Here is a 141,949-nt window from a genome sequence, read left to right as displayed (position 1 = left end):
CGGATATGAAGTAACTTCTAAATCTAGTTACAAACATTCAGGGACGAACATCGAGTTACGCCCATTTTTTAGAAACCATGCCCACTTTTGTGACACAACCTCAAATTGTAACTAGATGTTCAATTACTAGTAATAGAACTTCGAGTTACGGGTAATATACATATATTTGTTGTTGACCGTCTATATTTAATAACACGAACTATAATTAAAAGTTAACCAAACTTCGAGTTGCGAGCAATAGATCTTTTGTTTTGTGTAATTTTTTATTCATCTCAACTGTAACCAAATTTTGTTTGGTGATGCAGTTCTTAGTCATTTAAAGTATAAACAATCTCCTAAAACAGTATATAACAGTCATATTTGACGGAAGACTACAGATCAAAACAATATGAAAGCTGTCCATAACCCTGGCACTTTCCCGGTAGTCGAAGATACTCATAACGCATACCACATGGGGTATGAAGTGCAACATAAACATGTACGCGTGAGTTTGTGCTTGTGGGTGTACCATTCGCAAGTTGTCACTTAGTGATTAATTCCTCGAAATAAATCAGTGCCTGTCCATTAATGGTTTTTATAAGTTATGCACATTTTTATGAATTTGTGTGATATGTACCAGCTGAATTGAATGAATTGCATTTCTTTTTTAATTCAAAACTCAGTATCATTACAATCATTCTAAAAGAAACAGATTTTTTTTAAATACCGTCATGTAATAGATGTTGACATGAAAATAGTTTCAAACACACTAGGCTTTAATGCTCGATGATACTCTAACTATCATTTTACCAATAGGTAACCAGTTTTCACCGTGATACGCACGGTATTTTACCAATAGGCAACCAGTTTTCACTGTAATACGCACGGTATTTTACCAATAGGTAACCAGTTTTTACCGTAATACGCATGGTAATTTACCAATAGGTAACCAGTTTTTACCGTAATACGCAGGTTTGTTCTCTACCTACCATTTTACCAATAGGTATCCAGTTTTCACCGTAATACACACGGTATTTTACCAGCAGGTAACCAGTTTTTACCGTAATACGCACGATATTTCACCAATAGGTAACCAGTTTTTTACCGTTATACGCAGGGTATTTTACCAATATGTATCCAGTTTTCACCGTAATACACACGGTATATTACCAGCAGGTAACCAGTTTTTACCGTAATACGCATGGTGATTTACCAATAGGTGTCCAGTTTTTTTTACCGTAATATGCACGGTTGTTCTCTACTTATCGTTTTACCAATAGGTAACCAGTTTTCAACGTAGTACGCACGGTATTTTACCAGCAGGTAACCAGTTTTTACCGTAATATGCATGGTAATTTACCAATAGGTAACCAATTTTTACCGTAATATGCACGGTTGTTCTCTACTTATCGTTTTACCAATAGGTAACCAGTTTTCACCGTAGTACGCAAGGTATTTTACCAGCAGGTAACCAGTTTTTACCGTAATACGCATGGTAATTTACCAATAGGTAACCAGTTTTTACCGTAATATGCACGGTTGTTCTCTACTTATCGTTTTACCAATAGGTAACCAGTTTTCACCGTAGTACGCACGGTGTTTTACCAGCAGGTAACCAGTTTTTACCGAAATATGCACGGTTGTTCTCTACTTATCGTTTTACAAATGGGTAACCAGTTTTCACCGTAGTACGCACGGTATTTTACCAGCAGGTAACCATTTTTTACCGTAATGCGCATGGTAATTTACCAATAGGTAACCAGTTTTTACCGTAATACGCAGGGTTGTTCTCTACCTACCATTTTACCAATAGGTAACCAGTTTTCACCGTAATACACACGGTATTTTACCAGCAGGTAACCAGTTTTTACCGTAATACGCACGATATTTCACCAATAGGTAACCAGTTTTTTACCGTAATACGCAGGGTATTTTACCAATAGGCAACCAGTTTTTACCGTAATACGCAGGGTATTTTACCAATAGGTAACCAGTTTTTACCGTAATATGCAGGGTTGATCTCCACCCACCATTTTACCAATAGGTATCCAGTTCTTACCGTAATACACACGGTGTTTTACCAGCAGGTAACCAGTTTTTACCGTAATACGCAGGGTATTTCACTAAAAGGTAAGCAGTTTTGTACCTTAATACGCAGGGTTGTTCTCTACCCACCATTTTACCAATAGGTATCCAGTTTTTACCGTAATACACACGGTATATTACCAGAAGGTAACCAGTTTTTACCGTAATACGCATGGTAATTTACCAATAGGTATCCAGTTTCACCGTAATACACACGGTATATTACCAGCAGGTAACCAGTTTTTACCGTAATACGCATGGTGATTTACCAATAGGTGTCCAGTTTTTTTTACCGTAATATGCACGGTTGTTCTCTACTTATCGTTTTACCAATAGGTAACCAGTTTTCAACGTAGTACGCACGGTATTTTACCAGCAGGTAACCAGTTTTTACCGTAATATGCATGGTAATTTACCAATAGGTAACCAATTTTTACCGTAATATGCACGGTTGTTCTCTATTTATCGTTTTACCAATAGGTAACCAGTTTTCACCGTAGTACGCACGGTATTTTACCAGCAGGTAACCAGTTTTTACCGTAATACGCATGGTAATTTACCAATAGGTAACCAGTTTTTACCGTAATATGCACGGTTGTTCTCTACTTATCGTTTTACCAATAGTAACCAGTTTTCACCGTAGTACGCACGGTATTTTACCAGCAGGTAACCAGTTTTTACCGTAATATGCACGGTTGTTCTCTACTTATCGTTTTACAAATGGGTAACCAGTTTTCACCGTAGTACGCACGGTATTTTACCAGCAGGTAACCATTTTTTACCGTAATACTGTAAAATGACTAATTTTCACTGGGTTTAAATTTCACTGATTTACCATTTCAGGCATATTCAGTGGGTTTTAAATTCACTGTTTCGTCATTTAGATAATGTGTTTTATGCTAAATTTTACATATTCACTGTGTTTTAATTTAGCGCATTTTTCCAGTCAGCGAAATAAGCTAAATTAAAACCCAGTGAATAATTACCCCCTTTACAGTACGCATGGTAATTTACCAATAGGTAACCAGTTTTTACCGTAATATGCACGGTTGTTCTCTACTTATCGTTTTACCAATAGGTAACCAGTTTTCACCGTAGTACGCACGGTATTTTACCAGCAGGTAACCAGTTTTTACCGCAATACGCATGGTAATTTACCAATAGGTAACCAGTTTTTACCGTAATATGCACGGTTGTTCTCTACTTATCGTTTTACCAATAGTAACCAGTTTTCACCGTAGTACGCACGGTATTTTACCAGCAGGTAACCAGTTTTTACCGTAATATGCACGGTTGTTCTCTACTTATCGTTTTACAAATGGGTAACCAGTTTTCACCGTAGTACGCACGGTATTTTACCAGCAGGTAACCATTTTTTACCGTAATACGCATGGTAATTTACCAATAGGTAACCAGTTTTTACCGTAATATGCACGGTTGTTCTCTACTTATCGTTTTACCAATAGGTAACCAGTTTTCACCGTAGTACGCACGGTATTTTACCAGCAGGTAACCAGTTTTTACCGTAATACGCATGGTAATTTACCAATAGGTAACCACATTTTACCGTAATATGCACGGTTGTTCTCTACTTATCGTTTTACCAATAGGTAAACAGTTTTTACCGTAATACGCAAGGAATTTTGTGTGGAAACGTGAAACACAATTGGTCACGAGACTAATTTGGCACCATAAATCAACACACACATTTGTGATATCTTCACCATAACAACCAACGTCAAGAAGACCCGGAAAAACATTCACAGGGCTATGATGTAATTCGGTGAAATTCGGACACATTATTGATGTTCATTTCTGTGTTTTTCCAACTTTTGGCAGTGGTACATTTTTACGATAATTCTAACCCTATTGTTTTCACAAAGATACAATATCGAACAAAATTAGTTAAACATTCCCCAAAATACATGTCACAGCTATCTACTAAACACTGAAGACAGTTGTGTTGCTATTTTATGTTCGTTTATTGCACTTCAAATATTACACTTATGCGAGAACAAAGTTATTGTATGTTGACATTATTAATCACATTTTAACAAAGCTTAAAATGGGCTCGTACCTGGCTTATGGGACTTTGCGTTACAATCGTTCTCAATGGGTGAATGTTGTTGTACAAAAACCCCGAAACAAGGAACGAGTCTTAAACATGTAATTCGGGTTGAGGGCAGTACATTAATGTCAACATTAATACACAGCATATTCGTTCATGATATCTTCGACAGTGGTTGTCTGGCAAAAACCAATACTAGTACACAGAGTGTCTGGTTTGAGTATGGTTGATTCAAGCATCTCAATAATCATGTCAAAGTTTTCCTCTACTTCCTGGTGACACTGCAAGTGAATAAATCACACATGTAATTATTGTGGAGTCGCTATGATATGATATTTAATGCTAATTATTCAAATCAGTTAGCATTTATGTCAATTTACAACGCGTAGATGGTCCTGTTAGAATAAAAACCACTGAAGTCACGTGAACATTCTAATCATATATTTTTTATAACACATCACTCGTTAATACTGTACTGTAATTGGTCAAAACAGGATCACGTGTTGTCGACTAAAGTACCATAGTAGCGCCAAGGAAATTACTAGTTCCCTAGGGAGACTAGTACATCAACTAGTGCCCGGGGATGACGTCACTCGTCACCTGATCGTGTGATTTCCAATATGTCGTCTGCTAGTTCCGTCGCTGATATCGATGGTCCGCCTCGAAAGACTGGACGATTTAGCTTCAGTTCAGAAGAAGAACTTGGTACACTAGTAGAAAATAAAGATGCACCGAAGACGACGCAATCAGGTTTTCTAGAAGCGCCTTTACATCGTTTTGTGAAGAAATCGGGACACCGCTAGCAGACGTCGAGAAGAAGACTTTTGTTTACTATTAATGGTACAGTATGTAGATGTAATGTGTTATAAAACACATATTGCATGGCCTAATTCGGGCGCTAGTATACGTCTATTTTCCCCTCTGGGCTGTGGGATATCAACAATACCTGCTATTTCCCTCGACCTGCGGAAATAGCATGTATTGTTGGTACCCCACAACCCCTCGGAGAAATAGACGCATCCTCGGGGGCGGACATCCGGGCATTTTCACCGCTTGGCAACCCTTGCGGTGAAAACAAAGGCCAAAAACTCGCAGATAATGGTACTTTAGGATGGTTGTTGAGACTCCCCTGAACAATGTAACAAGATTAGCCCTACGTGTGTAACATATGTAAATTAGGTTGTTTAGGATTACTTCAAAATTGAGTTTGTGTTGTTTTCTAGAATTTTCACCGGCTCGACCGACGTTCCACAGGAGCGCGCATGGAGCCCATAGAAATACCAATCTCCTTCCCATAGGCCTTTGCGCTTTACGCAATAGTGCCTCTTGGCTGGTTCCCGCCTCAAGTGTCATGGCGTACCAAGCCACAAGAGGCCGGTAACTAGTAACGGTTCCGGCATTCTGATTGGTACACCACTTTCTCGTTGCTTGTTCCATTTCCCTTAGTTACCTGACGTCAGCGCTTACGCTCGCGGCCGTTCAGGGGTTTCCTTTTACTTTCGAAAGTTGGGCAAATAAAAAAAAACTGTTTCTTTTGTTATAAATTTGCATAGAACATATCAAATCTGTAAATCTAAGCAGGCAGTATGTATGAGCATGGCTTTATTGTAGTATTACAGACACGTTTACGCAGAACGGAACTTGGAATGTTTTCAAATTACGTTACTCAGTCACGTGCCTTCCGGCCGGAAAACCGGCCCAAATGGAACAATATGGCGATTACTAGTTACCTGCGTCCTACCTGCCATTCGCAAAGGACGCCGGGAACCAGCGAATAGTGCCTCTCCCACAGGCAGCCCTCAATTTTGTGGTCAATCACCTCACTACGCACGGCCATTTTTCCGCGGTTGTTTCATTTGAAACCGAACTACAAAAAGTGGGAACAAACGTATGTGACATCCGAACTATTTATTAATGTCAGACTTTAGTAAAAACGTAAATACGAACCATTTTATCGCGGACTATGTTTTGCAAGGTAATGTTACTGTAGTGAAATGGCGCACGTGATACACTAAAACTGGGGAGAAAAAACTTTCTGTTAACGTATATAGTTGGGAAAGAAACATTAAAAACTAATTTCACTGAAAGGAGTTTCATAACATTTCCGTTTATCTTGTATTCTGGTGAATATTTCAATACTATTTCTGGCTTGAACGGGTTCGATTTTGCGCGTCTAACAGGCATAGAACACACAGGTTCTAGTAAGTTAATAAAGTTAGTCATTTATAGTAGAAACTAACGCTTTGGCATGTAGAAAAGGATGGCACTTTTCTAACGCAAGTCATGTATATTTTAATCTAATTAACTGCACATTTTATTCGGAGTTAGGGCGTGAAACGTCTTATTAAAGTGATTAAAGTAACGAAGTGACTTTCGCATAACTTTGTTAACCGCCAGCGTCTTGTAGTTCGAACATATTCGAATATGCAAATTAGTTCTATGCAAAGCTAAATAAATAAATAAATAAATAAATAAATAAACGCTGCTCGGACTGATAAATATGATATATAGAAGATAATATTTGGTAATCGTAGTCCTAAATAACTTTTAAAATAGCTAGACGTTTCTATTAATAGCTAGACGTTCTATTAATAGCTATTCTATTAATAGCTAGACGTTTTATTAAAAATAGCTAGACGCTTAACACTTTCTTCTATGCTATCGATAAAGAGCCATTGCTCGAAACGTCTAGCTATTTTTAATAGTTATTTAGGACTACGATTACCAAATATTATCTTCTATATATCTATGCAAAGCTGCTTTGTGCAGTGATGATAAGTAACGCGCATCGAACTGTGCGGAGTTCGTAGAAATACATGTACAGTTGTGCGCGTCTTAGCAACGTGGAACGTTTTGTGACGCGGTAACGGAAACAGTGAGCGCGATAACGGAAATAGTGAGCGGGATAACGAAACAGTGAGCGCGGTTACAGAAACAGTGAGCGCGGTAACGTAAACAGTGAGCGCGATAACGGAAATAGTGAGCGCGATAACAAAAACAGTGAGCGCGATAATGGAAACAGTGAGCACGATAACGGAAACAATGAGCGCGATAATGGAAAACAGTGAGCGCGATAACGGAAACAGTGAGCGCGGTAACGGAAACAGTGAGCATGATAATGGAAACAGTGAGCGCGATAACGGAAACAGTAAGCGGGATAACGAAAACAGTGAGCGGGATAACGGAAATAGTGAGCGGGATAACAGAAACAGTGAGCGTGATAACGGAAACAGTGAGCGCGTTAACGGAAACAGCGAGCGCGATAACGGAAACAGTGAGCGCGATAATGGAAACAGTAAGCGGGATAACGAAAACAGTGAGCGGGATAACGGAAATAGTGAGTGGGATAACGGAAACGGTAAGCGGGATAAGGGAAACAGTAAGCGGGATAACGGAAACAGTGAGCGCGATAACGGAAACAGTGAGCGCGATAACGGGAACAGTGAGCGGAATAACGGAAACAGTGAGCGTGTTAACGGAAACAGTGAGCGCGATAACGGAAACAGTGAGCGGGACAACGGAACAGTGAGTGGGATAACGGAAACAGTGAGCGGGATAACGGAAACAGTGAGCGCGATAACGGAAACAGTGAGCGCGATAACAGAAACAGTGAGCGCGATAATGGAAACAGTGAGCACGGTAACGGAAACAGTGAGCGCGATAATGGAAACAGTGAGCGCGATAACGGAAACAGTGAGCGCGATAATGGAAACAGTGAGCGCGATAACGGAAACAGTGAGCGCAATAACGGAAACAGTGAGCATGATAACAGAAACAGTGAGCGCGATAACGAAAACAGTAAGCGGGATAACGGAAACAGTGAGCGCGATAACGGAAACAGTAAGGGCGTTAACGGGAAAAGTGAGCGCGAAAACGGAAACAGTGAGCGCGATAACGGAAACAGTGAGCGGGATAACGGAAACAGTGAGCGGGATAACGGAACAGTGAGTGGGATAACGGAAACAGTGAGCGGGATAACGGAAACAGTGAGCGCGATAACGGAAACAGTGAGCGCGATAACAGAAACAGTGAGCGCGATAATGGAAACAGTGAGCACGATAACGGAAACAGTGAGCGCGATCATGGAAACAGTGAGCGCGATAACGGAAACAGTGAGCGCGATAATGGAAACAGTGAGCGCGATAACGGAAACAGTGAGCGCAATAACGGAAACAGTGAGCATGATAACAGAAACAGTGAGCGCGATAACGAAAACAGTAAGCGGGATAACGGAAACAGTGAGCGCGATAACGGAAACAGTGAGGGCGTTAACGGAAAAAGTGAGCGCGAAAACGGAAACAGTGAGCGCGATAACGGAAACAGTGAGCGGGATAACGGAAACAGTGAGCGGGATAACGGAAACAGTAAGCGGGATAACAGAAACAGTGAGCGCGATAACGGAAACAGTGAGCGCGTTAACGAAAGCAGTGAGCGCGATAACGGAAACAGTGAGCGCGATAACGGAAACAGTGAGCGCGGTCACGGAAACTGAGCATGATAACGGAAACAGTGAGCGCGATAACGGAAACAGTAAGTGGGATAAGGGAAACAGTTAGCGCAATAACGGAAACAGTGAGCGGGATAACGGAAACAGTGAGCGGGATAACGGAAACAGTGAGCGCGGTCACGGAAAATGTAATGGATTAGTTATGAATAACTAGACTAGAATAAATGAAAACCATATGGCTCAACAAGAGCTTTGAACTAATGATATTCGAGCAAGGTATAATTACGAGGGTGTTTGGACTTTCACGAATATCTACATACTAGTATGTGTACAGCATATGCATATTATTCGCGACATAGACCTAAGTGACAAACATGGCTTCATTACGAACACCCCCGGATTGTTGTGAATATATGGTCGTTTGCGTCAGACTTACCTGTGAACCGTGCGGGTCTGGAATACGATCACACATGGATTCAACAAAGTTCTTAATTGCATCCTAAAGATTAAGAATATATCATGAACGATTATTATCTATGTATGTGACAAGTGAAATTGCAATTAGGCTTTTACTTATTGGCACAAATAGTCACTCGCGAAAAGCCATTAATATTTTGAGCGTAAAAGTCAACTTCTGTGGCCATTCACAGAATAAAACCCTCATAATTTCGTTATTTTTATTTTTTAATATTTTTTAGATCACGACTTGTAGCCAATATATGATTATGTCCATTTGGTTGATATTAAGAAATGTCTAACCAGTGTAGCAGGCATTATCGTGCTTACCTTATTGCTCTCTAATAGAGTATCAAGCTCCTGTACAGCCATCTTACACATGTCACACTTCTGAAAACAATAGAAAGAAAATAACAGTCACCGTAACAATAACACAGCAAAAACAAAATAATAATAATAATGAATATGATGAATAGAAATTAATCTGAGAGAAAAATATAATAGGACAACAATTATAATAATAGTAATAAGAAGAAGAAGAATGTAAATAATATATAATAAATATGATAATTATAAATTCAGATAAAATAAAAATATGATACGAAATTAATGTAATACATATCAATAAATTAAGCATAAAGTAACTAAATGAATATAAGCTTTTACACGTGTTCCCAAATGTCAGAAATGTAAAGAAACAAAACATGATAATTATAAATATTACATTATGAAAAAAATAATTAAAAATAAAAAAATATATAATATATTCACATATTAATATATTCACAATTAATAGTGGAAATGAAGTTTTTTTTTTTAGTTCTGGTTCATTTCAGTGAAAATGCTAGATGAGTCATTTTGCAACCGTTAAGATACGGCTAGGCAAAACACAATCTATATAAATTAATTTCTCTCCTGGAATACGATGAAAGACAACATTACCAATACATGAAACAATGAAAACAGAACATAAATATTATAAATATAAGCAACAACTAAAAACAATACAGATAGACAACCATTACATAAACAACTTAGGTACTAACGTCACTTACTTCAGTCTTTACTGGGGTCTTGTCATCGATCTTTGGTCTGTCCAATTTGTATAATGATTTATCTTTTGGAGATTTTCGTTTTGATTCTAAAAATCAACACACGTTTACAATTATAGTATGTAATTGCATTACAGTGTGTTAAAGATGCCAACCCCCTTTCTATTTCCAGGTACATAAGTGTCAGAGACCTTCCAGCAACAATGTAAACCAAATTAGCAATTTCTAGGATTTCAAATCTGTTAAAATATGCAGTTTCTACACCAGGTCCATATGCTGATATAATTTACCACAAATACGGCGCAATCACATATAATCATTATTATAAAGATTTAATGGGAACAGCTACTATCGTCGACACAACACATAATAGATTTTTATAAATATTTAGTAATTTCACAATTGACAACTCCGTGCACTAATTGGAACATTGGAACATGAATGACAAAATGTAGAGCTAGTATCACAACGGTCAATATAAAAATGTTCATTAAATAAAATATATATAACAGTTAGATTGACAATAATTCAAACATTTTTTAAAGTGTCACTATAAAGATTGGTACATTCATCTGTGTTGTTGTTAAAGTAATAAATTAAATATTATATACATAAAATGCCCTGCTTATGATCTCTCGCCTACTGGTTTGCCTTGTGTGTCTCTGGGGCAGGGTGAATTCCGTAGTCGCACCTCCACGCCACGAATGTGGGTGTTCCATTGGGGACATAGGGCAGGGTGGGCACGGCTTCGGTCGTGGCAAACGCGACACGGGCGTGAGTTACTGGCGCGATATTAAGACTAGTTCTCGGTCCCTAGTTCTCGAAGGAAACCCTGACAGAAAACCCCCATCTAAGGGTCAATTGACGGACAGGTAGGATTCGTTAACAGTGGTGGAAGTAGCCTACCTAAGAGAGACAACTCCATACAAACAAGAGTAGATCACGACTCTTTAGCCCTGATAGGCAACTGATCAAGAGGAAAGCGAAAGCAGGTGGATTGGTTCAGGACGGATAGCCACGCAGGCCCTTACCATTATATACTCTGGCAGGAATGATGAACAGCATACGGAAGGAGTGGCCATGATCATGAACAAGGATTGTACAAAGAGTTTGATTGAATGGGAACCTGTCAATGAAAGGCTAATCAGAGCTCGCTTCAACTCCAAGTATGCGAAGACCACATCATCCAATGTTATGCACCAACAAATGGATATTGGATTCCACAAGAAAGATAATAAAGAATGGTTAACAACAAGCACATTGAAGGCAGTAGAGGAAAGAGGAAAACTCCATGAGAAGTACTTAGTACTAAGTCATCTAGACTAAGAGAGCAAACACAGAGAAACTACATGCTGAAGGATAAGGAAGTGGAAGGATCAGCCAGAAAAGACAAAAGAACCTACCAGTTTGGCCTGGTAGATATTAAAACAGCTAGCAATGAATTATACACCCTGTTCAATCACATCTGGAAAGAAACCAAGATCCCAAGTGGCTGGGCAAAAGGATTGATTGTAAACTTACCTAAGAAAAGTGACCTTGGGAACTGTGATAACTGGAGAGGAATTACCTTACTCTCAATCCCAAGCAAAGTTTTCTGCAGAATCCTCCTGAATAGAATCAACAAAACACTTGACCTGACTTTGAGGCAAAAACAGGCGGGATTCCGGAAAGGAAGAGGATGCGCAGACCAGATATTTGCTCTCAGTGTATAGAGTGGAAATCATCTCTATACATAAACTTTATAGATTTTAAAAAAGCTTTTGATAGCATTCATCGAGACACCCTCCAGGCAATCCTTGGATCATATGGAACACCAGACAGGATGGTTTCCCTCATCAAATGCTTCTACACAGAATTTGAGTGAACAAAGCAGCTAACTGGTTTGCTGTTCATTCTGGTGTAAGACAAGGCTGCATAATCTCACCTGTCTTATTTTTGGTAGTCATTGACTGGGTAATGAATAATACCACCAGCGGTCATAGGAGACGGATCACCTGGTCTATGTTCTCAGTGTTAGAAGATCTGAACTTCGCAGATGACATCGTGCTCCTGTCATCTAATGCAGGAGAAGACCAGACGACTCAGCTACTATACAAAACAAATTGGGCTCCAAATAAACACAAAGAAGACCCAGGAAAAGAGGCTCAACACCACATGCAACAATAGACTGGTTATTGATGAAGCAGAATTTGAGCAGGTGGACCAATTTACCTACTTAGGTGCAGTCGTGAGCAATCAGGACCCCACACAAAAAGACATTAAAATCAGACTATCCAAAGCAAGATCTGCATTTCAAAGGTTGTGGCCCATATGGAAATCCAGCCAGTATAACATCAGTATTAAAGTCAAAATTTATAACAGCAATGTAAAATCCATTTTACTTCACAGGAGCAAAAGCTGGAGAGTCACCAAGGTTGACATGAAAAAGCTATCAAGTTTTCACCATAACTGCCTCGGCGCATCTGCAAAGTTTTCTGGCCCTGTCGAATATTCATCTAGGACCTACTCAAAAGAACTGCAGCCACCTGAATCATTGCACAAATAAGGCTTAGAAGACTCAGATGGCTTGGGCATGTTCTCAGAATGCCCGATTCATACAACACCAAGATAGTTCTCTGCTGGACACGACAAGGAAAACGACCAAGGGGCAGGTCGAAGAACACCTGGCGGAAAACCATTGAGCAAGAACTCAGGGAAATGGGTTTAACATGGGGAGAGGCAGAAACCAAGTTCAAAAACCGTGCTGAGTGGAGGGATCTTGTGTGAACCTTATGTTCCGGTGGGAGCAACAAGAATTAAGAGATAGATAAAATAAATACCTGACTCAACAGAAACAGTTACTTGTGACCTATCAACTTGTCCAGCGTTGTCAGTTACGGTCAGCGTAAATACATACACGTCCTTTTCCAGATTGTATACACGAAGTTTGTTCGTTCTTATTCCCTTAATGGAGATTAATAAAGAAAGTACAACATGATTAGGATAAATATCACACATTCTATTGCATATACATAGAAAATCTTAATAAAGGGCGGTGGTCGTCACGCAGCGCATGTTCGATTGTCATGTAAATAAACAATTTATTTCACATGCGTTGTATAGGTCGCTATGAGTTCTATACCGAACAGGACGCGGCGCGACGACCACAAAAAACAAGCAAATCACAAACTCACAACTGCGGCAAAGCGCCTCGTTACTGTATGCAGACATATACCTCACTATACCTCACCTCACCTACTATACCTCGTTCCAAAAATATGGCACGAAATAGCCTGTAACTCCAATGAAAGAATACCTATTGGAATTATAGTTATTATATATGTGGTTTGATACCCTTACTTCCATATTCAATGAAAGAATGCCTGTGGGATTATAGTTATTATGTATATGGTTTGATGCCCTTACTTCCATATTCAATGAAAGAACACCTATGGCATTATAGTTATTATGTATATGGTTTGATGCCCTTACTTCCATATTCAATGAAAGAATGCCTGTGCGATTATAGTTATTACGTATGTGATTTGATGCCTTTACTTCCATATTAAATGAAAGAATACCTATGGTATTATAGTTATTATGTATGTGGTTTGATGCCCTTACTTCCATATTAAATGAAAGAACACCTATGGCATTATATTTATTATGTATATGGTTTGATGCCCTTACTTCCATATTCAATGAAAGAATGCCTGTGGGATTATAGTTATTACGTATGTGGTTTGATGCCCTTACTTCCATATTAAATGAAAGAACACCTATGGCATTATAGTTATTATGTATATGGTTTGATGTCCTTACTTCCATATTCAATGAAAGAATGCCTGTGGGATTATAGTTATTACGTATGTGATTTGATGCCTTTACTTCCATATTAAATGAAAGAATGCCTATGGCATTATAGTTATTACGTATGTGCTTTGATGCCCTTACTTCCATATTCAATGAAAGAACACCTATGGCATTATAGTTATTATGTATATGGTTTGATGCCCTTACTTCCATATTCAATGAAAGAATGCCTGTGGGATTATAGTTATTACGTATGTGATTTGATGCCTTTACTTCCATATTAAATGAAAGAATACCTATGGTATTATAGTTATTATGTATGTGGTTTGATGCCCTTACTTCCATATTCAATGGCAGAAAATCTATGGCATTATAGTTATTATGTATATGGTTTGATGCCCTTACTTTCATATTCAATGAAAGAATGCCTGTGGGATTATATTTATTACGTATGTGATTTGATGCCTTTACTTCCATATTAAATGAAAGAACACCTATGGCATTATAGTTATTATGTATATGGTTTGATGCCCTTACTTCCATATTCAATGAAAGAATGCCTGTGGGATTATAGTTATTACGTATGTGATTTGATGCCTTTACTTCCATATTAAATGAAAGAATACCTATGGTATTATAGTTATTATGTATGTGGTTTGATGCCCTTACTTCCATATTCAATGACAGAAAATCTACGGCATTATAGTTATTATGTATGTGGTATGATGCCCTTACTTCTATATTCAATGAAAGAATACCTATGGTATTATAGTTATTACGTATGTGGTTTGATGCCCTTACTTCCATATTAAATGAAAGAACACCTATGGCATTATAGTTATTATGTATATGGTTTGATGCCCTTACTTCCATATTCAATGAAAGAATGCCTGTGGGATTATAGTTATTATGTATGTGCTTTGATGTCCTTACTTCTATATTCAATGAAAGAAAATCTATGGCATTATAGTTATTATGTATGTGGTGTGATGCCCTTACTTCCATATTAAATGAAAGAATGCCTGTGGGATTATAGTTATTATGTATGTGGTTTGATGCCCTTACTTCCATATTCAATGAAAGAACACCTATGGCATTATAGTTATTATGTATATGGTTTGATGCCCTTACTTCCATATTCAATGAAAGAAAATCTATGGCATTATAGTTATTATGTATGTGATTTGATGCCCTTACTTCCATATTAAATGAAAGAATGCCTGTGGGATTATAGTTATTATGTATGTGGTGCGATACCCTTACTTCCATATTAAATGAAAGAATGCCTGTGGGATTATAGTTATTATGTATGTGGTGTGATGCCCTTACTTCCATATTAAATGAAGAATGCCTATGGCATTATAGTTATTATGTATATGGTTTGATTCCCTTACTTCCATATTAAATGAAAGAAAATCTATGGCATTATAGTTATTATGTATGTGATTTGATGCCCTTACTTCCATATTAAATGAAAGAATGCCTGTGGGATTATAGTTATTATGTATGTGGTGCGATACCCTTACTTCCATATTAAATGAAAGAATGCCTGTGGGATTATAGTTATTATGTATGTGGTGTGATGCCCTTACTTCCATATTAAATGAAGAACACCTATGGCATTATAGTTATTATGTATATGGTTTGATGCCCTTACTTCCATATTCAATGAAAGAATGCCTGTGGGATTATAGTTATTATGTATGTGCTTTGATGTCCTTACTTCTATATTCAATGAAAGAAAATCTATGGCATTATAGTTATTATGTATGTGGTGTGATGCCCTTACTTCCATATTAAATGAAAGAATGCCTGTGGGATTATAGTTATTATGTATGTGGTTTGATGCCCTTACTTCCATATTCAATGAAAGAACACCTATGGCATTATAGTTATTATGTATATGGTTTGATGCCCTTACTTCCATATTCAATGAAAGAAAATCTATGGCATTATAGTTATTATGTATGTGATTTGATGCCCTTACTTCCATATTAAATGAAAGAATGCCTGTGGGATTATAGTTATTATGTATGTGGTGCGATACCCTTACTTCCATATTAAATGAAAGAATGCCTGTGGGATTATAGTTATTATGTATGTGGTGTGATGCCCTTACTTCCATATTAAATGAAGAATGCCTATGGCATTATAGTTATTATGTATATGGTTTGATTCCCTTACTTCCATATTAAATGAAAGAAAATCTATGGCATTATAGTTATTATGTATGTGATTTGATGCCCTTACTTCCATATTAAATGAAAGAATGCCTGTGGGATTATAGTTATTATGTATGTGGTGCGATACCCTTACTTCCATATTAAATGAAAGAATGCCTGTGGGATTATAGTTATTATGTATGTGGTGTGATGCCCTTACTTCCATATTAAATGAAGAATGCCTATGGCATTATAGTTATTATGTATATGGTTTGATTCCCTTACTTCCATATTAAATGAAAGAATGCCTGTGGGATTATAGTTATTATGTATGTGGTGTGATGCCCTTACTTCCATATTCAATGAAAGAATGCCTATGGCATTATAGTTATTATATATATGGTGTGATGCCCTTACTTCCATATTAAATGAAAGAAAATCTATGGGATTATAGTTATTATGTATATGGTTTGATGCCCTTACTTCCATATTAAATGAAAGAATGCCTATGGCATTATAGTTATTATGTATGTGGTTTGATGCCCTTACTTCCATATTCAATGAAAGAACACCTATGGCATTATAGTTATTATGTATATGGTTTGATGCCCTTACTTCCATATTCAATGAAAGAATGCCTGTGCGATTATAGTTATTACGTATGTGATTTGATGCCTTTACTTCCATATTAAATGAAAGAATACCTATGGCATTATAGTTATTATGTATGTGGTTTGATGCCCTTACTTCCATATTCAATGAAAGAATACATATGGGATTTTAGTTAGTATGTATGTGGTGTGATGCCCTTACTTCCATATTCAATGAAATAATACATATGGGATTCTAGTTAGTATGTATGTGGTGTGATGCCCTTACTTCCATATTAAATGAAAGAATACATATGGGATTCTAGTTAGTATGTATGTGGTGTGATGCCCTTACTTCCATATTCAATGAAAGAATACATATGGGATTCTAGTTAGTATGTATGTGGTGTGATGCCCTTACTTCCATATTCAATGAAAGAATACATATGGGATTCTAGTTAGTATGTATGTGGTTTGATGCCCTTACTGTCATATTCAATGAAAGAATGCATATGAGATTCTAGTTAGTATGTATGTGGTTTGATGCCCTTACTTCCATATTCAATGAAATAATATATGTGGGATTCTAGTTAGTATGTATGTGGTGTGATGCCCTTACTTCCATATTCAATGAAAGAATACATATGGGATTCTAGTTAGTATGTATGTGGTGTGATGCCCTTACTTCCATATTAAATGAAAGAATACATATGGGATTCTAGTTAGTATGTATGTGGTGTGATGCCCTCACTTCCATATTCAATGAAAGAATACATATGGGATTCTAGTTAGTATGTATGTGGTTTGATGCCCTTACTTCCATATTCAATGAAAGAATACATATGGGATTCTAGTTAGTATGTATGTGGTGTGATGCCCTTACTTCCATATTCAATGAAAGAATACATATGGGATTCTAGTTAGTATGTATGTGGTTTGATGCCCTTACTTCCATATTCAATGAAAGAATACATATGGGATTCTAGTTAGTATGTATGTGATTTGATGCCCTTACTTCCATATTCAATGAAATAATACATATTGGGATTACAGTTATTAAGTGATTTGATGCCATACCTCCATATCAGCTGAGCCACCCACGTCTTTAGCCCATTCATAAGAAACAATCTCGTTATCGTCACTACTCTGTGATCCATCCAGGAGAACGTAACTTCTTGATATTGCAACAACACGTTTTGGTCCTGTATTGGCCACGGGTGGAAAATCAACCTCTGAAAATGAAATAAAATTGTAGTGTAGTGCAGTGCAATCCTATGTTGCTTGGTGTTGTACAACTAGGTATAGTTGGTAAGAATATGGCCTTTAAAATTAGATTCATATTTTTATCACGACTTTACAAAAATAAAAGTCCCATACCGTTAACTACAGGTCTCCATGTATTCTCGGAGCAAGGCTCTGTTAAAAGAAATAATCCGTGTTAAGAATTCTAGTGCATCTAAATGTTACATTGATATACTTTAACAACGTGGTGGGACAATGCGTTATATTCGTTTTATACGTTCTGTAAACATAATAATCTTGTTTTTATTCATAATCGCTATTGTTCTACAACAATAGAAAATTAAGTCTATGGATTTAATTATGCATAATATAATATAAATATTTCTATGGTAAACAGGAATATTATATAATTACCTTTCAATATATTTCTGTACTCCATGCCATCGAAGTATGGGTCAAAACACGCATCGGATAATATGTACTGCATGGTTTCGTAAGAAATTCTGTCAGAAGCCAGTTCTGTTGAACTTCTGCTGTAATAGTCGATCACTATTTGGTCTTCTGGGCAGACGTTTCCGGGGGTTACATGTGCACACGTGTGGACGATGGAAAAGTCAATATAATTGGTGCTCACCACTCGAATGATGCGAGCTAATTGCAAATGAAAAAAATATTTCGTTAAACGGGGAATATGACATTCCTCCAGCACGTTTGAACCACGTATAGCCTGCTGCCCTCGCCAACTAGGATTCGTGTATTTGGCCATCGTCTTACTACTATATCGTGAAACATTGCGATTAGGACGATGCTACCCTTACTGTTAATGAGCAGCTGACGCATTCACAGTGGTTAGCAGATTGTAAAGAGAATCAATCGTAAAAAAATATAAATCTAGAATAGTTTGTCATAGTTGTCGGTTAAAAATGCGTAAAACTGATATTCACTGTTGACCAATAATGGTCTATCCAAAAGAACGATGTTGAAATTTAAAAAAAAAAAAATCTGCACAGAGAAAAGAAAAGAAAAGTTACTGAAACAAACATTTAAAAAATTCCACAAGGAAAGTACTGAAGCAAATGTTTTTAAATAATGATATGAATGAAATGTGATAATTGTACCCTCGAAAAAAATGAACGACCCAGCCTTGATGTATGTCGCGAGTTTTGCTGTCAACTCCGCTAGCATAGTTTCAGAATATGATAAAACAGAATATACTGACATGGTTCATCCGGTAACTTCACTTGCCAAACAGCGTTGTTGTTCTCCAATGGTCGAGCTCTTCCAATAAATGGCAATTGTGAACATTGACCATTCTCCCTGCAACGCAATGCATGGCGGTAATATTGTTGGAATGTGTATATTTAGTAGCCCTGTGCACATCTAAGGTTGTCATCAGGTGGGTAGGTGATTCCCAACTGCATTAGGTGCTTGCGCACTTCAAGTTAAAGAGTGAGTGTACCAAACTGATGATATTATTACATATGCGCATGTACAACTCCACTGTTAACAGAGAAAGATACATCGCAGTGTACGTTTTACTACATTGCTTGAAATTGTTGTGAATTGGAAACTGATGAATTATTGCTGAAACCCTAGCTTCTTATCTTTGTTTGAACTTGTTTATGTAGATTATTTCAAGTACGTCATTTTATCTATGTCATCGCGATAAAACGCCTAGAATGCAATGCCCAACTGTAGGTCATCAAGCTTTGAGCTAACACGTGCAAAAAACTAAATTATGGTTCAAAACCCAGAAATGAATAAGCGAATATTCCTCGGTGATCCCTATCTGGCTATTTATCGGAAAACGGTGTCATGTGTGAGTTGTTCCACTATCGCGGTATGACGTAGTACTCACCGGAGATGACGTATATATTACAATGTACTAATAATTACTTACTCTCTGAGTCCAGGATCTTCTATAAGAACGGTACCATCATCTTGAAGTGTCAGTAGCATTCTTTCGATGTCTGGCTTCGCTGGTTCAATACTGAGGTCGTATGATGACAGTTTGTACCATATGCCCATATACTGCAATAAATATCAACTACTCAATGATATTACAGACTCAAAATTACGGTGGCCGATAATTACCAGTAAGATTTGTATCAAAGATCTGCAGCACACAATGTGCAATTAAAATTTTCATTTCACTGAAAACTTTTATTATTATTTTATTATTGTCGCAAGAAAATAAGTATAATTTGTAACCCAACCATTAATGAGATCTGGCAGTATTAGAGTTGAAGATCATTATTTATGTTGGATGTCAACTGTAGCAATAGAGGACACTTTATCGTAAAAAAACAACAAAATTACATATTCTGAAAAAAATTATATAAAGAAACACAGTAACCATTTTTCTTTCTCCCTCTCCTTCAAGTTTAGTAGATTGTGCTTTGTTACTTCTTTGCTAAAATTCTAGAATTTTGTTTGATTTATCTAAAATGTCTTTATAAATATTAATCAGTAAACAATTCATTTCTTTATTGTAGAACAATGTTCTCTTCGTTTCCAATGTTTTAGAGGGACTGTGGTTATAAATTTTTGACAAAATCTAAAGTTTTCATCCTTCTCTGTTGCATACATTTTTCACAGTATTTCTGACAGGTATTTTTTTCAAATTTAAAGATTGTTTTAAATAACCTATATGTTCTTAATTAATTACTATTTGTTTTCATTATTTTGACTATTATTAAGCTGTTTCTCTAATGATTGAATGTATTCGTGTGTTACATGACTCGAACACAGTAACTACCCCTAACATATATAATGGTTGAATCTGACCATTACACGATACTCACGCTCTCAAGGTCGAAGTCCTTTTCTGTTTGAATGTTGGGAACGTAACATTGGTCTTCAGTCGCGGTAACTTCTTCTGAATAGAAATGAAGAGATCATTACATGAGCCAATTGATCATTCAATCTTTCAATCATTATCTGTATTATCGTTCGATATTATCTTAGTTTACACTTTCTACAAGCACGTAAATGAACAGTATCATCAGATCAACGCATGTCAACCTACTGTTATTGTTCGTATTTTCTCTGATTGGTCCTTACATACATGCATACACTACACTTTATACGTACTTCATACCAACGCAATAACCTTAAACATTGTTCACGTTCGTAACTAGTACTATATCGTCACAGAAAACCCTAAACTTGATCAAGCCCGAGACATAATTTGATTCTTTTTATTTCTGTGAATACACACCAGGTTTGTTAGACGCTCTTTAAAAGTAGGTGTTATTTAAGCAATCGTGTTTTTGTGATCCTAATGTACAAAAAAACTACATAAAGTTTGTTTTTTTCTTCTGAACGTTGTATCAAAGCAAGCTAGAACTTTATTTAAATTACCTGCATAATTCCTGGTTTTACACAACCCTAACTTGTCACAAACTTGGTTTGGTTCCAAACCTTCGTTCACCAGCATTTCGATGATAATACTAGCATACTGTTCTACAAACGTGACGCACTAGACAAATGCAAAATAACTATCATGCATAATTAGTCACCTCATTGAGTGCAAGCTATTTCCAGCTCGCTGTGCGGGGTAGCTCGGGTGATGAAATGTGTTTAGGAATATAAGTATAGTTTCATAACAAGCACTTTTTTCAAACTTAAAATTCACCAGTGTGTGTTTTGGAGCAAAATTTTTAGATTTTGCGTGATTTTATTGACCATCTCAAAATAAGCTGAATGGAAAATAAAAATGACTATTTTGTAATATCTATCAACGACAATCGAACAGATATCACGACTGAATCTACGGAACTGCCCGGTGAAGTTCGTTTATTTGAAAGGAACGTCTGTTGTGGATTACGAATACTGTAACTGTTGAACTACTATTACTTTGAATGCCGACATTCTGCCAACAACACAACTTCAACTTCTCAAATATAATTCGGACTGACTGATGTCCGATTCCACAATTGGTTCAGCATCATCGCTGAATCACTTCTTGGATGTATGAAAGCCCATAAATAGATATGTTACTGATATAATCACGAATTGTACATATGTATATATATGTCATTACTTCTAGTTGAGACTAGTGGTGAGTATGTGTGACATAGTATCCAGTTGTTAGAGTATGTGTGACATGGTACCCAGTTGTAAGTTAGAGTATGTGTGACATGGTACCCAGTTGTTAGAGTATGTGTGACATGGTACCCAGTTGTTAGGGAGAGTATGTGTGACATGGTATCCATTTGTTAGTTAGAGTATGTGTGCCATGGTATCCAGTTGTTAGTTAGAGTATGTGTGACATGGTATCCAGTTGTTAGAGTATGTGTGACATGGTATCCAGTTGTTAGGGAGAGTATGTGTGACATGGTATCCACTTGTTAGTTAGAGTATGTGTGACATGGTATCCAGTTGTTAGTTAGAGTATGTGTGACATGGTATCCAGTTGTTAGGGTAGAGTATGTGTGACATGGTATCCAGTTGTTAGGGAGAGTATGTGTGACATGGTATCTAGTTGTTAGTTAGAGTATGCGTGACATGGTACCCAGTTGTTAGTTAGAGTATGTGTGACATGGTATCCAGTTGTTCGTGAGAGTATGTGTGACATGGTATCCATTTGTTTTGAGAGTATGTGTGACATGGTATCCAGTCGTTAGCGGTGAGAGTATGTGTGACATGGTATCCAGTTGTTAGTGAGAGTATGTGTAACATGGTATCCATTTGTTTCGAGAGTATGTGTGACATGGTATCCAGTTGTTAGGGAGAGTATGTGTGACATGGTACCCAGTTGTTAGCGGTGACAGTATGTGTGACACGGTATCCAGTTGTTAGCGGTGAGAGTATGTGTGACATGGTATCCATTTGTTTCGAGAGTATGTGTGACATGGTATCCAGTTGTTAGCGGTGAGAGTATGTGTGACATGGTATCCAGTTGTTAGTGGTGAGAGTATGTGTGACATGGTATCCAGTTGTTAGCGGTGATAGTATGTGTGACATGGTACCCAGTCGTTAGCGGTGAGAGTATGTGTGACATGGTATCCAGTCGTTAGCGGTGAGAGTATGTGTGACATGGTATCCATTTGTTTCGAGAGTATGTGTGACATGGTATCCAGTTGTTAGCGGTGAGAGTATGTGTGACATGGTATCCAGTTGTTAGCGGTGAGAGTATGTGTGACATGGTATCCAGTTGTTAGCGGTGATAGTATGTGTGACATGGTACCCAGTTGTTAGCGGTGAGAGTATGTGTGACATGGTATCCATTTGTTTCGAGAGTATGTGTGACATGGTATCCAGTTGTTAGCGGTGAAAGTATGTGTGACATGGTATCCAGTTGTTTCGAGAGTATGTGTGACATGGTATCCAGTTGTTAGCGGTGAGAGTATGTGTGACATGGTACCCAGTCATTAGCGGTGAGAGTATGTGTGACATGGTACCCAGTCGTTAGCGGTGAGAGTATGTGTGACATGGTACCCAGTCGTTAGCGGTGAGAGTATGTGTGACATGGTACCCAGTCGTTAGCGGTGAGAGTATGTGTGACATGGTACCCAGTCGTTAGCGGTGAGAGTATGTGTGACATGGTACCCAGTCGTTAGTGGTGAGAGTATGTGTGACATGGTACCCAGTCGTTAGCCGTGAGAGTATGTGTGACATGGTACCAAGTCGTTAGCGGTGAGAGTATGTGTGACATGGTACCCAGTCGTTAGGGAGAGTATGAGTGACATGGTACCCAGTCGTTAGGGAGAGTATGTGTGACATGGTATCCAGTTGTTAGGGAGAGTATGTGTGACATGGTATCCAGTTGTTAGGGAGAGTATGTGTGACATGGTATCCAGTTGTTAGCGGTGATAGTATGTGTGACATGGTACCCAGTTGTTAGCGGTGAAAGTATGTGTGACATGGTATCCATTTGTTTCGAGAGTATGTGTGACATGGTATCTAGGTGTTAGCGGTGAGAGTATGTGTGACATGGTATCTAGTTGTTAGCGGTGAGAGTATGTGTGACATGGTATCCAGTTGTTAACGGTCATAGTATGTGTGACATGGTACCCAGTTGTTAGCGGTGAGAGTATGGGTGACATGGTATCCATTTGTTTCGAGAGTATGTGTGACATGGTATCTAGTTGTAAGCGGTGAGAGTATGTGTGACATGGTATCTAGTTGTTAGCGGTGAGAGTATGTGTGACATGGTATCTAGTTGTTAGCGGTGAGAGTATGTGTGACATGGTATCCAGTTGTTAGTTAGAGTATGTGTGACATGGTATCCATTTGTTTCGAGAGTATGTGTGACTTGGTATCCATTTGTTTCGAGAGTATGTGTGACATGGTATCCAGTTGTTAGCGGTGAGAGTATGTGTGACATGGTATCCAGTTGTTAGGGAGAGTATGTGTGACATGGTATCCAGTTGTTAGGGAGAGTATGTGTGACATGGTATCCAGTTGTTAGGGAGAGTATGTGTGACATGGTATCCATTTGTTAGGGAGAGTATGTGTGACATGGTACCCAGTCGTTAGCGGTGAGAGTATGTGTGACATGGTATCCAGTTGTTAGGGAGAGTATGTGTGACATGGTATCCAGTTGTTAGGGAGAGTATGTGTGACATGGTATCCAGTTGTTAGCGGTGAGAGTATGTGTGACATGGTATCCAGTCATTAGCGGTGAGATTATGTGTGACATGGTATCCAGTCGTTAGCGGTGAGAGTATGTGTGACATGGTATCCAGTCGTTAGTGGTGAGAGTATGTGTGACATGGTATCCAGTTGTTAGGGAGAGTATGTGTGACATGGTATCCAGTTGTTAGGGAGAGTATGTGTGACATGGTATCCAGTTGTTAGAGAGAGTATGTGTTACATGGTATCCAGTTGTTAGGGAGAGTATGTGTGACATGGTATCCAGTTGTTAGGGAGAGTATGTGTGACATGGTATCCAGTTGTTAGGGAGAGTATGTGTGACATGGTATCCAGTTGTTAGGGAGAGCATGTGTGACATGGTATCCAGTTGTTAGGGAGAGTATGTGTGACATGGTATCCAGTTGTTAGGGAGAGTATGTGTGACATGGTATCCAGTTGTTAGGGAGAGTATGTGTGACATGGTATCCAGTTGTTAGGGAGAGTATGTGTGACATGGTATCCAGTTGTTAGGGAGAGTATGTGTGACATGGTATCCAGTTGTTAGCGGTGAGAGTATGTGTGACATGGTATCCAGTTGTTAGCGGTGAGAGTATGTGTGACATGGTATCCAGTTGTTAGCGGTGAGAGAATGTGTGACATGGTATCCAGTTGTTAGCGGTGATAGTATGTGTGACATGGTATCCAGTTGTTAGCGGTGAGAGTATGTGTGACATGGTATCCAGTTGTTAGCGGTGATAGTATGTGTGACACGGTACCCAGTTGTTAGCGGTGATAGTATGTGTGACACGGTACCCAGTTGTTAGCGGTGATAGTATGTATGACATGGTATCCAGCCGTTAGCGGTGAGAGTATGTGTGACATGGTATCCAGTCGTTAGCGGTGAGAGTATGTGTGACATGGTATCCAGTCGTTAGCAGTGAGAGTATGTGTGACATAGTATCCAGTTGTTAGCGGTGAGAGTATGTGTGACATGTTATCCAGTTGTTAGGGAGAGTATGTGTGACATGGTATTCAGTTGTTAGGGAGAGTATGTGTGACATGGTATCCAGTTGTTAGGGAGAGTATGTGTGACATGGTATCCAGTTGTTAGGGAGAGTATGTGTGACATGGTATCCAGTTGTTAGGGAGAGTATGTGTGACATGGTATCCAGTTGTTAGGAAGAGTGTGTGTGACATGGTATCCAGTTGTTAGGAAGAGTATGTGTGACATGGTACCCAGTCGTTAGGGAGAGTATGTGTGACATGGTATCCAGTTGTTAGGGAGAGTATGTGTGACATGGTATCCAGTTGTTAGGGAGAGTATGTGTGACATGGTATCCAGTTGTTAGCGTTGATAGTATGTGTGACATGGTACCCAGTTGTTAGCGGTGAGAGTATGTGTGACATGGTATCCATTTGTTTCAAGAGTATGTGTGACATGGTATCTAGTTGTTAGCGGTGAGAGTATGTGTGACATGGTATCTAGTTGTTAGCGGTGAGAGTATGTGTGACATGGTATCCAGTTGTTAGCGGTCATAGTATGTGTGACATGGTACCCAGTTGTTAGCGGTGAGAGTATGTGTGACATGGTATCCATTTGTTTCGAGAGTATGTGTGACATGGTATCTAGTTGTTAGCGGTGAGAGTATGTGTGACATGGTATCTAGTTGTTAGCGGTGAGAGTATGTGTGACATGGTATCTAGTTGTTAGCGGTGAGAGTATGTGTGACATGGTATCCAGTTGTTAGTTAGAGTATGTGTGACATGGTATCCATTTGTTTCGAGAGTATGTGTGACTTGGTATCCATTTGTTTCGAGAGTATGTGTGACATGGTATCCAGTTGTTAGCGGTGAGAGTATGTGTGACATGGTATCCAGTTGTTAGGGAGAGTATGTGTGACATGGTATCCAGTTATTAGGGAGAGTATGTGTGACATGGTATCCAGTTGTTAGGGAGAGTATGTGCGACATGGTATCCATTTGTTAGGGAGAGTATGTGTGACATGGTACCCAGTCGTTAGCGGTGAGAGTATGTGTGACATGGTATCCAGTTGTTAGCGGTGAGATTATGTGTGACATGGTATCCAGTCGTTAGCGGTGAGAGTATGTGTGACATGGTATCCATTTGTTTCGAGAGTATGTGTGACTTGGTATCCATTTGTTTCGAGAGTATGTGTGACATGGTATCCAGTTGTTAGCGGTGAGAGTATGTGTGACATGGTATCCAGTTGTTAGGGAGAGTATGTGTGACATGGTATCCAGTTGTTAGGGAGAGTATGTGTGACATGGTATCCAGTTGTTCGTGAGAGTATGTGTGACATGGTATCCATTTGTTTTGAGAGTATGTGTGACATGGTATCCAGTCGTTAGCGGTGAGAGTATGTGTGACATGGTATCCAGTTGTTAGTGAGAGTATGTGTAACATGGTATCCATTTGTTTCGAGAGTATGTGTGACATGGTATCCAGTTGTGAGGGAGAGTATGTGTGACATGGTACCCAGTTGTTAGCGGTGACAGTATGTGTGACACGGTATCCAGTTGTTAGCGGTGAGAGTATGTGTGACATGGTATCCATTTGTTTCGAGAGTATGTGTGACATGGTATCCAGTTGTTAGCGGTGAGAGTATGTGTGACATGGTATCCAGTTGTTAGTGGTGAGAGTATGTGTGACATGGTATCCAGTTGTTAGCGGTGATAGTATGTGTGACATGGTACCCAGTCGTTAGCGGTGAGAGTATGTGTGACATGGTATCCAGTCGTTAGCGGTGAGAGTATGTGTGACATGGTATCCATTTGTTTCGAGAGTATGTGTGACATGGTATCCAGTTGTTAGCGGTGAGAGTATGTGTGACATGGTATCCAGTTGTTAGCGGTGAGAGTATGTGTGACATGGTATCCAGTTGTTAGCGGTGCTAGTATGTGTGACATGGTACCCAGTTGTTAGCGGTGAGAGTATGTGTGACATGGTATCCATTTGTTTCGAGAGTATGTGTGACATGGTATCCAGTTGTTAGCGGTGAAAGTATGTGTGACATGGTATCCAGTTGTTTCGAGAGTATGTGTGACATGGTATCCAGTTGTTAGCGGTGAGAGTATGTGTGACATGGTACCCAGTCATTAGCGGTGAGAGTATGTGTGACATGGTACCCAGTCGTTAGCGGTGAGAGTATGTGTGACATGGTACCCAGTCGTTAGCGGTGAGAGTATGTGTGACATGGTACCCAGTCGTTAGCGGTGAGAGTATGTGTGACATGGTACCCAGTCGTTAGTGGTGAGAGTATGTGTGACATGGTACCCAGTCGTTAGCCGTGAGAGTATGTGTGACATGGTACCAAGTCGTTAGCGGTGAGAGTATGTGTGACATGGTATCCAGTCGTTAGCAGTGAGAGTATGTGTGACATGGTATCCAGTTGTTAGGGAGAGTATGTGTGACATGGTACCCAGTTGTTAGCGGTGAGAGTATGTGTGACATGGTATCCAGTCGTTAGCAGTGAGAGTATGTGTGACATGGTATCCAGTTGTTAGGGAGAGTATGTGTGACATGGTATCCAGTTGTTAGGAAGAGTGTGTGTGACATGGTATCCAGTTGTTAGGAAGAGTATGTGTGACATGGTACCCAGTTGTTAGCGGTGAGAGTATGTGTGACATGGTATCCAGTCGTTAGCAGTGAGAGTATGTGTGACATAGTATCCAGTTGTTAGCGGTGAGAGTATGTGTGACATGTTATCCAGTTGTTAGGGAGAGTATGTGTGACATGGTATCCAGTTGTTAGGGAGAGTATGTGTGACATGGTATCCAGTTGTTAGGGAGAGTATGTGTGACATGGTATCCAGTTGTTAGGGAGAGTATGTGTGACATGGTATCCAGTTGTTAGGGAGAGTATGTGTGACATGGTATCCAGTTGTTAGGAAGAGTGTGTGTGACATGGTATCCAGTTGTTAGGAAGAGTATGTGTGACATGGTACCCAGTCGTTAGGGAGAGTATGTGTGACATGGTATCCAGTTGTTAGGGAGAGTATGTGTGACATGGTATCCAGTTGTTAGGGAGAGTATGTGTGACATGGTATCCAGTTGTTAGCGTTGAGAGTATGTGTGACATGGTATCCATTTGTTTCAAGAGTATGTGTGACATGGTATCTAGTTGTTAGCGGTGAGAGTATGTGTGACATGGTATCTAGTTGTTAGCGGTGAGAGTATGTGTGACATGGTATCCAGTTGTTAGCGGTCATAGTATGTGTGACATGGTACCCAGTTGTTAGCGGTGAGAGTATGTGTGACATGGTATCCATTTGTTTCGAGAGTATGTGTGACATGGTATCTAGTTGTTAGCGGTGAGAGTATGTGTGACATGGTATCTAGTTGTTAGCGGTGAGAGTATGTGTGACATGGTATCTAGTTGTTAGCGGTGAGAGTATGTGTGACATGGTATCCAGTTGTTAGTTAGAGTATGTGTGACATGGTATCCATTTGTTTCGAGAGTATGTGTGACTTGGTATCCATTTGTTTCGAGAGTATGTGTGACATGGTATCCAGTTGTTAGCGGTGAGAGTATGTGTGACATGGTATCCAGTTGTTAGGGAGAGTATGTGTGACATGGTATCCAGTTGTTAGGGAGAGTATGTGTGACATGGTATCCAGTTGTTAGGGAGAGTATGTGCGACATGGTATCCATTTGTTAGGGAGAGTATGTGTGACATGGTACCCAGTCGTTAGCGGTGAGAGTATGTGTGACATGGTATCCAGTTGTTAGCGGTGAGATTATGTGTGACATGGTATCCAGTCGTTAGCGGTGAGAGTATGTGTGACATGGTATCCATTTGTTTCGAGAGTATGTGTGACTTGGTATCCATTTGTTTCGAGAGTATGTGTGACATGGTATCCAGTTGTTAGCGGTGAGAGTATGTGTGACATGGTATCCAGTTGTTAGGGAGAGTATGTGTGACATGGTATCCAGTTGTTAGGGAGAGTATGTGTGACATGGTATCCAGTTGTTAGGGAGAGTATGTGTGACATGGTATCCATTTGTTAGGGAGAGTATGTGTGACATGGTACCCAGTCGTTAGCGGTGAGAGTATGTGTGACATGGTATCCAGTTGTTAGGGAGAGTATGTGTGACATGGTATCCAGTTGTTAGGGAGAGTATGTGTGACATGGTATCCAGTTGTTAGCGGTGAGAGTATGTGTGACATGGTATCCAGTCATTAGCGGTGAGATTATGTGTGACATGGTATCCAGTCGTTAGCGGTGAGAGTATGTGTGACATGGTATCCAGTCGTTAGCGGTGAGAGTATGTGTGACATGGTATCCAGTTGTTAGGGAGAGTATGTGTGACATGGTATCCAGTTGTTAGGGAGAGTATGTGTGACATGGTATCCAGTTGTTAGAGAGAGTATGTGTTACATGGTATCCAGTTGTTAGGGAGAGTATGTGTGACATGGTATCCAGTTGTTAGGGAGAGTATGTGTGACATGGTATCCAGTTGTTAGGGAGAGTATGTGTGACATGGTATCCAGTTGTTAGGGAGAGCATGTGTGACATGGTATCCAGTTGTTAGGGAGAGTATGTGTGACATGGTATCCAGTTGTTAGGGAGAGTATGTGTGACATGGTATCCAGTTGTTAGGGAGAGTATGTGTGACATGGTATCCAGTTGTTAGGGAGAGTATGTGTGACATGGTATCCAGTTGTTAGGGAGAGTATGTGTGACATGGTATCCAGTTGTTAGGGAGAGTATGTGTGACATGGTATCCAGTTGTTAGCGGTGAGAGTATGTGTGACATGGTATCCAGTTGTTAGCGGTGAGAGTATGTGTGACATGGTATCCAGTTGTTAGCGGTGAGAGTATGTGTGACATGGTATCCTGTTGTTAGCGGTGATAGTATGTGTGACATGGTATCCAGTTGTTAGCGGTGAGAGTATGTGTGACATGGTATCCAGTTGTTAGCGGTGATAGTATGTGTGACACGGTACCCAGTTGTTAGCGGTGATAGTATGTGTGACATGGTACCCAGTTGTTAGCGGTGATAGTATGTATGACATGGTATCCAGTCGTTAGCGGTGAGAGTATGTGTGACATGGTATCCAGTCGTTGGCGGTGAGAGTATGTGTGACATGGTATCCAGTCATTAGCAGTGAGAGTATGTGTGACATAGTATCCAGTCGTTAGCGGTGAGAGTATGTGTGACATGTTATCCAGTTGTTAGGGAGAGTATGTGTGACATGGTATCCAGTTGTTAGGGAGAGTATGTGTGACATGGTATCCAGTTGTTAGGGAGAGTATGTGTGACATGGTATCCAGTTGTTAGGGAGAGTATGTGTGACATGGTATCCAGTTGTTAGGGAGAGTATGTGTGACATGGTATCCAGTTGTTAGGAAGAGTGTGTGTGACATGGTATCCAGTTGTTAGGAAGAGTATGTGTGACATGGTACCCAGTCGTTAGGGAGAGTATGTGTGACATGGTATCCAGTTGTTAGGGAGAGTATGTGTGACATGGTATCCAGTTGTTAGGGAGAGTATGTGTGACATGGTATCCAGTTGTTAGGGAGAGTATGTGTGACATGGTATCCAGTTGTTAGGGAGAGTATGTGTGACATGGTATCCAGTTGTTAGGAAGAGTGTGTGTGACATGGTATCCAGTTGTTAGGAAGAGTATGTGTGACATGGTACCCAGTCGTTAGGGAGAGTATGTGTGACATGGTATCCAGTTGTTAGGGTAGAGTATGTGTGACATGGTATCCAGTTGTTAGGGTAGAGTATGTGTGACATGGTATCCAGTTGTTAGGGTAGAGTATGTGTGACATGGTATCCAGTTGTTAGGGTAGAGTATGTGTGACATGGTATCCAGTTGTTAGGGTAGAGTATGTGTGACATGGTATCCAGTTGTTAGGGTAGAGTATGTGTGACATGGTATCCAGTTGTTAGGGTAGAGTATGTGTGACATGGTATCCAGTTGTTAGGGTAGAGTATGTGTGACATGGTATCCAGTTGTTAGGGTAGAGTATGTGTGACATGGTATCCAGTTGTTAGGGTAGAGTATGTGTGACATAGTATCCAGTTGTTAGGGTAGAGTATGTGTGACATGGTATCCAGTTGTTAGGGTAGAGTATGTGTGACATGGTATCCAGTTGTTAGGGTAGAGTATGTGTGACATGGTATCCAGTTGTTAGGGTAGAGTATGTGTGACATGGTATCCAGTTGTTAGGGTAGAGTATGTGTGACATGGTATCCAGTTGTTAGGGTAGAGTATGTGTGACATGGTATCCAGTTGATTGGGTAGGGTAGAGTATGTGTGACATGGTATCCAGTTGATAGGGTAGAGTATGTGTGACATGGTAGCCAGTTGATAGGGTAGGGTAGAGTATGTGTGACATGGTATCCAGTTGATAGGGTAGAGTATGTGTGACATGGTAGCCAGTTGTTAGTGTAGAGTATGTGTGACATGGTATCCAGTTGTTAGGGTAGAGTATGTGTGACATGGTATCCAGTTGTTAGGGTAGAGTATGTGTGACATGGTATCCAGTTGTTAGGGTAGAGTATGTGTGACATGGTATCCAGTTGTTAGGGTAGAGTATGTGTGACATGGTATCCAGTTGATAGGGTAGGGTAGAGTATGTGTGACATGGTATCCAGTTGATAGGGTAGAGTATGTGTGACATGGTAGCCAGTTGTTAGGGTAGAGTATGTGTGACATGGTATCCAGTTGTTAGGGTAGAGTATGTGTGACATGGTATCCAGTTGTTAGGGTAGAGTATGTGTGACATGGTATCCAGTTGATAGGGTAGAGTATGTTTGACATGGTATCCAGTTGATAGGGTAGAGTATGTGTGACATGGTATCCAGTTGATAGGGTAGAGTATGTGTGACAAGGTATCCAGTTGATAGGGTAGGGTAGAGTATGTGTGACATGGTATCCAGTTGATAGGGTAGGGTAGAGTATGTGTGACATGGTATCCAGTTGGTAGGGTAGAGTATGTGTGACATGGTATCCAGTTGATAGGGTAGGGTAGAGTATGTGTGACATGGTATCCAGTTGATAGGGTAGGGTAGAGTATGTGTGACATGGTATCCAGTTGATAGGGTAGGGTAGAGTATGTGTGACATGGTATGCAGTTGATAGGGTAGGGTAGAGTATGTGTGACATGGTATCCAGTTGATAGGGTAGGGTAGAGTATGTGTGACATGGTATCAGTTGATAGGGTAGGGTAGAGTATGTGTGACATGGTATCCAGTTGATAGGGTAGGGTAGAGTATGTGTGACATGGTATCCAGTTGATAGGGTAGGGTAGAGTATGTGTGACATGGTATCCAGTTGATAGGGTAGAGTATGTGTGACATGGTAGCCAGTTGTTAGGGTAGAGTATGTGTGACATGGTATCCAGTTGTTAGGGTAGAGTATGTGTGACATGGTATCCAGTTGTTAGGGTAGAGTATGTGTGACATGGTATCCAGTTGTTAGGGTAGAGTATGTGTGACATGGTATCCAGTTGTTAGCGAAGAGTATGTGTGACATGGTATCCAGTTGTTAGGGTAGAGTATGTGTGACATGGTATCCAGTTGTTAGGGTAGAGTATGTGTGACATGGTATCCAGTTGTTAGGCTAGAGTATGTGTGACATGGTATCCAGTTGTCAGGGAGAGTATGTGTGACATGGTATCCAGTTGTTAGCGAGAGTACAATTTGCCGAAATACATTAACTTCTCATTTACAGCAAGATGTACTCTGCTGACACCTAGAACACGCAAAGGCTTTCCAAAAACATTGAATAACGCATAGTCCCCACTCGTACTGACTATCTCTGATTTTCTCATACGTTTGAACGATGTTCCCTAAGTTGTAAATTGAACTGATGTGATTTTCTTACCTGGTCTTTGGTTCCGGCTGGTAATAACTGGCATGCTCTGGTAAGTTCTGCCTTTATTTCATCCTCAGTCTTGCTTTCCTTTATCCAATTGTCGATTTCAGTTACCGCCCATTGACAGATAGTGCATGGAACATCTCCCTGGAATACAATATATATCAAATATTGGATGTGTCGGATACTTGCTCTCGAGTCACTTACTCTATTGATTTTGTAAATACTAAAACAAAATTGAAATACGAAACTGACGACTTGTATTTTAATCAAGTTATATACTCGAGGCATTATTAGTAAAATTTGGTTAATTGTCGATTTAACAAATAACAGAACACTTGATCGCCGTCACCTGCATGTACAGGGGTATGGATGGGGTGAGGGTACTGCGGCATGGTGGCGAGACGTACGAGCCAAAGCAAGTATGACTGAATTCAGTTACTCATGAACGTGGTACAGATGGTTATCTACATACTCGTGGCAAAAGACTTTCAACACTTTGTTGGCATCATTCTTACCATAGCTTCTTTATTGAGCTCGTCTACTGGTATCTTCGAAGGCTTGATTTGTTTCTGGATATTCTCAATCAGTCTTTCGGGTTCTCCGATATCTTTAACCAGTCTCTCGGATTCCCTGATATCTTCCTTTATGTTCTTATAAAACGTGTTCTTCTTATGACGCCCTTCTTCCGGAATTTCGGGGTAATAGTACGGTTTATACAACATGGCGTCGTCAACACATGACCCAATACCTGGACATATACTGCTGGGTTTCTGGTATCAATTTAATAATATATGATCAAAAGTTACGTATACTGTATTTATAAATTATTATCTTTGTTCACACATAATCGGAATCGGTAATATGCATATGTGAAAGCTATGTCTCTCCATATGTTCCTTTCCTATTCTGTCCTAGGAACACACGCTATGTACCAACTATGCGGTCTTATAATTGAACAGGTTTTTGTGTATTTTTTTGATGGCCGAATCAAAACAGGGACTTAATCGGAATTTGGATGGGTACAAACATTGAGATTGGATGCCAAGTTATGAAGTATTTTGTGAATACATGATGATATATAAAAAAAAACACTAGCTCAACAATCATGGCACACTTGTGTAATAACATACACAATTTAATCACTGATTTCTGTAAATTTACCTTTGCGCTCAAAACATAAATGTAAGTCATTTTGAATTGGGCTAATAGGTTTGAAGATTTGAGGAAAAAACCGTGTCATACGTTTACACGGGAAACTGATTAATTTGTATTTTAATTTAAAATGTTTGAGGTCTGAAGTAAAAGAATTTTGCTCATTAGTTGATATATATATTGATATGGTTTATTGATATTTGAACTTATCTTCGAATAGTGGGATAACCACTGATGTGGCATGGGAATCATACTTGAACGAAAAAAATACGCACAAAGATCTTTCAAATAATACCATACATAAATATTCCTCCTGCTGACGTCACTTACTCATCTGATTCATGAACTAAATTCAAAACTGTCAAGGTACGTGAGCAAACATTTTGTTAATCAAATGTCCGGCGGAGGGTTGTTAATACGTAGTTTTATTAGTATGAAAATTTAACACGTGGTAACGTTCAACCAATGAAGACACGCCTTACCTCTCCTTGTTCTAGAGCATCTAATATATCATCGATGTACCTGTAGACAAGAGATGAGCATTTTTCACGCATAGATCCCTTCAGCAATTCACATACATCTAATACATCAGTATACACTTTGTATCTGGGCCTAATGTCGTCAACAGAGTAAGATGAGATCTCCACAGATGCTTCGACTACCGAATCGCAGATGAAACATTCAACAGCTGCAAGGCGATATACACAAATATATACATATTAGTAAACTGATTTGAATATTTAGCGTTCATAAGCACACTAGTATATATAATTCTCAAGGTTCAAGTATTTAAAATATGTTCTACTACTAGTATATAACCACAATTTGTTAAAGAATGTTGTGTACCTCCTCTCAAATCACGTGACATGTCCATGAGAACCGATACGATACGATGCATTCTAATTTACATGTATATTATTATTTTGCAAATACATGTATTGTGTTTGGACACTCCCGTGTACTACACGACGTTGACATTGATATATAAACAACAAAGTTCGAATCTAAAACTATGAATTGTAAAATGAAATGGTGATACGTCATCGTTTCTTTGTGGCCGTAGTACTTTGATCTCAGGTCACATTGACATGTGCCAAGCTAGAATGTCAAGTGGCATGTAGACAGTTGAGGGCGTTACATTCCTTTATACTTTCTTTCACTGCAATTCCGATGGTTCTCGTGTATTCACGATCACACGAGAACCGAACTTAATCTGTGAGCACATACTTGTAATCTGTGAGCACAAACCTTGTAATCTGTGAGCACAAACCTGTAATCTGTGAATATAAACTTGTAATCTGTGAACACAAACTTGTTATCTGTGAGCACAAACTTGTAATCTGTGATCACAAATTTGTAATCTGTGAGCACAAACTTGTAATCTGTGAACACAAACTTGTAATCTGTGAGCACAAACTTGTAGTCTGTGAGCACAAATTTGTAATCTGTGAGCACAAACTTGTAATCTGTGAGCACAAACTTGTAATCTGTGAGCACAAACTTGTAATCTGTGAGCACAAACTTGAAATCTGTGAGCACAAACTTGTAATCTGTGAACACAAACTTGTAATCTGTGAACACAAACTTGTAATCTGTGAGCACAAACTTGTAGTCTGTGAGCACAAATTTGTAATCTGTGAGCACAAACTTGTAATCTGTGAGCACAAACTTGTAATCTGTGAGCACAAACTTGTAATCTGAGCACAAACTTGAAATCTGTGAGCACAAACTTGTAATCTGTGAACGCAAACTTGTAATCTGTGAACACAAACTTGTAATCTGTGAACACAAACTTGTAATCTGTGAGCACAAACGTGTAATCTGTGAGCACAAACGTGTTATCTGTGACCACAACATGTAATCTGTGAGCACAAACTTGTAATCTGTGAACACAAACTTGTAATCTGTGAGCACAAACTTGTAATCTGTGACCACAAACTTGTGATCTGTGGGCACAAACGTGTAATCTGTGAACACAAACTTGTGATCTGTGAGCACAAACGTGTAATCTGTGAGCACAAACGTTTAATCTGTGAGCACAAACCCGTAATCTGTGAGCACAAACTTGTAATCTGTGAGCACAAACTTGTAATCTGTGAGCACAAACTTGGTATTATATAGTTTATATGGTATCTCAGTTGAGTCAATTTTGACTACATAATTCACTTACTTGAATCGAAACCTCCGACGTCGTCAATCATTTCTATGGTGGCCACATATTCAGTGAATTTCTTAATATCACTGACGGTCTTCTCAAATCGTTGGTCTAATTTAGCAATCTCGTTATCTAACTTCATCAGTTCTTCATCTCTCTTCGACAAGTACCCAGTGCATAAACCCAGACGAGTACATATCCTCTCAGGGCTCTGTGCAGGAAAGGTGAAGTCATATTACGGCACAATTAGTTCAATATAAAATAGCAACGAAAGAAAAAGTAAGAACCAAATTGCAATTTCCCAAAATGTAAATTTTTGGCAATCGGTTTCCTTCAAATCAGTGCGCAGACGACCATACTGCACTGATCGGACACGGTAATACCAGGTCGATTACGTAAAGAATTCAATAATGATAGCATGGATACATTACCAGTTCTGCTCTGATCATTGCAAAAAGTTCATCGATGTGCTGGTCAACAAATTGTTTACACTCTGCAGTTCTATTTACTTGAGTCACCTCACAGGCGCGTTCCAACATTAAGCGAATAAGGGCCTATGAAAAAAACAATACGTTGGTAGAGGTGTCTGACATGGTACCGGCGACCACTCACCGACAATAGTTACACCAACAAGAAGAAAATGTTATATTTGGTCAAACTGTGTTCTGGTGAGAAACATCTAAAGATGACCATTTTCACGTAAACTGTAGAGTGAATCAGTGAAAATCTCTGGTATGAATGATAGAGTAAATTTACCAACTGCAATACAAAATTTACCATTGCTTGTTTCTGTTTACCCTCATTATATAAAATGAGTTGGTCAAGAAACCCTTACTTTAAAAACTTAGTGGTAAATGCTGACAAATTACGCAGCTTTTTTCGGAGAAAGGTTTCATATGATATTTGAAGAACGAGTATCGAAAAAAAAAACATCAACGTAATTTGCATATTTGAGAAATAATATTTGCTTTTGTTTGTTTCACCCACCTCAGTTTGATTACTCGCTACTCGGTCGTAGATCAAGTGCGTTACTTTAAGACATGTGTCACACAGAAACGTCTGTTGTTCTTCTAACGACTTGCCCGGTACCACAACGGGGCCTTTGATTAGATCTACTTTCACGGGACTAGCCGAAGCTGAGTGTAAACATACAAAAACGTTTGATCAATTGCTTGGCTTTATCTACCCATCTTACCTTTCTAAATGTATTTCATCCAATGCACGCAGAAATTAACGCAATTCCTTACAACGTGTAATGTCCATTAAAATAAACCCTATGCATTGAAAGTTGAAAATGACAAAAATATGACTTTAAATTAAAGTCAGCAATGATATAGTAAACATCGTATAGCGGGGAAGTGATATATAGTCTATATAGTTTCTAAATAGAAACTATTTATATAATGTGCAATGAAAGTAACGTTCGAAAAACATGAACTATCATATATAGTTACGCTTTGTCTACAATTAAGAACAGTATTATTTCAAACTTTGTCGAGAGCACGTGTTTTTTGTTGTTGTTTTTAAATCAGAAAGTAATTTAAATGAATTTATGTTTTAATGTTTCAACAAATTAAAGCAATTTGAGAGTATGAAATTGTTCGCTGCTAGGTGGTTGCGATGAGATACTGTGATCTCCTGCTATCTGTGTTGCCCTCCAGAATAACAGCGTTCCTCTGCAAGCAAGAATTTCTTCGTTGTTATATTGCAAGTGGCCATTGACTGTCATCAATTTTCACACTCTGGAACTGTGAGTTTATTTAAATGCACACTTCCCTAGACAATTCCCTATTTTAGTGAATTTATTATGTTTCATTATTGTCTTGTCTACCCCATTCTAGCAGTGAAAGAACACCCCCTCCCTGTCCAGTTAGAGTTATGTGGGTGTCCCTCTCAATATCAACAAGCCATGCATGGCATAGTCCCTGTTAGTTATCAAATTCAAGATATATAGTTTTGTTTATAATGATTAACATCTTGTATCTGATCGTCAAACTAGAACTTGTTCATATTGAGAGATATTGCTCCGGAACAGCATTAATTAAAACAAAATCGGCCATTTTGAATTCATCTATATATCTATATACCATATAAGGATTATATATAAAATTTGAACATAATCAGGCAAAACATGTCAGAGATATGGCCCTAGAAGCGCATTCTTTAAAACAAAAAGGCCGCCAGTCAGTCATTTTGAATCTGATCTGAAAAATACCATGACGTGCATCAGGAGCCCATAATGTCAAATGTATGTACAAGATTGAAACACGTGTGTATATGTATAATATTATGTATGATGTATGTGTGAAGTTTGAATGTAATTGGTCCCGGCATGTCTAAGATATAGGTCCGGACGCATTCACACACGGACACACGCATGCACGCACGCACGAACACATGGACGCACAGAGGTCAATCCGTTCTCGGCCTGCGTCCGAACGGGGATTAATAAGCAGGCCTTACACTGTGACAGTGGGAAATTGGTTTCGATGAGACACTATTTACTCTATTCAATGAGTGAGAAGTAACGTATACCATGACTGATTTTACTCACGTGGGAGGGGAACAAATTTCATGTAAATAAACAATGTATTTTACACGCGTTGTATACGTCGCTATGAGTCCCATATCGAACAGGACACGGCGCGACGACTACTGCCCTTTAAGCGATTCAGTTTACACGCCATGAAAATGGATCGTCACATTAGAGTTTCCTAGAGAGTTAATATCCCAAAGCAGTACCATCCTCCATCTCAATGGGTAATGGAAATGTGTTTTTGCGACTACAAATTCTTTGCACTACACACGGAGGGTATGGTGGACCTTTATCCCATGTATTTATCTTGGTTAATTGCCAAGTAAAAACAAACGAACTTCATTATTTTTTTCTGGTGGCGCTTTCAAACGTGTTCTGTTCTCGGGAGCGGACATCCGGGCATTTTCACCGCCTGGCAGCCATCACGGTGAAAACAAATGCCGAAAACTCTCAGAAAACGGTATTTTGAGATGGTTGTTGAGACTCCTCTGAATGTTGTAGAAAGATTACCCCTGCATGTGCAACATATATACATTTGGTTGTTTAGGATTACTTTAGCTGTTTTCACCGGCTCTTCGACATGGTAGAAATACATGGTACAGTGGTACGTGTCTTAGCAACGTTGAAGGTTCTGCGACGTAGCACCACCCCCGTGATTATACATGTTCATATACACCACAATACAACTTGTGTTAAATTTAACTGAACAAATGAAATTCAGATTCTTGAATTGTTTTCCTTATCATATTTTATAACCTGACCAAAGACAAATGAAAACAATATATCATGCGTATGTGAGCATGCGCAATTGTGTCACACTCGATAGAACCATAGGAGTAACAATGGGCAGGGTCTATATTGCTGAGAAACATTTGATAGATAATTTGTCCAAATATCGCAACATTCCGAAAAGGCTTATGTCAAGATTTGATTGTTAAAAAGATTATGTTTGGTTATAAGACATACTTGTGTTTATGTGTCTTAAATACAGTGGCTTGTTAGGGCCATTCACTGTTTTTCGAATTTCTCATATTTTCACCTGTATTTTCCGATTTCATTCCGAATTTCTGACAATTTCACAAAAAAGCATTGGAATTGCCCAACCCACCGTAAAATATGTCACATTAACGCCGCTGGACTCTTTTTGAGTTTGCTGCAACTTGTTACATGTTTATTGCTTCCATATACATAACTAACATATGAATCGTTATGGTATTAATATCAAGTATTAATGTTTTTGTTTTTTTACCAAGGTTCATGTATTATTCACATTCCATGAACACACTGTACCTAGTATCTGAAAATATTAGTGATGACGCACTGTTTTTTTTTTTTTTTTTAATCTTGAATCAATCTTGATCAAACCAGACTTTGATTGAACTGTGGAGCTATTTAAAGCTTGTTGATTGTACATGACTCCGTGGCTGTATATATGATCGAGCTTACACATTGATATTTCTTAGTTGTTAAAGTTTGTAATTTCGTTCAGAGACTCACATTTGTTATTACACAAGTGTACTTGTTATTGTGAGCCGCATAGTTTAAACCCCTGGACAAAATAAAGATGGCGTACTCAAATGGATACGATATGAAAACATGCCCAGCTATGCCACGTCGGATGCTAAGATAGGATATTTTTTAAAAACACTGTACTCTGACCAGCATACATGCAAAGTCAATGGATATATTGTCAGAACACGTAATTATTAAATATGTATGGTTCGATTTCTATCTCTTAATCGCGACCTTTGTCGACTATGAAAAGACAATGTGAGAATATATCGCGTGATGATACTTCTCTACATCGTCATAGGAACGTCCGACGAGGTCGTACCCAGATAAGTGAGGTTCGTTGAACTCTGGTATGACTCATTGTTTTAAATCTTGCCAACAACCTACCACTACCCTAAGCCCATGCATATCATATATTCGGCCATTCATCAAGCTGAAAGACACGACAAATAACACTGACTCCCTAACACATGGACACATACGTAATATTTGTATGATACTATATTCGTATATCCGCAAATCCGGTGGTCTTTCGAGGAAAAAAAGCTCAACTAAGGTAAAAGTTAAGAAGATATTTCGACACCGACAAAAATATACAAGTTAAAATCGTCCACTAAATAGTCGGAGTCAGGAGTCAATGTGTGAATCACGTGTTCTTGGTCTATTCAGCCAGCAGTTACATCATGCGACTTGATTATTAATATTATATATAAATTCCCGTCTTGCAATCTCAACCCAGCGTTTAATAACTTGCACAGCGATGATATATTCAAGCGTTGAGATTTATTTAATAGTTAAATATAGTAAGTAAGCACATTCGAATATAAACCCCAACTGTGACTGTTATATTGACGCTTTATAACTACGGACATGAAGAAGTTATTTTGAGTGAGTGTATCGCAGCGAATACCATTAGTTTGTGTGCTTGTAACATGCGAACACGTGTATATACTCACCTAAACCCAGGCATAGAAGCATAAATACAGCGCTGCACCTCATCGTGTCAGTCAGGCGAGAGACAGGCAAGTACTGAACCTTGGACAAGTGTGAAAGAACAATACTAGTAAATATTTTATCAGTTTTTGTACCGACCCTCTAGCTTAGATAAACATCCACTCAAAAAAGATGCATCAAATGATTATGTGAGTCCCTAGTCAACTGAAACTTTTGACAAGGCACAAGAAGAAGACAGGATTTAATTCTAAACATTTGACAAGGCACAAGAATAAGACAGGATTTAATTCTAAACATATGACAAGGCACAAGAAGAAGACAGAAGTTGATTATAAACATTTGACAAGGCACAAGAAGAAGACAGGAGTTAATTCTAAACATTTGACATGGCACAAGAAGAAGACAGGAGTTAATTCTAAACATTTGACATGGCACAAGAAGAAGACAGGAGTTAATTCTAAACATTTGACATGGCACAAGAAGAAGACAGGAGTTAATTCTAAACATTTGACAAGGCACAAGAAGAAGACAGGAGTTAATTCTAAACTTTTGACATGGCACAAGAAGAAGACAGGAGTTAATTCTAAACTTTTGACATGGCACAAGAAGAAGACAGGAGTTAATTCTAAACATTTGACATGGCACAAGAAGAAGACAGGAGTTAATTCTAAACATTTGACAAGGCACAAGAAGAAGACAGGAGTTAATTCTAAACTTTTGACATGGCACAAGAAGAAGACAGGAGTTAATTCTAAACATTTGACAAGGCGCAAGAAAAAGACAGGAGTTAATTATTATTACCTTTTGACATGGCATGTGAGCAGTAAGAAAACAAAAATCTCGAGATTCTAAAAAGAGTATGATTTAAATCACTTGCACACAAATATTGGAGGCGCACTTGCTTTGGTTTTTCGCAATTGTAATTGTTTCTATGGCGAAAACTAACCTTGGTTTAGATTTAGTAATTCTAATGAAAATCGGAGTCCGAGTTGTTCTCGATATGAGACCAATGTGACGTATGTGTACATCTTTATTTAATTGACGACCGCCATTATAAATCGTCATGAGGAGTCTAATATTCAGAGACACCTAAAAATCAGATTCTTCACTTTTTCAGAGCCAAATAACTATAGCGCCATCAACGGTAATTCAATTAAATATGTCCCGACTCTCTAAAACACAGAATGTTAGGATTACCCATGCCCCAGGGTACACTTTCAGAGAACGGATACGTAACGCGCATTTTTTCAACGAAAATGGGAAACACAATTCGAAAACGCGGGTCTGACCTTCGACAATTCGTCCTAACGTCATTTGATGATTTCCTGTGAAGTTGTTTTTACAAATTTAGCCCGATAATCAAGTTTTAGCCCAAATGCAAAACAATCCCCAGAATTGGATAGCACAAAATGTTTCCATGGTTTTACGGACGCTGAAGGTAATCTTTCAAATACAAGTATTCGATTGGGCAATATAGTGGTGGTAGTCACATGACCTTTACTTTCCCGTTATGTACCCATGAGTAAACTAGATTCATACCTTTGATGATACATCACAATTGAGCACGGAATGCCATATTTGGCAACCTTAATACCATCACTAACTGTCACAGTTCGGTTTGTAGCTATCGGTGGAGGGAGCTATTCTTGTCACTTCAGTGTGGAAAATACTCTTTCAAAAAAAAAGAATGTTTCATTTCATCTTCTCCAAAATAGTCGTGTTACAGAAGGCCATCGAATGTCAATAAGACGGCACCGAGCAAAGAATTCTAAAACCAATATTGGATGAAACTTTGAATTTCGGGTCACGTAACCTAAAAATGTCTACAAGCTCATGAATAAATCACTGAGCTATTGATTTATTTCGGAACTTTTGATCTGCTTTGTTCACTGGATTGATTAATACATCCTGACTTCGGTACTTCGAATCCCAATATAATTATATGTTTGGTCTAGTGTTCTTCACCGAAAACATATGAATATACATGGAATACCTGTTGCTTGCTCACCTACAAACAAATTGCCAACCAGCCGGACCAAATAACTGGCTCATGAATATGCGTTATTACTGCTACACATTGTGAAACCACCTGATTATGAAAATCCACTACGCTGTTTTATGGTGTGAAAAGCATAACAGTTATATTTTTGTAAAGTTACATGGTGAATTTAAAACAAATATTTATTCTTGACCCGTTGATTTAGAATTAAGATAAAGTTCGGTTTCTGGGCTAACAGTTAATACATGACTAACCCAAAGTGGATCGACAAAGAAGCACATTGTGCCGGTGACGTGTAGACGAATACAACGTAAATTGTATGATGACCAGTCAGATTTACAGCTACACGTTGATAGGGCGAGTGTTTGTTGAATAACATATCTCAGTATTTTCATATAAACTTAAACACCAACCCATAATCTAGGATCAGGAAAGTTTCTTCTAATTAGATTGTGTAATCTGACACCGGAAAATGTTAATTTATTTCCCGAAAGTTGACGTCATCGTACATGTGCTAAGCTTATTTTCAATCACTAAACACAGACTTGCTTGCACAAATTGCCAAAAAAGAGCAAACGAATTGAAAAAAAGCTTTGGGTATATATATATATATATATGTATTCAATACCTGCCGGTACGTGCACAATTACGTCATCAATCTATCATTTTAATGTAAATACATATAACGTATAATAACTGCCCGCAGCGTGGTATAGTTTATCAATCTTGCTAACTGAGTTCAACGTACTTTTAACGAAGATATATGTGTTGACGACCTCATAGTGTTCTGGGTCACGCTATTGGTGAAATGCGATTAGCCACATAGCAACTGTTTCCTGTGTGTGTGTGTGTGTGTGTGTGTGTGTGTGTGTGTGTGTGTGTGTGTGTGTGTGTGTGTGTGTGTGTGTGTGTGTGTGTGTGTGTGTGTGTGTGTGTGTGTGTGTGTGTGTGTGTGTGTGTGTGTGTGTGTGTGTGTGTGTGTGTGTGTGTGTGTGTGTGTGTGTTGGTGTAGACGTAGAAGTGGAGCCTGTAGACCAGACATACACAAACAAAGTGGAGCCCTTTGTACAAGTGGAGCCCCAAATTGGTGGCACCTCAATGTTTCATAATTTATATTAATATTTAATCGAATTTAAGTCAGGTTTGCGAAGCTTAGGTTTAGTATCGGGGAAGGTATGGTTCACGTTATATTAATATTAATATAATTATGCCATACCTTACCCCGATACTAAACCTAAGCTTCGCAAACATTTCTATGTTCAGTCACGGGATATTCAACTCTAGTTTAATTAAACTTAATTAAAGTGCAATTCTCCATTGTATTGCATTGTAATTGAGTTTAATTAAACTCCAATTAAAACGCAACCCTATATAAGAACGCGTTTTAATCGAGTTCATATCGCAACTATATTAAAAGTTAATTCAACTATATTAAAAGTTAATTCAATAGTGGCTCCACAATTCATGGGACACCTGTATGTGTGTGTCTGTGCTGATATATTTTGATCCATTCGGAAAAGTGATAATCCACCATCATAACTGAGTAAGAGTTATAATACATTGTTAAAATGCACTTTATCATGGCTTGTAAGGTTAGTAATCGGAATAATGTGGAATTCTGTTATTTCTTTTCACGAATGTCAATTTGCATATTTACATTTCTCTCAAATCCTCCAAAATTGTTAATTCATTCTTTTCTCCTCATTATAACCATAGATAACTTAGCGACGGAGAAAAGAATGGGATTGTTTGTACTGTCAATGTTTGCTGAGTTACGAAGTAAATGATCAGATCAAGACTTCAACTGCACATTGGAATCCCTACGAAGAGATAATCCTGTACTTCACGGAATCACCATGACGTCATAGTTGACCTGAATGACGAAGACTACACAACTTCACAGTACACTTCCTACTAAGACATAGCCCTGACCTCTGTACTTCATGGAATCACCATGACATCATAGTTGACATGAGTGATGATGACTTCACAAATGTACAGTGAACTCCCTACTAAGACATAGCCCTGACCTCTGTACTTCATGGAATCACCATGACGTCATAGTTGACCTGAATGACGAAGACTTCACAGTGAACTCCCTACCAAGATATAGCCCTGACCTCTGTACTTCATGGAATCACCATGGCATCATAGTTGACCTGAGTGATGAAGACTTCACAACTTCACAGTGAACTCCCTACTAAGACATAGCCCTGACCTCTGTACTTCATGGAATCACCATTACATCATAGTTGACATGAGTGATGAATACTTCACAACTGCACAGTAAACTCCCTACTAAGACATAGCCCTGACCTCTGTACTTCATGGAATCACCATTACATCATAGTTGACATGAGTGATGAAGACTTCACAACTGCACAGTGAACTCCCTACTAAGACATAGCCCTGACCTCTGTACTTCATGGAATCACCATACGTCATAGTTGACCTGAATGACGAAGACTTCACAGTGAACTCCCTACTAAGATATAGCCCTGACCTCTGTACGTCATGGAATCACCATGACATCATAGTTGACCTGAGTATTGAAGACTTCACAACTGCACAGTGAACTCCCTACTAAGAAATAGCCCTGACTTCTGTACTTCATGGAATATCCATGACGTCATAGTTGACCTGAGTGATGAAGACTTCACAACTGCACAGTGAACTCCCTACTTAAATATAACCCTGACCTCTGTACTTCATGGAATATCCATGACGTCATAGTTGACATGAGTGATGAAGACTTCACAACTGCACAGTGAACCCCCTACTAAGATATAACCCTGACCTCTGTACTTCATGGAATATTCATGACGTCATAGCTGATCTGAGTGATGAAGATTTCACAACTGCACAGTGAACTCCCTACTAAAACATAGCCCTGACCTCTGTACTTCATGGAATATCCATGACGTCATAGTTGACATGAGTGATGAATACTTCACAACTGCACAGTGATCTCCCGACTAAGACATAGCCATGACCTCTATACTCCGTGGAATCACTATGACATCATAGTTGACATGAGTGATGAAGACTTTACAATTGCACAGTGAACTCCCTACTAAGACATAGTCCTGACCTCTGTACTCCGTGGAATCACTATGACGTCATAGTTGACATGAGTGATGAAGACTTTACAATTGCACAGTGATCTCCCTACTAAGACATAACCCTGACCTCTATACTCCGTGGAATCACCATGACATCATAGTTGACATGAGTGATGAAGACTTTACAACTGCACAGTGAACTCCCTACTAAGACATAGTCCTGACTTCTGTACTCCGTGGAATCACTATGACGTCATAGTTGACATGAGTGATGAAGACTTCACAACTGCACAGTGAACCCCCTACTAAGATATAACCCTGACCTCTGTACTTCATGGAATATTCATGACGTCATAGCTGACCTGAGTGATGAAGATTTCACAACTGCACAGTTAACTCCCTACTAAGACATAGCCCTGACCTCTGTACTTCAAGGAATATCCATGACGTCATAGTTGACATGAGTGATGAATACTTCACAACTGCACAGTGATCTCCCTACTAAGATATAACCCTGACCTTTATACTCCGTGGAATCACCATGACATCATAGTTGACATGAGTGATGAAGACTTTACAATTGCACAGTGAACTCCCTACTAAGACATAGTCCTGACCTCTGTACTCCGTGGAATCACTATGACGTCATAGTTGACATGAGTGATGAAGACTTTACAATTGCACAGTGATCTCCCTACTAAGACATAACCCTAACCTCTATACTCCGTGGAATCACCATGACATCATAGTTGACCTGAGTGATGAAGACTTTACAATTGCAGTGAACTCCCTACTAAGACATAGCCCTGGCCTCTGTACTTCATGGAATCAATATGACGTCATACATTTCGAATACTGAAAATATTATTTTTTCTTGACAACAAAACACATTTTATTGACTCTTGACATTAAAGAAATGTGTGTCTTCTTTAGTTTGTTTCCCCCAAACTGTATTGTATCTTATCTACATCTCTCATGACAATATGATTTCAGTAAAATAGTCATTATTATAGGATTTAAGTATTTGGAATTTACATAAAAAAATAAAACTAATATATCAATAAACCAACTAAAACAATTTCAAAACATTGAAAACAGGGATATATAGTATAACGATCGTTACTCAGAAAAGATAAATCTTGATAGGTCGTCATTACTCATAAGCCAAGAACACAAAGTATTACATTGACAAATCCCTATTCATTATTATTACAGTTGCAGGGGTCATACTTTTTTCAACTGGCAGCATGTGAGCAGACACTCAGAGTTCAGCGTGATGTGAACGCTATAATTGTAATTTCTTTTAAAATACTATGGAAAGGAAAGCCTTTCCTGCAAATATAACTCTATCAACTATATTCATACAATTGACCTATGATGTTACCATGGCAAACATGAACATTTATGAAATTCAATTTGTACTTCATCGGAAACCACTCTCCTTGAATGCTGCTTTTCTTCTCAAATCGAATGTTTCATTAAGATTTACAGAGAAACGAATACATTTCATTGAACAGACTCTCACTTTGCGAATGACGAGCTAAACTCATTAAATACAGAGATACTCGAATGCAAAGGCCGTTAAGCCTGCGGTATGTATACATTACCATGCTCGTCGAAAACTTAGATCAACACCACGAACAGCTGCTGAAAAAAACAGCTTATACACAAATAAACAATTGTGAAAATTTAAACGAAATTTAAAATAATATAATAACCATCTCCCATGGCGAGTATAAAATACATACACATTTACTTAAAAGCGTTTACAGATGTTGCCTTAATGACTCCTTTTCTTCAGGGTTATATTGTGTTATGATTTACAATCCGCAACAAGTTTTAATGTCATATGAATGTTGTTCCACACAGATACATTAAAAGGTGAGTAAACCATGAGGTCACCCACCTTCAAATATTATTTTATCATTGACAATTAATGTCGATGACTCGTTTATTTCAATCAGCAGTATTGTATGTGTTAATTGTTTGTGAATCGCACTTCCGGGAACCATCAGGACTTACTGTAGTAAACCAAATATTGCTTGCGGCCATGGTATGTTTGTACGTAATAGTTGAACATCAATACCTCAAAATTCCAACCGATTTCCGTTAATTATCCCAGTTGTGGAGGTCAACGTCTTCCGTATCCTACGAAAATTCGTGCGTGTGGTGATTCACTAGTTTCTATATAGTTTTTGATGAATTTTCTACAAATCCCATCGTACTTGATGTACGTATATTATGTAACAGAAGCAGATTGCCGATGATCGGATCAGAAAAAAAACAATGCATGTTAAACCACCGACTACTTGTTGCATTCCCTCACCAATTGTGCGTTTAGCTTAGTTGATAAACTGATCAGAGAAAACGTTGTTCATGGTCTTTCCACCAGAAAAAATGTTTCTTTTGAAAAGTATAGAGAGTAAGAATACTGTCGTTTGATGGATGGCCTTTTTTTGCCCTCGCACTTGTTTCGAAACGCCACATAGACCCTTTATTTTTTTAGGCGATGAGATCATGGAAATGATCAGAATAGTTAAACGTCAATACTTTTATATTTTACATTTGTCCGATTGATTGATTCCAAGCTGGGTTTATACGTATCTGTCCTTCTCTGACTTTAGAATTTGGACTTAGAATTTGGTCATTATATTACACAATGGATGTTTCTGTATTGCCCAATTTGAATTTATTAATTGATTGAAAATGACGTTCGTTTTGGTTCAGTGTGATTGAGTTTTGAGCACTCTGATATAGTCTTCTGTATCCATGTGATGTTTGTAATTTGTATTACAATTTCGAATATTTTTATAACTATATGTTATTTGTAATCTTTATAATAGGGCAATTTGTAGTTACACGAACAAGGGTAAGTTCCGTTTCTATGCTCCACTGAGAGAAGGTCCCATCTATCTCGTGGTAATATGCTAATCATTGCGTAAGGTACTGTAATTGTTACACTCATTGAAGTACTACTTGTTGCATTCGCGTCCTATTCACCGTGCAAACACCTTGTTATAACCACTAACACTCGATTAAGGTCGAATTTGTTTGATTTTATCCCGTTTATTAACTGACGTAGTCTAGTTACTTAAAGGGCGGCAGTCGTCGTGCCGCGTCCTGTTCGGTATGGGACTAATAGCGACGTAACAACGCGTGTAAAATACATTGAACACAATTGGAACTATGTCGGGATAATTGGATTCGCTTAAAATATGCTACTGTAATGGTTTGTTTTCACAAAAATATTTTATTTGTTCGTTTTAGATTTTTTTCTGATAATTTCTTGTATTGACAGCAGAAATGAGGAAATTACTACCCTACAGTAGCACATTTTAAGCGAATCCAATTATCCCGAAATAGTTCCAATTGTGTTATTGTTTATTTACATGAAATTGCAACACGCGCTGCGCGACGACCACCGCACTTTAATAGCAACTATTCACGATAAACCACGAGAACATTGAAAATCGGAATAAATTAAAAACTGCAAACACCATCACATGGATGAGGGAACAACATGCATGGTCAAGTCGCAACTGATACAAAGACAGGTTATCACTCAATTTTCGGTGACATGCACGGACAGATGATGGAAATAACGCACGTATTGAACGCTAGAATGGTTCATTAAGTGCCCACTCAAAATTCAATACCAATTGTTCGATTCTTTGAGGTGGTCTGTAAAACGATGATACATGTAAATAGTTTGCAATTGTCAGCATGTCTGGGAGCTTACGGATGGCTGGGTCAGACAGAGTTTGAAACATGAGAAACTTGTGACACCAATAAGCCAAGCAAGAACATGTAACAAGTAGTCGTCATGCGAACATCTGACAAGATTCTGAACTCAGCTGAAGACGTGTTGTCAGATCTCTATGTTAACACTATGCACTGAAGACTCTGAATTCATTTCAAATATGTTTTGATTTTGAAAACATAACAGTTCATAACTGACTCCTACAATGTCCTAAATGTATATAATGGAAAGTAGAGTGTTTGAAACATGGGAAAGTTCACGCAACAATACGTGAATACGTAAGAATGAGACACTAACCATGTTTACGTCAGCTTCGTTCATGGTTTTCACATAACGATTTGGTATGCAGTAAAATGAGCGGATACTGAAACATTGCGAAAGTTGGATAATATAATCTCTATTTATATATTTGTTATTTAGATGATTTATTATATTGTATAGAATTTCGGCGGTCTTCGTACGACAAAAATATACGTGTGAAATAGTCAACATGTTTAAGCACGCGTTCAGTGATCGAAACGTTTATCTCAAAAGCAGGATCTCAATCAATTGCATTTGTGGTGTGAATATGGGAAGGTCGGAACGACATTGAAATCCAATTATATTAAGGACACAGAAGTTCTTTGTTAAATAAAAATAGCCATAGTATGCCCCACTGCATTTATAATCAATTTGGAATCAAATGGAGAATCTTCACTGATTGCAGAATATATGAGATGCATAGACAACTGTGAAGATAGACTTCTCAAAGCTCAAACAAGGGAGTAATATTACCATTCTCATGTCAATAACTCTACATGTGGCTATACATGAAAAGAAAATTACCCTGGTTACATGAAGTGACACCATCATCGTCTAAATGAAATCATCCTGAGAATATACTTTTCAATAAGTTGTTTATAATACCAGTTATTTATTGCATGTGCCATGTTGCACATGTTTATAATATTATCATATTACGTAATAATATCCAAGCCAGCTGGAGTGAACATATTGTGTTTGCCCCAATCTCCATGACGTAAATTGAATTGTAGCCAACTGTACTTTGCATATCATATGTAGAGTAACTAAATCAGAAAATGAAACTCGATCGTATGAGTGATGTGGCCCAGTACTGTACACAGTGAAACATATTGACGAAATAGGTAGTATGTTGCAATATTCTGTAAGGTGTATCAATATACGAGGCAACATACTATTCAATAATGGTGGTCCTCTTCTCAATTTATGTTGTTCACTTTTCCTCATATTTTAGACATAGAAAACACAGTATCATTGTACAGAAACCTTCTCATAGAAACTGCAACTTTTGCATATTATTTGGTCTGTTGTTTAATAATGTATTATTTAACGAACATTAGTCAATGTCAAAGTGTATTAATTAAATTTAGATAATAAACAGTGCCATACAATATTTCGCAAAAAAGTATTTTTCAACCTTATGCAGAATATTCAGAAATCACATTCTTATAACTCTTCATCAGATGAGAATCCAAACCAGTTAGCATTGGAACGTACATTCATGATGTAAACAGACATGGTTAGTTTCGTTATAGTCAGTTATGTGGAGGAACTACATCAACGGCATGCTAAGTGATTCTCAAGAGGCTAAGTTGGCTGTACAAATAAACACATACACGAGCCAAGAAATGTTACAGGTAGTTAATGTAATGTCAACAGCAACGTTTTTTTTTTAACATTTAGATGTATTTAGCGTGTGTCTTGGTGATGACGTGCTCTGTCTCTGAACATACTGTGAGTGATTTAAGCCTTAGTGACCTACAAAGAATTGTGGTCTGCACCACACTACATCTAAACTTATGACCCAAAACAATGATAATGGAGGTATCGAAAATAACATTAAACAATCGTGTATATTGAATTGTGGTGAAAGACATAATGGGTGTTTTTGCCAAGTCAATAACATAGCTTTTTGGCAGTAGAGTGTGTCTCCGCAACCAACAGCTATAAAACACGTATTGGCTCAATGGCTGTGTCAGTGACGTCATCGATCATCGAGTCACATGGTGATGAAGAAAATAAGAAGTGAAAGTGATGTTGTTATTTTGTTCTTCAACTGATGTCGGGAACACTTCCCATCCAATACATCACGTCAAATGAGGTCGAAAACTTACTACTTACAAATGTTTTGTCTGTTTCTCATTCGCCTAGAAATACTCTCTCTTTTAAAAACAAGGAATGGCATATTTGTATTTCAAACTTTGTTATTTATGATGAAACCAGAATAAGTGAGCCTTAAGTTTGGGATTGAAATTTTAGCGCAAATAGTTGGTTTTGAAAAGGCGGACTTATATATTTATAAAGAGCAGTCCGATTTAATGATTCTAAGTCAGAAGTTGTCAGGTCTTTATATTGCTGTGTGTGGGACATATATAATACTGCGGGGGAATTCTGTCAAGTTGTATGGTAATTAATAACTAGGCACAAGTTAAAACAGTGCGTAAAGATACGGTTATTAGCGAACAACAGGACATATTTCAAAAAAATAATTTATGTTCAGAAAACAGGATGTGTTCACTCTTAGAAAATCGTGAACCCTGGCATCATTTCATGGTTGTATGGGTTGTGGTACATATCTATTTCTCTTTCTTTCTTGTTGGTTGCGCTGTGTTCTTTTCACAAAAATAACAATATACACATTAACTTGGTATGACGTCATTTTCACTTCTGCATCAGCAGAGATACATAACTTACACATATTTTCATATTCACCGGGAAATACAGGACAAAAACTAAGATTTTGCAAAGCCTGATGGGTAAAATCTAGGTTAGACTACAGTCTAATAGAGGGATAGAGGCACTGTGGTTAGACCAAGCCCTGGTTTGTTTGATTGCAAGCTACATTAAGACCAAACATAAACAAATTTAAGGTCTAACATCTATCCACACAAAACAGACTGTTTCAATATACACAAGCCCCGAACTACTCTGTATTGTTGCATTTTAATACTTTATACTGTACCCTAACATTCGATGAGTAAATAGAAGAAAAGGCTGACTATTTGGTAATTTGTTGCCTTAGATTGTTCAAACATAAACAACCCAGGTCGAATGAACAAAGGGTAAAACATTAGAGACAAAAACATCTCAAAAGCGCAACAACACTATAAATATCATAGTAATACATTGACGGAAAGGTATAGGAAGTATTGCACATCATATATATTCATTTTGTTGTGTTATTTGTGCATTTAGGAGTTGGGTAGGAGACGATAATGTTTTTAGGGGAAAAAAATGTACCGAAAATGACGGAGACCACATCATTTCCCAGCGTGCCTTGCATACTATTCAAATTACCGTGTTGTTGTTTTTTTGTGATGAAACAATCATTTCCATGTATTTTGTTTCACTACTAGGCTCCCACATAATACAGCTATCGATGTAAACTTAGCTTGTAAAAGTAAGATATTTCAGGGATTGTTTCCTGGCTGCTGGCTCGCAGGGAGGGGACTGATTGTTTAGTTAACAATGGCTACAGTTTCGTTTCGAGGTGTTTTAATATATTAAATATAATGATGCCCACAAAAACAACAGTATACGGAAGTCCAGCGAACGTGAAAATTCTCACGAAGACCAAAATAGAAATAGTGAATGGTATTGTCAATGGTGTAGCTTCTTATGAGTTAATTAGAGCTAGTTGCCATGACTGCATTGTCTATCTTCCCATATAGCACGTGTAACTAACAATACACTATAAGATAACCCTCAGATCTAGATTTCCTGTTGCTTTGACCTTGTATGACTAAAAGGATGAATGTATTCACGAATCAAAGACTATTATCTGATATCATTCATGAGGTCTGCTATTGATATCGAAGTCAACGACCGATGCCCAATTTGTAACTATGATTAGTCGAGTAGCTATAGTTATTTTCAATATATGAAATAAAGTTATTGTCTTGTCGATTACGTGAGGAGAGTGTTAAGTTGTGTTCTAAATCACTACATAATCGCAACCGATGGACGTTCAGGTCACTTATTGGGTCAAGGTGGTTGGCATTCATGACTGAACACATATACCTATATTGTTTGGCAAAAAAGTCACAGTTGACTGGGGAGTCTGTAGCGAATGGTCCCTCATATAGCAGTTGGCGTAAGGGTGAATCAGTCCTGTTTCTAGGCACCATAATCAAAATTTGTCAAGTAATGAGAGCGAGGATTACCCACCGTCTACTCATCCTCAAGGTATGTTTCTTTACTGGGCATTAGTGGTATTCAATAGAGTACACATAATAGCACTAAAGGTAATATAACGTCACGATGTACGCAACTTTGCTATGATTTCTTCACACAAACTGAGAAGTAATCATAGTAAATCAATGGGAAGGTGGGGTATGTAATGGGAATGAATAATTTGTTTGCTTACTGTCAACAGTCAGTAGATCATCTCGAAGAAGGTTCAACAAATCATAGAACAATATTATTATTTATAACGCTTAAGCTAAATAAACCAGTTAGTACGGCAACATGGCAATTACTTGTTAAGATAACAGAAAATAGTATTATCTGTCCAACATTTATCAACCATTCCTAAGGCATCATCTCTGTTGTTCGGTGTTATACATGGAACAGAATTCACCCACCAATGTCGATAACTAGTATCGACAATGATCGATAATAAACTGAAGTTACAAGAAAAGTTACAATACGTCTTATAACTCGAACGCGAACGACTAAAATACTATGCAAACAAAATTTCAAAATTATACGAGACAATTTGCGATGTTGTTTGAGCAAACAATTCAGAAACTTATTCACACATTCTGCAATATTTATTAAATATAAATTACAGTTATATATGTGTTTGTGGTCAATACAAGCTTGCATAATTATGCTGAGTTGTATAAAAGTTGAAATACGTGTATCAAGGCAAGCGATGTGAATGTGGGGTATAATAGAATATATTTTACCTAGCGATCCTGGTGTGACGACTTAAAGACTCTCTGCAAACAAGACTTCGATTGTTGTTCCACGCTGGTTTAGAAGCAATGTCCTAATTTAGCATTACAATAACATTAGAACGAAGAAAAGATCATGGGTGGCCGGCACAAATAGAATCTACAATGAAAACAAATATAGAGGAACTTCGTCTATAGAAAACCAGACCTGTCTTTTTTCAATGAGTTATATCCTCCTTTTATCCACAGTCAACTTGCAGTACATCACAGCTTTTTAATTGGTGCAGGCGAGATCAGTTGTAGCTTGCTTGCTTTACTGTTTTCTTCTCATATTCAGTAAAGGTTTGCCATAGCACGTGGAGCTGCGTAATTCCGCAATGTAGCATATACTAGTAATGTAAACAACCTTCGATGTCACACGGTTAAAAGATGTATTAGACATTTTGTCGATACGCACGCATATACAATGTAAACAAAAACGACATTGTCATAGTAACGAGTGATTGAAAGCAACAGAAATAGAAACCTTGTGAAGGAAGTTTACTATAAAGTCATGGAAATCTCGTTATGTGTTATTGGTACTTGTAAAGATTGTCGCCAAGAGGATGTTAGTGTGTTAGTGAATAAAATGATACGAGTGTGTCATTGCATTGACGAAAATGTGCACGCCCTCATTGGCGCATCAGTTGCCGTTTTATAGATCGAGTTGTTTGTCATTCCTCTTGCTTTCCCTTATGTTCATACTGACCTTACTACTCCACTGTACATGCATTAGAAACTCACTCAGTTGCCCTTCATTGAATCAATAAAATAGGTCAAACTGATAACGTCATCTTTAATAGTCCCCTCCCATGTGATTGGCGAAGGCGTTTACTGGACGGCGTCAGTGTTATCGCAGTTCCTATGTGCCGCGCTCCAACTCCACCTCCGATCTCTCCCCCGCGGACTATGTGTCACTGCTATCTCAAAATATTTTCCGACATGTGTTAGGGGGTTCTACTTTCGTAATAACTCCACCACAACGACTGACGAGTCATTCGGCGACTTCTTAAAAACCCATTAAGGCTTTTACAGGATATAAGCCAAGTCTGCAGCAGCTCGAACTTCCTATAAATATGAAGGTCTTCTCTGAACTTTCATTTGACGTTCGCGTATAGCAAGGATATATACGTTCTGCAAGTACATTTGAATTGTTGAAGACTTGACATTGGCAGTACAAGGTTCATATATTAAGGTAGGAAGTGTATAGTGATAGATAGACGTATTTAGGGTCATTCAAAAGACAGGCCGTGTTGGGCATTATGTACATATTGAATGAACCGTGGCCGCAATGCTTAACTGAGTGTTCCAGCTTGGGTTTTTTATTAGCTAGAACTTTCTACAGACTGCAAATCATACCTGAATTAAGAAGTCTACTTCGGAAATACATTCGAATGTAAATAGTATGTTTACCTAAAGTGTGCATTCCAATGCCAAATATATTAGTACTTTAGATGGACAATACCGCAATCTTGAATCCATTTACTCATTAAATTACACTAATGCGGCGGTCTTTTTTAGCATCAACTAATTCGCTTATATTAGAACCATAGTGCCAGCAATCATTACAGGGTATAATACATCATTATACTATTATATTGTACAGTGGATAATTAACAGTAACAGTAGATACAAGGGTTATAAGCTTGAGCCCATGTAAACAAATCACTTTTTTCTTTTACTCAACATTGTCATTGCAATGCCCAGCGATGATGAGGCTTGCCCTTTACTAGATTCCTGGTGTAACTGAACCACCATCACTTTATAAAGATCTACAGTATTGCCTCCGCTAGTACTATTTTGTTTCATCCGTTATTACGAAGTTTTATGTGACTGCATAAATCGATTGCAATATTCCGTCCGTTGCCGGGGTCACGAATGGCTCGCCTTTAACGTTAACGGCAACGACTTGAATGCATAGCAAACATCACGAATGTTGTAATATAGAAGCTTAATAAGAAAACTAGTACATTCAATCTTTGTAGTAGCTTGTAATTCTGGCCAGTCAGCGATTTCAATGCAGTATGTGCTCTACTATAATGAAATATATTCCTCGTTGTTTGTCTGCCTCAATTGAAATTTTGGATCTGCTCCAACTATGAAGTAATCAATTTTCTGTCTAATTGTTTATGCAAGATTATTGGCACGTATTGGCCCTGGCTAGACGTGGTTGACTGGCCAAGCGTGCAACCAGCGAGCACAACTAACAACAAATCGCAATCGTTTGATCCTATTCAAATGGTAGAATACAGGGCATAACATAGAATGCATGCAATTACCCATCAACGTGTACACTGAAGAACGTATGCATATGGTTAGTACGTGTGAAAACAAGGGACTTTCGACCTGTTCGTCGGATGACAGACGATCTAAGCAAAACAAACCTTGCCGGCTGTAATTGCGGTCAGACAGCAGTCCCGAGGCAGAAGTCTCGGCTGATACCTGAATTGGGTCACATTACGCGAATTCGAATTAAATTTGTTCTCCCATTACTTACGTGTATTATAATGTAAAAATACAAATCTCTAAATTAAGCACAAAATCTTATTCTGTTCAGCCATATTATCTTTAAAACGCGACATTTACAATGACGAGTATTTTGCCGAAAGAACCGGATACGTTCTTGCAGTAGACGCAAACGCAGGACAAAGGTTCAAGGAAACCCTCATTCATCAAGACGTGTCCTCTCTTGTCGTAACTGATAGACACGTCTCTTATCATGACATGGGAAGTATTAGCGACTTGCCCAAAGAACCACCACAAGCTTATATATGTAAGTTATCCAAGACAAGATAGGGCAAGTAGATAGAAGATAGAACAGACGATGAATCTTCCGAAGCATTTCGTTATCTGAAAGTTCACAGCGGTAAAATATTCTGCATTCTATTAAGTCATAATAAATCGCATAAGCTAACATTCTCGACATATCTATGATGACCTGTGCAGCCTAGCCCTTGATATCACTCACCAATGCTGCTATACACAAATCAGAACATCATACCATCACCTCTCGACTATCACACAAAACAACATATATCTTAACTCGTCCTGCACTCTGTTGATGGTTTTCAAACAACAAATCTTTCAATACTCATTCACACTGTAATTAGACAATTACTCGAAAAATGTTATACAATTATGCAAATAACTCATTTCCACTTTATATTATATGTAGAACAAGTCCCACTGATTATTGTGATACTCATGAGAAATGATAAAACCGGTTGGCATGGCAGCAAATCTTGAAACTAGCATTCATTGAAGGACATAGTATCTAATTACGAATTCAAACATAATTGATATTGCTGTTATCACTCAAGACCACTTAATTTTATTTTAGGAGGTGTCCATGATTCGATTCCATGATCTGTTGTATAACATTTTCCATGAAAAAAAATACAAAGCCTTTATGCTGTTTAGAGAGATCAGTGACGTGGCTATGTCGCGAGATTAAATTAATAACTAAATATTTCACTTCCAACCCTAACACATATCATTATATAACATCATCATACTAAATATCACGTTTGATTAGAAAAAAACACGAAATCCTGTAAATTTTGCATTTATTTGACCTATATGCACGTCAGTAACAACGAGTCTACAAGTTGATGCAGTATGCAATGTGATATATTAAAGTGTGTCCACTTGGACCATGCAATACATAATAACGGAATACCACTGTATGTCAGCTAAATGTTGTCAGCTCCACGCAAGAAAACAAACATCTGGAAAACCAGACTGAACGATTTTAATAACCTTGGTGACGATACCATTGTTACTGGAAGGAGAGACCTTCTCATAATGCGAAAATTGCTTTCTTTGAAACTGTATACGATAACGGCGTGTGTGTATGTCAAGTTTACGATCTCTTAGAGACTGTTGAAAACTTTAGTGATACACTAGAAACAAATTAATCATTTAAAAATGGGGCAAGGCGCCACCCAGACGCAAATCTGGAAGTAACTCGTTGGTAACAACAATTTGATGTGGCGCTTTCAGCCCCGGAAATAACGAAAACGAGTTTACATTTCTTAAATCTGATGAATAGATAGTCGGGAGTTGACAATTAAGGGCAATGGCCCGGAGATAATGGCAATCAAAGCGAATTAAACTATCACATTCCATGTTTCTAGCTATAATACCAATTAAAACTGCTATATTTGATCTGGCACTAAGTATTGCGCATGCTCCTGATTTGCACGGTCCGGTGCTTAACACATGGGTGGTAAACCACTCGAGGTATAGGACTGTATTTGCAATTGGGGTTTTCCCTTTAAATAGAGTTTTATAACCCCACATCTATTGAATGAGAGCCGCTAAAGTGATGCTCGAATTTGTGCGAGCTGTTGTTCCCTTTGTATAGGATTTGTTAAAGAATTACTTATTTGCAATGAGTCATCAGCAAATCGGATTTATGTGGGCTAAGTGTTGGTGGTCAGTTCGGTAAGCACTACAACATGTGCGAACTGATAATAGACGTATGGTAACAGATTCGGTGACTCACGTTCATCGTATCGTTCTCATCAAGGCACCACGTCGCCGTCGTTTTATAATTATAACACATTCTATCACTTTCATTTAAAAATGTATATTACAAGTATTTGTAAAGCCATGTTGACATTTCGATTTAGTCGTAATACACATGAATCGTATCATATCATACCATTTTTATTGGTACTCTTGAAGCTGCAATTGGAAGAAATATTCGCAACCCAGTCGGCGTCATAAGGTATCGGATTCTCCAAAAACAAATAAATAACTAATAACTTGACGCCGATTGCGATGATAACAAACTACATGAGACATTAAAACGACTTGCTACACAGATATAAGATTGTATGATTGTTTTGTAGAACACAGCAAGGCACTTCTTTGGCTATTGTTAAAAATGGTATATATACAGAATTCCAATAACACTGTCTGAGACTGGAATACAATTCATCCAAAAATAAATATGTACTGGGTCTCTAATGTAAAGACATACTAAGTTATTTTACTCCGCTTCAACAAGCATCTATACAACCCAAACGATATATAAACATCTTTCGACGTGGGGACATTGGAAATGGTATTCTTTGACGCACTTCATAAACAACGCTTAACTTTGTCTGTCTGAGACATGCTATTCATTATCTGCCGACATAAAGTCTAATGCTCTTACAAACATTCAGCTAGTTGACCAGAAACGATGAGCTCATGAATCTTGTGATGTTTACCTGAGTTAGTATATGGTTGAAAGAGCGTGAAAAAAATGGTACAAGAATAGGCCGGGTCGATTATGGGTTAGCCTCTGTTGTGTTTACAACCACGTATACATCTAGTTCAGTGTGTAATCCCGTCCTCCGAGTTGTCGCATCTCATTTGCTCGCCTCCACTACTCTGTACGAGCTCGCAATCCTCGGTGTCGCTACTAGTATGTTGCTAGCAACGTCTATTGAAAACGGTAGAACATAACTGTTATAGCACACGGTAGAAACGTCGGTAATTCACAACCACACAGAGAGCTCCAAAACTCACGTTCCCTTTTGTTATTGACATTGTCAGTGGGGTAATCGCGTTTTATCGAATGCTTTGGTTAGTGTCTATACTAAGCGTTAGTAGCAAGAAAGCGTGTATTTTTAATTGCTGGTTACTGATTGACATTGTCACACGCTGGAATGTAAACTAGTTCGGCCATCATATGATCTGATAAACGCGTCTTTCGAGTTCTCCATCTGAAAGGTATTATCAATGATTGCTAATAATCACGTGACAGGGAAAGGCAATGTGAAAATGATGTTGTCATATAGCTCTCTGGTGGGCACAGTTATCTTCCGACGTTTTGCTTGCCGTGGTCAGGTGGTGATGATATGTTCATATGGTTCTGAATCTAAACAAATCTCAAATTTGGTTCAGTTGATCATTGCTGCAATAGATCTTCTCGATTTCCTGATATATGTAGTTTCATTTTTATAGAGCTTGACATTTAACCCCGGCACACATGTTTACGATGTCATTAATCATCATAGACAGACGATTAAGAGCCTGGAGCATCCGCCTACAACTTGACATCGCTTTTCATTGAAGTTGGGGACGTATCAATTATCAAATAAAGCCAAATCTAAGTGTAGCTACATGATTCAAACTCGTCCGAATGCGCATGCGCTGAATGCATAATACTTATTAGATTTCCTCACTAAAACAATGTGTTAATTTTTAGGTAAACAAGTTAATTCATTTCTGTACATGATTTATTAATTTAACTAAGCATAAAAGAATAACTTCGTTGACTGAAGTCGGCAAAACACTAACTATAGTAATTGATATCTTTTTAATGTGTGGATATGAATGTTGTAAACTTATTATAACTTATGATTCTCATATATAGTGCGTGCTTCTTCCATCGCTATAGAGCGACCTCTATACCAGTATTATGTGTAAAGCGCACCTCTGACATCCAAGCTACTGGTGTACTAGCTACCATTACAGTAGTTTTCACGGCACTACTAGTTTAGAGTATATTAAAAAACAGGATTGGTACAAATTAATCAAAGGTAGTTACGTTTACAGCGAGATCTCGCGTAATGCGTGAAAGGTGCGGACAGAATCGAATGATTTGATTTTGAACTTAAATTTTGTTTTATAACTCAGTATCGGAATGTCGATCTTTTCAGGGTTGATTATGGGTTTGAGATAACTTTAATTTATCAAAATCTTCAATCAACAAATATGTACAAGACGCTATAAAGCGTTTGTCGGTGAATCCTAGGACTATTTTTCCATTCGATTTCAGGCATAACGCGGGATCTCGCAGTCAACGGAAAAAGATCAAAAGTTGTGCTGTCTATTACTGGAATCTCAGCCACCGGATCATTTCAATAGTTTCTGATTTGATTTAAACAAATACCGATAGTGTGACAATAAACTCCCGAGTGTAATATATATTGTTAAATTATTTTTAAACATCTAACATATTTGCTCTATGGGACACATTCACTATACCATTATAGCTATTTTCTTTTCATAAAAGTCAATTTGTCGTAAAACATTTCAAATGAATAAACTGTAATGCATTTAACAGTGAAGGTCAAATGTCAATCAACCTATACAATTGTATTATATTGGGACTATATATGACAAAAACAGGTGTTGGTGGTCACATGCTGGTGGTCACGTGTTCGGACACATTCCAGATCTCAACATTGGCATTACTTGATCTTTACCAGACACCATAGAGCAATAAAATACGTACCATTCGTCGTTTAACATTTGATATATGAGTTTACGGTGTCATTATTCAGGCGAGTTGAACTTTGGATGGAACACGGCAAACACAATATTGGCAGTATTCTTGGTAATAAATAAATTAATTAATTAATAAATAAAAAGAAGAAGACAAAACAATCTCAGTATGATAAGCAGAATTACAGATCGCAAGTTAAAATTTACATTGTTGTTCATTGTATCACTTTTTGTATTTGACTTGTAGAATATTTGTTGGCGCCTTGTCGGTAAACAGGTAAGTTCCGTTAAGTAACGGAGAATAGTAGAACATGGGTCACATGATTTGTATGGCGTACCATATTTCTGGTTTCAGGTAACGTCAAAAAGACGGTCAGCAGTCAAGGATTGTACTTATGCCTTATCCCACTTGTGCTCCCATCCGGTTGTAATAAGTTTTTGGGGTAATTACACCTTTGTTTTTCGGTACTATCGGAAGACATATAGTCACAGTCATCGTAGTGCCGCCTATACGCATGCAGATGTCACATACGAAATGATCAAGTTCTTTTCAACAAGAGTGGGGGTGAAATGATCATAATCGCCACAAAAGACGCAATGTTCTATTACACATATTTGTTTTCAGCGTTTCTCCGCTTGTTCTAGGACAAGGGGATTTTTTTTCCTTATCTAAGAGTTATTTTTGTAAATTCAACTGAACTCGATGATATGCTTCACAGTTAGATAGAACAATTATCGCTGGTTTAAATACCATCCAACGTACAACGTGTATATAATTACACTATAATTGAATGCCTATCAACAGAAGAAACACGCCTATACTCGTCTTTGCCCCAACAGGCGGTCCGCCTACAACATATCGTAAGCTACGCCAGGCCCGCCTACAGCATATCGTAACCAACGTTACTAGGCCCCGCCTACAGCATATCGTAACCTACGTTACTAGTAGGCCCCGCCTTAGAAAATAATCATATTAATCATATAGCTGTTCAGCGGGCCGAAAGGGAATGACGTCATCCTGCATATGATCTAGCTTACTGTCGGTGGCATTTCTGTTGTGGTGTTTCTGCGGCCCAGTGGATGCATAAATCGTATTAATAGAACCCCGGTTCTTTTGTTTTGTGAACCTAATCCACAGGGGCCGTGAAAGCTGAACGAGTCGACAAGGATTATTGATACTACCCGTTCATATATAAGAGGCTAACATCTGTGACGTGCAGCACTTGCTACCAGCCTGGCTTTCTTGTTACATGACAGTGGGACGAAAACAGCAGCAGACGATCCCCAACAGCTGGACACTGAGAATACACTGCTCCAAGCTCAAGACGTCTACACTTCAAAAACAAATCGCATTCAACTTTTAACCAACCAAGATGACAGCGTCAATATTTATTTTCATCACTGCCGTTTTCTCACACAGCATTTTGCAGGTATTTGTTTTTATTATTATTTAAAAACTAGAAATGTGGCGAGGCTATAACTTTATTTTGGTCTGGGTCAGGAGCCAGCCTCGTATGGTGTGTTAAAAGTAGTGACACGTTTACAGCAAATGGATATATCGTCTGTCGTGTCTTACTTTCAGAGTTCATCAAAGGTCTGCTCCGTATTTGACATAGTATGCACTTTCTCAACTCTATTATAAAAGTACGTACTGCACCACACTTTTTATTAGTGCTATTTACATATATATATTTCTATCCATTATAACACATAGCGGTCCATCCTATCAGCTTCTGTATATTTATTTTATTATTAGGTTCATGGAGTGCGGATTGGAAGGAATTCACACATTGAGTTCGGTAAGTAGACTCGAAACGAATTTTGTAAACTTTTTTCTCCCTTTGTTGTATCCGTACAACTTAGAATAACGTAAATAGCCCTGCAAATGTAAGTTGGTATTTAGACGAAAAAGTCACGTGACCAATTGTCACTCAAGTGTGCGAGTCGGGTGAATATGGCGGGAAATGTCTGCTGCAAAGCAGGTTAAAATCAAATTCTTATTGTATTTCAATTTGATGGAAAGTCATCAAGTTGATCCGTCTCAAGCAGGGAACTAGTCTTACCCCTGTTACAGAGACTGTCTTTGTAAACCCAACATATATCGGTGTAATTTATAGCTTTTCTTGGTATTGTGACGGTTGTACGTGCCTACAAAGAAAAGTCTTCGACTATTGAAGTTTATCCTTTTAAAATACTATATATACATACCCAAGTTCCCCGGCAAGTTCCTTTATGAGTGACTAGAACCCCCCTATTTAAGGAATCTTTTGTGTGGCGTATGCCTGGAACCACCGACCAAATTGTTACATACAAGACAGGCATTGTGACCAACTAGACAGCGCTTCGTCGGCTTGATTTAAAAAGTGAATGCTTGAATGACCAGTATATGCCGGGGGACTTCAATACCTAGAGGCAACTATTCCTTCCCTTTGGTGTTTGTAAGCGTACGTTCTCTCTGCCATTTCCTGGGAAGGGAGGGGTGGACATATGTTACAATGAGCTGATCGTACCATTAAATTGATAGTGTCTCACTCATAATGTCAAGATCTCGAAAAGTCAAATCGCAAGTACGTTCGAGATAAGGTGTATAGTTGTATCTCAAGTGATTTGGGATAGCATTAAAGCTGAGAAGTTTCTAAAATTTCAAGTCCTTCCGTTTGTGGTGGGATTTGTAAGTGTGACTCCTTTGACGGTACCGCTCCTAATATGCGCTACTTAGAACTCGTCTCGTGGCTTGCTTGTTAAATCCTATATAGTATATTAGGAGCAGGAACTCAATATATTCCTCAGTGAGAGTTTTAGCACGACAATTCAACTTAACGCTACGGGGCTTTCCCACAGAGAGTTGATCGAATTACCCACCGGTATCGACTTACGCCACTCGACAAAGTGGCGTACTTGGGAGAACAGTATAACTGGAATATCATTTGACTAGTGAATTGCCCACTTTCCCCGTCACTCTAAGAACTAGCCAAATCCTCGACAGAGAAGAAATAACAGTGAAGAACCCTGTCTCGACATACTTACATGACTCTTACAAACCGTTTCTTTTCAAACAGATCATTTAGCAAAGAAATTGAGTGACTACGAGATCATCATACCATACCTCTCAACGTCCGATGGTCGATTCATTTCACACAGGCTAGCACCTCAAGAGGGGAGTGGCGACAACACATTAACTACTGACTCCAAGAAAGGTGTCCGTAACCGCCGTTATTCTACAGACAACACTCAAACCAATGAGATGCATTTCTCGTTGAAGGCTTTTGGGTCAGAGTTTACACTAAACGTTCATAAAAATGTACATCTTGTATCCCCTGGTGCCGTTGTCGAATGGATGACCTCTTCGGGGAGAAGAGAAGAGACAATCCAAGAGGGATGCTTTTATATCGGTGAAGTTAAAAACAAATCTCACTCAACAGTCGCTGTCAGCAATTGCAACGGACTGGTAAGTCAGTCTGTCTTCAATTTCAAATTGCGTTTGTTTCTTGTTGAATTCGAGAAGTTGTATATACGTTCAATTTCTAGGTTGTTGAATATACTCAGCTAGAAGTGTCCACGGTTCATTCCATTTCAAGACAGAACTAAAGTATCTGGGACATGTACGACTAAAGACTGGCTTGTCGGTAGGCAGGACTCATGTCATTTGACCCAGTTTGCTTGCACGAGGTGGTAGCGACATGTTGGTCCAACAGTTTTAGAAAGTCTAGACGGTGTTAAGATAGTTTCAATGTTTATATGCAGTCATTGGAGCGATCAACAGTCATAGTCCATCTGAAGGTGTCACCAAATCCCACATACTGTGTTACCAACCAAGTGTTGTTTTCCCATCCCTCTTCATCTATGGCGCTAGGGCTTGAGAAGGTGCTATACAAAGGCAATAAAGAACCAATAAAGTGGTCAATAGTCAACGCAGACACGGCGTGTGTTTTTTTATTCTGACCTCACTTGTCTTGTTAGTATCTTTGTATAATACTTGCACCTGATATAACCAATCTCGTTAAAACGACAGCACCACTAACTGCCGCCAGACAGTGCAAGGCTGCCAAGAGATCACAATATAAACACAGGCAGATTACAAACATATAAACAAGCACACACGAGATTCCAACCCGACCAAGGCAAATCGCCTTGCCATTACTGTAAGTAGGCGTACACCTCAGTACGTCAGATTCACGGACTCAATGAAATAAAATAACGTGATCATCTCTAATCTTTACTGTGAAGCCCTGGCGGAGTAGGCATATTTATACGCACCGTGTTATTGCGCATGTCAACATCATATACGCACAGTGTTATTGCGTATGTCAACTTCGTGGAAGGCATTATTAATACCCTTCACATGTAAATATGATCGAAATGTCAAGGTTTGGTGCTTTAGTTACAAATATCTCTGGAATCGTGTTCTGTGGTGTTCCTTTGAACGATGCCCCATGTACATAATGAATATATCATTACATTTCTCATATCCAATTACTTCATCTACTTTTGCATATATAATTAGCATTTCCGCAAGCGGAAATTATGCTTGAAGACCAGTTGCATTTTCCAGGTACTAGTAAGCTCGAGTACTATTTTATAAACAATTTCTTGACGTCATATGGCTTTTGTTTTTAATTCACACGTCGCACCTAATTAAAATAATACTTTCCTAATTTTAAATTGGAAATGTAATTGCCATTCCGGAAATTATTGAGTTTGGGTGCAAGTTGCTATCGAACGTGAAATGGTATTGGAATTATATTGTTTTTGAGTTTGATTGGACGGTTGCTTTGCCGTCACGTGTTGATAAAAGAGCTTTAAACCCATGTTAAATGTGTCGACATTCGGTGTCCTCCCTAGTATTAGGATATGGAAGTTGTTGTAAGATAAAACAGGAGCTGGTCATTACGTTATACAGAGCTGACTTGTTGACAATAATCTGCAGACTGTTAATGGATATTATTAAATTCTCTCGTGTCGGAGAATGTGTTATTGTCATCACGTGACTTATTCATTGGAAGTAGTACATTTGTTGAGATCCCATGAGATTATTAGATCTTCTGCAAGAGTCTGTTGAAGTAGCCATAAACACGTATTCCATCGCACACGTGTCCATGCATCTGAATACTGGGTTCAACAACGTTTATTGACCGATACCGCGAGATTAAATGTCAAATGTTTTGAACTTCATTACGTGAAACACGACATTTTGATAATCGTATATACATTATGCGTGTGTGTCATCAGTCACCTCGTGAATCTGCACGTGATCATAGTAGGCCGTTTGTGTATTTGACACATTTTCAATTCATCGGCCATAATGTCCGCAGCTAGGGTTCTCGTACATATAATGCCGTAATGGGAAAATGAGCCGCACACGTGACACAGATGCTTTGAAATTGAATGTACACGTACAACAACAACTACATAAATTATATGTTGTTCTCAGTCTAATACATTCTAGTCTAATACATATATTGTAAGACTACGTTTTACGATTCTAGTCTAACACATATATTGTAAGACTACGTTTTACGATTCTAGTCTAATACATATATTGTAAGACTACGTTTTACGATTCTAGTCTAATACATATATTGTAAGACTACGTTTTACGATTCTAGTCTAATACATATATTGTAAGACTACGTTTTACGATTCTAGTCTAATACATATATTGTAAGACCACGTTTTACGATTCTAGTCTAATACATATATTGCAAGACTACGTTTTACCATTCTAGTCTAATACATATATTGCAAGACCACGTTTTACTATTCTAGTCTAATACATATATTGTAAGACTATGTTTTATCATTCTAGTCTAATACATATATTGTAAGACTACGTTTTACCATTCTAGTCTAATACATATATTGTAAGACTACGTTATACCATTCTAGTCTAATACATATATTGTAAGACTACGTTTTACCATTCTAGTCTAATACATATATTGTAAGACCACGTTTTACGATTCTAGTCTAATACATATGTTGTATGACTACGTTTTACGATTCTGGTCTAATACATATATTGTAAGACTACGTTTTACCATTCTAGTCTAATACATATATTGTAAGACTACGTTTTACCATTCTAGTCTAATACATATATTGTAAGACCGCGTTTTACGATTCTAGTCTAATACATATATTGTAAGACTATGTTTCACCATTCTAGTCTAATACATATATTGTAAGACTACGTTTTACCATTCTAGTCTAATACATATATTGTAAGACCACGTTTTACCATTCTAGTCTAATACATATATTGTATGACTACGTTTTACATTCTAGTCTAATACATTTATTGTAAGACTACGTTTTACCATTCTAGTCTAATACATATATTGTAAGACCACGTTTTACCATTCTAGTCTAATACATATATTGTAAGACTACGTTTTACCATTCTAGTCTAATACATATATTGTAAGACTACGTTTTACGACTCTAGTCTAATACATATATTGTAAGACCACGTTTTACGATTCTAGTCTAATACATATATTTTAAGACTACGTTTTACGATTCTGGTCTAATACATATATTGTATGACTACGTTTTACGATTCTAGTCTAATACGTATATTGCAAGACTACGTTTTACGATTCTAGTCTAATACATATATTGTAAGACTACGTTTTACCATTCTAGTCTAATACATATATTGTAAGACCACGTTTTACGATTCTAGTCTAATACATATGTTGTATGACTACGTTTTACGATTCTGGTCTAATACATATATTGTAAGACTACGTTTTACCATTCTAGTCTAATACATATATTGTTTGTAAGACTACGTTTTACGATTCTAGTCTAATACATATATTGTATGACTACGTTTTACGATTCTAGTCTAATACATATGTTGTAAGACTACGTTTTACGATTCTAGTCTAATACATATATTGCAAGACTACGTTTTACGATTCTAGTCTAATACATACATTGTAAGACTACGTTTTACGATTCTATTCGAATACATATATTGTAAGACTATGTTTTACGATTCTATTCGAATACATGTATTGTAAGACTACGTTTTACGATTCTAGTCTAATATATATTGTATGACTACGTTTTACGATTCTAGTCTAATACATATATTGTTTGTAAGACTACTTTTTACGATTCTAGTCTAATACATATATTGTAAGACCACGTTTTACGATTCTAGTCTAATACATATTTTGTATGACTACGTTTTACGATTCTGGTCTAATACATATATTGTAAGACTACGTTTTACCATTCTAGTCTAATACATATATTGTAAGACTACGTTTTACCATTCTAGTCTAATACATATATTATAAGATTGCGTTTTACCATTCTATTCTAATACATATATTGTATGACTACGTTTTACGATTCTAGTCTAATACATATATTGTAAGACTAATTTTTACGATTCTAGTCTAATGCATATATTGTATGACTAATTTTTACGATTCTAGTCTAATACATATATTGTATGACTACGTTTTACGATTCTAGTCTAATACATATATTGTAAGACTAATTTTTACGATTCTAGTCTAATACATATATTGTATGACTACGTTTTACGATTCTATTCTAATACATATATTGTAAGACCAGGTTTTACGATTCTAGTCTAATACATAAATTGTAAGACTACGTTTTACGATTCTAGTCTAATAAATATATTGTATGACAACGTTTTACGATTCTAGTCTAATACATATATTGTATGACTACGTTTTACGATTCTATTCTCATACATATATTGTAAGACCACGTTTTACGATTCTAGTCTAATACATAAATTGTAAGACCACGTTTTACGATTCTAGTCTAATACATATATTGTAAGACTACGTTTTACGATTCTAGTCTAATACATATATTGTAAGACTACGTTTTACGATTCTAGTCTAATACATATATTGTAAGACCACGTTTTACGATTCTAGTCTAATACATATGTTGTATGACTACGTTTTACGATTCTGGTCTAATACATATATTGTAAGACTACGTTTTACCATTCTAGTCTAATACATATATTGTAAGACCACGTTTTACCATTCTAGTCTAATACATATATTGTAAGACTACGTTTTACCATTCTAGTCTAATACATATATTGTAAGACTACGTTTTACCATTCTAGTCTAATACGTATATTGTAAGACTACGTTTTACCATTCTAGTCTAATACATATATTGTAAGACCACGTTTTACGATTCTAGTTTAATACATATATTGTAAGACTATGTTTTACCATTCTAGTCTAATACATATATTGTAAGACTACCTTTTACGATTCTAGTTTAATACATATATTGTAAGACTATGTTTTACCATTCTAGTCTAATACATATATTGTAAGACTACCTTTTACGATTCTAGTCTAATACATATATTGTAAGACTACGTTTTACGACTCTAGTCTAATACATATATTGTAAGACCACGTTTTACGATTCTAGTCTAATACATATATTTTAAGACTACGTTTTACGATTCTGGTCTAATACATATATTGTATGACTACGTTTTACGATTCTAGTCTAATACGTATATTGCAAGACTACGTTTTACGATTCTAGTCTAATACATATATTGTAAGACTACGTTTTACGATTCTATTCGAATACATGTATGTCGCACCTAATCTATGCGGTTTTAAACTATGAATTTCAGTCAATTTCATATTTCTACAAATAAGAATTGTAACAATATGGTCATATATGTGATGTCTTCAAGTAACATTGATTTATTTCATTTGTGTGGGTCATATTCATATATGACATATTCTTTCGAAATTCATTCATGTTTTGTGTGTTGTATCTTTCTTTGATGTATTTTCATTACTGTACATTTATTATTTAATTCAGTGAATATACAAATATAAATTCGTCAAAGGATAATTACTTAATTTATTTCTAAGATTTCACTTCAGTGAACTCACTGCAACCCAGGCTATATTTCAAGTTGTGAAAGCAATTGTGACGACATATCTTAATAGAAAGACAGAATGACTTTACTTCTCCATGGCAATCAAGTGAATAAATGATATACTGGAGAATTTGAAATACGTTATCTCAATTATTAGAGCACAACCTATGTTATAAAATACTTCCGACACATGTGGTGCTCTTCATGCTTACTTCGCATACCACACTTTGTCAAGTCATTCACATATTAACCCAAAGTTAATTCTCCTTTCAACCTACACCTTGACCTCAGAGTTTCAATTCGCATTGTAGTTATTTCTAGGAGACATGCTTCCCATGAAAATTAAGCTTGTACTTGGCACACGTTACATACTAATTATTGCCAATTCACAGAAATAATCACAATAAATAAAATTATAAAAAAATAATAAACCTAAAATAAGAAAGATGAATATAACATATCTTGGATGGAATTGTGGGTAATCGTGAATCACTTTAAACTACACGATTGTCTGGTGCTTAAGGAAGTATGTCCAATGCAGTAGGAAGTAGTATTATCGCTATATGGGTCTGAGTCATGTGATTTCTGTACGTAAGCAATGTTATCTCAGTGTCCATTCTTCCTGTACATGTAGAGGGTACGTGTCTTTATATGGTGTGTTATTACGTATGCGTCTGGCAATTTATATGTAGGTCTGCTATAACAATATTAATGCAGTTTAAGAAGATAATACAAAGCCATTAGGCGATTGATGGAATCTGAAAAACTTCCCTTGACATTAAACTTGATATTTAAAAAAAAAATGTAATATCCATATATAATAAACATTAAGACACTAACAATGCGGAGACAGAATTAATTGATTTATTTACAGTAATGTGACTACAGGTTTAGATAGATGTCCTTACCACCCTGGAAAGTTAATGGTGGCACTTGTATATTTATTGGGGACGTTTACGAAAGGTCAAATGTGTTTTACTTTTACATGTTCATATAAATCCAAATGAATTCTCTGCAACATATCTTTAAAATGTGATGGCTTGGAATTGCATGAACAGGCACCACGTGACCAGATTATGAACTTCAATGTACTTGTTCAACACTTGAAATGGCGTTCTGATTTGTACTATGAGGTTGCACTATACTTAGATCATTGCTAATGGTGGGTGATCGTTTAACACTGCAATTCGTGAAGCAATAACGAAGTCTATTAAGTCTGTTATCCGAGCAAAGCAAACATTCCATAGCTAAACAGCGCAAATACGCGTGCCAGAAATCAGAAAAGGTGAGAAGAAATATTCTCTCCGTGCGGCTGTTATTTTTGTCGCAGCACTGAAGCACGGAGAATGTTTAGATGGAGAGCCAAAGCGTTGGCAAATGTACAAAGACCGCACGCTGAGCATGGCATACCGAACGTAAAACGAATCTCCGCTTGGGTACTTAGTGAAAAGTAAGTGGAACATTCACTGGTCACCAATTGTCACTCCGCGTAATACGAGATTTCAATCTATAATAACCATATGCGCAACTAACTGCGCATGACCAAATAAGGAATAATAGAAACCTTGTTTGGGCATGAATTGCAATACTTACACTGTTATAAAAATACGTTGCAATTTTTACGAACACCATTTACCATCATTGCATATTGTGTCAGCAATTAAAATATTAAAAATATGTAATAGAATGCAATATAAATTCTATTAGACTTTCATTGTAAATGTTATACTGTTCAGTAGTATTTTAATAAGTGTTTGTAATTAGCCACTAAATCATAAGAATAGTAAATAAATATCATTTACTATTCAGAGAAGTCGCACATGAGATACACCACATCATGCGGAAATACAAACATTAAAATTAATGTTTCCGTGTTGTGGTTTAATTCAAATTTGCGTATTGCCGTGTAATAGTATGAGATATGATGATTTTCGAAGGAAACATTTGATTATAAGTGCTAATGCCCTCTGAACCCATTTATATCAGTGTTTGCTGTTAGCGATTGCCACAAATCGTAGTTTGCGAAAACGGTGCGAATCACGTGGTATACAGCTGTTGCATTAATATTAAAGAAAATAAATCACTTCGTGTAAAAGTGATCCAGGCGCAAGGATGGACAAATATCACAACAGCATCTGTTAAACAGATACAATTACAGATTTTTCTGTGTGGGAGGTAAAGCCGCTAAAACATACTGTCTACGGCAGGTCACTTACTAGTCGATGACTCATCCTCTCGTCACGGTCCATACTGACTTTGCGACATCACTGTAAAACACCCACGTATCCGCTAAGGCAAGCAGGGTACGATGTATTGCAAAGTGTGTACGGCAAATGTACTTAACCACGCACTACGATATATCGTTTACCTGTGATGGTATATCAAAGTCTGCAGTGCATCATATCGTATAATGCAGTGTGACGTATCGCATACCGTTGTCGAATATACTAGTAGTAATCCGCAGTGTTATGTCTAATACCGTAGTATGATATATCGTGACCCGCAGTACCATATATCGTATATCGTAGTATGATATATCGTGATCCGCAGTACCATATCTCGTATATCGTATTATGATATATCTTAGCCGGCGGTGCGACATAAGTCGTTCACAAGAGTGTAATATATCGTAACTCGCAGTACCATATATCGTATATCGTAGTATGATATATCGTACCCGCATAACCATATATCGTAGTATGATATATTGTATCCGCAGTACCATATATCGTATATCGTAGTATGATATATTGTATCCGCAGTACCATATATCGTATATCCTGGTATGATATATTGTATCCGGAGTACCATATCTCGTATATCGTAGTATGATATATCGTAACCCGCAGTACCATATATCGTATATCTCAGTATGATATATCGTACCCGCAGTACCATATATCGTATATCGTAGTATGATATATTGTATCCGCAGTACCATATATCGTATATCGTAGTATGATATATCGTAACCCGCAGTATCATATATCGTATATCTTAGTATGATATATCGTATCTGCAGTACCATATATCGTATATCGTAGTAGGATATATTGTATCCGCAGTACCATATATCGTATATCGTAGTATGATATATTGTATTCGCAGTACCATATCTCGTATATCGTAGTATGATATATCTTAACCGGCGGTGCGACATATCGTTCACAACAGTATAATATATCGTAACCCGCAGTGCAACATATTACTATTGTAACCTGCAATGTGTTGCATATATTATACAATGCATACAATATATTTATTTTTTTAAACAAAATTATGGTTATATTGTTGCACTTTCCATTAATTTTACTGGGAAGATTGTTTGAAGATTTTTTTATAGATCTTTACTGTTTTCGGCAGCAAACTGTCTAACTGTAGGAACCGTAAAGATAGGGAAGTATATCCGATTTTTACTCATTTATTTGTACTAATTTTTAAGTTTTATTTATTATTTTCAATATCACAGTGGAAAAAAATATGCATTTATCTCGTCTACTAAAAGTTTTGGTGGATTTATATCAGTTTTAAAACTCAGTTCTTCTCTATACCCAAAATGCACATATCGTATATCGGAGTTCGATGTATCGTGATAAAATAGCAGATAAATTGCCAAATTATAGTTAAATAGTTAAGTCTAAATCATCTAGATATAAATGAAAGTGTCGGGATGCTATTTATTTTAAAATTGTTGTATTATTATATTAATTAAGTGGGATTTTAGTGAAACCCCGTTTTTTGTTTTTTCGTGTTTTTTTTCTTTTGTAACCCATCTACATAGATTACTCAATTTGGTAAGTTCTTGTGTGGTTGATTTCATTTATAGAACAGTTACGTACTAACCACTATTTTCAACACTAATTATCTATGCAGACTTTAATTGTGAAACCTACACTATATTGGTAACAAATAACAATAAACAAAACTCGTTAATACCAGTATTATATATTGTAAAACAAAACTAATTTATACCAGCTCTATAATGGTAAACACAACCAGTAAATACCGTACTGTATTGGTAAATCAGAACTAGTTCTTAACCGAACTGTATTGATAAACAAAACTATTTAATACCAGTACTATATGGATAAACCAAAATAATCGTTTCCGGGAACGCGCTAGAGTTGCATAACGATGTGAAATCACTGTGGTTAGTTGATAAAGGCGTAACCACATTGTTTTCATACTACTCAGTCACTACTAGATCAGTTCTTGTCCATGTCCTGCACGTAGCCGATGACCCCTCACAGAAACACGTTATGCTTATTAAAACTGTTGATTAGCGAGTTGCGTGTGGTGCTTATGCTGTGGTTTTTTGCATTTCAGCTATTCAAAAACAAACAAACAACTGGAACCGCGGCAGTGTCTAGCTATAATTCATAGATGGTATTTTTCTGCATAATTTATGTGTCAGTCATACTTCACAAACAGTGATGCTTTCACGCAGTATAGAGACGATACGCCGAATGTGTGGGTAGGCAACACGCAACATATTCATTTATTTCAGAAGCTTAAAATATACCAAACTTCGTAAAGTCGTCCGGGTTCTATCTCACTACAAAATAGAACGTGAGCTTCAGCGTTACATCGATGCAACTGTATCAAAAAGAAGTGTATTCATGGAAGCAACATTTGCAGGATATTTGTTTCTTTTTTCCACAGCAATGCTAGAACTTACCAAAATATTTTTTTTAAATGTTTCTACTTGAAATATTCACTGTCTTTGCGCCACCAAATTGCGACAGACAGACAGACAGACAGACATTTGCGGTGTATTAACATTGTGCGTTATATAAAGTAGTAGGTTAGCTCACCGTACGTCAATTTCCGATTTACACCGATGCCGCCACGCGCGCATTCCGCTATTACCCAAAGGGCATAGCGATCACGAAATATTCTTAGCAAATGAGGGGAAAAGTTCTCTGTATGTTGGCAATGTTTCTAAGTTTGCTTCCTAATTTTTTGAGAAAAAATAAAAAGCTCCAAAGAAGTCTAGAAAAGTTTGTAAATACAATTTAAAATCCATCTAACTAAAGTTATTGTGATGCTAGTCTTTGCACAGTATTTTGTCTTTAATGTTCTTTGACAGCAGACGATGCATCATCAATGAATTATTTCGAGTTATATATTCTATTCTATTCTATTCTATTCTATTCTATTCTATTCTATTCATTATTGTCTTGTCAGACTGCTTTATTGAGCCGTCTTAGGATTTCAGGTTTCCAGTCTCTATCAATGGCGTTCTTTATTCAAACTGGTTCGCCCCGAGCGTTACTAAAACAGGCAATGTTGTGTGTATCGCAAGAACTATCGCACTTAAAGCCACCGACAGTAAGGTACTAATTTGACGCAGTGAGTCGTGTCCAATCTACCCGCTAACAGTGACTGATATGGTTTTAGCTTTGAGACTATCCCAAATAGCTTGGTTATACATAAATGACGGACTGACATCACAACGTACTCTGTACGTAATCAATACGTACGTTTCGTGTGTTCTAAAGAAGACTCCGGTACCGCTGGGAACTATTTTAAAATCAGTTTATATTTTACGCAAGAAAATCAACATGATGATGAAAATAAACGATAAAAAGTATATTATTTTAAATAAAAATTGTATAGACTGGCACACAAACGACGGAGTTGACGCATGATATAGAACATTGGCCAAATTAAAACTACTCTGCTGGGATTCCCGGCTGTTAAATGTTTGGTTCTTTGTGGTGGTTCTCACAATCACTGTATTGTACTCAAAATATAAACACGGCTACCTGTTCTAAATATTGAGACTAGCGCCTAGAGGCACGAGACCAAGTAGCACGTCGACATACAAATGACTTAGTTCATGTTATCGTAACCTGAATGACTAGTGTCTATCGTTGCGGAACACAAATACACTTTCACAAGTGATTTTTCAGATAAGGCGGTCTTCTGGTTTCCCATGATGCTTTGCAAAATAGGTCTTCCTTCCAACTGCCGGCTGTTCAAAGAAGAAACATTATACCCGACCGATTTGCTTGTGGTCAAACATAATCTGAAAACTTGATATTTCTTCTTTGGTAATTAAAACGCCACAGTCTTTGTACAGTTCGCGTTGAATTGTGTGTAAACATATATATGACATAGCAATGACAGATGTAGAATCTGGCGAGAGTCTGTGATTGCACTGATTGCAAAATACGTCGTCAAAATAATATGCCAAACAATGCACTGGAAAGATTTGACAGACGTTCCGACCAGCAGTGTTCCATCCACACTTGGGTATTGAACACTAACATATCCCATGATGCATCTCTCTTATCACATGCTAACTTTAGATGAATCATTAGCGAAAGAAAACAAACCACGTTCTTCAATTCAGCTGCAAATAGTGACAGACAAGTATACACGTGTTATAACGAATATATGACTCCTCTGGCCTTGTAATTACTTGCTTAGCCGTGCACTACTGTAATTGATTCTACTCAAAATAATTTCTAAAGGAATTCTATAATGCGTAAACTATTCATACTTCAAATATGAAAGATACTATTATACGGCTGCCTTGCTGTGTGAATACTGCAATTTGTCGGTATTTATATACGCGAAACACTACCCACATAGACAATTATTTTTAAAAAAAGTATTATTTCCGAACAGCCAATTCTGCCCAACCATGTAGTCTGCTACCCGAACAGCCAATTCTGCCCAACCATGTAGTCTGCTACCCGAACAGCCAATTCTGCCCAACCATGTAGTCTGCTACCCGAACAGCCAATTCTGCCCAACCATGTAGTCTGCTACCCGAACAGCCAATTCTGCCCAACCATGTAGTCTGCTACCCGAACAGCCCATTCTGCCCAACCATGTAGTCTGCTACCCGAACAGGCAATTCTGCCCAACCATGTAGTCTGATACCCGAACAGGCAATTCTGCCCAACCATGTAGTCTGATACCCGAACAGGCAATTCTGCCCAACCATGTAGTCTGATACCCGAACAGGCAATTCTGCCCAACCATGTAGTCTGCTACCCGAACAGCCAATTCTGCCCAACCATGTAGTCTGCTACCCGAACAGCCCATTCTGCCCAACCATGTAGTCTGCTACCCGAACAGGCAATTCTGCCCAACCATGTAGTCTGATACCCGAACAGGCAATTCTGCCCAACCATGTAGTCTGATACCCGAACAGGCAATTCTGCCCAACCATGTAGTCTGATACCCGAACAGGCAATTCTGCCCAACCATGTAGTCGGCTACCCGAACAGCCAATTCTGCCCAGCCTAGTAGTCGGCTACCCGAACAGCCAATTCTGCCCAACCATGTAGTCTGCTACCCGAACAACCAATTCTACCCAGCCTAGTAGTCGGCTATCTGAACTTCCCATTCTGCCCAGCCTAGTAGTCGGCTATCTGAACAACCAATTCTGCCCAGCCTAGTAGTCGGCTACCCGAACAGCCAATTCTGCCCAACCATGTAGTCTGCTACCCGAACAACCAATTCTGCCCAGCCTAGTAGTCGGCTACCCGAACAGCCAATTCTGCCCAACCATGTAGTCTGCTACCCGACCAACCAATTCTGCCCAACCATGTAGTCGGCTACCCGAACATCCCATCCTACCCAGCCTAGTAGTCGGCTACCCGAACATCTCATTCTGTCAAGCCTAGTAGTCGAACACAGCATTCGACGAGTCCTCGGTGCCGTATACGAGAGTGAACCGGTTCACTTCTCGATTTATTCCAGCTAGGCTAGTATAACACCAATATTCATATATAGTATCATCCATATCATCCAGGGTAAATTTTACCAATGAGCAATATGGCGACGAAATGTTTTTTTGTTTTGTTTTTGTTATATGCGTAGTACCATGAGATACTATTCTCTCCATCTTAAGTGTGTCGTTCTGGCGATATGCAGTGTGAATCTAGTGTGTTACCGTCCTAGCCATATGTAGTGTGAATCCAGTGTGTTACCGTCCTAGCCATATGCAATGTGAATCCAGATTCCGACTACTGGCCATATGTAGTGTGAATATAGTGTGTTACCGTCCTAGCCATATGTAGTGTGAATTCAGTGTGTTACCGTCCTAGCCATATGCAATGTGAATCCAGATTCCGACTACTGGCCATATGTAGTGTGAATATAGTGTGTTACCGTCCTAGCCATATGTAGTGTGAATTCAGTGTGTTACCGTCCTAGCCATATGTAGTGTGAATTCAGTGTGTTACCGTCCTAGCCATATATAGTGTGAATCTAGTGTGTTACCATCCTGGCCATATGCAATGTGAATCCAGTGTGTTACCGTTCTGGCCATATGCAATGGGAATCCAGACTGTTACCGTTCTGGCCATATGCAATGTGAATCCAGTGTGTTACCGTCCTAGCCATATGTAGTGTGAATATAGTGTGTTACCGTCCTAGCCATATGTAGTGTGAATTCAGTGTGTTACCGTCCTAGCCATATGTAGTGTGAATTCAGTGTGTTACCGTCCTAGCCATATATAGTGTGAATCTAGTGTGTTACCATCCTGGCCATATGCAATGTGAATCCAGTGTGTTACCGTTCTGGCCATATGCAATGGGAATCCAGACTGTTACCGTTCTGGCCATATGCAATGTGAATATAGTGTGTTACCGTCCTAGCCATATGTAGTGTGAATTCAGTGTGTTACCGTCCTAGCCATATGCAATGTGAATCCAGATTCCGACTACTGGCCATATGTAGTGTGAATATAGTGTGTTACCGTCCTAGCCATATGTAGTGTGAATATAGTGTGTTACCGTCCTAGCCATATGTAGTGTGAATTCAGTGTGTTACCGTCCTAGCCATATGTAGTGTGAATTCAGTGTGTTACCGTCCTAGCCATATATAGTGTGAATCCAGTGTGTTACCGTCCTAGCCATATGTAGTGTGAATTCAGTGTGTTACCGTCCTAGCCATATATAGTGTGAATATAGTGTGTTACCATCCTGGCCGTATGCAATGTGAATCCAGTGTGTTACCGTCCTAGCCATATGTAGTGTGAATCCAGTGTGTTACCGTCCTAGCCATATATAGTGTGAATCCAGTGTGTTACCGTCCTAGCCATATGTAGTGTGAATTCAGTGTGTTACCGTCCTAGCCATATATAGTGTGAATATAGTGTGTTACCATCCTGGCCGTATGCAATGTGAATCCAGTGTGTTACCGTCCTAGCCATATGTAGTGTGAATATAGTGTGTTACCGTCCTATCAATATGCAATGTGAATCCAGTGTGTTACCGTTCTTGCCATATGCAGTGTGAATCCAGTGTGTTACCGTTCTTGCCATATGCAGTGTGAATCCAGTGTGTTACCGTTCTGGCCATATGCAATGGGAATCCAGTCTGTTACCGTTCTGGCCTTATGCAATGGGAATCCAGTCTGATACCGTTCTGGTCATATGCAATGTGAATCCAGTCTGTTACCGTTCTGGCCATATGCAGTGTGGTACCGTCTGTGTTGTTGAATACATCGCTGGAAAATCTGTTAAATATGCTGGATGCACATGTGCTATATATATTACAGATGTGAACAGTGTTGTTATTTGAAATTTTTTGTTGTAATTTTCGATTTGATATCATATTTTATATTACCTAATCAAACAGTTAGGTTTTGAAAGCCAGTGGTTATTCATGCACTTCACAATATACACACATCTACTTACTGTTATGTCTACACAGTATAACAAGAGAGAGGTAATTACAGGTTTAATGGGTGGGACAAACAACAATACTTACAGTGTTTTACACTATCTATACGTTTATAGAACTATAGACTCTACTACTATGACCTATTCCCCTGGGCAAGTTCGCTTTTGTTTGCTTTTTCATCACCTTTCCGTTGAATAATTGCATATGTACGACAATGTTCATCTGTTGTTTTGCCTCCTAGCTTGATTGCTTATTTAAATAGTTTACCGGCACTAATAGCCTCAACCGTTTCGATTATTAATGACTATGCTTTTATTGCTAAGGGATAGTGTTGCGGTAACGTTCACATGGTTGTCTTACATCGTGTTGTTGTCTCGCTGTGTTGTGTTGTACACAGATGTACAGATATGTTATGTAGATTACATCAATAATTTATTCATGTCGTATAACCCATGATAACTGTGTTGTTCGTAAGATACATGTAAGTATGGTTTATATGGTATATCTGAACATCATACAATATATTGCGATGACGTGGCGGTATATCTGAACATCATACAATATATTGCGATGACGTGGCGGTATATCTGAACATCATACAATATATTGCGATGACGTGGCGGTATTTTAAGACAGCACATATATACGTTACATTATTCAACACTGCACATATGTACGTCACATTACTCAAACCAGCACATATATACGTCACATTACTCAAACCAGCACATATATATGTCATATTATTCAAGACAGCACATATATACGTCACATTATTCTAAATAGCACATATATACGTCACATTATCCAAGACTGCACATATATACGTCACATTACTCAAACCAGCACATATATACGTCACATTACTCAAACCAGCACATATATACGTCACATTACTCAAACCAGCACATATATACGTCACATTACCCAAACCAGCACATATATACGTCACATTATCCAAGACAGCACATATATACGTCACATTATTCTAACCAGCACATATATACGTCACATTATTCTAACTAGCACATATATACGTCACATTATCCAAGACTGCACATATATACGTCACATTACTCAAACCAGCACATATATACGTCACATTATTCTAACTAGCACATATATACGTCACATTATTCGAGACAGCACATATATACGGCACATTATTCGAGACAGCACATATATACGTCACATTATCCAAGACAGCACATATATACGTCACATTACTCAAACCAGCACATATATACGTCACATTACTCAAACCAGCACATATATACGTCACATTACCCAAACCAGCACATATATACGTCACATTATCCAAGACAGCACATATATACGTCACATTATTCTAACCAGCACATATATACGTCACATTATTCAAGACAGCACATATATACGTCACATTATCCAATACTGCACATATATACGTCACATTACTCAAACCAGCACATATACACGTCACATTATTCAAGACAGCACATATATACGTCACATTACTCAAACCAGCATATATATACGTCACATTATTCAAGACAGCACATATATACGTCACATTATTCAAGACAGCACATATATACGTCACATGTTTCTAACCAGCACATATATACGTCACATTATTCAAGACAGCACATATATACGTAACATTGTCCAAGACTGCACATATATACGTCACATGTTTCTAACCAGCACATATATACGTCACATTATTCAAGACAGCACATATATACGTCACATTGTCCAAGACTGCAAATATATACGTCACATTATTCTAACCAGCACATATATACGTCACATTATTCAAGACAGCACATATATACGTCACATTATTCTAACCAGCACATATATACGTCACATTATTCAAGACTGCACATATATACGTCACATTATTCTAACCAGCACACATATACGTCACATTATTCAAGACAGCACATATATACGTCACATTATTCAAGACAGCACATATATACGTCACATTATCCAAGACAGCACATATATACGTCACATTATTCAAGACTGTACATATATACGTCATATTATTCTAACCAGCACACATATACGTCACATTATTCAAGACAGCACATATATACGTCACATTATCCAAGACAGCACATATATACGTCACATTATTCAAGACTGTACATATATACGTCACATTATTCTAACCAGCACATATATACGTCACATTATTCAAGACAGCACATATATACGTCACATTATCTAAGACAGCACATATACGTCACATTATTCAAGACAGCACATATATACGTCACATCATTCTAACCAGCACATATATACGTCACATTATTCAAACCAACACATATATACGTCACATTATTCAAGACTGCACATATATACGTCACATTATTCAAGACAGCACATATATACGTCACACTATTCAAAACTGCACATATATACGTCACATTATTCTAACCAGCACATATATACGTCACATTATTCAAGACAGCACATATATACGTCACATTATCCAAGACAGCACATATACGTCACATTATTCAAGACAGCACATATATACGTCACATTATTCTAACCAACACATATATACGTCACATTACTATAACCAGCACATATATACGTCACATTACTCAAACCAGCACATATATACGTCACATTATTCTAACCAGCACATATATACGTCACATTATTCTAACCAGCACATATATACGTCACATTATTCTAACCAGCACATATATACGTCACATTACTCAAACCAGCACATATATACGTCACATTATTCAAGACAGCACTTATATACGTCACATTACTCTAACCAGCACATATATACGTCACATTACTCAAACCAGCACATATATACGTCACATTACTCTAACCAGCACATATATACGTCACATTATCCAAGACAGCACATATATACGTCACATTATTCGAGACAGCACATATATACGGCACATTATTCGAGACAGCACATATATACGTCACATTATCCAAGACAGCACATATATACGTCACATTATTCTAACCAGCACATATATACGTCACATTATTCAAGGCTGCACATATATACGTCACATTATTCTAACCAGCACACATATACGTCACATTATTCAAGACAGCACATATATACGTCACATTATTCAAGACTGTACATATATACGTCATATTGTTCTAACCAGCACACATATACGTCACATTATTCAAGACAGCACATATATACGTCACATTATTCAAGACTGTACATATATACGTCACATTATTCTAACCAGCACATATATACGGCACATTATTCGAGACAGCACATATATACGTCACATTATTCGAGACAGCACATATATACGGCACATTATTCTAACCAGCACATATATACGTCACATTATTCAAGACAGCACATATATACGGCACATTATCTAAGACAGCACATATATACGTCACATTATTCTAACCAGCACATATATACGTCACATTATCTAAGACAGCACATATATACGTCACATTATTCTAACCAGCACATATATACGGCACATTATTCGAGACAGCACATATATACGTCACATTATTCGAGACAGCACATATATACGGCACATTATTCTAACCAGCACATATATACGTCACATTATTCAAGACAGCACATATATACGGCACATTATCTAAGACAGCACATATATACGTCACATTATTCTAACCAGCACATATATACGTCACATTATTCTAACCAGCACATATATACGTCACATTATCCAAGACACCACATATATACGTCACATTATCTAAGACAGCACATATATACGTCACATTATTCAAGACAGCACATATATACGTCACATTATCCAAGACAGCACATATATACGGCACATTATCTAAGACAGCACATATATACGTCACATTATCTAAGACAGCACATATATACGTCACATTATTCAAGACAGCACACATATACGTCACATTATCCAAGACAGCACATATATACGGCACATTATCTAAGACAGCACATATATACGTCACATTATCTAAGACAGCACATGTATACGTCACATTATCTAAGACAGCACATATATACGTCACATTATTCAAGACAGCACATATATACGTCACATTATCCAAGACAGCACATATATACGGCACATTATCTAAGACAGCACATATATACGTCACATTATCTAAGACAGCACATATATACGTCACATTATCCAAGACAGCACATATATACGTCACATTATCTAAGACAGCACATATATACGTCACATTATCTAAGACAGCACATATATACGGCACATTATTCAAGACAGCACATATACACGTCACATTATCTAAGACAGCACATATATACGTCACATTATCTAAGACAGCACATATATACGTCACATTATCTAAGACAGCACATATATACGTCACATTATCTAAGACAGCACATATATACGTCACATTATCTAAGACAGCACATATATACGTCACATTATCTAAGACAGCACATATATACGTCACATTATCTAAGACAGCACATATATACGTCACATTATCTAAGACAGCACATATATACGTCACATTATTCAAGACAGCACATATATACGTCACATTATTCAAGACAGCTCAAATCACAAATTAGAACTGATTGGCAATTTGTAGTAGATGGTATGGTGACTTGAGAGCACGTGTCAATGGAATCTCAGACGTCAGATGAAATTCTAATAATTGATCACCACACACACAGAGTTAATTTAGTTTTATCTAGTATCGATTGTTCAATACGCATGCGTGGTGTCTTGGTTAGATCGTGTTCCTGGTGTAAATGTGTATTACAGCGTGTATTCATGCTATACCAATATTTCTAGGCGTATTCGTACGTGGGTAATCTATTAGTTGCCTATTTTATTTGTTTGGTGTTGTCAGTACATTAGCGTCATGGACTGACTATGAGTGACAACGTTAACTGTATTTACTTTTATATTATTGCAACGTGGGTACTAGTAATAAGCTTATTCAGGTCAATGATTGGTCTGTATATGTTATTAAATTCTCCATGATTGATCTGTATATGTTGTTAAACTCTCCATGATTGGTCTGTATATGTTGCTTGTTTATGCTTTTATTACATTTTATAAACCAAAATAGATATGTAATTCATTCTATAAGGTTGTAATAAAGAATTATCTTATCTTATATATGCATTATCCATAATTTCATATCATTATGATGTCTTCAATGAAATGTACGAGTAGATACCTCATGAGGGGGTGGTTTCAAATAGCGTTACATCTGTATGTCAGGTGGCGATTGCAGTATTTACGTAGCCATGGAAACGATAGTTGCTCTGATCATGAATATGACAGGACGGTTCGTTTCGTTTCACTCCACAGGGAGTGTGTGACCTTTTCACCACCAGTCAATTACACATATAGTCTTGTCTTGTGATTTGTTATTTTCAGCTCACGTTGGAATCTCAAAGCCGCATAACGCTCAAGGTCGGATGGCCTCAATGATTACTAATGGTGGTAAGCCATGCCATCACCGATCCTAGATAATGGATAATGGCATTGTCCGAAAGAATGCGATGATGTTGTTTGTATTTCAATATGATTCAATTTATTTTGCAATATATTTACGAAGATTTACAAATCATACTTGCTGATTTGGAGAAAGTATTTATACTCCGCATTATCATGAACAAAAAGCGTGATCCGGTCAACTTATGTGTGACTACATAGGAACTTGAGAAGGGAAGGATATAAAGGGAAGTGGTCGACGACGCGTCTTTTCGATATAGATCCCATAACGACGTACACAACGCGTGTAAAAATACATTGTTTGTTTATTCGGAATTCGAACACGCGCTTTGCGACGACCGCAGAGTGTCGGTTCAATTTATCAAATTTTAGTGATTTTATTTTAGTGTAGTTTAAGTCTAAATGATAGCTATACAACTTGTTATTTTAGGGTTGGTTTATTATTAGCGCTACTTTATGTTTGGATATTGGCATCAGATCATGATTGAGTATATGCTGATGTAAACAAAGTTTACAAATGTTGAGTTATCAATTTGAGGGCTGCTATATTTTGAGTCTATTTATAGGGTGTTTTACAGTTTAAAAGAAAAATCTTTAATTTGTAGTTTGGTCGATATCACTCGTGAAAAGTCAGAGGTTATTGACGAGTGGCTCAGTGTTGTATTTACTTTGTTCACTAGTATTGCCATAATTATACATAGTTGAACTCGCTAACATTAGTTATTTAAAGTTTGGTGGTTGTCGTGCCGCGTCCTCTTCGATATGGGACTCATAGCAACGTACACAACGCCTGTCAAATACATTGTTTGTTTACATGAAATTCGAAAACCACCGTCCTTTAACGTCTTTGTCCTAAAAAAAACTTTATCAATCAAGTTGTACTAGAATACCCAAATATTTGATTCATGGAAACTGAATTTTAAACAAATATTCCATATTGAACACGTCGATTTGAGATGAATCACGGATGCCAGAGAAGGACAAATCGACGTTGTTGCTCTGTTGCGTTATGCCACTTGGAATTCGTTGTTTTGATTGGCCTAGGTGACACCTTGACATACATAGTAAGAGGGTTAAATAGTCTGTACATGGTACACGGCCACCAACTGAACAGACATTGTTTACTCGACCTTTAATGCCACTTACAAATTGTTTTTATTTGACTTGTATCAATGTGAACAGTAGTGACATCGTGAGATTTATCCGGGAGCCGTCGATCCTCGCCAGACTTTACCCACGCGTCTTCTCTGTTTACTAGAGTTGAATCAGCCATGCAGTTCACACGAAGTCGTCTTTTGTGACGCTCATCCAGAAAAATAGTTTCTTATAAGTGGATATTTCAAATTAAATAAACAGGATGTGGTTGTCAGTAGGACACAGGGAAACCACGTCACGTGTTTCGGACTTTTGCTGAGAGTGCGACTGACTTTTTCGATAGAAGGAGTTGGCACCGCCTTGGAAATAAGAGAATAACAAACACACACCCACCCACCAAATGAATGTAAAGGAAATGGATGTTTTTTCAATAAGGTGCTAATGTATGGTGTCTGGAATCTCTAAGGTTATTGTACAATCTATGTGAAAGGCAGGCTCTAAAGACCAATGAAAACATTGGTCAACATGAATCTAATACTGAACACACGATCGCCCATCTGTGTATCGCACGTTTCCTCCAGACTGACTCTGGGTTCAAAGGTCGATATTTATTTATCAGACTACACACTATATATATAATAGCAAATGAGCATTTATTTATAAATCAATAAAACTGTAAACCTGTAAAGAGCTTTGCAGAGTAAACACCGATAATACAGGCAGTTATATCTGTTGGCTCGCGTGCCACTTTTTAACCTGTCACCTGAGCAAACTTAAATCCAATCAGCGTACTTGTAAATGATTCTGATGGGCGACCTAGGAACATTAAGTCTACGTCTTACACGATCATACATCCGGGTCATAAATGAGCGTCCTAAAAACAGTGTTCTATGCCTGATGATATCATGAGTAATGGAAACATAGTATTCCTTGCTTCAAATCGGATTACACACATTATTCCGGTTAACAGCATTTTGGTCAATTTTGTTATGACGGTTGTGTTTATCTAATTGTCGGATCTTTCCATTTGTGTGTATTCTAGGCAGGTTTCATCCAAGTAAACGGCGAAGACTATTTTATCGAACCATTGGAGAAAAATGCACCATCTTACAATAATAATTATACGAGTACTTGGAACAGTAATGACACTGAGAGTGACGAATTTCTACACGTAATGTATAAAAGGTCTTCCATGAAAAAGTCTTCACACGGTGATCACGACACAGGTAAATGAACAGACAAACAACCATGATATTTCATGAGTTCTGTAAAATAACATATTTAATGGACACATGTTGATAAATAACATGAAATGAAAAATATTTACAAAATATTGACAAATAACGCAATAAACAAAATACTGACTAATCCATATTTTGGTTTTGTTTCTAGTTGCCCCATTTAATCTTCTCGGTGGCGCCAGTGATGTGATTGGTCGAAGTATTGAAGACAGGGCCAAACGAAGCATAGGACAAAAACACATGGAAGTTCTATTAACCGCAGACCACTCGGTTGTTGATTTTCACGGATCCAATAATATTCAAATATATTTACTCACTCTAATGAATATTGTGAGTATTTCATTTATATATTTCCTTTTAAAATTAATATCACCATAATCAACAAAAATAATCTATTCTAGCTGTATGAACTTGTATGGTTGCTAGGTTACAGGGCCAGGTCACACACATTACATATACTAACTCTGGTCATTAAGATATGCAAGGACATTTATAAAATTACCCCATTTTGTATATATGTAGCTCTCTTTAAAGGGCACCTCCAGTTAAGCCTAATCTCACAGAATATTCACTCACTATATTAAAAAATACACACACAAAAGTCAGATTAACAGTGTAAACATGAAGAATGGTGTAACATGATCCTCTGGTGCAATCCCTAAGATTGACGGGTTCCTCTTTAAATAATATTGTTACCATTCACAATGCTATTTTGAAAGAGCCCTATGACGGAATACGCAAAAGTGCTTTTGTGTGCATATTAAACATATAAAAGCACAGATAAAAACAAAAGAAATTATATTTATGCAGGATGAGGGAATATGGGTTTTTCTTTCAAAGTTAATTTTGAGAGCATCATTTGCCATGTTGCATGTGTTTCGAAATCAACACTAACGTGCCTCAGTCATGTGCCAACCAGAGAACTTAAAACTAGCGGATTACAAACACAATATAGTGTATATGAATATAATCATCGCTTGTATTTTCGTTTTATGTAATGCCTCTTTATATATTTGCAGGTTAATAGTGTATATAAACACGAGACACTTGGAGTGAATCTCAATATTGCATTGGTCAGGATTATACTGCTGGATGCAAGTCAGGTATGTTGAATAAAAAAAAGGCGTAGAACATGTTTTCAGGGGTGGGGCTGTCAAAGCTAATAACTACAACATTTAACGAGTGACGTTCAAGTTAGGTTACGCCATAGATGGCGCGATACACATAGCTGTAACCTCATAACAATGGTTTTGTACACTCATTTGTGTTATCAGGCATCCTCTGTCACACATTTCCTGGATGTGCTGTCAATAATGTCTTTTCTTCATTGCTTTCAATACTATTTATTTGCAGGCATCATTGGTGCGAGTTGGTCAGCCGTCTCAAAGTTTAGAAAATGTTTGTAGATGGGCGCATACGCAGCAAAACAGAGATGGCACAAATAAACCACATCACGACCATGCTATTTTTCTGACAAGACAAAATTTTGGACCAGCAGGTGAGTTTTTAAGGAGGTTCAGACCAAATTGATGATTACCTATAGTATGGCTGGTGGATATGATGACGCTAACGGTGGGTAGTGTTAATGTTAAGATTCCTTTACTTTGTGAGTCTCAAAATTTGTGTTCACCTTAGGGATCTTGTTTAATACACTATGAATAGTTTTGTTATTATATCTCCTTCATTGAATTCATGCCTTCAGTTACACTGCAAACAGGACTTTTTTCTTTTACAGTGGTACAGATTACATATGAAATGAGGATTGCTAATAGCAAAGCTATCTCAGCTGAGAGACTTTTTTATTTTATTATGCTTTTTGTCCAAATTTTATTTTAAAAATCCAAAGAAAAATTTAAATAAAAGCATAATTTGATGACAATTTCAATATAAGAATAAAAATCGCTCAAGTACATGAATTGACCAGAAACTGTTAGTAGGTACATGAGCAGTGATGTCAGCTGTTCTTATTTGTTTATATCTTGCTATGAGAGAATAAATCAAACTTTATACTATTTTGTTATGACAGGTTATGCACCAGTGACTGGCATGTGTCATCTATTTAGAAGTTGTACTCTCAACAAAGAAGATGGATTTTCCTCTGCATTTGTCATGGCCCATGAAACTGGACACGTGTGAGTATTTCTAATTTTTATTGAGACTAAAGTGTTGCAGTAGTGACATGATTACAACATTTGTTCATTTACGGATGTACCAGTATTTCAGCTGTACCAGTATTTCAGCTGTACCAGTATTTCAGCTGTACCAGTATTTCAGCTGTACCAGTATTTCAGCTGTACCAGTATTTCAGCTGTACCAGTATTTCAGCTGTACCAGTATTTCAGCTGCAAGAGATCCAGAGCCTGCTTATAACCATGAGAAACTAAGCTCTAAGGAAACATTGACATAAAATTACTAATTCTCTCCCCTGTAACATTTGAACTAAAATGATTTTTTTGATGGTTATTTATATAGTCTTGGGATGGAGCATGATGGTCAAGGGTCAAATGAGTGTAACGATGAAGCCAGTACTGGTAGTATAATGGCACCATTGGTCAAAGCTACATTTACAAATTATTATTGGTCCCGATGCAGTAGAAATGAACTTAATTCACTTATTGAGTAAGTATTAGAAGGACTGTCATTTTATCTGATGTGGTTATATATTTACAGATATTGTTATCAAATTGAGTCAATCAAATACTGTCATTATCTCTTTGAACGTCAGTCAACTTTTGTCACATACACCCACAGTATTCTCTTTATATTTATTAAAAAATGTGATCAAAACCTGTAGCAGACAAGAAATGTTGTTCTTTTTGCCCAAAACTAACAAAAAGATTAGAAAAATATGTTAAATGCTGTTCAGAATTATTAAATTCATTATTGTTTCACTTTCCATAATTTATGTTATATTTCGTTATGTTATATTTAACGTTATATTTCAGCTCTTACCAGTGTTTGCTTGATGATCCTTTCCGTACACAATGGCCAGCATTAGAAGAAGAGCTTGGGATTGGGTACTCAATGGATGACCAGTGTGAATACGATTTTGGTCAAGGACATAAAAGATGCACAGCAGTAAGTATATAACTATCGACCAAGTATAACTAGCGCCCTCAATGTCTAAACATATCACACTTTTGTTTTACCTGCTTTGCCTTTCACTCATTTTTAAAGGCCATTGTAAACCATTTTTTGTTTGCTTTTATGTCACTGCATAGCCCAAAATTGGATGTACAAGTATGTGACTATTATTAATAACAATTTTTATATTATAGCAGAGATTTTATGCCACAATTATAATAACTTCAGATGTAAGTCTTAGGATTATCTGACTGGGTTGTCTGACTATGGCACGGAAAGTTGATAATTTATAATTGCTTATAGCTAGCTTTCTGGACGAATTGATAATTAAACTGAAAATTAAATATATTTTATTTTTTCAAATCAGTTTCAAGGAATGGATCTGTGTATGCAACTATGGTGCAGCCATCCAGACAATCCATTCTTCTGTAAAACCAAGAAAGGACCGCCGTTAGACGGAACTAGTTGTGGACCAGGAAAAGTAAGACATGCATATTTACTCTTAGTATCAGTAATCTCTGTATGTCACTTCAAAGGAAGTGCACCAGTAGTTTCCAATCATCTCCACCTGCAGATAGGTCTACAGCATTTCAATCATTTCATAAGACATTCATTATGATTCAGTCCTCTCAAAATTTACTCATATTTTATTATATTTTATTATAATACAATGTAGCATACATTTGTTAGTAATTTCCTTACTAAATGATTTTTTGTGACAGCATTATAAACTACTTTATTGTATGTTTTCATTGACTAATTGAATACTTTGTTTGGTGTTGAGCCAATCACTGAGAAAGTGAAGTACAGTGACTGACCAGTTGACCATTACAATGTATTTGGGTTAGAAGATGTTGGACCAATCGCTGGGAGTAAAGTACAGTGACTGACCAGTTGACCATCACAATAAATGGTTGAATTAGAAAATTTTGGGTCAATCGCTGAGAGTAAATTACAGTGACTGACCAGTTGACCATCACAATAAAGGGTTGGGTTAGAAGATGTTGGGCCAATCGCTGGGAGTAAAGTACAGTGACTGACCAGTTGACCATCACAATAAATGGTTGGGTTAGAAAATTTTGGGTGAATCGCTGAGAGTAAATTACAGTGACTGACCAGTTGACCATCACAATAAAGGGTTGGGTTAGAAGATGTTGGGCCAATCACTGAGAGTAAAGCACAGTGACTGATCAGTTGAATTTTATTACAGTGGTGTCATACAGGTTCATGTGTGGAATCTAGAGTTCAAATTACCCATGGTTCTTGGAGTAACTGGAATGAATTCTCAGAATGTTCAAGATCATGTGGCATTGGAGCCCAGATGAGAACGAGGGAGTGCAACAATCCCAAGTAGGTGGCAGTTTACCATGGTGATGATGTTGTAATAATAACAATAATATCTTGTACATTTATATTAAATTAAAATATGTGCCTATGTAATGTTTACTATGTGTGTTATTGTGAAGTTTACAATGAGTCAGCTGATACAGTCCTCTCCTCTCTTTTTGTAAAATATGTGCATATGTAATGTTTACTATGAGTGTTATTGTGAAGTTTACAATAAGTCAGCTGATACAGTCCTCTTCTCTCTTTTTGTAAAATATGTGCATATGTAATGTTTACTATATGTGTTATTGTGAAGTTTACAATGAGTCAGCTGATACAGTCCTCTCCTCTCTTTTTGTAAAATATGTGCATATGTAATGTTTACTATGTGTGTTATTGTGAAGTTTACAATGAGTCAGCTGATACAGTCCTCTCCTCTCTTTTTGTAAAATATGTGCATATGTAATGTTTACTATGTGTGTTATTGTGAAGTTTACAATGAGTCAGCTGATACAGTCCTCTCCTCTCTTTTTGTAAAATATGTGCATATGTAATGTTTACTATGTGTGTTATTGTGAAGTTTACAATGAGTCAGCTGATACAGTCCTCTCCTCTCTTTTTGTAAAATATGTGCATATGTAATGTTTACTATGTGTGTTATTGTGAAGTTTACAATTAGTCAGCTGATACAGTCCTCTCCTCTCTTTTTGTAAAATATGTGCATATGTAATGTTTACTATGTGTGTTATTGTGAAGTTTACAATGAGTCAGCTGATACAGTCCTATCCTCTCTTTTTGTAAAATATGTGCATATGTAATGTTTACTATGTGTGTTATTGTGAAGTTTACAATGAGTCAGCTGATACAGTCCTCTCCTCTCTTTTTGTAAAATATGTGCATATGTAATGTTTACTATGTGTGTTATTGTGAAGTTTACAATGAGTCAGCTGATACAGTCCTCCCCTCTCTTTTTGTAAAATATTGATAAACATATCTTGAAAGATCAATTGTATTTTGTTGTCTTTTTGCAGAATGAATATTAATTTTTCTTCATCTGTTTTGTAGTTTTGAGAAATTTTAACTTGTTTATTAAGATGTTTCTTTTGTGTTTGTGAAGACTGCATTTAAGTAAAAACATTGTATCATATGTGTTGACTATTACTAGTAGAACTTTGGGTAGATTTTGACAACATTCTGCAAAGACAAAATTGTTAAAAAACAAATTCTAAAGAAAAAAACCTTCATTTAAATACAAATCACATCCACTTCATAGAGAACAAACAAAATTATAGCAAAATCTTGAATACAATCTAGTTCAAAACTAAGTAAAGGAACAAAATATCCTGTGCCCCTCCCAGAGTTTCTATTGGTCACCCCTTACCTGACAAATAAATCTTCAGTTGTCAGGCATTACTTTTTATAGAATAGAATAGAATAGAATAGAATAGAATAGAATAGAATAGAATAGAATAGAATAGAATAGAATAGAATAGAATAGAATAGAATAGAATAGACATCTATAAAATTAACCTTGCACTTAAGTAAAAGAAACTGTTTATTAATAAAACTGCCATAAACCATTTTTCAAACAACTCCAGTTTGAGGATACTTTCATAATATTGGACATGAATTGAGTTAAGGTGTTTTTTGTCACCATTTCTCATTCTCTCTCTCTTAGCAATGCCTGTTTCTGTTGGTAGGCAACAAGTTCATTATGAGTTGGTAGGCCATGGGTTCTCTATGAGTTGGTAGGCCATGGGTTCTCTATGAGTTGGTAGGCCATTATTTTTCTATGAGTTGGTAGGCCATTATTTTTCTATGAGTTGGTAGGCCATAAGTTCTTTATTGGTAGGCCACGAGTTCTCTATGAGTTGGTAGGCCATGAGTTTTCTATTGGTAGGCCATGAGTTTTCTATGGGTTGGTAGGCCATGAGTTTTCCATGAGTTGGTAGGCCATTATTTTTCTATGAGTTGGTAGGCCATGAGTTTTCTATGAGTTGGTAGACCATGAGTTTTCTATGGGTTGGTAGGCCATGGGTTCTCCATCGGTTGGCCATGAGTTTTCTATGAGTTGGTAGGCCATGAGTTTTCTATGAGTTGGTAGGCCATTATTTTTTTATGAGTTGGTAGGCCATGGGTTCTCTATCGGTTGGCCATGAGTTTTCTATGAGTTGGTAGGCCACGAGTTTTCTATGAGTTGGTAGGCCAATATTTTTCTATGAGTTGGTAGGCCATGATTTTCTATGAGTTGGTAGGCCATTATTTTTCTATGAGTTGGTAGGCCAAAAGTTCTTTATTAGTAGGCCACGAGTTCTCTATGAGTTGGTAAGCCATGAGTTTTCTATGAGTTGGTAAGCCATGAGTTCTCTATTGGTAGGCCATGAGTTTTCTATGAGTTGGTAGGCCATTAATTTTCTATGAGTTGGTAGGCCATTATTTTTCTATGAGTTGGTAGGCCATAAGTTCTTTATTGGTAGGCCACGAGTTCTCTATGAGTTGGTAGGCCATGAGTTTTCTATTGGTAGGCCATGAGTTTTCTATGGGTTGGTAGGCCATGAGTTTTCCATGAGTTGGTAGGCCATTATTTTTCTATGAGTTGGTAGGCCATGAGTTTTCTATGAGTTGGTAGACCATGAGTTTTCTATGGGTTGGTAGGCCATGGGTTCTCCATCGGTTGGCCATGAGTTTTCTATGAGTTGGTAGGCCACAAGTTTTCTATGAGTTGGTAGGCCAATATTTTTCTATGAGTTGGTAGGCCATGATTTTCTATGAGTTGGTAGGCCATTATTTTTCTATGAGTTGGTAGGCCATAAGTTCTTTATTGGTAGGCCACGAGTTCTCTATGAGTTGGTAAGCCATGAGTTTTCTATGAGTTGGTAAGCCATGAGTTCTCTATTGGTAGGCCATGAGTTTTCTATGAGTTGGTAGGCCATGAGTTTTCTATGAGTTGGTAGGCCATTATTTTTCTATGAGTTGGTAGGCCATAAGTTCTTTATTGGTAGGCCATTATTTCTCTATGAGTTGGTAGGCCATAAGTTCTTTATTGGTAGGCCACGAGTTCTCTATGAGTTGGTAAGCCATGAGTTTTCTATGAGTTGGTAAGCCATGAGTTCTCTATTGGTAGGCCATGAGTTTTCTATGGGTTGGTAGGCCATTATTTTTCTATGAGTTGGTAGGCCATTATTTTTCTATGAGTTGGTAGGCCATGAGTTTTCTATGAGTTGGTAGGCCATGAGTTCTCTATTGGTAGGCCATGAGTTTTCTATGAGTTGGTAGGCCATGAGTTTTCTATGAGTTGGTAGGTCATTATTTTTCTATGAGTTGGTAGGCCATGAGTTCTCTATGAACTGGTAGGCCATGAGTTATATTCTGAAAAATTAGTCAATTATTAAAATGTTCTTATTTGAAACAAACTGAGAACCAGATAAAAAAAATACTATTGCTAGCATGATTCGGGACAAAACAAAATAAATTTAATTTATAAGAATTTAAAATTACATAAAATTTATCTTGTCTTGTTTGATTGATTCTCAGGCCGTCCAGCGAAGGGGATGACTGTAAAGGTCAAAATGTGGAATTTAGACTTTGTAATACCCAGGTAGGTATTATTTAGACTTTGTAATACCCAGGTAGGTATTATTTAGACTTTGTAATACCCAGGTAGGTATTATTTAGACTTTGTAATACCCAGGTAGGTATTATTTAGACTTTGTAATACCCAGGTAGGTATTATTTAGACTTTGTAATACCCAGGTAGGTATTATTTAGACTTTGTAATACCCAGGTAGGTATTATTTAGACTTTGTAATACCCAGGTAGGTATTATTTAGACTTTGTAATACCCAGGTAGGTATTATTTAGACTTTGTAATACCCAGGTAGATATTATTTAGACTTTGTAATACCCAGGTAGGTATTATTTAGACATCATTTTTATAATAATGCTATTAATTACTATCTAGTGTTTGCATATACTGTAAATAATTAAATACCTAGATGGTCACTTCTCTGGAAATTTTGTGTGCCACCAACAGAAAATTTCCATCCATTATTTGAGACCAGTTTTAACCTATCTGATACCCCAGTGAATATTTATCTTATTCTTCTCAAATTCTCAAATTTAGTGTGTGGTGTTTGCATAAATCTGAATAGGTAATGAGATATTACTGGCATAGTACCTAGGCATAATAGTGAGTGGAATGTCACATAGATGACTACAACATCCTATAGTGTGTGGCGTTTGCATAAATATGAATAGGTAATGAGATATTACTGGCATAGTACCTAGGCATATAGTGTCTGTGAAACCGTTCTGTCATTATGAAATTATGAAAACTGCACATTTATTAATAGTACTTACCGGCAATTAAAAAATAATGGTATGCGGGAAAAGTACATTCTCTTTTTTATCATTTATTTCATTGAACTTGCATTACTACTAATTGATAAATTTACACTAATTGTCCTTTTTTTCTCTATTTCCAGGACTGTCAAGATAGTAATGTAGATTTCCGAGCACAACAGTGTGAAGACAGTCATAAGAACTGGCAAATCAAAAAAAGAAAACATACATGGCTACCTCATGAAAATAGCAATAGTGAGTATATCATGTCACATGCTTGATTCTAGTTGAATCCAGTTCATTCCAGTTGAATCCAGTTCATTCCAGTTTATGCTTGAACTATTATATGTAAAACATTCATTTGACTTCTAGTCATGGCAGGTTAGGGTAGTTATGTTAGGGTGGTAATTGTAATTACCATTTTTTTTCTGATTAAATTTGGTTTATTCTGGTACAAACTGGTTCTATTCAACTACATTTCACTTTCTATTGTTGATTCCCGATCATCAATTTAGACTAGATTTTTTCAGGTTCATTCCACTTTGATAAATTATCAAACTAATAATAATAATAACTTGTAATTGTTGCAGGTTCTCTACAGTGCAAACTAAGTTGTATATCTGAAGAAACTCATGATCTTAGTGTCTCCAGCTTAAATGTAATAGATGGCACGAGATGTTCATATGATAACAGTAATAATATTTGTGTACAGGGACAATGTCAGGTAATATCATCACCTATTAGATAGTGTATTCATGCTAAAACATGTAGTAAAAATTTACTTTGGATGTATGGGTTAGTAAAAATACATAATGTATCTGTATTCTTGATTTTGAAAAGTGCTGAATGGATAAATTATTTTATTCTGGGTGATAATTTGTAATCTTAATTTAACGCACTTGTCACCACACTCTGTTATGTTAGATATGGCTTCAATATCCATTGTTTATTTACATGAGTATATTTGTTTGATTTTGTAGATTGTTGGTTGTGATAACAAGTTGGGTTCTTCTTTACGTGAAGATCAATGTGGTGTTTGTGGAGGAGATAACAGTGACTGTAGAACTATTAGAGGAACATATAACAAAAAACCAAGGAAGAGTAAGTAGATATCATAATTTTTTTAAAGAGAAGGACTGTGATGCTTGGAGTTTTCTTTTTTAGACAAGACATATAAATGAATTAATCTTTAATTTAAGGATTAGTTTTTGTTATTAATAAAAGTTTTGCGCAGCTTGCAAAACAAGAAATTAATGTATTATAAAGTTAATCCCTGTGAGAAATTAATATATATACATGTAGTTTGAACATGTGGCATGTCAGATATACAGCTCTGGAAAATGACTTCCAGTCAGCCATTTTTAATCTGATTGGAAAAAACAAAACGATGTGCATCAATGTTCCATTGTGTATACACCAAATTTGAATGAAATCCATCCACACACACACAACTGAGATCTGGTAACGGAGTGGTGGAAATGTTTGATTTTATTTCATTTTATAGTTCCCTAAACGGAGTCGGGTTGAGAGAGAATTATTTCAATCATACATAATTTAACTATTGTTTCTTTCAATCCAGAATTCCAGAAGATGGTCGTACTTCCAAAAGGTGCAAGATATGTTGAAGTATCTGAAACATCTCCATCAAGAAACACAATTAGTAAGTATATTAATACAGAACACTTTTTAATTAAAATATATTAGTTTGGGTATTATTTCAACAGCCATCACATATTTAGAGGTCCACAGTCAGTACCAAAGTGTGGATCTTCATTATCATAAACTTAGAGGGTCCTACTGAGTGACCCATGCCCACAAACAGTTCTGTATCTCTGATCTAAGAGAATAATAATACATATGATGAATAAGGAAATCATAATACAAAATTATGGTAATGGGATTACTTTATGTCAATTATAAACTATTTTTGATACAAAATGTTCTTTCATTATTTTCCCCAGCTGTGAAGGACAGAGAAACTGGACACTACATTTTAAGCAATAACTATGAAGACTCAAAAGATACAGTATTTATTACAGCGGGAACAAAGTTCACTTACACTGTAGAAAATGAGAAAGAGACTCTGTCTGCAAGTGCAGCTTTACAAAGAGATATTATTATATTGGTAGGTACATTTTACTTTATAAGAAATATAGTAATTAATATAATATAGTGATATATTGGAAATGTAATATTTTAATTCATGGTGCCCCCCAGTTATCTTTTTATTTTATTAAATAGTTTGGTTATTTCATACTTTAAAACTGAGTTATCTCTTTCTTTTAATTCCTATTTCTTGCCAAGCTGGTACAAATGTTTGAAATCAGAAATAGCAATGACTGACATTTTACTTTTAATTATATGTATTGTATTTAATTACTTATTAATTATTTGATTGCTGTCAACCAATGGAATTTATTAATCTTATTTTAGTATTGTCATGGTGCAAACATAAAATCTATTCTTGTTGTTTTATTTATTTATTTTGGTAACCCTTTTTTTTAGGTGCATGCATACAGTCTTCAGAATCCTGAAGAGATGAAAGTAAATTACAGATATGTGATGCACAAACATCAAGTTGATGATGAAGTAGTCAGCAATAAACGATTTCATGATCCATCAAGTACAAAAGAGAATAAGATACCTGATAAAAGCACTAGATTTAGTTGGGAGATGGCTGGTTGGTCTGATTGCACTAAAAAGTGTGGAGGTGGTAAGTAATAGAATAGAATAGAATAGAATAGAATAGAATAGAATAGAATAGAATAGAATAGAATAGAATAGAATAGAATAGAATAGAATAGAATAGAATAGAATAGAATAGAATAGAATAGAATAGAATAGAATAGAATAGAATAGAATAGAATAGAATAGAATAGAATAGAATAGAATAGAGTAGATAGAAGAGAATAGAACAAAGCAGAACAGAACAGAAATCAAAAAACAAAATAAAAAATGCCTAATACTGAGACATATCTCTTAACACAATTACATCCATATTAGCAACAATTATCTGTACTATTAATATATTACAAGAAACTAATATTATATTTATAACTTACAATAAGCTAATAAGAAGAAACTTTTAAGAATATTTCCTAAGGGTACATACCATTGTTATATATGCATAATATTTGTATAATTGACATTTATTTTATCTTTTCAAGGATATCAAACTTTTCGATTTGTGTGTAAGCGGAAAAGTGATGCAAAAATTGTAAACCGAAGGATGTGTGATCAAAGTAAATTGTACCAACCAGAGACTGTGAAAAGAGCATGTAATACACAGCCATGTGAAAGACCAAAGTGAGTAACAATACTGCACTTATGATGTAAGAATTATTAATTGCAGTAACTATTGTCTGTAAATCTCATAAAATGCCATCACTGTCAGCTTTGTCAGTTATTTGGGTATCACATTATTGGGAATAGATGCAATTAAACGTTGAGATCTCTTTGAGACTGTCAGTGTTTAATTCTACCCAGTCATCGCATCCACTGATACTATGTAACAATTGGATGTCATGATGGACCATTTGTGTCTTAAGGTCTGTTTACCACATACACCTGTCAAACTGTTCAGTGAACAATGAAGATATCCCGTATTGTGTGGTGTTTACATAAATCTGAATAGGTAATGAGATATTACTGGCATAGTACCTAGGCATATATAGTGAGTGGAATGTCACATAGATGACTACAACATCCTATAGTGTGTGGTGTTTGCATAAATCTGAATAGGTAATGAGATATTACTGGCATAGTACCAAGGCATGTAGTGAGTGGAATGTCATATAGATGACTACAACATCCTATAGTGTGTGGTGTTTGCATAAATCTGAATAGGTAATGAGATATTACTGGCATTGTACCTAGGCATATAGTGAGTGGAATGTCATATAGATGACTACAACATCCTATAGTGTGTGGTGTTTGCATAAATCTGAATAGGTAATGAGATATTACTGGCATAGTACCAAGGCATGTAGTGAGTGGAATGTCACATAGATGGCTACAACATCCTATAGTGTGTGGTGTTTGCATAAATCTGAATAGGTAATGAGATATTACTAGCATTGTAGCTAGACATATAGTGAGTGGAATGTCATATAGATGTCTATGACATCCTATAGTGTGTGGTGTTTGCATAAATCTGAATAGGTAATGAGATATTACTGGCATAGTACCAAGGCATGTAGTGAGTGGAATGTCACATAGATGACTAGGACATCCTATAGTGTGTGGTGTTTGCATAAATCTGAATGGGTAATGAGATATTACTAGCATAGTACCTAGGCATGTAGTGAGTGGAATGTCACATAGATGACTAGGACATCCTATAGTGTGTGGTGTTTGCATAAATCTGAATGGGTAATGAGATATTACTGGCATTGTACCTAGGCATATAGTGAGTGGAATGTCATATAGATGACTACAACATCCTATAGTGTGTGGTGTTTGCATAAATCTGAATAGGTAATGAGATATTACTGGCATAGTACCTAGGCATGTAGTGAGTGGAATGTCACATAGATGACTACAACATCCTATAGTGTGTGGTGTTTGCATAAATCTGAATAGGTAATGAGATATTACTAGCATTGTAGCTAGACATATAGTGAGTGGAATGTCATATAGATGTCTATGACATCCTATAGTGTGTGGTGTTTGCATAAATCTGAATAGGTAATGAGATATTACTGGCATAGTACCAAGGCATGTAGTGAGTGGAATGTCACATAGATGACTAGGACATCCTATAGTGTGTGGTGTTTGCATAAATCTGAATGGGTAATGAGATATTACTAGCATAGTACCTAGGCATGTAGTGAGTGGAATGTCACATAGATGACTAGGACATCCTATAGTGTGTGGTGTTTGCATAAATCTGAATGGGTAATGAGATATTACTGGCATTGTACCTAGGCATATAGTGAGTGGAATGTCATATAGATGACTACAACATCCTATAGTGTGTGGTGTTTGCATAAATCTGAATAGGTAATGAGATATTACTGGCATAGTACCAAGGCATGTAGTGAGTGGAATGTCACATAGATGACTACAACATCCTATAGTGTGTGGTGTTTGCATAAATCTGAATGGGTAATGAGATATTACTGGCATTGTACCTAGGCATATAGTGAGTGGAATGTCATATAGATGACTACAACATCCTATAGTGTGTGGTGTTTGCATAAATCTGAATAGGTAATGAGATATTACTGGCATAGTACCTAGGCATGTAGTGAGTGGAATGTCACATAGATGACTACAACATCCTATAGTGTGTGGTGTTTGCATAAATTTGAATAGGTAATGAGATATTACTAGCATAGTACCTAGGCATGTAGTGAGTGGAATGTCACATAGATGACTAGGACATCCTATAGTGTGTGGTGTTTGCATAAATCTGAATGGGTAATGAGATATTACTGGCATAGTACCTAGGCGTATAGTGAGTGGAATGTCACATAGATGACTACAACATCCTATAGTGTGTGATGTTTGCATAAATCTGAATAGGTAATGAGATATTACTGGCATAGTACCTAGGCATATAGTGAGTGGAATGCCACATAGATGACTAGGACATCCTATAGTGTGTGGTATTTGCATAAATCTGAATAGGTAATGAGATATTACTGGCATAGTACCTAGGCGTATAGTGAGTGGAATGTCATATAGATGACTACAACATCCTATAGTGTGTGGCGTTTGCATAAATCTGAATAGGTAATGAGATATTACTGGCATAGTACCTAGGCATATAGTGAGTGGAATGTCACATAGATGACTACAACATCCTATAGTGTGTGGTATTTGCATAAATCTGAATAGGTAATGAGATATTACTGGCATAGTACCTAGGCATATAGTGAGTGGAATGTCACATAGATGACTACAACATCCTATAATGTGTGGTATTTGCATAAATCTGAATAGGTAATGAGATATTACTGGCATTGTACCTAGGCATATAGTGAGTGGAATGTCACATAGATGACTACAACATCATATAGTGTGTGGAATGTCACATAGATGACTACAACATCCTATAGTGTGTGGTGTTTACTGAGGTACAGTGGGTGAAATAGTGTAGTACTAAAATTGATGATACTGAAGGTAAAAAACTTATTTGTTGTATGTAATACTAATATTATTTATTGAATCATCTCCTTGTTTGGATCTTGATGAGGTTGCACAATAAAGAAAACAGGGAACAAATAAAATAAATTCAATAAATAATGTATATGGCAAATTTGATATGAAACTGATTTCTTTTATATGTGACATGTGACAATTGTTTTGTACAGATATGCGTGGGTGTTGGATGACTGGGAGTATTGCTCTAAAACTTGTGGTGATGAGGGAACACAGCTAAGAACTGTACGATGTTGTAAAACACATAATGGCGAAACAACATCAGTCCATCCAAAGCATTGTGAAGGAGAAAAGCCAGCAAATAGAAGACCATGCAACATAAAACCATGTCCTGGCTATTGGCAAACAGGTGACTGGAGTGAGGTGAGCTCTGATAGGACAAAAATTGATTAACTTAGCAGCAAATATAAAACAAATAATAAAATAAACTGAAACATTATTTGTTGGGCTTTACATGCATTTCTTATATAATACAATATAGCCAACTACTATTGGAAGTAAGCTTAAACAAAGGACTAAATAAAAAAACATTTGAAATATAATGTACCAGTACTGTAAAACAAATTATTTTCACAGGCATTTTGCTATTTTTTGGTAGTTTGAGCATATTCACTGGGTTTTAATTTCACCAATTTACCATGGAAACAATGAGTTATATTGTTATTTTACATTGCCACATAGATTTAACTTATTAAAACCCTGTGAATAATTGTTTATAAATAAATAAACGCTGCTCGGACTGATAAATATGATATATAGAAGATAATATTTGATAATCGTAGTCCTAAATAACTATTAAAAATAGCTAGATGTTTCGAGCAATGGCTCTTTATCGATAGCATAGAAGAAAGTGTAATAACGTACAGATAGAATATAGGAACGTAAGAACGCGCATGAACTATAAGTTAGAATCACAAAAAATTCCACAATAGAACAAATAACGTGCCTTAGGTAGTGAGCTCAACAAATGAGTTGAACTGTTTGTTAATACCATGGGGTTCTTTAGTTTCAAGGCGGAATATAGTTTCCTCCTCGACACGCCTGAGATGATTTTCGTTGCCATTGACAACACATACACCAGAAATATTACTGTGAATAATTAATGCATTTACAGTACATGTACCCTAAGAGCTGTTATTGAAAAATGTTTTTGTTTTACTTTTTCATTCAGTGTTCTGTAACATGTGGCAAAGGCACACAACAAAGACAGGTTGTATGTGGAGAAACTGGAAAAAATGTGGAATTTATTTGTGAGGATCCAAAACCAGAAAATGAACAGACATGTGAATTAGAAGCATGTACTACAACAGGTAATTATATGCCCCTCAAATACACCGCTGCTGTGCCCCTCAAATACACCGCTGCTGTGCCCCTCAAATACACCACTGCTGTGCCCCTCAAATACACCACTGCTGTGCCCCTCAAATACACCGCTGCTGTGCCCTCAAATACACCGCTGCTGTGCCCCTCAAATACACCACTGTATCTGACACTACAACCACCACTGTTACCACTACACTACCATTGCCACTACTGCCACCACCACTGTATCTGACACAACAACCATCACTGTTATCACTACCACTACCATTGCCACTACTGCCACCGCCACTGTATCTGACACAACAACCACCACTGTTACCACTACCATTACCATTGCCAGTACTGCCACCACCACTGTATCTGACACTACAACCACCAGTTATCACTACCACTACCATTGCCACTACTGCCACCACCACTGTATCTGACACTACAACCACCAGTTATCACTACCACTACCATTGCCACTACTGCCACCACCACTGTATCTGACACTACAACCACCAGTTATCACTACCACTACCATTGCCACTACTGCTACCACCACTGTATCTGACACTACAACCACCAGTTATCACTACCACTCCCATTGCCACTACTGCCACCACCACTGTATCTGACACTACAACCACCACTGTTATCACTACCATTACCATTGCCACTACTGCCACCACCACTGTATCTGACACTACAACCACCAGTTATCACTACCACTACCATTGCCACTACTGCCACCACCACTGTATCTGACACTACAACCACCAGTTATCACTACCACTACCATTGCCACTACTGCCACCACCACTGTATCTGACACTACAACCACCACTGTTATCACTACCATTACCATTGCCACTACTGCCACCACCACTGTATCTGACACTACAACCACCAGTTATCACTACCACTACCATTGCCACTACTGCCACCACCACTGTATCTGACACTACAACCACCACTGTTATCACTACCACTACCATTGCCACTACTGCCACCAACACTGTATCTGACACTACAACCACCACTGTTATCACCACCACTACCATTGCCACTACTGCTACCACCACTGTATCTGACACTACAACCACCAGTTATCACTACCACTACCATTGCCACTACTGCCACCACCACTGTATCTGACACTACAACCACCACTGTTATCACTACTACTACCATTGCCACTACTGCCACCACCACTGTATCTGACACTACAACCATCACTGTTATCACCACCACTACCATTGCCACTACTGTCACCACCACTGTATCTGACACTACAACCACCAGTTATCACTACCACTACCATTGCCACTACTGCCACCACCACTGTATCTGACACTACAACCACCACTGTTACCACTACTATTGCCACTACTGCCACCACCACTGTATCTGACACTACAACCACCACTGTTATCACCACCATTACCATTGCCACTACTGCCACCACCACTGTATCTGACACTACAACCACCACTGTTATCACTACCACTACCATTGCCACTACTGCCACCACCACTGTATCTGACACTACAGCCACCACCACTGTTACCACTACCATTACCATTGCCACTACTGCCACCACCACTGTATCTGACACTACAACCACCACTGTTACCACTACCATTACCATTGCCACTACTGCCACCACCACTGTATCTGACACTACAACCACCACTGTTATCACTACCATTACCATTGCCACTACTGCCACCACCACTGTATCTGACACTACAGCCACCACTGTTACCACTACCATTACCATTGCCACTACTGCCACCACCACTGTATCTGACACTACAGCCACCACTGTTACCACTACTATTGCCACTACTGCCACCACCACTGTATCTGACACTACAACCACCACTGTTATCACTACCACTACCATTGCCACTACTGCCACCACCACTGTATCTGACACTACAGCCACCACCACTGTTACCACTACCATTACCATTGCCACTACTGCCACCACCACTGTATCTGACACTACAACCACCACTGTTACCACTACCATTACCATTGCCACTACTGCCACCACCACTGTATCTGACACTACAACCACCACTGTTATCACTACCATTACCATTGCCACTACTGCCACCACCACTGTATCTGACACTACAGCCACCACTGTTACCACTACCATTACCATTGCCACTACTGCCACCACCACTGTATCTGACACTACAGCCACCACTGTTACCACTACCATTACCATTGCCACTACTGCCACCACCACTGTATCTGACACTACAACACCACTGTTATCACTATCACTACCATTGCCACTACTGCCACCAACACTATCTGACACTACAACCACCACTGTTGCCACTACCATTACCATTGCCACTACTGCCACTAACACTATATCTGACACTACAGCCACCACTGTTATCACTACCACTACCATTGCCACTACTGCCACCACCACTGTATTTGACACTACAACCACCACTGTTACCACTACCATTACCACTACTGCCACCACCACTGTATCTGACACTACAACCACCACTGTTATCACTACACTACCATTGCCACTACTGTCACCACCACTGTATCTGACACTACAACCACCAGTTATCACTACCAATACCATTGCCACTACTGCCACCAATACTGTATCTGACACTACAACCACCACTGTTATCACTACCACTACCATTGCCACTACTGCCACCACCACTGTATCTAACACTACAACCACCACTGTTACCACTACCATTACCACTACTGCCACCACCACTGTATCTGACACTACAACCACCACTGTTATCACCACCATTACCATTGCCACTACTGCCACCACCACTGTATCTGACACTACAACCACCACTGTTATCACTACCACTACCATTGCCACTACTCCACCAACACTGTATCTGACACTACAACCACCACTGTTATCACTACCACTACCATTGCCACTACTGCCACCACCACTGTATCTGACACTACAACCACCACTGTTATCACTACCATTACCATTGCCACTACTGCCACCAACACTGTATCTGACACTACAACCACTGCTGTTATCACCACCATTACCATTGCCACTACTGCCACTACCACTGTATCTGACACTACAACCACCACTGTTATCACTACCACTACCATTGCCACTACTGCCACCAACACTGTATCTGACACTACAACCACCACTGTTATCACCACCATTACCATTGCCACTACTGCCGCCACCACTGTATCTGACACTACAACCACCAGTTATCACTACCACTACCATTGCCACTACTGCTACCAACACTGTATCTGATACTACAACCACCACTGTTATCACCACCATTACCATTGCCACTGCTGCCACCAACACTGTATCTGACACTACAACCACCAGTTATCACTACCATTACCACTACTGCCACCACCATTGTATCTGACACTACAACCGCCACTGTTATCACTATTATTACCATTGCCACTACTGCCACCACCACTGTATCTGACACTACAACCACCAGTTATCACTACCATTACCATTGCCACTACTGCCACCACCACTGTATCTGACACTACAACCACCACTGTTATCACTACCATTGCCACTACTGCCACCACCACTGTATCTGACACTACAACCACCACTGTTACCACTACCATTACCATTGCCACTACTGCCACCACCACTGTATCTGACACTACAACCACCACTGTTATCACCACCATTACCATTGCCACTACTGCCGCCAACACTGTATCTGACACTACAACCACCACTGTTATCACCACCATTACCATTGCCACTACTGCCACCAACACTGTATCTGACACTACAACCACCGCTTTTACCACTACCACTGCCATTACTGCCACCACCACTGTATCTGACACTACAACGACCAGTTATCACTACCACTACCATTGCCACTACTGCCACCACCACTGTATCTGACTCTACAACCACCACTGTTATCACTACCACTACCATTACCATTGCCACTACTGCCATCACCACTGTATCTGACACTACAACCACCAGTTATCACTACCACTACCATTGCCACTACTGCAACCACCACTGTATCTGACACTACAACCACCAGTTATCACCACCATTACCATTGCCACTACTGCCATCAACACTGTATCTGACACTACAGCCACCACTGTTACCACTACCATTACCACTGCCACTACTGCCACCACCACTGTGTCTGACACTACAACCACCACTGTTATCACTACCACTACCATTGCCACTACTGCCACCACCACTGTATCTGACACTACAACCACCACTGTTATCACTACCACTACCATTGCCACTACTGCCACCACCACTGTATCTGACACTACAGCCACCACCACTGTTACCACTACCATTACCATTGCCACTACTGCCACCACCACTGTATCTGACACTACAACCACCACTGTTACCACTACCATTACCATTGCCACTACTGCCACCACCACTGTATCTGACACTACAACCACCACGTTATCACTACCATTACCATTGCCACTACTGCCACCACCACTGTATCTGACACTACAGCCACCACTGTTACCACTACCATTACCATTGCCACTACTGCCACCACCACTGTATCTGACACTACAACCACCACTGTTATCACTACCATTGCCACTACTGCCACCACCACTGTATCTGACACTACAATCACCACTGTCATCACTACCATTGCCACTACTGCCACCACCACTGTATCTGACACTACAACCACCACTGTTACCACTACCATTGCCACTACTGCCACCACCACTGTATTTGACACTACAGCCACCACTGTTATCACCACCATTGCCATTGCCACTACTGCCACCACCACTGTATTTGACACTACAACCACCACTGTTATCACCACCATTGCCATTGCCACTACTGCCACCACCACTGTATCTGACACTACAATCACCACTGTCATCACCACCATTGCCACTACTGCCGCCACCACTGTATCTGACACTACAACCACCACTGTTACCACTACCATTACCATTGCCACTACTGCCACCACCACTGTATTTGACACTACAACCACCACTGTTATCACCACCATTGTCATTGCCACTACTGCCACCACCACTGTATCTGACACTACAATCACCACTGTCATCACTACCATTGCCACTACTGCCACCACCACTGTATCTGACACTACAACCACCACTGTTACCACTACCATTACCATTGCCACTACTGCCACCACCACCACTGTATTTGACACTACAACCACCACTGTTATCAACACCATTGCCATTGCCACTACTGCCACCACCACTGTATTTGACACTACTACCACCACTGTTATCACCACCATTGCCATTGCCACTACTGCCACCACCACTGTATCTGACACTACAACCACCACTGTTATCACTACCACTACCATTGCCACTATAGCTACCACAGGCATCATGGGGGAGAGGGGCTTTGCATGTACTTCCGATATAATACAATGCAATGAAGTCAGATAAAGTGTATTATTTTACCCACCACTACTACCATCACTGTCTACCACCCATTTCCACCACCCCCACTCTACCATTCCTATGCACCACCCCTATCCACCAACCCTCTCCACCACCCCTATCCACCATCCCTCTCCATCACCACTATCCACCAGAACAATCTACCACCCATTTCCACTAACCTCCTCCATCACCCCTCTCCACCAACCTTCTCCATCACTCCTATTCACCAGCCCTATCGAACAAGAACTATCCACCAGAACTATATATGTACCACCCATTTCAACGAACCCTTTCCACCACCCCATCCACCAGAACTATCTACCACCCATTTCCACCAACCTGCTTGATCACCCCTATCCACCAAAACTATCTACCACCAATTTCCACCAACCAACCCTTACCATCACCTCTCCAACAGAATTATTTACCACCCATTTCCATCAATCCTATCCACCAGAACTATCTACTACCCATTTCCACCAACCCAGAACTATCTACCACCCTGTTCCACCAACCATCTCCATCATACCTATCGACCAGCACAATCTACCAACCATTTCCACCAACCCTCTCCATTACCCCTATCCACCAGAACTATCTACCACCCTGTTCCACCAACCCTCTCCATCCCCCCTATCCACCTGAACTATCTACCATCCTGTTCCACCAACCCTCTCCATCACCCCTATCCACCAGAACTATCTACCATCCTGTTCCACCAACCCTCTCCATCCCCCCTATCCACCAGAACTATCAACCACCCTGTTCCATAAACCCTCTGCATCACCCCTATCCAACAACCCTATCTACCACCCTGTTCTACCAACCCTCTCCATCCTCCCTATCCACCAGAACTATCTACCACCCATTTCCACCAACCATTTACATCACCCATATCCATCACCCCGCTTTACCACCACCACTATTCACCATCACCCCTCTCCACCACTATCATCCACCATCATTTTCCATCACCCCTCTTAATCGCCACCCCCCCTCTTTACCACAACTATCCACCACCCCTGTCCACCGCCATTCACCACCGCACTTCACTACTACCACTATCCATCACCCGTGTTCACCACCCCTATCCGCCACGCCTGTCCACCACCACTATCCACTACCACCATTGTCCACTACTACCGCCATTCACCACCACACTTCTCTACTACCACTATCCATCACCCGTGTTCACCACCCCTATCCACCACGCCTGTCCGCCTCGCCTGTCCACCACCGCTATCCACCACCACCATTGTCCACTACTACCGCCATTCACCACCACACTTCTCTACTACCACTATCCATCACCCGTGTTCACCACCCCTATCCACCACCACCATTGTCCACCACACCTGTCCACCACCGCTATCCACCACCATCAATGTCCACTACTACCACCATTCACCACACTTCTCTACTACCACTATCCATCACCCATGTTCACCACCCCTATCCGCCACGCCTGTCCGCCATGCCTGTCCACCACCACCACCACCATTGTCCACTACTACCACAACATCTCTCTCTACTACTATCCACCACCAATATTTATCACCACCTCTCTCTACCACCACTATCCACCACCAATATTTACCACCACCTCTCTCTACCACCACTATTCACCACCAATATTTACCACCACCCCTCTCTACCACCACTATCCACCACCAATATTTACCACCACCTCTCTCTACCACCACTATTCACCACCAATATTTACCACCACCCCTCTCTACCACCACTATCCATCACCCCTCTCTACCACCACTATCCATCACCCCTCTCTACCACCACTATCCATCACCCGTGTTCACCACCCCTATCTGCCACGCCTGTCCACCACCACCACCACCATTGTCCACTACTACCACAATTTACCAACATCTCTCTCTACCACCACTATCCAGCACCAATATTTACCACCACCTCTCTCTACCACCACTATTCACCACCAATATTTACCACCACCTCTCTCTACCACCACTATTCACCACCAATATTTACCACCACCCTCTCTACCACCACTATCCATCACCCCTCTCTACCACCACTATCCATCACCCCTCTCTACCACCACTATCCATCACCCCTCTCTACCACCACTATCCATCACCCACTACTATCCATCATCCATCAGTTCCAAACACTTTTTTGTAGTGAGATAAGATAAATTTTATTGCAGCCATATTGAAAACAAATATATATAATGGTTAGAAACATTTTCAAACATTGTGAAAATTTTATTGTTTTCAGATTCTGGAGGTAATTGCCTTGGAGACAAGTCTATATTCTGTAGTTTAGAGGTGCTGAGTGTTTACTGCTATCTTCCTGGATATAGTAAATTATGTTGTCGAACATGTAATGATATACCCACACAAACTCCTGGAAAATAAGCTCACAATGTAAATCCATAAATTATTTTTCAAAAGAGACCTCATTTATACTGAAATATGCATTTATTTGTATATATGAATATTCTTGAAGTATATGCGATCCACGCTATTGGTTAATTCATGTGTCATGCTCATGTGATCTCAACAAGTGATTGCCACCTCAAGTGATGGTAAAAAAGAAGTCTGAATTCATGGATTTATGGAACCTCACAGGGATTTTATAAACTTAAAAAAGTACATAATACATTTTTTGTTTGTTTTTGTTAAAGATTCCAAGATCCCTAAAATGATGATGTTCCTTTGTTTTCACCTGTCATATATGTTTTTAAACTCCTTGGAATTCATTCAAATTTAAAATTTTGAATCTCTGTATATCTCCATTTTTGTGTTGATTACACATGTTATTTACAGGAAATAAACAAGATTTTTGAAATATATACGCCAGATATGTTCTGTGAATTAACCCATTTACCTTCAATGTCAAGTTGTATCATTTCGCACAAAATAGTCCCATGTCCAAAAATTAAAATGAATATTGAGAAATCAATCCTTGTAGCCAATGGGGAATAATGTTCCTTTGGTTCAAAATTATTAAAAAAAATATAGAAAAGTATTTTGACGGGAAAGATTATGATGCTCGAATGGGTACCAATTATAATTGTACTTTATTATCTAGGTACAAGATTTTTTTTTAAATACCATCATATTTCTTTTTTCATTGATGTGCCTGGTATGTATATAACTACTTAAGATTATTTGATTCCCCAAAACATTATGTTATAAACTGTATTACTTTTATTTGAATTTAGATCTCGGATATTGAGTGTTTTGTGGTACTAAAACTCTGTACTAGTTTCTGTGTTTTATAATCCTTTTGAAATAAGGACACATTGACTGTTTACCTCATTAGCATTTTAAATAACATATTAATTATTCATGAACAACAGCTGCATTTTCTTATTATAGGATTTATGAATATACATGTAGTTGAAAGCTTTGTTATTCCTTATAAAGATTTATGAATTATTCATGAGCAGGTGTACATTCCTTATATGGGTTTATGAATTATTCATGAGCAGGTGTACATTCCTTATAGGGGGTTTATGAATTATTCATGAGCAGGTGTACATTCCTTATAGGGTTTATGAATTATTCATGAACAGATGTACATTCCTTATAAGGGGTTTATGAATTATTCATGAGCAGATGTACATTCCTTATAGGGGGTTTATGAATTATTCATGAGCAGGTGTACATTCCTTATAGGGGGTTTATGAATTATTCATGAGCAGGTGTACATTCCTTATATGGGTTTATGAATTATTCATGAGCAGATGTACATTCCTTATAAGGTTGCAAAGAAAAAATAAGGTCACTTTTTAGTGTCCCCTACATTTCCATGAAATGACAAGAATATTTATTGTATTTATTTTTATATATTTGCCGATTGGGGTTGATATTAGACCTTTGGTCACCATCTCTGTTAGACGTTAGTAAACTTTACCTAAAGTTTGGATAATTGTATGGTATCAAAATCATCTCTAAATCTGTGACAAAAAATGGAGATCAGTTTGTGAAAATTCAAATAATGGTATTTGTTGAACTTTGACCTTACTGACTGACATGACTTTGTTGGTCATTCAAAAAAAACATGCCACTTTCACACAATTTTGATTTGGCATCAGTTTTCTGTTCTCGGCATCCCTATTAGTGAGGGTGTGCTTGATTCTGCTTGATTCTCTTAAATAGTAATCATGAAATACATTCAGTAGCGTTACATATGTTGTCTGAACTGTAGATGGCACATTAAGTTATCGCATCAAACACTACCACCTATTGATCATCAATTTAAGTTCATATTTTTGTGTTATTATATAAGTTTTACTTCAAATGTTATTTATGCAACGCATCTGTGACTGCCATTTATATTTTATGTTACTATATATTTTTTTTATGTGTTTTTTTTTTTGTAAAATAAGCAGTGGAAATAACTGTTTTCTTTCCATTAAAATGTAATTAACTTATTATAACTCTCTGTCTAAATCATTACTCAAAATCCTTTCACCACCAAAAATCATTCCTAACATCCCTTTCCCAACAAAATCGGGATTTAATTGATTTTTTTATCTGCTATCGTAAACATGTATTATAAAAACTAATGATATTTCTCATCAAGGCTATCACATGGTGCATTGCAGTAAATGGTTACCATGGAGGATAAACAAAATATTTACAATGCATTCTGGGATGGGTGGGTGGTTCGTTTTTGTGAAGTTAATTAAACTTAAATAGCAGCCAATTTAGTTTTTAGGTTATAAATGTTTTTCTGTAACAGCCATTCATGTGTAAGTTGAACTAATATTTGTTGAGGAAGAAGATATTGCAGAAAGTGAAGAACGTACTGTCCACCATTTTGTAAATTGTTCTTTATAAATTCTACTGTGGCTGATCACTTTAAAAGATGTAATATATTACATAATGACAGTAAATTGGTCATAATCTCTATTCAAATAAACCACTGTTCTTTTAATACCTAGTCATTGATGTTGTTTATAAGATGAACCACTAGGATGCAAGTTATCACGTGGCCACATGCACAACTGTTTTCTGCACAGTGCACATACCCCCCCCCCCACTCGTGGGGTTTATTTGTTGCCCTATTAGTTTATAAATTCTGACACAGTTTACATCAACAAAATTTGCATTCTATAGTCGCGCCCAGCCCCATCAGTTGGGGAATGAGTTGATAAAACCACCTTCATTGAGAACAATGTCTAAAGATCATTTACACGATTATTTCTGTTGTAATGACTATTAATTAAAACATGTCTAATGACGTCACCAAGAAAATCATTTTTTTGGAACCATACACAACTTGAAAAACAAAATAACGTAATTTGTATGAGCAAAAATACATTCCCTAAGCCTTAACTGATTACTGACGTTGGTGGCGTGCTTGAAGTGCACTCGGTCGATTCTCTGAGATTGTATACCTGTCACCTCGTTATTCTCTCTCAAAATTGAGTGACCAATCTAGCTCTGTGTACAGGTCTGAGTATGTGGAGGTACCGTGAAGTCTCGATGTAAATATCATTCCTTAAACAAGCATGTACACAGGCCTAGGACCAAGATTACAATACAATCCCACACCCCAGCAACGCAATCTCATTGGATGGTCGTCGACGCTAACTGTAACGTTAGTGGCGCCCTTTGTCCCGCTTCTTAAAACAATTCTACCTAGTTTAGAATCAGAACTGATTTAATTGATTGACGAGGGTGATTTTGTGCTATTTCAAAAAAGCATATTAAATCAGATCTGATTATCGTGTATGTCACTATACTGTGTATTTTTAATAAACATTTTATATGGCATTATAAAACAGAAAACCAATCATCTGGTGGCTTTTAGTGCTAGTGGGAATTCATTTAAATAGAGGAAATTAGTCGAAGGTATTTCGTAGGAAATATTCCTTTTAGTGTGTTTTTTACAGTGTGGCGGCGATGGCGAATCCAATGGATGACCTTTGACTTTGGCAAGAAAGCGATATACCAACAAGTGACAGTAGCACAATAACATTATAGTGGCGTTTGTATTATATAAACACGGTGACTTGTGGACACACCTAGGGTGGGTCGCAACAGACATACGTGCTGGTGGAACAATTTGTACAAAAAGCACGAGTTCTTCTCGAGAATGGGACAGTGTTCTGTGATGTATACAGATTAACCGACGGTAAGTATCCAGAGGTGACTAGTCTTTTGCTGCGATCGTGAACCGGGATGTTTTAGTAAGCGTGCATATATGCTAGCCTATTATTAATGGACTTGCTCGTTGTCTTGGGCGGCTCGGGTGACGCGTTTTTAGCGAATTTAATTTTGGATATATAGATCTGGTTAATTATACAATGTAAATATTATAATGTCATGTCGCCGTGATAATAATTGACGTAATGCCATGTGTGTCTGATGAAGTGGTTGTCGTTATGATATCACAGTGGTATCAGTGGTATGTTTATTTAGGACAACAGACTACCGCAGCTGACGGTTAAACGAGTACTCATAGACTGATTGGGTCTCTACTCAACGTCGATATGTTGGTATGACGCCTATATCAATGTTGTTATGTTCTGGTTAGCCTAAAACTATAATGGTGTACAAAATTCCAGTGTTTCAGTTCCACTCGATGTGAAACAAGAGAAAGGGTGTCGAACTAATCGCCATTTTGAAAGTGAAAAGAGTGCGTAAATAGGAGCTTGCTTTTACATGGGACATGCGGCGTTGTGACGTTACGTGTAAATGAATGAGTCAAATATCTATAAAACACAAAAACATTTCAGTTTAAACATTGTGGGCGATTGTTAATTTCTTCCAGGCTCAATTGTATTGCGATTCTCGTGTTGGATTGAAAGTGGAATTCAAAAAAGGGCGTAAACGCAGTGACCACGGCCGAAAAGGTTGAAACAAGACACTCGGTCGGTGACCGTTCGCAGCCTAAGTATTGCTCCACTGCCCAAAGACAGCGATATGCTTTGTGGTGTTTACGAGCTATTTTTAACACTGATCAAGGCTGAAAGCGTTTTGCATTTACGCAATACTTTGCGATAAAATTTAATTGAAGCTAGTTATATGAGTCGTGGGACACCCTTAAAACTCCACCGCCATGGTACAGGTAATTAGCGGCACAACAGGTGGCATCTGGGTTATTTCTGCACGGAAAGGCGTATTTTCCCAGCCTAATAAGTTTTCAAATTACACTGGTTGTTATACTAGTTCGGAAACAGGGAGGCATACCTTTTGCCCCGGCATTTGAAAACAATTCAAACAGTTGTTTTCTGCATTCATGAAATACGCGAGGTTATGCAGCTATGCTGCAGGTACCTGTGATTTGGACTAGGGATCACCCAGTTGGAGTCCTGCGGAGGGCGTAAATATGTTTTAAAAAATAAATAAATATTTCTGTAATAAATTTATCGGAAAGTGCAAAAATCTCACCCCTTTAATAGACAATCAATTTCCAAGATAAGATCAACGCACTGCATTGGAGTAACAATAACTTTTAACATTGTAGTATTGTGCCTGCAACATAACTATGCAAACAGTTACCGATAATCAATGCACGCTCGGGTCATAACAATTCTGCTAGTATTTGAGTCAAAGGAAATGAAATGAATACACCTGTTTGTAACGAGCTCGCGCGTTATTTTAATGGACTGGTCATGTAGGTAATTAAATTGATATATTAGCATCTGGTGACGATATAGAAGTTATTAAAAATTAAACTCATCGAAATTGACGTCACTTATCTTATCAATCAAAATGCAGACTACACTAAGAGTTCATGTTATTAAACAGTGTGAATAATTACGCGACGCGCATGCCCCTACACATCACAACAACTATATACACAGAGCGCAGATAAATCGCCTAAATGGTGCTAACTACAGAGTGAAACTATGATGGAACAATAGGAATTACTGTTTCCTTGACACGCATCTCATTATTATACACGCCTTTATTAGAACAAGATCCTAAATAATCACTCAAATTATACAGTGGTTTTATTTTGCTATTTTATTGATACTCGAAACATTGTGAAAATTATGATGGTCATTACATTTAGTGCCAAAAGGTATGGGCCATTAATTTTGCCGAGGAGACTAAGCTGTAACAACAAATATATGTATACAGAGACGGAAATAGAAAGCCAGTTTGTAGCAAGGAAAGTATGAGATCTGTGCTTGCCATGGAAAAGAACGCGCAATGCATGTAGAATAAACGACAATACAGTCTACCAGATAATGTAATATAGTCACTCTACTATAATAAATAATGGTTCATTGCATAAACACAGTAGAAACCTCCATACATACGGGGTATCGTACTCTTAAATCGGACCCCCCCCCCGAATCGTGTAAAATGTTCTTCGAGTCATATAAGCGTCTTAGTATATTCTCTGTAAAAATATACTCCCGGAGAAAAAAATACCAAAAACACGTGAGTTAATCCGACATTGACATCAATTGTTATCAGAAGTCGCTTGTCAGGGGTCATGTACAAAGAAAGGCACATTGAATGGCCTTGTAGCGGGCATCTGTTCGATGAAAGGGCTCTTACATTGCATTCGAGTACATGTTCACTGAAATATCAAAAGCACTTGGTACTAATTACAGGTACGCCTTGGTACTGTACAATATGCGTGCGTATTTTAGGATAAAAGGAAAAGTGTCGGATCGTATCGAACACAAAATCACTAACCAGTGAATTATCAACTAATTAATAGTTATACTTCTGATCATCCCCAGACTATGGCTGTTGTTAAACTGAGCTCACGACCGGTAGGTGTCAATTTCAGAGCCTACTTTAGGTTGAAGTGGGGGTCTACCTCATGTTTAGCGGGTACACTACATACTCAACCCAATGGGATAGAAACGGATACAAACAGAAACTGACAAATACGGCGGTAAATGCTTGGATAAGGTCCGTAGTTTGTGTTCGACCGGGCCTGGTTGGCACCAGAATGGCCCTGTCATAAAGACATGGTCATGTACGGCTTGCCAAGAAAGTTGGTTATTTAAAGAAACTATAGTGACATCAAGTTCCCGGAGTTGACATTCATTTTGTAGAGATGTATAAACACAAAAACTAGTTCTACGAAAACTTGTGACTCATAAACTGTGACGTCAGCATTGCAAGCGGGTACAATTATAATAATGACAAAAGTATGTAAAATGGATGGCTTCAAGTTGTTTGCTAAGAATGAGGCGTTGTCATTGTGTACGCTGAAGGGCATATAGGTTCACGCCTTGAATACAGGATTGTTGTAAGATTACACTCCACCAAACCGGCTACACCGTGACCGGCTACACCATGACCATTTGCAGAGGTTTGAATATGGCTCCCAATTGAAATTAGTATTCACAAATACGAAGGTTAAGCTGGTTTAATATATTTTGTGACTAAACGTATTGTTGGGACCAAATGCAAATTATAAAAAAAGTACACTTGCAGCGGAATCTGTTTCATTACATTAATTTCAATCATCACCCAGTGCCGAAAAAAGGGATGATTTTCTTTGTAACTTTGAAAAAGAGAATTGACAACAGGCTAGACCATTCACTGTCACCGGGGGTTTCTTTGTCGTTGTATCAAAGAAATTCGACTACATAGTGTGCATGCTTATTCTTTCTTCTGTTTAACAGTCCCGTCAGCTTCAATGACGACAATACCACCTTTCAGTCGTAGACTACATACGGACTCATCATGTATTATGGCTCGATAGGTGTTAAAAACAGTCGGCTTTGTTCCACTGGTAGAACCAGGCTGCAACTCTGATTGATACGGTCATGAACGCCAACAGAGAATAACTGTGCTACGCTCTGGTAACCTTTGAAAGCCGATTTGTTGAGAGATTAGAATAATTGTCAATTTCTTCTAAATTGAAAACACACACTTTGAGACAATCTAATCAAAATAACATCCTGGTTGGCTTAATTTTTTTAAATTTTATATAAATATATTTTTTATTATTACTATTAATTTTATTTATTATTATTCGTTTTAATATTTGCTCTTACAATAAATTTGCCGCGCATAAACAAACCAATTCTCACAGCAAAATAAGTGTAACGTCAAAAAATAATTAAAATAAATAATAATTACATTAAAAAAAATTAAGCCAACCAGGATCTTATTTTAATCAGATTGACTTCAAGTTTGAGAATAAGTGTGTATATAATGATAACTATTGAAGGAATAACGAAAATTGAAATTTTAGTCTGACAACTTATTTGCATATAACCCCATCATGTGTCATATGATTTACTTTTAACCAATCCTAGTTCATTTTTCAAGCCTGTGCAAGTATGAGCCTCGATTTCGCCACCGAGGTGCGATATAAGTTACTGCATATTTAATTAATGTTGTTTAATAATTTATCGTAAAAACATATTGGCAGCAAACATAAATATTGTCCAATGGAATATTAAAAACTATATTGCGCATGCGCATACCTGTACGTATAGAACGCGCCCCGACTTGTATTACTGCTATGTTCACTGAAAAAAAAACCTGTGTATTTAAATTATTGTTTTTTTAATGTACAATTGCCACACAAATAGACAATTAGTAAGCCTTTTATACGTGACTGAACAAAATGTGTGTTCACAAAATTACCTGGCATATATTAAGGTTCGACAATACGTGCCGCTATATGTGTGTCAATATTAGTACTGGGGTCTACACACGACATCAGGTTATTTGACGGACTGCAAAACGTATTAACTTCATTACACATACAGTGTAATATTGACAGCACGTGGTGTATTGCTGCTGGGTTTTATGGCGGACATGGACACTGGCATACTTATTTTCTGAGACAGAAATTCATCTCAAAAGTAATTATGTATTCAGAATGTCGATTCAGAACATATATATAGCCTCTCAACTATATCATTAATTTGGTGATGAGGATTAAAAGTACGCACTTTCATTACTGGTACGTACTCACAGAGTACATGCGCATGCGTATTTAGTGTGCCGCAGAGGCTTGTTTACATGATGTTGTTACAGTGAAATAAACACATTTCATCTGCAGGTGATACATGACCTTTTGACCCTAACATGTGCGACTATGTGACTGACGTGTATCACTGTTCCCCACACAGGAAACGCATGGAACAATACAACGAGATGGCCGAAGTGGGACTCCCCATGAATGCGGAAATAAATAAAAATACCGATAACCATGTTGCTGGGAAAAGTGTTAATGCTACAATGGAAACTGTCGCAACAACTTTTGTTTCCGTCGAGCTGCCTGCACACAAGGCTGCGTACAAAGGTGATATTAAAGCGTTGCCAAGCATCTTTGAGAAAGGGACGGTGACGATGTTTGACGCCAATGGCAATACCCCCTTACATATTGCCGCACAGTCGGGAAATGAAGACTGCCTTCGGTGAGTATTATTACTTTGTACAGACACTAAAACACAACAAACGCTCATGTAATCCAATACTGCCAATATCAATATTAGAGTGACATAATTGTCAAACAACAAATGACAATTACAAGAACAAAGACTAGTAAAGGCAAGTGTAGTTATTCAGATGTCATTGCTGGGCATATATATAATATCGCCACTAACCTATCTCATTTGTTTTGAAATCTTCCCATATACATAGTAGTAGAATATACCAGTTTTATAATAATAATACTAATAATAATACTAATAATAATACTAATAATAATAATAATAATAATAATAATAATAATAATACTAATAATAATAATAATAATAATAACAAGAATAATAATAATAATAATAATAATAATAATAATAATGTTGCCGTTAATGCTCTGTACTGACTAGACATATATATTATTAAGCTAATCCGTTTTATGTCTCAGTGCCCTGTCTATTATCGGATTATTGGCGCGTGCATAGATCGTGATGACCTAGGGGTCACACATCCTGGTTATTGTCAAATAAATTAAACAAGTTGTCCTTTCGCGGTATTCATGTATAATATATATGTATATGTTGTAGATAACAACACCCTAATTCTGTCTTTTATTTTAATTTGTACGAATATTGTATACTTAATTCTAAAATCATAAATCTCGTTGTTTTATACGAATAATACAACTATCAAATTACTTGTTTTATTGCAATACCCATCCCTACATCATTGTGTTTAAGATCCGGTTTCCTCTCTATTGCCATGGTGATTTACATACTACCAACTCGTAATGTTATAGTTGTATGTATTATTTATGAATTTGACGAATTTATGCTATTTTGCTGTGTCATTAACGTCCTTGGTAAAGTGAATTTGCCGGATTACGGAAACCTGAAACATGAAAACCCCAAAGCCTCATTAGGAAATTAAAAGCAAAATAAAAACCAAATAAAAAATAAAATAAAGACATTGTGTTTTTGTTTTGCATGATATCCACAGTGGTCAACACAGATACCTGGTCACTGTATCTATTTCCATGGTGAGTCTATGGGGTGAATATTATTCTGGAGAAATTTGATTACAAAATAATGTACTTGAGATAGAAGAGACAGAGAGGCAGAGAGATTTGTTTTTGTTACTTATTTTTTATACACCCAACAACCATGAAAATCTTGGAGATTTTTCTCATCACATCTCTTAAATTATAAATGAATATGATAAATTGTCGGAAATGAAATTATGTTTGAAATCTTTGAACATTACGCACTATTGGACATTTGGCATATTAACATTCCACTTGTTAATACACATTGGGTAGACCAAGAGTGGATTGGATTATTTTGGGCCATCATAATGGAAACTGAAATACGTTTATTGAAGGACTTGTCTAAGCTAGATTTCTAAATGGATCCAAAATCAATATCATCCAGATGGTAGTTATGTTTGACGAAATGAAATCTGAGCTGCGCTTAGAATATACAAACTTGTGGGTGAATTAGTGGTTAACTCCCTGAACTATGGATGAATTATCTAAATCTCAAAGTCAAAGAGTTATTAAGCTGATAGAGTTAACAATTAAGAACAAGAATTGACGGCCATTATGTCTCATTAATGTAGACGCAAAATAGTTTGGTCAAAGGATTAGAAATGATTCTACCAGACATAGGGTGCATTCATCGAGGGAACAGACATGAATGACTGTATTACAATTGTTGAGGAAATGCTCTAATATAACGAGGAAATCAAGTTGCTGATATTCTGATAGTAGTGGACCTTCAGATATAGCATTTGGTGTGTCCGATTATTTATTCCTGCTTGAATGTATTTAGTGTTAGGCCCATATTTTTAAAATGAATCAAAGTAATAATGGTTTTACATCTGGGTATTTTCTCCTAATCGAGGAGTGAGATATCCCTTGTCCCCCTATTTTTTTCATTCTATCCCTGGAAATCTTCTTGATTAATATGTGAAGTAATCCTAATAATCGGGGAAACAATTGTCTTGAAGCGAAATATTCTGTATTTTCAGATGATTTAACATGTTTTGCGAGCAATCAAAATAGAAAACGAAGCTATGTAGCTTGGGTTGTGGAAAAATACATATTCAGACACAAAATATCCAGAGTGATGTTTATTAAACGATATTCAGACTGGAAATGTTTGTTCAAGCTGCATCATCGTATTCTGTACACCAGCTACGACCTAAGAAGAAAGGGAATTGAGATTTAGTGAAATATGTACCTCATGCATAATAGGAAATGAGACCCTTGAGCATTTGTTATTTTTTGTATATACTAAACAAATTGTGCATGTTTTGGGAGAAGTATGGGACAGCCAACAATTGATGGGACAGCCAACAATTGATGGGACAACCAACAATTGACGGGACAGCCAACAATTGACGGGACAGCCAACAATTGATGGGACAGCCAACAATTGATGGGACAGCCAACAATTGATGAAATTATATTTGGTGATATCACACTACCAAATGATATGCGATTTAAGTTTCCTTTTTCAAGAACAAACTAACAGTAGAAGTGAATAACAGTTGTATTATAGTAATCCAACATTATATAGTTACCAAGACATGAATATTCAAACATATTTACTGAGGTGTGTAGGAAAACATCAATATGTAACATTGACCCCACACTGGTTTTATAAAACGAAACTTAATACAATATAAAATTTGCATCGTGAAGATTGCAAATATATATTACATGGATTTCATAATTTGTAGTTTCAATTGTGTTTCCAAGGTTTTTATAAGTACTTTCAGGGATATTAATAATAATATGTTTATTTCCAAAGTATCATGAGTTTCACTTTCCGAGATTTCCGAGGTTTCCAGCATGACTACTCTACAAATTCCTTCCTTCTTTCATGCTTCATGATTAATGTACTATTACAGCTGTGCCCTCTACTAGATAAAGTTACCCTGACCATTCGTTCATCCAAATCTTAGTCGCAGTGAAAACGAATGGGTTTTTCAAGGCTTTCATGCTCAATTGGTTTGAATCACGCAATTGCTAGTACATTCCTCCTGGGGACAGCGGCAATAGTTTACTTTAAAGGTGCGTTCGATATGAACTCTTCGTGCTCTAGGATCTTGTGACAGTTGAGCTATTGTCCGGTGTCCTGTCTAGAGTGCAAAGGTTATATAGAGGAATGTGAACATGCGTATATCATAGACTTTACATATATTATAATACAGTTTTATCATTCACAAGGGAATAATCGATTTTGTTTTGAGATTTATGTGATTTTTACGTGATCTATGAATATCAGTGAATAAACACATTTGACCGATGAGTGAGCAATAAAGTAGAACAAGCCGGTAGGCTGGTTGGCGATCCGCTCCGCTCAAAAACAAGCAACATGTTTTTTGGCTGTTTCCATGGTGACATAAACGTGAAGCTGACGTCGGTTTATAACTAATACGAAGTTCGCAAACACCATTCAGTCTTTAGAAGTCACTTAGTTTAGTACTAGGACCACAGTTACTCTCTCCTAGTAGAGTGACTGTGCTAGGACGTATTCTGCTGTTACATTTATTATTTCCAACCGTTTTGCGATAGCATTTTTTAGAATGAAGCGTTTCCCGTAAATGCTGGAAAGCGAAATAATGAAATAACGAAATGGTAAATATTTACCTAAATTGCAGTGTGTTGACCTTCATAACAATATACTTCATAATGCAAAACACTAGTCACAGTGAGTAATTTAAATATACGACTCCTAATCGAAAAATATGACTACAGTCCAGAATTTCAGACGGATATTAAGCAACCTAAGAGCATATCAGAAGCATTTACTCTAAAATATAAAAAAAAGAACTGCAGTCAAAAGTCAAGAATGCCAGCAAATAAAGGACTCTGTCCCACAATCCTTTGTGCGCGTTATTACGGACACGCGCAAAAAACTGTACCACGCTTGTCAAATCTGGGTCAAATATACAGTACTCTACTATCTTGCCACAGATTGTTTAGTAGTGGAGTGTTCGGTGACCATTGAATTAGCCCGTGATTCATATTTTATGTGTATTAATTTATTCATCAATTTTCGTGACTGACAGTACTGCCCAAATTTTAGTCAAAAAACGCAACTGGTGAAACGGAAGAGCATCGCATCGCCAGGCGATGGACGCAGGGCTCTTTGGCAACGACCGCATAGAGGTCAAAATACGCGTTCTATTTTTTCTATTTTAAAATTTGGCTCTTCCCTTTCGCCCCCTCCGGAATGTTCTACTTTTGCAGCCTAATAGCAGGTTTTTCGAAAAACGTCTAAAAAACACAAGAATTAGTAGAAATGTTCCTGTTTTGGGCGGATTATTGATAGAGAATAATGTCTTTATTACAAAAATGCTGAAAAACCGTGAGTTGTTGCCTTAGTTATTTTTTTATTGGCGAAAAACTGCGAACTCGGCAAATTTGGTTGCACAACTTCCCTTTATCATATACACCCAGCAACACCGATGCCAGCTGACTGTGTACAAAACTGGTAGGAGGTAATACATTTGGGGCGAAGGTATTCAAAAATCAGTTTTTGGATGTTGCAATGGCAGTGGTGGGCCAGGATTTTTTTCCAATTAGTGACGGCACGACCTACCTGTGAAGTATGAACAAAACGAGCCGAGCCGTTGCTGGTGAAAAGTTACCCCAACTTTGGGGTCAAATTTCTCGGTAATGAAAACAGATATCAAAAATTCAAATGGTAACTTTGTGCCCACACTCAAGCTGAGTAGAATGAGCTATGTCTGAAGTGTTTTATCCCAAATTTGTAGGAGGAGATACATTTGGCGCGAAGCTATCCAAAAATCAGTTTTTTGGCTGTTGCTATGGCAACGGTGGTCCCAAAAAAATTTTCAGATTTTTCCTTATAACTAGGGTTAAGGTGTGACCTACCTGCCAAGTTTGAACAAAATCGGCCAAGCCAAAAAAGTCACAGAAGAAATAATACGTGAACACTGGAACACTGGAAATGTACACACACAGACACACACACACACAAAACGACAAAAGTGATTATAAGGGCAATCCTAGCGGAGCGGATCGCCAATATTCATGTCCTAATGTCATACGTCTAGCTTCTGGCCAGGCAGAACTACTGTAAAACACTGAGACATAGCTACATGCCATTTTAGCGAATTCGTGTCAATCATGGCAGATGAAGGTGAATTACATGACAGAATCTTATTTAATGGCAATAATCTCATTAATTTCTTTTAAATTAAAAACAACTTGCATTAGCGTAACAGATTAGCTAAATTGGCTAAAATAACATGCTAGCTTCACGGGGATGTTTTACAGTATTATTCCCATGTAACACAATATATACCATAGTGCCCATTATAGACTGGTAGAAAGTACAACATGGACATATTATTGATCTATTTTAAACTATCGTCCTCGTCGCAATGATCTCACTTCACATGCTATGATTGTAAAGTGAGGTGTAAGTATAGTAGTTATTCTTTATACTAGTACCTTAGTCTATGTTTATTTCTTTCGGTCGTTGTGGCAAATAAAACCACGTGATACGAACTCTCATGGGATCAATATTCATACGGTGGCAATAAAGACGATGTTCGAGTGGCTGATAAAAAATGTTGTTTCGTCAAACTACCAGTGATCATATTTCAGAGTTCGAGGTTATTTGTTTACGATAATTAATGGTTTCTTTTAAATCACCAGAAGCTCTATACTTTTTATCATATAAAACAATAAAGTTTCCACGGCTGTGTCAGTCGAAATTGTTGTATTGAGAGGGCTTAGTAACTCCGGGCATTTGTGTACTTTAACACAAATTTAATGTACATCATCACTATTCAAATAACAGAGATGTGTTTTTAATTTATTAGAACGAGGACAGTCGTGGTTCATTAGCCATTGACCCTTGAGAACTATTCAAATATTCTTGAATGAGCAATTTTCGTAACTATTTCTACAGTGCATTCTCACGTTACTACCCCTGGTATATTATACAATGCCACGGTATCTGGTTGAATCCCACAACCACAATAGGCGATATGTCCAAAAACCAAAACTTATATCTCAAAAGCAAATATACGTGGTAGATTTACCGAAAATGAGAATTTGTTGCTACTCTAAAAATTATATTTTAGTATAAGGTAATAAAAATACGATTAAATACAAACAATGCTAGTAGCTACCAATGCTATTACCCGGTCATTGACCCGAGTATAACTTGAAATGCTCAAATTTGTACAATTAATTGTGAGCAATAGATTTATCATTTGCATTTTCAGTGATTTCCTCTGTGAATAATTTGTTACTATTTTTCCTCAGCTGACTATTAGTTTACTATGTAAATATGCCAGTTTTGACTATTTCAGGCTCGTATTACGAAAAATTGACCGATAACCCATTTTTTCATTATCGGTCAAAATTTCCCTAAACATCACTAATTTACATAAATTGTGTTTTATTCCAGATGGTTGTTGGATCATACGTATATACCAATACGAGCCAAAAACAAACAAGAAGACACGCCTGCACATCTCGCGGCTTGTCATGGGAATCTCGCGTGTTTATCGATGCTCTTCACGCAAGACACGAATGCGCTGGACGCCGCCTGTGATCGCAACGCTGATCGCATGACGTCACTTCATTTAGCGGCTCTACATGGCCAAGTTGCCGTGGCAACGTGGCTATTGACGGAATTTAAAGGAACTATCGCAGGAATGAAAACTGTAAGTGGACTTACCGTTCTGCACATAGCAGCGGAAAGAGGTATGCATATGTTTCTTTTTTAATAATTTACCACACATAAATCACCATTCTCCCGTAAAATATGATATGAAGGAATTTGTCTGTTTTACTTATATATACACAGTGTACAATAGCACATCATTTTAGAATTTAAATGTTGCTAACTGTGAATATAATAAAGTAAATGCAATGTGTTTGACATATTTTATAGTTCTTACAAGTCACTTCGCGATGAGCGTCTTTTGCGGTCAGTAATATTTACGAAAATTTTTGTACATTATTGGCGATCCGCTCCGCTAGGATTGCCCTTAAAATCAATTTTGTGTGTCTGTATGTGTGATTTCCAGTGTTTTCACGTATTAATTCTTCTGTGATTTTTTTGGCTGGCCTATTTCCCTCAAACTTGGCAGGCAGGTCACACCATCACACTAGTTATTAGGTAAAATCTGAAAAAAAAATTGGCCCACCGTTGCCATAGTAACAGCCAAAAACTGTGGGTTTTTTTGGACAACTTAGTGCCAAATGTATCTCCTCCTACAAATTTAGGATAAAACTCCTCAGACATAGCTCATTCTACTCAACTTGAGTGTGGGCACAAAGTTGAATTTTTGATATCTTTTTTCATTGCTGAGAAATTTTACTTTCTGTGATTTTTTGGTTGGGCCGATTTGGTTCAAACTTGGCAAGTCACACCTTCACTCTAGTTAGGTTGTAAAATCTAAAAATTCTGGCCCACCGTTTCCATGGCAACAGCCAAAAAAAATATTTTTTTTATACCTTCTCGCCCTACAATTCTAGGATTAAGTAGCTCATTCTACTCAGCTTGAGTGTGCATAAATTTACTGGTTGTTTTATGTTTATTTTCATTACCGAGAAACTTGACCTCAAAGTTGGGGTAACTTTTCACTAGCGGCTTTTAACCATGCCATGGCAACAGCCAGAAACTGATTTTTGAATACTTTCGCCCCAAATGTATTACCTACTAGCAGTCTTGTAATAGCAGTGTATATGATCGTGTTTGTTTTTATTTTGGCTACGTTGCACACTGGTAAGAGATCACCGGCGCCAACATTGTTACACTGTATCAACGTAATCCCAACGCAACTTTGAACTATGAATGAACTGTATTAAATGCTGCCTTCAATCTAGAAAATACTATCGCAAAACGGTTGGAAATAATAAATTTAACAGCAGAATACGTCCTAGCAATACAATAAAGTGGCTTATAAAGACTGAACGTTTTTTTGCGAACTTCGTATACGGGGCCCGGTTTTAGTTGTAAACCGACGTTAGCTTCACGTTCATGTCCTACCATGGTAACAGCCGAAAACATGATGTTGCTTGTTTTTTAGCAAAGTGGATAGCCAACCAGCCTACCGGCTTGTTTTATAAACTGGCTTGGCAATTCCCACCACCAATTAGACCATGTCACAGCATTTCGGCTACTTTTCCAACAAATCCAAAATCACTCGATAATTTTGTGTACTTTACATTTGTACTACTATATGATTACATTTTAAGTTACGATAATTTTAATGCATACATGTACACTCACAAAAATACCCCCAAAATAAGAGAAAATATGATATAGCCTTGACAAAAAGGCATTATTTTTCCTTGTCTAAATACTGCATTTTTTTATATCTGTGTAACTTCATGTGGATATCCTGATGAAATTTAAAGTTCAGTTCACAACTAACGGTTTTGCAATATTAGAGGCTGTGAACTTGTCCATGGAGGCTGCAAATTATTAAATATTGTATTCACTGACATTTATTTTGTATTTACATTTGTTATGAGTTTCCACAGTATCTTTTTCTTAATACTGTGACTGTGAACAGTAACTTGAAAGTACTTGTATACTTTGTTATCCAGCATCATAAATATCAGATTGTTCGGAAGAATGAGATTGTAAATTTCTTTCATTAATTTTGTAAGATGACGCTTTCTCCGGGGCCTCAGAGTCCCATGTTGACAATGTCCCGGTCCCTTTACTCAGGGTAAGGTAACTCACTTGTTGTCAGTGTCTGAGTGGTATATACAAAATACGACCAAGTAAACGTCAGAATATTAAAAAAACAAACAGAAACCTAAAAATCAGATGCCCATGCCAAGAGAGCCGCAAAACCAAAACAATCTGTCGGCCGTCGCCGTCCACAGCAGAAGAATCGCATGTGTAGACATATTGCATAGAAATGAACACTTAATCCATCTATCCCGGCCAGCAATCGAATCTTTAATCTTCATGAGTGATGTAACTGGCATTTCCATCTATTTGCTTCTATTCCCACTATCCTAAAACGCTCAAGTGAATGTTGTCAAATTCGCGAGTGTGCGTATTTTCGCACAGTGGCGTAAACATTGCTACAATCAAAGACGCGCTGAACAGAAAGTCCATTCTGGGCTGGTACCATTGTCAAATTCTGGGGAGTGGAGGAATATTTATGTGGGAGACGTTACAATAAGGAACTATTAAAATCGTTCGATTTACATATCAAAATCCTTTATTGGAACAGAGCATGTCCTATATTCAACAAAAAACAAAGTTGTTATGTTTCTAGACACACAACAGACTCGAAACAATAGAAACCGTCCGATCCGAGCGACTTGCGTTCTTGAAAATCGAGTCTTATCGCCCTTGCGTTTCCGAGCAAAAAAACGATGAGGCCAAAAACGACCGATTTTCGCCCAATCTTCTATGAATTTTTCATAATTTAGCTAATTCAGTCCAGCGGTTAGATAAGGGTATTTATTAGAGACGCCCGGAGAACCAAAATTTTGGACGTGAATCACTCCGGTGACTAAAAATCGGCGAAAATGGCCAAGGGGGTGAGGGACTGCATTTCAAAAAAATATTTTATATATAGGGTATATAATCATTATACATTTATTTTGTTCGAACATTACTATCTGATAATGTGGAAAAGACTTATTGCAGGTCTATCTATTCAACTTATTTCATTGAATTATCTTAATATTAAGTTTAGCTAACCGTTCATAGAACCTGATTCGATGACGTGGTAGCACTCAAATGGTACATACATATTTCGTGGTCGATGATCAGAACGCTCAATACGCCATGTGGTTTCAGAGATACTGTGTTATATAATGGTGGAAACATTGAAACAAACCATTACGGTTTATTAATTGCGTACTATATACCTCCGCATATAAACCCCAAACCATCACCACCACACATATACATACAACTGTCATGTTTGTCATTTACAGGACATTTAGAACTGGTCAAAATGGTGACGAAAATGATGCCCAAACTCGTGACCTCTAGGGATAACAAAGGTGAGAATATCACACGATAAAATAAAATAGACAAATATTGAAAATAACCATCAACTTTATTCTAAGACTTTTATGTATTGCAGGTCAAACACCTTTACACTATGCAGCACGGAGTGGCCGACTGCCATGCATTAAATTTATGGCCGATCACGGCGTTTTGAATCCGCGAAGTCTGCGCAGTCTTGCACGTGCCACACCCTTACATGCGGCATGTGTTGGGGGTAACTTGGAAACAGTTAAATGGATTGTGGGTAAAATGGGATTGCAGATGATGAAAGATAAAATGGACGGTGGGATAACCCCTCTACATATTGTAGCAGGTGAGAATTAAGTCAAATGTTATATTGTAAACAAAAACATAGTTATACTAATTAATAAACCGGAACCTCGAACCTCGAGTCGGAATACATCGTCATCACTCTACATGATTTTCCGTAAACTATTCAACCACGACACACACACCCAATCATTCTCGATGCATAATTTGCAGCATATTAGACGTGCTTTTTTAACTTTAGTTAGCAATTGTTTTCAATTTTCTACGAAAAAGCGGGGCAAAAACATAATTGTTGGTTAGTACCCAAATGTTGTGATTCCAACCCATTTGAAATAATTGTGATTACAAACATGACATCTTTTGTATTTTAGGTCGAGGTCACGCAAACTGCTTGAAATGGATGCTGCATCAACAGCCATCTCCTGAGTTCCACGACGTCCCCGATTCAAATGGAAGGACGCCATCATATTATGCGGCAGAGATGGGAAAGGCACAGACTCTCTCTTTGCTCATCGTTGGTGGCGTAGACATGCATGCCACTGACAAGGTTAGGGACTCACTGGCGTAATAAGACCACTAAACAATCTTTTAATGCTCTGAGACCTAATTCATTGTCTCATTGAAAGACATGTAATTTGCATAAATACAGAATTTAACACGTACCAAATGAAGTTGATTAGAAGTTGCCAATAACGCAATAATGTTAGGGCGCATAACATTTCACCGAAATACATTGAACAGTATTTCAAGTTTAAATCACGTTTCGACACAGCTTCTCTACAAACAAAATGTTGTCTGTGTTATCCCTTCAAACGTGGAAACACGCACTTTTATTTACAGGTGTAAAATTTTTACGTAACTTACAAAATGTAGGGTATTTTTGTGAACTAAACAATCCAAATTATAGCATTTTTCATTTTTTTTATGTTTTTCTAATTTTATTTTATATCTTCACTATTACGTCACTTAGTTGGGTAACACGCCGTACACTATAGCAGTGCAGGGAAGCGATCAAGAATGTTCCAATTTAGCTCTGTCACTAACTGGAGGAAAGTTCATTGACCCCAAATTCGTGAAAATAGCGACTGAAAAAAGTAAGTTATTAGAAAGACGATAATATAGAAAGCATACTGGGAACGATTTTAACCAAATATTTACGGTCGACATTTTTGCGTAAACAACCTTTATAAATAGAGTCAAGTTTGAGACGGATGTTTCTGATATGCCCTTTCAGAAAACTCGTTACATAGAACACAGTAGTAATGATTTCAACGGTATGCCAGATAGGAAGGAGTGAGGAGTTCACCATATCTGTATTACAATGGAAACAAACATACATACCTGATCTTTTTAAATTTAAAAATACTTACTGAAATGTGTTGCATGATGTTTTCAGATCGTGACAGGTCGATCGTCAGTCCTGTTATTATGATGAAAGCGATGGACGACGAAACCATTAAGAGATTCAAATCACTGGATGGTATCAGGGTAAGAATTGATGAGTGGAAATATTTGCATTATAAGGTGTTCAGGTTCATGACTATGGTATCATTACGTCATTTGTGAACAAACAAGACCGTTATAGACCCTAAAGAAAACCATGTTTGCCACCATATGTTTGGCATAATCTTGGGACATGTTATAAATACGGCAAAAACCACTTGTTATAAAATAATGTCACGTGCACAATTCAGCGTGGTAAGGTAACAATCTAACAAAAATCTAACGATGTAATGCTATTTCCCGAAACACAGGATTCCAGGCGGAAAAGGAAAAAAGGTTTCTTCAAATCCAGGACGTGGGGTCGAGAACAAAAGAAAAACGAGAAAACAGAGGGTAAAAAGAAGAGTGCCAGTATGGGACAATCAATTGGAAAACATAAAAACACAGCACCGAAAGTTGGAAAAAAGAGCACAGGAACGAGTACGACACAAACGGACTCATCATTACGGCCACTAGCACAGCTATTCCAACCAACGAATAGTAAGTTTTCTTCTTTGTGTTTCTACATCGACAGTGGGCGTCACGATTGTGCCAAATACGATAGGAATTTAGTTTTTCCTTCGTTATTTGTGTACATAACTTTTGTTATTCCGTTTTAATAATTCATTAAATAAAATTTCATCGAACTGTACCCACAAATGTTTTTTTTCTAAAAGTAAACGTAAAGGTAACCTGTATAGTACTTAGTATATAGTATCGATAATAAACAATTACAATAGTCATGTATTGTCATGGAAACATTCAAATAACTTTGAATGTGGATTCTCTTGCGGAAATAGTTTTGCAGATGTTTGTAGATTTTCGGAAACTGGAAATGTCGGTAGTTTTGTAAAGGGTCGATATTTGTGACTAGGTAATGTTTAATTAATTCATGTCATTGAATGCTCATAGAAACATCAAGAATAGACTGTGAGTCACATGTATGTAATGTGTCTTCGTTGGTTGCTATAGTAACAGGCCATATGATGTATGTTTTCATAGGAGTAATAGCATTGCCGGGCACGCGAGAAGACCATCAAATTGTCATGAGACAGCAACTAGCGAGTGCCAGTGAGTTCATAAATATGGAGAACTTCCCAACTCCAAAATATCAACACAAAAGGTATGTCAGTTTCAAACACGTGAAATGTGTTGCATGGAACATCCGGGTGATATCCATTTAGTTGCATGCATTCATCAGGTGTTCTTCATGTGTTTATAAATAGTTTACTCAATGGTTCATAATTACGTTAACTATATGAATTCTTTAACTATATATCACGTGCTGCCCAGGTAATGTACATTAACATACAGTATTATTAAAAGCGCCATGTATTCAATAACTGATAATTGTCGTTGTGGGCCACCGTACATTGGGGATTGATGTGAAATTTTCTGGGTACGGGGTTTTGTAAGACAATACGGCTTCCTTGATAATGCTTATGCAAAATAAATAGCTCTATAGTTTTTGTATTGTATTTTTTATATATACGTCATTTGTACAATCTTTAAATTGCTGCAAACTTCTTGTTTCTTTTCAGCGAACTAACGACAAAAACCCCCACAGAGCAAACGGATGAGAGCACTGAATGGGTACGTTCCCAGATCAAGGACAATTGGATGTTGAAAGAAGACCAAACTCGTAAAGAATTCGATGTTAAAACTACGAAAGGTGATGTAGCAATTACGGATACAGATGCATCGACACTCGGAGACAGTTTTAAATGGGTTGACGATCACGTATTTGTTGAGAGTCTGTCAACACCGTCTGAATCTGGAACTTTACAGACGACAGTTGAGTTACGAGAGCAGATCGAACCAAAAACAACAACAAGTAGTAATCACAACACGGAAATGCCTCCTCCTGTTGTGACTGACAACAAACAAATTAATCCCGATTTCAGCCCGCCCTCGTCACCGGACGAGAAAGAGGATCGGAAAACAATCTCAATAGAAGTGATGGTCCATCGTAATAACCACGAATATGCAAAAGATCAAGTGATGATATCCAATACTTCTTTTCTCATGCAGTCTCCAAATGGATATATATCTCCACCACCACCGCCGCCGCCGCCACCACCTCCCCCTCCCCCTGCACCGAGTCATAGTGCTGTCCCCGAACCCTTCAACGTGTATCAAACTAACACAAGAGAGGAAGAAACAGGAGAAAATATTGAAAAAACAAAAAAGAGGGTTGCATTTAAAGACAATATTGTGGAAGTAACGGAAGTGACGGAGGTGAAAGAAGTAATACGAGTGGAAAGAAAGAAATCTGCATCGGAAAGTTCGACCGAATCGATAGATTCTGATAAAATAAAGTCTCGAGGCGGAGTTCATGAAAAGATCCTTTATCTCATGTCACGATTTGAGCCGGAGTCTCATATTGGCGGAACAAACCCTATTCATCGGAATCGGAGCACTTTGAGATCAACTAGGATGACCTCATCGGATCACATAGATGCTTCTGACGTCAGCCAAACGTGGTTGAGTGCATCAGGGAGCGAAATTGCTGCGTCGGATAGAAATATGAATAGTAACGGTACGTGGAATGATGGGGAAGATCCCAATGTGATGAGTGACGGGGAGGACGATTCTAAGAAAAGAACCAAAAAGAGTGTACGGTTTATTACACCAAGTCTAGAAAAACTGAATAAACTTGATGGTAGTAAAGCTCCTAAAATTCCCATCATGCTTGACATTGGGGAAAGTACTGATAATGGTAACTATGGTAACGAAGCTTCTCAAAACCAGGCATCAACTGCAAATGGGTACTTAGGAAACCCTCCTGCGCCCCCTCTTCCAAATTTTCTCAGTTTCGAAGCAGTTGAAGCGATGCAGACAGATTCTGGAATCAATTCTCCTCATGCGTCGCCATCTAGGGCAACGACAGTTGCTAGGCAACAGGGAACAGTTGACACTGGGGCGCAATTTAATGATGGCAAGGATATGACAGAACGGATGGAAGGGTTTCATATAAGCTATAGTGAAGGTAAGGTTCAGTGAAACCATAAACAAACAATGTCATTGTCTAAATACGATTGTGATTTACATCTGTCTAACATATTTGTGTTTTTTCTTTTCTATTTTTAGAACACTATAAAGCGATGCAGGAAGCGTTGAAGAAGCGATTAAGCCAGCCAATTGAAACATATCCGGAGTTAAAAATGGAGTGATTATGGAATTTTAAAATCAATTTTAACTATGCAAAAATAATATTCATTGTAACATGTAAATATTTTTTTGGCATTCTTACTTGAGCTACGTGCACAGCGCCGCTGACGGTCAGTTAGGAGACGTGCTTGAGCTTTGTACAGGCAACACAGGTGCTAACAACACAAAATATCAACCATTTATTATATTACCATTAATCAGTCACACGAAACGAGGTCTTTTCAACGGAAACTTGAAAATGGCAATTTCCGAATTTACAAATTGAATCACATAAAACACATCGGACTCCTCCAAACAATAACATGAATTAACATTATGTGAACTCTTCCTAGATTTAGTATTACAACAAATTGAAATTACGAAATAATATACATTTTATATCAGGTCAATTTACATATTTGTAAAATTTAATATCATATTCGAGTGCCTTGTATATAAATCAGGCAGGTCATGGGATTTATTTTATACAGCATTACCCATATATATATTTCATATATTTCAAAAATACATAATTTTATGAATATGTCATTTATAAATACTACACATAGATTGTGATCATTTGAATTCGCTATTGTTCAATTTCAGTCATTTATTATAATGAGACAGTCACGTGATCTAATATGCAGAACAAATTGGCTATTTAACAATGTGCTATCCCGGTTTTCAACCAACCAGGTGATTATTGTCTATAGTAGGCAGATTTTAGGATATACAATGTTCACATTGGTTCATGGTATTATTGAATTAAAATATAAAACATTTCATTTTTTTAATTATTGCATGTTGCCATATTCTCAAATGAAATTTAGAGGGCGAGCTATTTTACAAGATTGTCTCAAAAGATGCACGCAAAGTTGTCATTCTGTCTGACTCGTGGAAAGGTCACGTGGCGATTCTCGCCATCACTATATATCTGACGTCATCATTGTCTGATGTAACAAGTGTCACGGAATATCACAGCGATGACATCTACTTTATTATAATCAAATCGATCACAGTGTTTTCCTTATATTATTGTCTGATGTAACACGTGTCACGGAATACCACTGCGATGACATCTACTTTATTATAATCAAATCGATCACAGTGTTGTCCTTATATTATTGTTATATATATTTGTTTAAAATTCTATATAATTGTCATATAAAAAACAAGTTTATTATTTTCTGTTATTTTTTGCTCACTAATATTCAATCCAGCACGTACACAAAACCAACTTGATATTCCACCACGATGATGCGCAATCGTCATGACCCTTAAAGTTTACTCATCCTGGTACTTTCTTGAGAGACGGCGAACATTTCTCGATCATGTTACGTGCAGGCAGTAGTCACTGAAGTTCAAAAACATGGAAATTATCGCTGATAAATGGCAAAAATATCCCAGATAGTACACGCTAACATGAGTAGCACATGTTACATTTGCTGGGATCATGGCACATGTTTACAGTACACTTTAAATGTGCGCTAATTTATCAAAAGGTGAACCACTTTCCCTATTGTGTGTTTTATTTGAATATTACGACTACAGACACACATAGCCGTACATCATTTGAACATTGACTTTAAAGTGGGGGCAGTTGATACATAGCTGGGCAGGGAGCTGCCCCTGAGTGCTCAAAAGTGTGACCATCATGATTTTTATACCTGGATAGTGGCAAAATCTATATCCATATATATACCAAAGTACCATTTCTGTCATCACTGTTTATTCCAAATAAAACAGTTACCGTATTTGCTGTATTAGAAGAGCATCTCCAATAGAAGCACATGTAAGCCAACAGTTGCATTGTATATTGATTTAATAAAATATGTATTTTGACTATATACATAAGTATACCAAATCGGAAAAAATTTACCGATCTTGAGCAGAAATAAGACCGATACTTATACTTAAAATCCAAATAACGAGACCCATTTCAGGGGCACGTCCCCATTAGGCATGTTCTATGTACCCCCCCCCCCTCCGGGGGTCGCAAGTATACAAGTATTTTTCTCGTGAAGGACAGTGCAGTTAGCAGCCGCCGCAAGAGGGCGTGAGTACGACTTTCCATCCACTTGTAACAATCAACGTGTGATGACGTAAACAAATATTTATGCACATTGAATTGTAATCATACAATTGATACGTCAATGTATTATTACTTTTCATCATTATGAATTGTAATCATACAACTGATACGTCAATGTATTATTACTTTTCATCATTATGAATTGTAATCATACAACTGATACGTCGATGTATTATTACTTTTCATCATTATGAATTGTAATCATACAACTGATACGTCGATGTATTATTACTTTTCATCATTATGAATTGTAATCATATAACTGATACGTCGATGTATTATTACTTTTCATCATTATGAATTGTAATCATATAACTGATACGTCAATGTATTATTACTTTTCATCATTATGAATTGTAGTCATATAACTGATACGTCAATGTATTATTACTTTTCATCATTATGAATTGTAATCATATAACTGATATGTCAATGTATTATTACTTTTCATCATTATGAATTGTAAACGTACAACTGATACGTCAATGTATAATTACTTTTCATCATTATGAATTGTAATCGTACAACTGATACGTCAATGTATTATTACTTTTCATCATTATGAATTGTAATCGTACAACTGATACGTCAATGTATTATTACTTTTCATCATTATGAATTGTAATCGTACAACTGATACGTCAATGTATTATTACTTTTCATCATTATGAATTGTAATCATACAACTGATACGTCAATGTATTATTACTTTTCATCATTATGAATTGTAATCATACAACTGATACGCCAATGTATTATTACTTTTCATCATTATGAATTGTAATCATACAACTGATACGTCGATGTATTATTACTTTTCATCATTATGAATTGTAATCATACAACTGATACGTCGATGTATTATTACTTTTCATCATTATGAATTGTAATCATATAACTGATACGTCAATGTATTATTACTTTTCATCATTATGAATTGTAATCATATAACTGATACGTCAATGTATTATTACTTTTCATCATTATGAATTGCAATCGTACAACTGATACGTCAATGTATTATTACTTTTCATCATTATGAATTGTAATCGTACAGCTGATACGTCAATGTATTATTACTTTTCATCATTATGAATTGTAATCATATAACTGATACGTCAATGTATTATTACTTTTCATCATTATGAATTGTAGTCATATAACTGATACGTCAATGTATTATTACTTTTCATCATTATGAATTGTAATCGTACAACTGATACGTCAATGTATAATTACTTTTCATCATTATGAATTGTAATCGTACAACTGATACGTCAATGTATTATTACTTTTCATCATTATGAATTGTAATCGTACAACTGATACGTCAATGTATTATTACTTTTCATCATTATGAATTGTAATCATACAACTGATACGTCAATGTATTATTACTTTTCATCATTATGAATTGTAATCATACGACTGATACGTCAATGTATTATTACTTTTCATCATTATGAATTGTAATCATACAACTGATACGCCAATGTATTATTACTTTTCATCATTATGAATTGTAATCATACAACTGATACGTCGATGTATTATTACTTTTTATCGTTATGAATTGTAATCATACAACTGCTACGTCAATGTATATTACTTTTCATCATTATGAATTGTAATCGTACAACTGATACGTCAATGTATTATTACTTTTCATCATTATGAATTGTAATTATACAACTGATACGTCAATGTATTATTACTTTTTATCGTTATGAATTGTAATCATACAACTGCTACGTCAATGTATATTACTTTTCATCATTATGAATTGTAATCATACAACTGATACGTCAATGTATTATTACTTTTCATCATTATGAATTGTAATCATACAACTGATACGTCAATGTATTATTACTTTTCATCATTATGAATTGTAATCATACAACTGATACGTCGATGTATTATTACTTTTCATCATTATGAATTGTAATCATACAACTGATACGTCGATGTATTATTACTTTTCATCATTATGAATTGTAATCATATAACTGATACGTCAATGTATTATTACTTTTCATCATTATGAACTGTAATCATATAACTGATACGTCAATGTATTATTACTTTTCATCATTATGAATTGTAATCATATAACTGATACGTCAATGTATTATTACTTTTCATCATTATGAATTGTAATCATACAACTGATACGTCGATGTATTATTACTTTTCATCATTATGAATTGTAATCATACAACTGATACGTCGATGTATTATTACTTTTCATCATTATGAATTGTAATCATATAACTGATACGTCAATGTATTATTACTTTTCATCATTATGAATTGTAATCATATAACTGATACGTCAATGTATTATTACTTTTCATCATTATGAATTGTAATCATATAACTGATACGTCAATGTATTATTACTTTTCATCATTATGAATTGTAATCATATAACTGATACGTCAATGTATTATTACTTTTCATCATTATGAATTGCAATCGTACAACTGATACGTCAATGTATAATTACTTTTCATCATTATGAATTGTAATCATACAACTGATACGTCGATGTATTATTACTTTTCATCATTATGAATTGTAATCATACAACTGATACGTCGATGTATTATTACTTTTCATCATTATGAATTGTAATCATATAACTGATACGTCAATGTATTATTACTTTTCATCATTATGAATTGTAATCGTACAACTGATACGTCAATGTATAATTACTTTTCATCATTATGAATTGTAATCGTACAACTGATACGTCAATGTATAATTACTTTTCATCATTATGAATTGTAATCGTACAACTGATACGTCAATGTATTATTACTTTTCATCATTATGAATTGTAATCGT

General features: G+C 37.4%; 3 protein-coding genes and 1 non-coding gene across 6 annotated transcripts; 2 read left to right on the top strand and 2 right to left on the bottom strand.

Annotated features, from left to right (window-relative positions):
* Nucleotides 1-4,022: 4,022 nt before the first annotated feature.
* LOC102802655 (uncharacterized) lies at nucleotides 4,023-41,730 on the bottom strand. The gene is made up of 19 exons (XM_006814958.3): nucleotides 41,619-41,730; nucleotides 37,602-37,750; nucleotides 37,046-37,168; nucleotides 36,630-36,825; nucleotides 34,942-35,147; nucleotides 33,823-34,077; nucleotides 33,314-33,451; nucleotides 21,237-21,354; nucleotides 20,678-20,751; nucleotides 19,774-19,904; nucleotides 19,093-19,190; nucleotides 18,288-18,524; nucleotides 18,009-18,047; nucleotides 17,709-17,863; nucleotides 12,907-13,030; nucleotides 10,091-10,176; nucleotides 9,366-9,425; nucleotides 9,016-9,078; nucleotides 4,023-4,413 (listed from the first exon to the last, which is right to left on the bottom strand). Exons 1-19 carry the CDS (start codon nucleotides 41,659-41,661, stop codon nucleotides 4,267-4,269), a joined length of 2,442 nt encoding a protein of 813 aa, XP_006815021.2. The 5' UTR covers nucleotides 41,662-41,730; the 3' UTR covers nucleotides 4,023-4,266.
* Nucleotides 33,107-33,197, bottom strand: Mir4831 (microRNA mir-4831). Its single transcript, NR_038794.1, is given in 1 exon segment — nucleotides 33,107-33,197. It is a non-coding gene; the product is annotated as a microRNA mir-4831 (primary transcript).
* Nucleotides 41,731-54,509: 12,779 nt separating the features above from the next.
* LOC102802887 (A disintegrin and metalloproteinase with thrombospondin motifs 3-like) lies at nucleotides 54,510-115,637 on the top strand. 3 transcript variants are annotated; one of them, XM_085494031.1, is made up of 24 exons: nucleotides 54,510-54,643; nucleotides 63,758-64,049; nucleotides 64,376-64,418; nucleotides 65,679-66,067; nucleotides 88,802-88,985; nucleotides 89,152-89,330; nucleotides 90,020-90,103; nucleotides 90,354-90,498; nucleotides 91,027-91,132; nucleotides 91,473-91,619; nucleotides 91,946-92,078; nucleotides 92,452-92,565; nucleotides 93,295-93,434; nucleotides 96,945-97,008; nucleotides 97,895-98,006; nucleotides 98,342-98,475; nucleotides 98,732-98,852; nucleotides 99,331-99,411; nucleotides 99,713-99,876; nucleotides 100,257-100,464; nucleotides 100,919-101,057; nucleotides 104,069-104,279; nucleotides 105,088-105,226; nucleotides 112,968-115,637. In XM_085494031.1, exons 2-24 carry the CDS (start codon nucleotides 63,993-63,995, stop codon nucleotides 113,105-113,107), a joined length of 3,234 nt encoding a protein of 1,077 aa, XP_085350157.1. In that variant the 5' UTR covers nucleotides 54,510-54,643; nucleotides 63,758-63,992; the 3' UTR covers nucleotides 113,108-115,637. The 3 variants fall into 3 exon arrangements, with proteins under 3 accessions (XP_085350157.1, XP_085350159.1, XP_085350158.1); XM_085494033.1 differs by lacking the exon at nucleotides 54,510-54,643 and adding an exon at nucleotides 56,249-56,590; XM_085494032.1 differs by lacking the exon at nucleotides 54,510-54,643 and having other exon boundaries at nucleotides 63,667-64,049.
* Nucleotides 115,638-116,671: 1,034 nt separating this feature from the next.
* On the top strand, nucleotides 116,672-138,197 carry LOC100374575 (uncharacterized). Its single transcript, XM_085493541.1, has 12 exons — nucleotides 116,672-116,840; nucleotides 121,771-122,058; nucleotides 128,518-128,816; nucleotides 132,027-132,095; nucleotides 132,179-132,415; nucleotides 132,744-132,919; nucleotides 133,343-133,466; nucleotides 133,769-133,860; nucleotides 134,127-134,355; nucleotides 134,857-134,977; nucleotides 135,396-136,843; nucleotides 136,945-138,197. Exons 2-12 carry the CDS (start codon nucleotides 121,778-121,780, stop codon nucleotides 137,025-137,027), a joined length of 3,159 nt encoding a protein of 1,052 aa, XP_085349667.1. The 5' UTR covers nucleotides 116,672-116,840; nucleotides 121,771-121,777; the 3' UTR covers nucleotides 137,028-138,197.
* Nucleotides 138,198-141,949: the final 3,752 nt, after the last annotated feature.

This window comes from Saccoglossus kowalevskii, chromosome 19, assembly GCF_978046115.1.
Source record: "Saccoglossus kowalevskii chromosome 19, keSacKowa6.1, whole genome shotgun sequence".
Classification (NCBI taxonomy): domain Eukaryota; kingdom Metazoa; phylum Hemichordata; class Enteropneusta; family Harrimaniidae; genus Saccoglossus; species Saccoglossus kowalevskii.
This window is presented reverse-complemented; position numbering and strand designations above follow the sequence as displayed.

Bases quoted from the DNA above. Each gene is read 5' to 3' on its own strand.
- LOC102802655 (XM_006814958.3), bottom strand. From the start codon at position 41,661: ATGAGGTGCAGCGCTGTATTTATGCTTCTATGCCTGGGTTTAG. The intron at 33,452-33,822 runs GTAAGAATGATG...ATTGTATTCCAG, and splicing joins AGCTCAATAAAGAAGCTATG to GGAGATGTTCCATGCACTAT. The intron at 21,355-33,313 runs GTAAGAAAATCA...GCATTTGTCTAG, and splicing joins CAGCCGGAACCAAAGACCAG to TGCGTCACGTTTGTAGAACA.
- LOC102802887 (XM_085494031.1), top strand. From the start codon at position 63,993: ATGACAGCGTCAATATTTATTTTCATCACTGCCGTTTTCTCACACAGC. The intron at 64,050-64,375 runs GTATTTGTTTTT...TTTTATTATTAG, and splicing joins TCTCACACAGCATTTTGCAG to GTTCATGGAGTGCGGATTGG. The intron at 88,986-89,151 runs GTAAATGAACAG...TTTTGTTTCTAG, and splicing joins ACACGGTGATCACGACACAG to TTGCCCCATTTAATCTTCTC.
- LOC100374575 (XM_085493541.1), top strand. From the start codon at position 121,778: ATGGAACAATACAACGAGATGGCCGAAGTGGGACTCCCCATGAATGCG. The intron at 122,059-128,517 runs GTGAGTATTATT...GTTTTATTCCAG, and splicing joins GGAAATGAAGACTGCCTTCG to ATGGTTGTTGGATCATACGT. The intron at 132,416-132,743 runs GTGAGAATTAAG...TTTGTATTTTAG, and splicing joins CCCTCTACATATTGTAGCAG to GTCGAGGTCACGCAAACTGC.